This window comes from Bufo gargarizans, chromosome 6 (assembly GCF_014858855.1).
Source record: "Bufo gargarizans isolate SCDJY-AF-19 chromosome 6, ASM1485885v1, whole genome shotgun sequence".
In the NCBI taxonomy this organism is placed as follows: domain Eukaryota; kingdom Metazoa; phylum Chordata; class Amphibia; order Anura; family Bufonidae; genus Bufo; species Bufo gargarizans.
In genome coordinates, this window is record NC_058085.1 from 147,560,440 (window position 1) to 147,704,618 (window position 144,179).

Genomic DNA, 144,179 nt, shown 5'->3' on the forward strand with positions numbered 1-144,179 from the left:
CTGTCTCTCTTCCTGCTGCTATGTCTATGGCAAGAGGCGGCACGGTGCGTGGCTTTCTCTTCATAAAGCTGATCAGTGGGAGTGCTGGACCCCCGCCGATCTGATACTGATGACCTATCCAAGTGGGAGAAAGATTAAAAGGTTTCTTCACAAATAAAAAAAAATTATAATGTAAATTCATCAGAAATCTCACCGGGGGCCCTTATCTAATCTGTGAGCGCCCCTGGCTTAGCTGTCCTTTCTTGATACTTCCTGCATATTGAGCCGGGCCTAGCACGTGACGTACCCCAGTACTGCAGTGTATTAAAGAGGTATTCCTATCTTAGACAATGGGGGCATATCGCTAGGATATGCCCCCATTGTCTGATAGGTGCGGGTCCTGCATCTATATCCAGAACGGAGCAGGGAGCACTGTGGCTGGAGGAGACTAGATTTCCCGGGGTCCGTCCACCCCCAAACGCTAATCCCAGCCTCTCCCATAGAAGATAAAGGGAGTGTGCCGGGCATGCGCGGCCCATACTCCCATTGATTTCTATGGGGCAGACGGCAATAACCGAGCCAGCGCTCGGCTATTTTCGGCGGCCCCATAGAAATGAATGGAGGGCGGCTGCACATGCGCAGTGTGCTATCCTTCACTTTCGGGGCTCCGTTCTCGATATAGGTGTGGGTCCCAGCGGTGGGACCTGCACCTATAAGACAATGGGGGCCTATCCTAGCTATAGGCCCCCATCGTCTGAGATGAGACAACCCCCTTTAAAGGGATTGTCCTGGTTCAGAGCTGAACCCAGACATACCTCCATTTCCACCCCGGCAGCCCCCCTGACTTGAGCATCCGAGCAGTTCATGTTCCGATGCTCTCCTTTGCCCTGCGTGAAATCGCACAGAGCAATGGCATTTTTCGGAGATCCAGTGACGTACAGGGGCTCTCCATGGGGCTGCCAGGAAGCCTGGTGACGTCACCGGCACTGATGGGTGGGATTTAGCGCTGCCCTAGCCAATAAACGGCTAGGGCAGCGCTAAAGCCCGCCCATCAGAGCCGGTGACGTCACCGAACACACCGCCCGGCAGTGTGTTATTGAAAGCAAGAGACCTTGCCCTGCACGATCTAGCGCAGGGCAAGGGAGCGCATCGGAGGATGAGATGCTCCAATGCTAGCCTCAGGGGGGCTGCCTGGGTGAAAATAAGGGTATGTCTGGGTTCAGCTCTGAACCCGGACAACCCCTTTAAGCCTCTCAGCGTAATGGCAGAAATGGCTTTCCGCCTGCGCCATAGCACAGGGCAGGGTTTGTCAGCTCTCCAGACATGTCTGTTTCAGTGAATGAACATATTCTCCATAAAATAACAATTCTGAGGTTCTTTGCATTGTGCTGGTCCTCTATTGCTCCTCCTAGAAATATAGGACACAATTGACAACTGAGTGTTACCAATGCGTGCGCCCCTACTCATACTGTCTAGTCAAGTATATTAGGACAAGCTATTGACAAAGGGAATGGTGGCACCCCACTGTCAACTTAGCCATACATTTCTAGGAAGAATAAGAGTGGAATGGCAAAATTCTAAGAAAATATACTCCAGCTTAGTTATTTCTGCAGAAATACCAGTATTTCCTAACACCAACCTGGCAGGAGAACTGACCAGCCGTTTATTTAAAGACAGGGTGCTGCTGTGGCACTGGCAGGAATCATAGGGTGGTAATGAGAGGTGTCACAAAAGGGGGCAGGGGTGACAAGACTAATGTAGCAAGTGTTCTATTTTTGTGAAAAAAATGTAATATGTTAAAATAGTGCAAATACATGTATAGAAAATTCTGAAAATCTGTCTAAACGTTCATTACTAAAAGCTAGTGAAGCACATGACTGGCACTGCCAAGGCACTGGCAGTAAGGTGACAGCTTTGCAGCTATTGGGCGCCTGTCGGTCTCCTGGGCCTTACAGTGTCTGACGTCATCAAGCAGCGCCAAATTCCTGATGACGCGCTTGTGGAGCGCCGCCCACCAGTTCCTATTAGCAGTGATTCCGCAATGGAATCAAACCGGGACGAGGCGGAGCGCTGTATAAGCATTGCCATACAGGCCATCAAAGTCCAGAACAATGAAAAGGCCCTGCGGTTCCTGGAGAAGGCTCAGAGATTGTTTCCCACCGACCAAGCGCGAGGTAAGGAGCGCTATAAGGAAACCGGAGATTCGACGGGTGGGGGAGAGTTGGCTCTGGGGCGCTGTTGCGTCACATCTCCTGACTGCGCATGCGCTCAGGCTGCATTTCGCGCAAAGGTTTCTGGGAGATGTAGTTTCTTGGCGGAGCAGGGATCTCTTATGTTGGCTAGGAGAGTGATTTTACATGGCAGAGCGTATTTTCTGCCGAGGCCTAGTGTCGGGCAGTGTAGTATTGTCATAAGGCGTTGGTGTATAGAACATGCGGTTATCTAGTCATGTCTGTGGTGTCCCTATTGACTACAGTGCGGAAATCTAGCTGCTGACAGCTGCATGTTGGGAACTGGGGTTTCACCACGTAGTATTGCTGGGCACTACATGTGGTAGTGCGGGTGTTCCGCTGTGTGTGAAGCCTTACTGCTTGGCCATACCTGAGGAAATCAGGTTAGGAGGCTGAATGCAGAATGACGAGCGGACTACATCCCCCACAATCCCTCACGGCCTGTGATCGGCTGACTACAGTTAAAGCCTAAAAGTGGCAGTAATATTGGCAGGCCTGAGTGTGTATAGTAGGCCTAGTCTGCACTTGACACCAATTTGGGTTGCTCAGTAGCCAGGCATGCCCACAAGAGCTGCTCAAATGTGTACCTGGAGGCTCTCAGCATATGGCCAGACTATCCTCAGCCTGAACTGGCTGATAACAGGGAACACCATATGGCAATGAATACAGCATTAAGGCCTCATTCTATCCGTTTTTGCAGTCTCGAAATCACGGATTTGGAAAACACAAATAACAGCCATGTGCACTGCGTATTTTTCCTTTGGCCCGCGGTATGTTTCAAATTCCTAGTCTTGCCAAGTGAATGGAGATGAGCTCGATACCAAGCAAAGCTGCTATACAAAGTACAGTGCTGTACTTGGTAAGCCGTGCTCACGGGAACACCAGTGCCTTCTCAAACATCTGAATGACAGGGGTCTTGGGTGTCAGACCCCCAATCAGATACTGATGACCTATCCTGAGTATTTAAATTTACAAAAGTTTAGAAGTGTTAATCATATTCATAAATATATTTTTTGTTCAATCTAAGGCCCTTATTCATCAAAATCAGTGATAAGCAGGGTGTTCTAGTGGTGTCATTTCTCACCGCTCCTGTATTCTCTCCTGCCCTTCTACTATAATCAGTGATGGGCAGGATGTTCTAGTGGTGATAATCAGTTCTCACCTCTCCTGTGTTCTCTCCTGTCCTTATACTATACTCGGGATGTTCTAGTGGTGATAGATAATCAGTCCTCACCTCTCCTGTCCTTATACTATAACCAGTGATAAGCAGGGTGTTTTAGTGGTGATAGATAATCAGTTCTCACTTTTCCTGCATTCTCTTCTATCTCTTATACTAGGTATTTTTGTGCTTCTCCAAGGTCCTTAGTTACAATGCCTGAAACTGTGCTGCGCATGCTCAGTAGTGAAGACCAAAGGAGGAAGTTCACTACTGGGCATGCCTGCAGTCATCTCAGGACTGCTATATAGAACAGGAAGAAAGTACTAAAGGGTTTCCACAGGAGCCCACAGCCTGCCTCTGCTATGGAAAGATTCATACTTAAAAGGGTTATCCGCTTTTTACTATTGATGGCCTATCCTCAGGATAGGCCATAAATATCAGATCGGTGGGGGTCCAACCCCCGGCACCACTACCGATCAGCTGTTTGAAGAGAAGGCGGTGCTCATACATACACTGCCTTCTCTGCTCTGTTTAACACATCATATATCAAGGGGAGAAAAACAGAACTGGATCGCACATCCACGATGCTATGCTTAGATCTAATTAAACTTGCTTATCAGTGCAATATTAGTGTATAGCCCCCTACACTACATGCTGTACAAGAGGCATTAGTGTACATTTTGATGAAAAGGCATAAGCCCACTCACCATGCCAAGGTTGCCTTTTTGAGTTGGACCTACTCTGACAAAAAGGCGCAGCACAATGCGGTGACAAAGCGGCACTGCCCTAGTAGGCGGCAGGACCCAGGAGTCAAACAGCAATCCTGCTGTCTGACAATGCCACCCATGACACTGGGTCCCATCAGCACAGCGCCACAAAAACAAAGGCCACCACGCAGTACTCCACCATGTGAACGGTTGCTGATAGCAGGGCTGCTGTTTGACTCCTGGGTCCTGCCGCCTACTATGGCAGTGCCGCCTTTGTCACCGCATTGTGCTGCGCCTATTTGTCAGAGTAGGTCCCACTCAAAGAGGCAACCTTGGCCTGGTGAGTGGGCTTATGCCTTTTGATCAAAATGTACACTAATGCCTCTTGTACAGGCGGCTGTACACTTTAATATTGCGCTGAGAAGCAAGTTTAATTAGATCTAAGCATAGCATGTGGATGTGTAATCCAGTTCTCCCCTTGATATATGTCTGTTTAACTCCTTTGCCGCAGCAATTTCAGTGGTGAGCAGTGTGTTTACAAGTATAGCATCCCCATTCACTTCTATGGGACCGATCTGTCTGTTCAAGTGACTACTACAGAGCCGTCTCATAGAAGTCAATGTGGACACCGTACTTGTAATTACACTGCGCTGCAATTGCTACAGCGAGCAGGTAAACAGAGCAGAGAAGGCAACGCTCGTATACCTATAGAGATATTCCTAGATTTCTTACAATTTATTAAGTGTATAACAGTGTTTTCCAGTTGAAAATGTCAGGAATTTCTGATAAATATGGTCTATGTTCTGTCTAAGATGCCTGATTACTTACATCAGGCATGCTCAACCTGCGGCCCTCCAGCTGTTGCAAAACTACAACTCCCAGCATGCCTCAACAGCCTAGAGCTATCAGCCTACAGCAGGCTATGGTGGGAGTTGTAGTTCTACAACAGCTGGAGGGCCGCAGGTTGAGCGTCCCTGACTTGGGCCTCATGCACACGACCGTTGTGTGTTTTGCGGCCCGCAAACCGCGGATCCGCAAAACACGGATGTAGAGTTGTTGCGATACCAAATTTTTTATTTGATTTTGATACTATAAAAAAGTATTATGATACTTGATAAAAATAAAATGCCAAAAAAGACGTGCATTCCTCATTTAAAAAATGGCGAATCATGCAGTTTATTTTTTTCTGTTCCAGCGTTCACCGCATAGATTTAAAAAAAATATATATATTTTAATAGTTTGGACTTTTCAGACGTGGCGATGTGATATGTTTATTTATTGTTTATATATTTTATATGTAAAATTGGGAAAGCGGGTGATTTATATTTGGGGTGTTTTTTTTACTTTTTTACAGCCCTTAGGGGCCAGAACCTGGGATCTTTTAATCCCTTGTCCTATTCACTCTAATAGAGCTCTATCAGGGTGAGTAGGATCTCACACTGTCCCTGCAGCCCTGTGCATAGTACACACAGCAGCAGGGAGCTGACCATGGCAGCCAGGGCTTCAGTAGCGTCCTGGCTGCCATGGTAACCAATTGGAGCCCCAGGATTACACTGCTGGGCTCCAATCAGAAGCTCCCACTAATGAGGAGAGGAGAGGGGACCCTGTGGTCACTGCCACCAATGATTTCAATACTGGGGGGGGGTGCACTGCGCCACCAATAATAATTAACCTTTAATACAGGAAGCGTCTGAGGGGTTAACTGCCGCTGATCGCAGCTCCCTGTCAGAGGAAGGGTGCTGGCTATATGATTCTGCTGCCGGCACCTGCCTCCTCTATTAAAAGTTAAAAAAGACCTTTCATGAGCAGGCTACATAGAGCGGCGCCCATGGATCTCCCCGCTATGCCCCCGTTACCGTCTCCTGCTCCGTATGCTAATTACTACTATCAGGAGACATCAGCTTCTCTCCTGGGCGTTCCTTCACCCTGGCTGTGACGTTCTGCGCTGCGATTGGACAGCGCTACAGCAGGGAGAAGGAACGCCCAGGGGAGAAGCTTTTTTCGTGACTTTCAATGGGTCCGTTGATAACTCGGCTAATGCACCGTTTGCCATCCGTGATCCGTGGTTCCAGTCCGTCAAAAAAATATATCCTGTCCTATTATTTTTGTGGAAAACTGTTTGCGGCCCCATTCAAGTCAATGGGACCGCTAAAAAATGCGGAGGCACACAAGATTGTTGTCAGCGTCAGTTTTTTTCCTATCATTTGCATGGCAAACCTGTCTTAGACTTTTTTTTTACATTACTTTATGTCTGGTGGTCCTTCAAAAATAACGAAAGACACGCGGAAACAAAAACGGAACAACGGAACCCCATTTTGCGGAACGGGACACAACAACCATCGTGTGCATGAGGCCTAAGTCTGGAGGGAGGTGGACCTTGCCCCCTGGCCGTGATTGACAGGCTTCTGTGTCAGCACACATACTATAACATTTCCTATTGCTCTGGCTGCCATTTTCTATTCCTCTAAACAAAATGAAGGGGACGACTAGTCTCTGGATGGGGTAAGCTGTCCGTGCTAGGAGGTGGATGAATTAGGGGTTTTGTATCACACCTCTGAATCTCGCTTGTTACTGTACGGCCACATGTAGCATAACACTTCCATCTATGTGCAAAAAATCCTCAGTGTCCAGCATCCATGCTACAGAAAGTGTTCGCCATGAAAGCTACGTGTTAGGGTACTTTCACACTAGCGTCATTCTTTTCTGGCATTTAGTTCCATCCTAGGGGCTTTCTACCGGAAAAGAACTGATCAGTTTTATCCCCATGCATTCTGAATAGGAATGTATTAGTGCCGGATCTGGCATTCAAAATACCGTAATGCCGGATCCATCCTTCCAGTCTGCCATGGGCAGACCGAAAAAAAGGTGAAAAAAATAAATGCCGGATCCGTTTTGCTGGATGACACCGGAAAGACGGATCATGCATTTTTCAGACTGATCAGGATCCTGATCAGTCTAACAAATGCCATCAGTTGGCATACGTTTTGCCGTATCCGGCAGGCAGTTCTGGCGACGGAACTGCTTGCTGGATCACTCTGCCACAAGTGTGAAAGTAGCCTTAGTTGACCCATGGAGTTTTAGGTTTTAAATTCGCAACATGTCAGGATATGCTGCAGATGTCTAGAGATTGTCTTGTCTCGGTGCTGTGGAAAGTACCCGTGGTTACATCATGCACCATTGTGCTGCCTCATTTGCAAATTTCCAATTACTTCGCAACATTTTGTTAATTATTCTGTGGGCTGCTAATTAGAAAATACACATTCCAGGGCCCCAGCTCTGAGCGTTGTCTGCTATTCCTGTCCCTTTCATGTTACTGGGTTCCCTGCATCTTCTTTTGGCGCTCGGTAAACTGTTAGATTGTACTTGCTCTGCCCCAACAGTTTGGTGAGATCCACCCTGCCCACATTTTCTTTTCTTTTTTTTTTTTAACATGAGTTTGGATTGGCAATGGAACAAAGGATTGGAAAGATTAATATTTAAAGGAAATGTGATACCAAAAATGTTTACTGTCAGTTAAAACCAGATAGTGACACACATCCTTTTTTCTAATCTGTTGTTATTATTTGATTACTGACTTTTTTTTATTCTATTTCCCGAACACGATTATGGGAGCGGCCATCTTGCCTGATGTTTTCTCAACGGCATTAAGAAAATTGCTTTACAGTAGCCCCATGGTCCATAGACACTATGGTCAGGAGGGGACCTCATTGACTTCTATGGTAGAGTTTTCTAGGCATGGAGTGTGACCTGTGCAGAGGTCATTGTACAAGGGAAGATTAGATAAGCTCTGACAGTCACCTATTGTGAATGGAGGAATCCTGTCTTATCTATACACAGAGGTGATATCATTACAGGCTGGATTAGAATGACAGATAAGCAGGTAACTGCAGTAAAGGGCTTCGTATAGACCAAGAAGTGATGCATTTTATTAGGTTTAGTGACCAGTGAAAAAACTGCAGGATTTTATGGGTTTTGTTGAACGCCTTCTGGTCCTCCACCGTACATGGTGTCTGTCACAAGTACAGCAGGTGCCATAACCCCCGGGTTTCTGCTGATTTAGATAGCAGAAGCCCAGGGGTAATGTCTGCAAACAGCGGTAATGCAGGACATAATCAAGGGCATGTAATCCCTCAGAAATCTGACCACGGCACCTGGGGGCACTTCATATACTGAATTCAGTATTCAATAATGCATACATATGAATGATAGAATACAAGATGCAATCCATTAATTGCATGTTATAGTCACCTAGGGTGACTTGAGAATTTTTATATTTTTTAAAACGTACATTTTTTTTATCCCCCCCCCCCAACCGCCTTTTTCCCTAGAATAAAAAAAAATACATAATAATAACTTCATGGGCATTGCCGTTTTAGAAAACGCTCCTATTAAAATATAAAAATATAAATCCCATACGGCAAATGGCATAATAGAAACAAAAATGACCGATTAGCCATTTTGTGTCACGTTTTTTATAAAAAGTGATCAAAAAGTCTTACACATCAAAAATGGTATCAATATAAACTACAGATCAGACCATCCCACAAAAAAAAAAGCTCAAACAGCTCCATAAATATAACTATAAAAAGGTTATGGGGGTCAGAATATAGCGATGGAAAAAAATTAATTTTGTTTCCAACGTTTTTATGTATTTTTATTTCCTCCCCAGTATTAAAACACAAAAAAAAACTTGTGCACAGGTCATTTTTAGCACATAAAGAACGCCATAAAAACAAAACATTGCATTTTTTGCCCAATTCCACCTAATTTTAGAAAATTATTTTTTTCCAGCTTCCCACTACATTGTATGCAATAGTAAATGGTGCCATTAAAAAGTACAACTTGTCTGGAACAAAAAAAGTCCTTATACGGAAACAATTATGAAAAATGAATGCGGAAAATCGCCAGTGTATGAAGGGGTTAAATATAGTTGACATGGTAAATGAAAAATAACATCATCAAAAATTCTTTAAAAATACGTTAAACATAAAAACGTGATTTAAGCAATGGGTAATGTTCAAGACCAGGGGTGTAAGTAGTGAAGCTGTGGGCCCATAGCAAACTTTTGATTAACCACCCAGTGAACACTTAAAAAAAAATTAAAAAAATTCTTAAGGCCCTATCACAGTGGCAGATCATCGCTAACAAATGTTTGTGGTAACACTCGTTAGCAACGATCTGGCGGTGTAATACGGCTGCCAATTCCCCCATGAACAAGTACATTCATTGGGTAATCGGAGTCTTTCAACATGTTTAAAAATAATCGTTTTGAATCTGTATGGGGACAAGTGATGCCATTAGCGATTGCTTGTCCCCACACTGAGCAGGAAATTGCTGCGGTCTTCCCCACCAGTGAGCAGGCGATTGCTGGGAAGGAACGCCTCCCTCCCTCCCGTCGCCTGCTACATCTGCAGGTGTAATAGGACCTTAAGACCCCTTGCAGACGAGCGAGTGTGGATTAGGTCCGGATGCGTTGTGAATGCATTCAGTGAAAAATGCGCGATTTCGCAAACAGTCATTCAGTTTTGTCTGCTATCGCGTTCAGTTTTTATCGCGCAGGTGCAGTGCGATTTATTGCGTTTTGAAAAAAACTGGTATGCAAAAAACATCTCAGCAACTATCCATGGAAAATGCATCGCATCCACACTTGGTTGTGGATGCGATGGAATTTTCACCCAGCTCCATTCACTTCTATGGGGCCAGCGTTGTGTTAACAGCCCAATTGAAATGAATGGGTCCAGATTCCGTGTGGGCGCAATGCGTTTGCATCACACATTGCACCCACGTGGAATACTCGCTCGTGTGAAAGGACCTTAGTGTCTATTCACATGTTCGCTCAACGAGGCAGAATCTAAAAGTCCGCACGGGCGCATCAGGCACAGGCCTGTGCGCACGCGCGGGATCTTTGAAAAGGAGGAGGGGGCACTGAGGAGAGCCGGAGGCGGATTTCATTACATCCAGGTGGCGCTGAAAGGATCATGGGAGGAGCTGGGCACCAACGGCGGCGGCGGAGAACGGCAGATTCAGACCTTCAGAAACGCCCTGGGCACCTTATCCAGAAGATTGACAGGTTAGATAAAAGCGATTTTTATCAAAACTAGACGGCGGATTTATCTTATAACAACCGCTTTGTAATGACAAGGGCACCATGGAGAGAACAATAGTTTTAAAAGGGGGGGTTAGAAACTGGTGACAGAGTCCCTTTAAGAATTGTTGACTTGCATAAAGCTGGCAAGGGTTATAAAAGTATCTCCGAAAGCCTTGCTGTTCATCAGTCCACGGTAAGATAAATTGTCTATAAATGGAGAAAGTTCAGCACTGCTGCTACTCTCCCTAGGAGTGGCCGTCCTGTAAAGATGACTGCAAGAGCACAGCGCAGACTGCTCAATGAAGAATCCTAGAGTGTCAGCTAAAGACTTACAAAAGTCTCTGGCATATGCTAACATCCCTGTTAGCGAATCTACGATACGTAAAACACTAAACAAGAATGGATTTCATGGGAGGATACCACACAGGAAGCCACTGCTGTCCAAAAAAATACATTGTTGCACGTTTACAGTTTGCACAAGAGCAACTGGATGTTCCACAGCAGTACTGGCAAAATATTCTGTGGACAGATGAAAACAAAGTTGAGTTGTTTGGAAGAAACACACAACACTATGTGTGGAGAAAAAGAGGCACAGCACACCAACATCAAAACCTCATCCCCACTGTGACGTATGGTGGTGGGGGCATCATGGTTTGGGGCTGCTTTGCTGCGCCAGGGCCTGGATGGATTTCTATCATCGAAGGAAAAATGAATTCCTAAGGCTGAGTTCACACAGGCGAGATTTCCGCGCGGGTGCAATGCGGGAGGTGAACGCATTGCACCCGCACTGAATCCTGAACCATTCATTTCAGTGGGTCTGTGTACATGAGCATTGCATTTCAAGCAAGTGCAGATGCAATGCGTTTTTCACTGATGGTTGCTAAGAGATGTTGTTTGTAAACCTTCAGTTTTTTATCACGCGTGTGAAAAACGCATCAAAACGCATTACACCCGCGCAGAAAAAACTGAACAGCTGAACGCAATCGCAGCCAAAAGTGACTGAACTTGCTTGCAAAATAGTGCGAGTTTCACTGAACGCATCCGGACCTAATCCGTCACGCCCGTGTGAACTCAGCCTAAGTTTATCAAGACATTTTGCAGGAGAACTTAAGGCCATCTGTCCACCAGCTGAAGCTCAACAGAAGATGGGTGTTGCAACAGGACAACGACCCAAAGCATAGAAGTAAATCAACAACAGAATGGGTTAAACAGAAGAAAATCCGCCTTCTGGAGTGGCCCAGTCAGAGTCCTGACCTCAACCCGATTGAGATGCTGTGGCATGACCTCAAGAAAGCGATTCACACCAGACATCGCAAGAATATTGCTGAACTGAAACAGTTCTGTAAAGATGAATGGTCAAGAATTACTCCTGACCGTTGTGCACGTCTGATCTGCAACTATAGGAAATGTTTGGTGGAAGTTATTGCTGCCAGAGGAGGTTCAACCAGTTATTAAATCCAAGGGTTCACATACTTTTTCCACCTGCACTGTGAATGTTTACATGGTGTGTTCAATAAAAACATGGTAACATTTAATTCTTTGTGTGTTATTAGTTTAGGCAGACTGTGATTGTCTATTGCTGTGACTTAGATGAAGATCAGATCACATTTTATGACCAATTTGTGCAGAAATCCATATCATTCCAAAGGGTTCACATACTTTTTCTTGCAACTGTATATAATTTTTTATTTTTATTTTTTGTGTACGTTAAATGTATGGAAAAAAACGTGATGTGAACCCTTCCTGACAGACTCTGCAGACTATGATGGGTTCTGTTCTGGATCCTGTCTTTTTACCAGCCAAAAAAGTCCTGCATAGAAGGCTTTTTTGTCAGGTCTTTCTGACAGAATGTGCAGCAGAGGCTCCAAACGCAGCCTCCATCGCAGATGTGAACAAGTGCAGGCCTACGTATTATGTATTTCAATTACTGCAATTTTTGTACTCCTCCACGGTTAAAAATACTATTCAAAAATGGTAAAATGAATATTTTTACTCTTCTGGAATAAATGTAGTGCGACCTCTGGCTCCTGGACAACCCCTCTGAAGGTGCCCAAACTCATTCATACTGATAATGCACCAAATCAGTTAGGAGGCATGTGCAAACCACTCTTAGGGGCTGTGTGGATTCCCCCTCCATTTTTCACAATGGAGAGCTACGTTCTATTTCTGCAACCACGTCAAGGTGCTGTGGTGGCAAATAAGTGCAGCTGCATGAGTGGCATCATGACCTCACATTGTAAAGAATGGGAGGTGGATTCCGTGCTGCTGCCCAGCAGTCAATGGACCCTAAAGGCCAGTTTACACAGCAGATCTTGCCCCCATAATTTTGGTAGTGACACAATGCCAAAATTCCAGTGTCAGTATACGCAACAGAATTTTGACTGCATCAAAATCTGCTGTGTGAAGGGGCTCTAAAGGTGGTATCAAACTGCTTTTTGTAGCATTTTATGATGCAATTTTTTGAGCCAAAGCCAGAAATGGATCCAGCAGGAAGGAGAAGTAAAATCCATGACTCCACCTTACTGCCTGTTTTATTTAGACTGGTGTGTAAAAAAATGCAGGCAAATTCTGCCCGCCGTGGAAATAATTTTACCATGTTCTTACCCCCCAGAAGTCATCTTTTCCCTCCTTCCTGCCATCAGGAAATGGTAGCTCATCAACAAGCATAGGTGTAAATAAGACCATGACTCTCGGTAGGGACCAGCAGCAGATTTCTAGGCACTTTGGTTACCCGCCTCCTGCCATTTGGCAGCACTGCTCAGTAAAACTGGCCACAATACTATGTGCGTGGTTTGCTATTGTCGGGTTACATAAGTGCAAACGTGGAGAATATTCTGCACCCCTGAGTTGTTCTGGATGGGGTCATAGATGTCATTGTAGACCTCAGGTGATGGGAGCATTCACATGATGTAGAGGTAGGCTAATGGGTTTAGTTTGGAGACAAAGGTTGGAAACGGCTTGAGTGATTTTATAGAATGTATGTGTCTGTATATACATATGTAGAACATAAATGGTGGGGGAGATAGCGGTTTATCATTCCTGCTCACTTCTATTGGAACCTTTCAGTAGCTTGGGAAAGAAGACATCCTATAACTGTGCCCCCATAATACACCGCCCTCTGCTGCAAAGACCATAGACAGGAGGAGAGAAGGGAGACGGTATGTGCACCCTGCCTGCCGTCTATTCATACAGCTGATCGGCTTGGGTGCCGGCTGTCAGACCCCCGCCGATCTGATATTGATGACCTCTCCTGTGGGTAAGTCCTCAATAGTAAAAGCCTGGTAACCCCCTTTAAAGGGGTTCCCCGGGATTTGAATACTGATGGCTTATCTTCAATGGAGGTCATCAATATCAAATTGTCAGGGATCCGACTCCTGACAACCCTGCCGTTTAGCTGTTTCATGTGGTTGCAGTGCTCCAGCCTCTTCCTAGACTATGTGACGTCACATTTATCGGTCACGCGGTCTAAAAGCAGCTCAGTCCCATTTAAGTGAATGGGGCCGAGCTGCAATACCAAGCACAGCCGCTATATAATAGAAAGCTGCGAGGAGGACGCAGCACTTGGCACCATGTCTTCATCAAACAGCTGGTGGGCAGTGGTGCCAGGAGTCGGACCTCTGCCAATCTCATATTGATGGCCTATCCTGAGGATAGGTAATCAATATGAAAATCCTGGAGAACCTCCTTAGTGCCCTAAGTGGTTATTCACACAACTGTTTTTCTTGCATGTGCAGTCCGCTTTTAAGCAGCTCACTGACCTGTGCTGTTCAGTGGGACTATTCACACCTCGTGCCTGATCCAAGAATCTCACCGCAGGGTCATTTCTTGTCCATATTTAGGGATGAGAATAGCCCTTTCTATTAATGGCATTAAGAAAAAAATTGCTGCGCATGGAGGCTATCCATGTTGGACCAAACATCGGTCATGGCTGCGAAAAAATATCAAAAATAATAATAAGCAACTTTGCCAATGGTTTCAGTGAAACCAATAGAGGATTTTTGATCAATTCGATTTACAGTGCTGCTTTTTAGTTTAGATGCGTTGGAACAGTATAAAAATGTGGGTTCATATGGTGGTCCTTTTCATATTTGCATAGCTTTCAAGTGGGAAATGCTGTTTTAGAGTTAATAATAAAATGAGATGCGTGTCTGGGTCATGTCACATTTTGGCCTCCCTATCGGGCAGCCGCTGCCTTGAATAATTAACTTGCACATTTGTTGAGTAAGGGATTACAGACGTTTGTGAATCGGCTGAATATGTGCTCTAAGCTCTGGAATGACTGGTTATATCACAGTGTGACCCACATGCAGCCCGTCCAGGTTTGGGTCTCAGGCCCCTATTGTAGCTTAGTTATTCTGTGCCATTGAGTGTGGATTTTACAGAAGTAAATGGACAAAATCACCGAAATGCTGATGTTTACAGTAGTCTGTGTTCTGCCGCTGCTGGAAGCGGCTTGTATTCTGCTGATGGCACCTGTAGGAACATGGTAGCACGGTTGGAAAATGGTTACATTACATGGGGTGCTGTTGGGCCGCTGGTTTGCTCCCCTGCAGGTTCTGTGTTGCCTTCATGGCAATCACTATGCGGGACCATTTAACAGAATCTTGCATTTCAGTCTTCATGTAGTGTTTCTCTGAATCCTGTTGTGATTAGCGCATCTACCATGCTTCTTGACAGCGCTTGAGCAGGATTTTATTGAGGGTACATTTACACAAGAGTATGAGTTTTGCGGTCTTCAAAACACAGATACCGGCCGTGTGCATTATTCATTTTGCAGAACTCACACAGCCAGCCCTATGAAGAAATGCCTAATCTTTTCCGCAATTGCGGACAAGAATAGGACATGTTCTATCTTTTTTTGCGGGGCTGCAGAACGGAAGTACAGATGTGGACAGCACACAGTGTGCTGCACCTGAGGGGTTAACTGGCGCTGATCGCAGCTCTCTGTCATAGAGGTCGGTGCCGGCTATGTGTTTCTGCATCCGGCACCCGCCTCCGGTATTTGTATTAATGGTTTAAAAACATTGGTGGGGCAGTGCACCCCCCCTCCACCCTCTTCATTGGTGGCCTTATTCAATGGAGGCCATTTTGGCACTAAAAATGATAAAAATCGAAGAGGACCCAGCATGCATGTGGAACCTACACCCCCTGAATTTCATGGTCGCTGTCATGGCACTTAACAGGTAGAACTTAGTGTTCGGTTCCCGTCTTACAGAGATCGCCTTGACGTGCGGCATTTTGTACAAAATGTATTTGCCAAGCATCTCTACTTTATTAGCATAAGCATTATAATATGTTTTTGTACTTTATTTGGTTCGCAGAGAGCTGTTGCATTATTTATTGTATTGCTTCATTGGTGGCAGCTTCTGATCGGAGCCCAGCAGTGAAGTTGTGGGGCTCCGATCGGTTTCCATGGCAGCCAGGACACTGCTGAAGCCCTGGCTGCCATGGTAAGCTCCCTGCTGCTGTGTGTACTATGCACAGGATGGCAGGGAGAGTGTGAGGTCCTAATAGAGCTGTGTCAGGTAGACAGGTTTCAGAACATTTCCTAGGGGAATTTCTGATGTCGTAGGTGTTCCTTATGGGATATTTCATGTATTTCTTCATAGTGAAGTAATACATTAACTGTTTGCTGACACTGGCAAAAAAAAATCAGTACCGAAAGCTTTACATGCCAAAATATCACGTACTGAACACAAGAGAAGCACAGCTGGCATGTTATAAAGGGCAGTCAGACAAAAATGTAAATGCAAACAACACAGTTTATTCAATTCACAGAATATACATACAAAGTTAAAGGCACAGAGGACCTGGAAAGATTAAAGGGGTTGTCTCATCATGGACAATGGGGGCATATCGCTAGGATATGCCCCCATTGTCTTATAGGTGCGGGTCCCTCCGCTGGGACCCGCACCTATATCGAGAATAGAGCCCCGCAAGGTGGTGGCTGGAGGACTCGGGTCCAGCCACCACCAAGCCGGCTCCCCATAGAAGTGAATGGGAGCGTACCGCACATGCGTGGCCCCTGCTCCCATTCATTTCTCCGGCCTCATAGAAAATAAATAGAGGGCGCATGCACAGTGCACCCTCCTTCACTTGCGGCTCTGTTCTCGCTATAGGTGCAAAGTAGTTTGAAATCAAAATCTGTAGAAAATGCCCTGTGAAATCCAAAAGGTGCTCTTTGGAATGTGGGCCCATTTGCCCACCTAGGCTGCAAAAAAGTGTCACACATCTGGTATCGCCGTACTCAGAAGAAGTAGGGCAATGTGTTTTGGGGTGTCTTTTTACATATACCCATGCTGGGTAAGAGAAATATCTCGGCAAAAGACAACTTTTCCCTTTTTTTTTTTTTTTTTTTATACAAAGTTGGCATTTGACCAAGATATTTAGCTCACCCAGCATGGGTATATGTAAAATAACACCCCCAAAACACAATGCCCAACTTCCTGAGTACGGCGATACCACATGTGTGACACTTTTTTGCAGCCTGGATGCGCAAAGGGACCCAAATTCCCTTTAGGAGGGCATTTTTAGACATTTGGATCCCAGACTTCTTCTCACGCTTTAGGGCCCCTAAAATGCCAGGGCAGTATAAATACCCCACATGTGACCCCATTTTGGAAAGAAGACACCCCAAGGTATTCAATGAGGGGCATGGCGAGTTCATAGAAAATATTTTTTTGGGCACAAGTTAGCGGTAATAGGTTTATTTTATTTTTTATTTTTTTATTTATTTTTTTCTCACAAAGTCTCCCTTTCCGCTAACTTAGGACAAAAATTTCAATCTTTCATGGACTCAATATGCCCCTCAGCGAATACCTTGGGGTGTCTTCTTTCCAAAATGGGGTCATTTGTGGGGTGTTTGTACTGCCCTGGCATTTGAGGGTCTCCGCAATCATTACATGTATTGGGCCAGCATTAGGAGTTTCTGCTATTCTCCTTTATTGAGCATACAGGTAATGCGATTTTAATTTTTTTTTTTTTTTTTTTCCCCGTTCGGCCTCTGGGCTGAAAGAAAAAATGAACGGCACAGATTTCTTCATTCGCATCGATCAATGTGGATGAAAAAATCTCTGCCAAAAAAAAAAAAAAGGAGGGGGAAGGCGTCTGCCAGGACATAGGAGCTCCGCCCAACATCCATACCCACTTAGCTCGTATGCCCTGGCAAACCCGATTTCTCCATTCACATCAATCGATGTGGATGAATAAATCATTGCTGGGATTTATTATTTTTTTTTATATACAAAGTGTTTGCCAAAGCATATGAACACCGCCGCCTCCTCAGCTCATATGCCCAGCAAACGTATCTTTTACTGCAGAGGAGAAATCTCGTCTTGCAGCGCCGCATACACCGACTTTTGTGTAATCTGACAGCAGCGCAATGCTTCTGTCAGAATGCACATCAGTGCTGCAGCTAGTCGATCGGTTGGTCCACCTGGAAGGTAAAAAAAACAGGCCGCAACGCAATAAATTTATTAACGTTATAATAACATATAAACTTTATTAAACTGAACGTTAATTTTTTTGCTTAATGGTGATTTTTTTAATTTTTTTTTTACCTTTATAGGACAAACCTCTCCTTCCCCATGGGACAATGTGCAAAGCGCAAATCGCCCAAAGATGTGGCAAAGTACATTATGCACTTTGTCCCAGGTGAAAGGAGAGGTTTGCAGCAGCTGTGTGTGAATGGGCCCTAATAGCCCTGTGTGCCTGTCCTGGTGAGATGCAATCCCTATGCTAAGTGTACCTGTGTGTGGTACTTCCGGAAACACTCCCCTAAGCATAGGGCAGGGTGGTCAGGGCAGTCAGGACAGAAATAGCGGGTGTCACGCCTTATTCCTGCTACAGGCACAACATCTTTTTCGGGGTGACGGTTGGGTTGAGGTACCAGCAACGACATTGGGGAAATGTCGCTCGTGTAGACGGCTCACTACACTGGTGGATGGGGCCATGGAACCTCCTGGATACAGGAGGTTCTCGATGATCTCTTCCTGAAATTTGAGGAAGGATCCTGTTCTCCCAGCCTTACTGTAGAGAACAAAACTATTATATGCAGCCAATTGAATCAAATATACAGACACCTTCTTATACCAGCGTCTGGTGCGTCGGGAAACTAAATACGGAGACAACATCTGGTCATTGAAGTCTACCCCTCCCATGTGAAGGTTATAGTCATGGACTGAGAGGGGCTTTTCAATGACACTGCTTGCCCGTTCTATATGTATTGTCGTGTCTGCGTGAATGGAGGAGAACATGTAAACATCACGCTTGTCTCTCCATTTCATCGCAAGCAGTTCTTCGTTACACAAGGCAGCCCTCTCCCCCCTTGCAAGACAGGTGGTAACGAGCCGTTGGGGGAAGCCCCGGTGACTAGGTCGCGCGGTGCCACAGCAGCCAATCTGTTCTAGGAACAAATGCCTGAAGAGGGGCACACTTGTGTAGAAATTGTCCACATAAAGATGGTACCCCTTGCCAAATAAGGGTGACACCAAGTCCCAGAATGTCTTCCCACTGCTCCCCAGGTAGTTAGGGCAACCGACCGGCTCCAGGGTCTGATCTTTACCCTCATAGATCCAAAATTTGTGGGTATAGCCTGTGGCTCTTTCACAGAGCTTATACAATTTGACCCCATACCGGGCGCGCTTGCTTGGGATGTATTGTTTGAAGCCAAGGCGCCCGGTAAAATGTATAAGGGACTCGTCTACGCAGATGTTTTGCTCAGGGGTATACAAATCTGCAAATTTCTGGTTGAAGTGGTCTATGAGGGGCCGAATTTTGTGGAGCCGGTCAAAAGCTAGATGGCCTCTGGGACGGGAGGTGCTGGGTCCATTCACACGTCCGTTTTTTCTTTCCTGATCTGTTCCGTTTTTTGCGGAACAGATCAGGACCAGATCTGGACCCATTCATTTTCAATGGGTCCTGGAAAAAATCGGACAGCACAATGTGTGCTGTCCGTTCCGCTGTTCCGTTCCGCATGTCCGATTTAAATATAAAACATGTCCTATTCTTTTCTGCAAAATTCGGATCCTGGTACAATACAAAGTCAATGGATCCGCAAAAAACGGAAGACATTCGGATGTCATTACGTATGTCATCCGTTTTATGCGGATTCCGTTCCTGTAAATTAAATCCTGCAAACAGAAACCTTTTTTTTTTTTTTTAAAAGAAATCCAAACAACTTTATTTGCTTATTGAAATTTATACATGTTTCAGTTTTTTGCGGATCCGCAAAAAAAACGGATGACATACGGAAACATTTTCAGGAACAACGGATCCGCAAAAAACGGACCGAAATTCGGGATATAGAAAAATACCGACGTGTGAATGTAGCCTAAAGTGCAGGAAACGCAGGATGGTCTCAAATCGTGTCCTGGACATTAGCATCAGAGAACATGGGCATGTGATGAATTGGGTTAGTGGACCAATATGACCGGAAATTCATGCTTTTTGGTTAGACCCATGTTGAGGAGAAGGCCCAGAAAAATTTTAATTTCGGAAACTTGGATGGGTTTCCACCGGAAAGACTGGGCATAAAAACTTCGCTGGTTGGCGGCTATAAATTGAGTGGCATACCGATTTGTTTTTGCCACGACTAAGGCTACTTTCACACAAGGCTGCGTTCAGAGCACATTCTGCACAGACGGATCCGCTCCTATAATGCAGACGTTCAGAACTGAAGTGTGAAAGTTGCTCAGAGCCATATTGTGTCAACTTCAAACGGATCCGTCCCCATTGACTTACATTGTAAGTCTGGACGGATCCGTTTGCCTCTGCACGTCCAGGCGGACATCCGCCTGCTGAGCGGAGGACAAACGGTGCCAGACTGATGCATTCTGAGCGGATCCGCATCCACTCAGAATGCATTAGGGCAGTACGGATGCGTTCGGGGCCGCTTGTGAGAGCCTTCAAACGGAACTCACAAGTGGAGCCCCGAACGCTAATGTGAAAGTAGCCTAAGTCCAAGAGTTCCGCAGTCAAGAACAGCTCAAAAAATCCCAAGGCCGAACCGATCTGAGCTGTCTCAACCCGTACTCCAGACTGGGCGGTGAAAGGGGGAACTAATGGTGCAGCTGAAGTTGGGGACTGCCAACCAGGGTTTGCCAGCACCTCAGGGACTCTAGGGGGTCTACGGGCCTGTCTGTGCGGTGGCTGCGACGGGGTAACTATTGCATGTGCCACCGTACCAACTTCAACTGCCCTTCTGGTGCTCGCCACTTCTCCATGTTGTACGGCAGTGCTGGTACTACAGGTCCTTCTAAAAAAATTAGCATATTGTGATAAAGTTCATTATTTTCTGTAATGTACTGATAAACATTAGACTTTCATATATTTTAGATTCATTACACACCAACTGAAGTAGTTCAAGCCTTTTATTGTTTTAATATTGATGATTTTGGCATACAGCTCATGAAAACCCCAAATTCCTATCTAAAAAAATTAGCATATCATGAAAAGGTTCTTAAACGAGCTATTAACCTAATCATCTGAATCAACAAATTAACTCTAAACACCTGCAAAAGATTCCTGAGGCTTTTAAAAACTCCCAGCCTGGTTCATTACTCAAAACCGCAATCATGGGTAAGACTGCTGACCTGACTGCTGTCCAGAAGGCCATCATTGACACCCTCAAGCAAGAGGGTAAGACACAGAAAGACATTTCTGAACGACTAGGCTGTTCCCAGAGTGCTGTATCAAGGCACCTCAGTGGGAAGGAAAAAGTGTGGCAGAAAACACTGCACAACGAGAAGAGGTGACCGGACCCTGAGGAAGATTGTGGAGAAGGACCGATTCCAGACCTTGGGGGACCTGCGGAAGCAGTGAACTGAGTCTGGAGTAGAAACATCCAGAGCCACCGTGTACAGGCGTGTGCAGGAAATGGGCTACAGGTGCCGCATTCCCCAGGTCAAGCCACTTTTGAACCAGAAACAGCGGCAGAAGCGCCTGACCTGGGCTACAGAGAAGCAGCACTGGACTGTTGCTCAGTGGTCCAAAGTACTTTTTTCGGATGAAAGCAAATTTTGCATGTCATTCGGAAATCAAGGTGCCAGAGTCTGGAGGAAGACTGGGGAGAGGGAAATGCCAAAATGCCTGAAGTCCAGTGTCAAGTACCCACAGCCAGTGATGGTCTGGGGTGCCATGTCAGCTGCTGGTGTTGGTCCACTGTGTTTTATCAAGGGCAGGGTCAATGCAGCTAGCTATCAGGAGATTTTGGAGCACTTCATGCTTCCATCTGCTGAAAAGCTTTATGGAGATGAAGATTTCATTTTTCAGCACGACCTGGCACCTGCTCACAGTGCCCAAACCACTGGTAAATGGTTTACTGACCATTGTATTACTGTGCTCACTTGGCCTGCCAACTCTCCTGACCTGAACCCCATAGAGAATCTGTGGGATATTGGGAAGAGAAAGTTGAGAGACGCAAGACCCAACACTGGATGGGCTTAAGGCCGCTATCGAAGTATCCTGGGCCTCCATAACACCTCAGCAGTGCCACAGGCTGATTGCCTCCATGCCACGCCGCATTGAACAGTCATTTCTGCAAAAGGATTCCCGACCAAGTATTGAGTGCATAACTGAACATAATTATTTGAAGGTTGACTTTTTTTGTATTAAAAACACTTTTCTTTTATTGGTCGGATGAAATATGCAATTTTTTTGAGATAGGAATTTGGGGTTTTCATGAGCTGTATGCCAAAATCATCAATATTAAAACAATAAAAGGCTTGAACTACTTAATGAATCTAAAATATATGAAAGTCTAATGTTTATCAGTACATTACAGAAAATAATGAACTTTATCACAATATGCAATTTTTTTTAGAAGGACCTGTAGGTCCAGGATGGGCTGCGCTGCTGTTGTATGCCTCCCCACGTAATCCGACAGCGCCAGCCCCACTCTGCTGCCCTTGAAGCGGATCCTGCGCAACCTGTGGTCTAGCAACCTCCTCGTCTGAACTTTGGCAAAATTGCCACGTTGACATATTATCTACTGTATTCATGTGCGTAGACATAGACACTCTGCACCTCACGTGATCACCGCTTCAGAAGAGGTGAAATGGTAGTGGATTGGCATAGGAGCTGGACAACCACAAAAGCTATTTATTATGCATTGCCACCTTGTGATTCATCGAGCAGGCAAACACAAACTCACATTGCATATGAAAGTTCACCAGACTGACCACTTCTTTAATTGAGGGAGAGTGCACTTCCTTCCATTGACGTGCTATCACCTTTTTCGAAGCATTAAGGATATGGGCTACAATTCCCCCAGCGTTTTGTGGGATCTCCGCTAATCCTATGCTTAAGTTTCAGGGTTTAAAATCCACTGTATACCCGTCACCTCCTCAAGGACAGTAGATACAGTTGTCCAGAAATGCGTAAGTGAAGGGCAAAGCCACCACATATGATACGGGGTGTCTACTTGACCACAGCCCCTCCAGCTTAAGGGTGAGTAGTTCGGAATGATATGAGATAATCTATTTGGTGTTAAATACCATTAACTAGTGGTTCACAATAGCATTTACTTACTAGCTCAAAGTACCGTATCTTTTTACTGCCTAAATAAAGTACGTTAAAATTATTTTTATTAAATTATATATTAAGATATCTGCAACACATTAGGCTTGGTAGGGTGAAAAGGGATATCACAGACTGATGATGCTGATCCCTATAATCATCACTACCACTAGAGCTCCAAAATATAAGGAGTCAATAATATATGGCGTGTTCCTTAATTTATCTGGGGTGTAATGGTAGCTTCCATACATAGGCACCTGATTGAAACAGTGGGTGAATGTGACAGGTCTCTAGTGAGAGAGACTCTGCACACCACACAGTGTCAGGTAGCACTACTAGGATAGCCCAAACCCCACTCGATAAAAGTATAGGAGCAGGCCGTAGGCTTCTGCAGTCAGCAAATCAATCTGTAGTTGTTGCCACAGAAAGTAATTGCTCGACGCGTTTCTCTTGTCCAACCTGTTAGTTGGTTCATCAGGAGCAAATAACTGAAGCCCCTGTTATCACCGCATGTCACCCTCTCACACCGGGTGCATTACAGAGTAACAAGAGGTCTCAGAGATCATCTGACTAAATGAAGAACCATATGCAGTTGGTATAATGCATATAGTCCTCTATTACACATCAAGCTCACTGTCACCGTTTTAATATCATTCCCCTTACACTGGGGATAACGGTTATTAATGAACTGGGTGCTTTCACAGAATGTGCTGGACGCCACTGATGACGTGCGTGCAGCAAAGAGCCTTCGGCAATGTGGCCGTGACGGCCACATTGCCGAAGGCTCTTTGCTGCACGCACGTCATCAGTGGCGTCCAGCACATTCTGTGAAAGCACCCAGTTCATTAATAACCGTTATCCCCAGTGTAAGGGGAATGATATTAAAACGGTGACAGTGAGCTTGATGTGTAATAGAGGACTATATGCATTATACCAACTGCATATGGTTCTTCATTTAGTCAGATGATCTCTGAGACCTCTTGTTACTCTGTAATGCACCCGGTGTGAGAGGGTGACATGCGGTGATAACAGGGGCTTCAGTTATTTGCTCCTGATGAACCAACTAACAGGTTGGACAAGAGAAACGCGTCGAGCAATTACTTTCTGTGGCAACAACTACAGATTGATTTGCTGACTGCAGAAGCCTACGGCCTGCTCCTATACTTTTATCGAGTGGGGTTTGGGCTATCCTAGTAGTGCTACCTGACACTGTGTGGTGTGCAGAGTCTCTCTCACTAGAGACCTGTCACATTCACCCACTGTTTCAATCAGGTGCCTATGTATGGAAGCTACCATTACACCCCAGATAAATTAAGGAACACGCCATATATTATTGACTCCTTATATTTTGGAGCTCTAGTGGTAGTGATGATTATAGGGATCAGCATCATCAGTCTGTGATATCCCTTTTCACCCTACCAAGCCTAATGTGTTGCAGATATCTTAATATATAATTTAATAAAAATAATTTTAACGTACTTTATTTAGGCAGTAAAAAGATAAAATGGTGTTAAATACCACCAAAGTTGAATCTTCCTATTCTGCTCCGCGTGGTTGAACATCTCAAGCTTTTTATGGGCCAGTACATGGTATCTGTCCATGAATCTAGGGTAAATACTTTCCCCAATTCAGCCTCCCAATTAACTATGAAAGTTTTTTTTTTTTTTTTTTTTTTTGTACCCCCCTATCAGCTGACGTAAGAATCGTATGCCAGACTAAGGCCTCATGCACACGACCGTTGTGTGCATCCGTGGCCGTTGTGCCGTTTTCCGTTTTTTTTCGCGGACCCATTGACTTTCAATGGGTCCGTGGAAAAATCTGAAAATGCACCGTTTTGCAGCCGAGGCCGTGATCCGTGTATCCTGTCCGTCAAAAAAATATGACCTGTCCTATTTTTTTGACGGATAACGGTTCACGGACCCATTCAAGTCAATGGGTCCGTGAAAGAACACGGATGCACACAAGATTGGCATCCGTGATCCGTGGCCGTAGGTTGCTTTCATACAGACGGATCCGAAGATCCGTCTGCACAAAAGCTTTTTCTGATCTAAGAAAACTCATATCCGACAGTATATTCTAACACAGAAGCGTTCCCATCAGACCCCCCCCCCCCCCTCCCCAGTTTGAATATAATTGGTGGCACAGTGTGCGCCCCCCATCGGGCCCCCCCTTCCTCCCTCTAATGTTAGAAATCGTTGGTGGCACAGTGTGCCCCCACCATCGCCCCCCCCCTCCCTCTATTGTAATAAATCGTTGGTGGCACAGTGTGCCAACCACCATCGGCCCCCCTCCCTCTATAGCAGTAACAACATTGGTGGCAGTGTGCGGCCTCCCATTCCTCCCCCCCCCCCCCCCCCCCATCATTAGTGGCAGCGGAGTTCCGATCGGAGTCCCAGTTTAATCGCTGGGGCTCCGATCGGTAACCATGGCAACCAGGAAGCTACTGCAGCCCTGGTTGCCATGGTTACTTAGCAATAGTACAACAGTAGAAGATTCATACTTACCTGCTTGCTGCTGCGATGTCTGTGAACGGCCGGGAGCTCCTCCTACTGGTAAGTGACAGTTCTTTAGCAATGCGCCGCACAGACCTTTCACTTACCAGTAGGTGGAGCTCCCGGCCGGACACAGACATCGCAGCAGCAAGCAGGTAACTAGGAGTCTTCTACTATTGTACTATTGCTAAGTAACCATGGCAACCAGGACTGCAGTAGCGTCCTGGTTGCCATGGTTACCGATCGGAGCCCCAGCGATTAAACTGGGACTCCGATCGGAACTCCGCTGCCACCAATGATGGGGGGGAATGGGAGGCCGCACACTGCCACCAATGTTGTTACTGCTATAGAGGGAGGGGGGGCCGATGGTGGTTGGCACACTGTGCCACCAACGATTTATTACAATAGAGGGAGGGGGGGGGCGATGGTGGGCGCACACTGTGCCACCAACGATTTATTACAATAGAGGGAGGGATGGGGGGGCGATGGTGGGCGCACACTGTGCCACCAACGATTTCTAACATTAGAGGGAGGAAGGGGGGGCCCGATGGGGGGCGCACACTGTGCCACCAACGATATTCAAACTGGGGAGGGGGGGGGTCTGCCCCCTGCTGCCTGGCAGCCCTGATCTCTTACAGGGGAATATGATAGTACAATTAACCCCTTTAGGTGCCGCACCTGAAGGGGTTAATTGTGCCATCATATCCCCCTGTAAGAGATCGGGTGCTGCCAGGCAGCAGGGGGCAGTCTTGTACAAAGTTTGTAGTGTATTCTAACCTGAAGCGTCCCCATCACCATGGGAACGCCTCTGTGTTAGAATATACTGTCGGATCTGAGTTTCATGAAGTAGCTCATATCCGACAGTATATTCTAACATAGAGGCGTTCCCATGGTGATGGGGACGCTTCAAGTTAAAATATACCATCGGATTGGAGAAAACTCCAATCCGATGGTATAAAAGAACTCCAGACTTTACATTTAAAGTCAATGGGGACGGATCCGTTTGAAATGGCACCATATTGTGTCAACATCAAACGGATCCGTCCCCATTGACTTGCATTGTAATTCAGGACGGATCCGTTTGGCTCCGCACGGCCAGGCGGACACCAAAATGACATTTTTTTCATGTCCGTGGATCCACCAAAAATCAAGGAAGACCCACGGACGAAAAAACGGTCACGGACCTACGGACCCCGTTTTTGCGGACCTTAAAAAAAAACGGTCGTGTGCATGAGGCCTAAGACTGGAGCGAGAGGTGGTACCTTCTTTAAGTAGACTACAGAGTGTGTCATCTTCACCTGTATTTGCCTGAGACAGAAGAGAAGAAAGAAAGTGACAGATCTGCAGATACTGGTAGAATAATGAATTGGGCAACTTATAGGTGGAGTGTAATGATTTGAAAGGCTTTAAAATGGATTGGTCAAAAAGGCTTCCCAAAGTACCTACCCCACAGTTCAACTAATTAGTGAGCAAAAGTATAGGTATATGGTACTCTATAACCGTGATAGGAAAGGGCCTGTTGTCTAGGGGTATGAGTGCTTTGAGTCAAGTGTTCCCAGGCAAAGAGGGTAGTTTGCATAGTGCTCAAAGTCAAAGAAAAGCTAAAGGGTTTTAAAAGGTATGCTGCCAATAGTGTTTTCAGGGACCGTCTTTTGACAAAGGTGTTCTTCAATACGCAACCATTGGTGGGGTGTAGTTGGGGACCACCATTCCATGGTCTGATCTAACAAATTGGTAATGTAACAAGTAATACATGTACAGGTCTGGAACACCCAAACCCCCTAGGCGTAAAGAGGCATCGCGGTCTCCCTTCCACTGTGTGTCGGAAGCAGACCGCTGATGCCGGATCCATGTGGGACGCAGCCCTTTGATCTTACGGCTGGCAGGCGGGGGGAGGCGGAGCCTGGGAGCAGAGCTGATGAGGCGCCAAAATGATGTCAGAAACCAGGAAGTGTTTAAAAAATGGCGCTCATGCAGCATGGAGCTGTGCATTACCGCTACTATGTTCACTCCTGAGTCTCCAGCATCCCGTCAAGAGGGTTCGGACCCCTCTCTGGCTGCTCCTACTGTGAGTTCCCCTGAGGGGAGTATGGTTATTTTTTTACATATATAATGTTTAAAAATATGCTGATTATTTAGTTGATCTCCTTTATTCATTAGGGAATAAGAGATACTAAATCTAAGTCTAAATCCCTAAAGTGCGCAACCTGTGCCAGGAGACTCCCTTATAACTATAAAAAGTAGTTGTGCAAACAAGTAGTTGTGCAAACAAATTGCGGAATACACGGATACCGGCCGTGTGCGTTCCGTGATTTGCAGACCACACATGGCCAGCGCTATATAGAGAATGCCTAAGCTTGTCTGCGGTTGCGGACAAGAATAGGACATGCTCTATCTTTTTTGCTGGGCCACGGAACGGAACAACGGATGCGGACAGCCCATGGTGTGCTGTCCGCATCTTTTGCAGCCCCATTGATATGAATGGGTATGCACCCGTTCTGCAAATTTGCGGAACGGGTGCGGATCCATTTATACGGTCGTGTGAATGCACCCTTACTGTGTAAGTGTTGACATGTATACTACTATTAACAGTGCCGACTGTCAAACATGTACTCTTTCTATCCAGCGCAGCAAATTAGGCAGAATTGCAACATTAAAGATCTTGGCAAGTCATGTAATTGAGTCCCTATGGACAGCTATGTTTGTGTCTCTGAATCCATCGCAGCAGAATTTTTTTCTTCGTCTGATCTGTTTACTGTGTGTTTCTTTTTAAGCTTAGGGTACTTTCACACTAGCGTTTTTAGAATCCAGCAGGCAGTTCCGTTGCCTGCCCGATCCGGAAATCTGTATGCAAACTGATCTTTTTTTTTTCTGGATCCGGCTACGGATCCGTTAGACTTAATCATTGAAATACCGGATCCGTCTTTCCAGTATTATCTAGAATAACTGATCCAGTATTAAATTTTTTAAAAGCTAGAAAGAACTGCGCATGCTTGGTACCGGATCCGGCATTAATACATTTCAATGGAAATTAATGCTGGCAAGCAAGCTGCAGTATTTTGTCCGGTCAAATACCGCACAAGGGACGGAACGGAAGTGTTTTTTTCCATTCCATCCACCATGACGGCCACAATGAGATAACCCTTGATCTCTGTAGGGGCAGGAATACACAGAGAGTTTAAATTGCCCTCGCCCCTCCTCCCCCTCAGTATTTTTCCTGCCCCTACGGGGTTAGGACGCAGAGTGAGTCCTCCCGGTGGGGAGGTGAAGATTAGCTGAATTTACCTTCATCCCTTGCTGCCTTCCTGCGGCATGGGCTAAGGCTGGGCAGCAGTGGGCAACGCGGACACTTCCCCCGGCTTATTGCTGGGACCTGTGCTCATTTCTGTTTCGCGGTCTCCCTTCCACTGTGTGTCGGAAGCAGACCGCTGATGCCGGATCCATGTGGGACGCAGCCCTTTGATCTTACGGCCGGCAGGCGGGGCGAGGCGGAGCCTGGGCGCAGAGCTGATGAGGCGCCAAGATGATGTCAGAAACCAGGAAGTGTTTAAAAAGTGGCGCTCATGCAGCATGGAGCTGTGCATCACCACCAGTATGTTCACTCCTGAGACTCCAGCATCCCGTCAAGAGGGTTCTGGCTGCTCCTACTGGGAGTTTTTTTTTTTTTTTTAACATATATAATGTTTGATATTTGGTTGCTCTCCTTTATTCATTAGGGAATAAGAGATACTAAGTCTAAATCCCTAAAGTGCGCAACCTGTGCCAGGAGACTCCCTTATAACTATAAAAAGTAGTTGTGCAAACAATGCATTTCTGATGTCTTAAAAGAGGAGCAACCATCTATCCTGTCTGAGATTAAATCATTTATCCAGGATATCTTCCCTAGCATCTCTGACTACTCCTAGTACGCCTATCCCGCCTGCCAAAAAAACGATATTATCCATTCAATCCTCCTCTGAGGCTGAGGACATTGATGAGGATACCCCTACCTCTAGACGAGTACTCTAGTAAGAACTTTTCTCAGAGGGTGAAATTGTAGAGGATGATAATAAAAAAAAAAACTTTTTCTCCTCGGATGAAATGGAAGATTTACTGAAAGCAGTTAGATCTACCATGGGCATAGAGGATATTCCCAAACCTCGTACGGTACAGGATGAGATGTTCGTGGGTTTACGTACTAAAAAAAAAAAACTAAGTATTCCCCATTAATGAAAATGTCAAAGAGATGATATTGGATGAATAGATTGATCCTGAAAAAAAAGACTAGGGGTGTCCAAAGAATTCAGGAACAGACTACGATTTGATCAAGCTGAATGTAAGATCTTTGAGATGCCTAAATTTGATATTCAGGTGGCAAAGGTAGTCAAAAAGACTGCCTTACCATTCGAAGATGTATCACAACTTAGCGATCCAATGGAGCGCAAAGCGGATTCTTTGTTAAGGAAGGCTTGGGAGGCATCTATGTAAAACCAACATTGCAGCTACATCCGTGGCAAGGGCCATTTACTTCTGGTTGTCAGAATTGGAGGATCACCTAAAGAACAAAACCCCCAGAGAAGATATCATAAATTCCTTACCATTGTTAAAATCAGCAACGGCTTTTTTGTCAGATGCCTCAGCAGAATCGGTACGCTTTGCCGCAAGAGATGCAGCCCTTTTCAATGCAGCTAGAAGAGCTTTATGGATAAAGGCATAGTCAGGGGATAAAACCTCCAAGTCTAAACTATGCTCTATCGCCTTCTCAGGGGAGTTTGTCTTTGGGCCAGTGTTAGATAAAATACTAGAAAAGGCGGCTAATAAAAAAAAAAAAAAAAAAAAAGAAAAGAAAGGGGTTTCCGGAGGAAAAAGAAATGAAGAAAAGGTCCTTTCTTCCGTTTCCTTTACAATCCAGGCCCTACAGAGGTAAAGGTAAAACCAGTCGCTGGAGCTATCCAAAAGGTGGAAGGGGGTAGAGGATTCTTTCTTAATCCCCAAAACAAACAGAACAATAAACAATGACGCCAAAGTGGGAGGCAGGTTGAAGAGTTTTCTAACCTAGTGTAATCCGGTTACGTCAAACCCGTGGGTTTAAATATCATAGCTCAGGGATATAGTAAAGAATGCTCTTCAGCACCTCCAGAAAAATTATCTGTTACCACCCAAAACAGAAGTGTAAGGGGAAAAAATTGGCAAGGTACTCAAGACCTACTCAGATCAGGAGTAGTCATAAAAGTGCCAGACCTCGAAAAGGGATAAAGGAATTCTACTCAGGCCTCTTTCTAGTCAAAAAACCCGACAACACATTCCGCACAATAATCAACCTAAAGCCCTTTAACAAAAAGACAGAAGATTCAAGATGGAGTCAATCACATCTACGATTCCCTGATTCCAAAGGGTGCCTGTATGACGTCAGTAGATCTAATAGACGCCTACTATCACATACCGATTTCATCAGGCATCCCAGAAATATCTAAGATTTGCAATAAGAGATCTTGGGGGACTCCTCCATCACTTCCAGTACGTAGCCCTCCCTATTTGCACCTCATCAGCTCCCAGAACATTTTACCAAACTAGTAGTGCAAATGATCGCTTTTGTGCGCAGGAAGGTAACCAATATCATCCCTTACCTAGACGAATTCCTAATAATTGGCAATTCAAAAGAAGAAGCCCCCAGGACTACAGAAGAAGTTATAAGTACCCTTTCAGGTTTAGGATGGGTGATAAATTGGAAAAAAAATCAATACTCTCCCCATCTACAAAAATAAGGTTCCTGTGCATAGAGTTAGATTCTGTATCCCAAACAACCTATCTACCCCAAGACAAAGATCTCTCAGAAACAAAATAAGTTGTTTTAAAAAAATCTCACAGGTGTTCCATTCGGGGGCAATTAGCCTGTTGGGGAACTTAACCGCATGCATAAACTCTGTTCCATGGAGTCAGGCCCATACAAGATTCATGCAATCATGGATCTTGAGAAAATGGGATAGCAAGCAGACGTCCTTAGACAGGATGATACAAGTACCATCAACAGTCAAGATAGATCTAGAGTTGTGGAAGAAAGAGAAAAAGCTGCTCCAGGGCATAAAATTGCTCCGAATACCAGCGGCTCAGGTCATAACAGATGCCAGCTCTTCAGGTTGGGGGGCAAAGATAGGCAACCAGTTTTTCCAGGGAGATTGCCCAACCAGCCTAACAGAAAGATACTCAAATTTCTGAGAACTGAATGCAGTCCTTATGACGCTAACAAAAGCAGTAGACCTATTAAAGAACAGGCACCTGAAGGTCCTCTTGGACAACATCACTACAGTGGCATACCTGAAACACCAAGGGGGCACAATGTCCGATTCGCTGGGGGAAGTAGCAAAAAGAATATTTTCCTGGCGGAAACAAATGTTCTTTCCTTAACAGCAGTCCATCTAAAAGGGTCAGAGAACCTAAAGGCGGACTTCCTAAGCCGAAGAAAAATAGATCCAGGAGAATGGACATTAAACAACGACATATTTCACGAGATCACTGCTAGTTAGGGACTACCAAAGATAGACCTGTTTGCCTCCAGGGAAAATGCCCAGGTCCGACACTTCTGTTTAAAAAATCTAAGAGACAGACCATGGGCAATAGATGCTTTATCAATAAGATGGGCAAGTGACCTAGTCTATGCGTTTCCACCCTTTCCGCTGATTCCTCGCTTACTGCATAAATTACAGAAAGAAACAACGATGATCTTGTTAGCTCCCCACTGGCCAAAAAAAAAAAGCTGGTTCTCAATCCTGAGACAGTGGGCAGTAGAAGGACCGTGGAAAATACCATACCGGAAAACTTGCTCTATCAGGGCCCAATAAACCACCCAAACCCCCAGATTTACAATTTGGCGGTCTGGATCCTGAGAGTTAATCACTAAGAAGACAAGGCCTTTCAGACAAAGTAATCCTTACCCTTAGGCCTCATGCACACGACCGTTGTGTGCATCCGTGGCTGTCGTTCCGTTTTCCGTGATTTTCTGTGGACCCATTGACTTTCAATGGGTCCGTTGAAAACTCGGAAAATGCACCGTTGTTCATCCGCGTCCGTGATCAGTGTTTCCTGTCTGTCAAAAAAATAAGACCCGTCCTATTTTTTTTTTCACTGACCCATTCAAGTCAATGGGTCAGTGAAAAAACACGGATGCACACAAGATTGTCTCCCGCGTCAGTGATCCGTGTCCGTAGGCTACTTTCATACAGACTGATCCGAAGATCCGTCTGCATAAAAGCTTTTTCAGATCTAAGTTTTCACTTCGTGAAAACTCAGATCCGACAGTATATTCTAACACAGAGGCGTTCCCATGGTGATGGGGACGCTTCAAGTTAGAATATACTACGAACTGTGTACATGGCAGCACCCGATCTCTTACAGGGGGCTGTAATCAGCACAATTAACCCCTCAGGTGCCGCATTTCAATACCGGAAAAGGATTTCCATGGTTACCGATCAGAGCCCCAGCGATTAAACTGGGACTCCGATCGGAACTCTCCGCTGTCACCAATGATTGGGGGGGGGGGGGTGTGAGAGTGGGGGGCCGCACAGACCACCAATGAAATTAATACGAGGAGGGGGGCTGGGGGGGGCCGCACTGGCCTCCAATGAAATTAATACAGTAGAGGGAGGGAGGGGGGGCCGCACTGGCCACCAATGAAATTAATACAGTAGAGGGTGGGGGGGGCGCACTGGCCACCAATGAAATTAATACAGTAGTGGGGGGCCGCACTGGCCACCAATGAAATTAATACAGCGGAGGGAGGGGGTCTGCTGCCTGGCAGCCCCTGATCTCTTACAGGGGGCTATTATACGCACAATTAACCCCTCAGGTGCGGCACGTGAGGGGTTAATTGTGCTGATCACGGCCCCCTGTAAGAGATTGGGTGCTGCCAGGGGGGCAGTCATGTACACAGTTCTTAGTATATTCTAACTTGAAGCGTCCCCATCACCATGGGAACGCCTCTGTGTTAGAATATACTGTCGGATCTCGGTTATCACGATCTAACTCAAATCCGATGTTATATTCTACCATAGAGGCGTTCCCATGGTTATGGGGACGCTTCAAGTTAAAATATACCCTGACTTTACTTTGAAAGTCAATGGGGGACGGATCTGTTTGCAATTGCACCATATTGTGTCAACGTCAAACGGATCCGTCCCCATTGACTTGCATTGTAAGTCAGGACGGATCCGTTTGGCTCCGCACGGCCAGGCGGACATCAAAACGACTTTTTCCTTCATGTCCGTGGATCCTCCAAAAATCAAGGAAGAAGAAGAAACGGACACGGATCACGGAGCCGGTTTTTGCAGATCGCAAAAAAAATGGTTGTGTGCATGAGGCCTTAAGGTGAGTAGGAAGAGAATTACATCAGCCATTTATCTTTAAAGTCTGGAAAAGATTTTGCAGATGGCTAGAGGAAGAGCATCCGAACACTTCTCCGCCGATTAATAAAAAACTAGACTTTCTACAAAATGGGCTGGAATTGGGCCTGAGGCCAAGTACGCTTAAAGTCCAAATATCGGCCTTAAGCACCTTTTACGATACTAGTCTTGTAGAGCACAGACGAATAAGGAGATTTATTAGAGCAACCTCTAGGTTAAGGCCAACCTTAATATCTAGGATTTCTCAGTGAGACCTTAATACAGTATTAGAGGGGCTAACTAGTCCCCCTTTCTCTCCCTTATCTGAGATCTCTATAAAACATCTGTCCTTCAAAACGGCCTTTTTGATGGCCATCACTTCTGCTAGATGTCTAAGTGAGATCCAGGCACTCTCCTGTAAAGAACAATATCTTAGAGTTTTTGAGGATCGAATTGTGCTAAGGCTAGATCCGGGTTTTCTCCCCAAGGTGGTTTCAAATTTTCATCGGGAACAAGAGATATTATTACCATCTATCACAAGCTACCCAGGAGAGGAGATAGAGGATAAGATGCAACTCCTCTATGTTAGAAACACCATAATACTGTATCTAGAGGCAACAAAAGATTTCAGGAAAGATGACAACCTCCTAATTCAGTTTGGTGGCCGAAATAAGGGGAAAAACTTTCCAAAGCTTCAATAGCTAGGTGGATCAGATCCACTATAGAATGTAGCTACTCTCTTCAGAACAAACCTTGTCCAGAAGATGCAAAGAAAACAGTATCTGTGGATCACTCCAGCTGGACAATTTGGAACAGGTGCTCTTGGTCTGAGTGGCCCACCCAGCCACTAAGAAATTGGAAAACTTTGTAAAAATAGACCAGGCACTCGATATATGTTACCAACAGACGAGATATTTATTCTAAAATCAATTATCTAAAATAGCATATAATAACAGCACACAATATCAGAATAAAAAGGTATCAATAAAATATCAGTAATGGCAATTAAACATATAAAATATAGCAGCAATAAGTAGCAAAATAGCAGCAGTTAGCAGCAGTGGATGTATCAAATAACAGTAGAAGTCCGTCTATATACGCCACAAATATTACGTATATTCCTCTTTGGTTGCAGCAGAGGATATAACGCTAATTAAGGGCTAGATGTAAAAAGTATCTTTTCTCAATTTAGCTTTCCTGTATTCCGGGTCGAAGTATCTTAGTCTTTACAGTCCCAATCCTGGCTAGTTTTATTTGCGCATATATAGATCGCCAGTCTTTACAATATTACGGAGGGAAAAAGGTACAATTGTGGTGAGCGAGGTGGCGTCCACTGAGGAAGGGGCCACGTCCCCGAAACGCGTATGGGTATACCTTGCACCGGCATGCTGGCAGAGAGTCCCCTCTGAATCCAACTTAAGCTTCTGGAACGAAAGACCCTGGCAACATTAAAATTTCATTGAGCGCAAGTCAGCTGGACACAGAGTCAGCTGGCATCTACGCCGAGTCGACACTTGGAAACAGGAGAGGAACATAAGTAAGGTAACATTGAATGAGCACATACAATTAGGTGGGACGCCACCTCGCTCACCACAATTGTACCTCTTTTTCCCTCCGTAATATTGTAAAGACTGGCGATCTATATATGCGCAAATAAAACTAGCCAGGATTGGGACTGTAAAGACTAAAGACTAAGATACTTCGACCCGGAATACAGGAAAGCTAAATTGAGAAAAGATACTTTTTACATCTAGCCCTTAATTAGCGTTATATCCTCTGCTGCAACCAAAGAGGAATATACGTAATATTTGTGGCGTATATAGACGGACTTCTACTGTTATTTGATACATCCACTGCTGCTATTTTGCTACTTATTGCTGCTATATTTTATATGTTTAATTGCCATTACTGATATTTTATTGATACCTTTTTATTCTGATATTGTGTGCTGTTATTATATGTATGGATGAGCGAACTCGAACTGTATAGTTCGGGTTCGTACCGAATTTTGGGGTGTCCGTGACATGGACCCGAACCCGGACATTTTCGTAAAAGTTCGAGTTCGGTGTTCGTCGCTTTCTTGGCGCTTTTGTGACGCTTTCTTGGCGCTTTTTGAAAGGCTGCAAAGCAGCCAATCAACAAGCGTCATACTACTTGCCCCAAGAGGCCGTCACAGCCATGCCTACTATTGGCATGGCTGTGATTGGCCAGAGCACCATGTGACCCAGCCTCTATTTAAGCTGGAGTCACATAGCGCCGCCCGTCACTCTGCCCTGATTAGCGTAGGGAGAGGTTGCGGCTGCAACAGTAGGGCGAGATTAGGCAGATTAACTCCTCCAAAGGACTTGATTAATCGATCGATCTGCAGCTGTGCATCATTGAGCTGCTGAAATTCAATTGCTCACTGTTTTTAGACTGCTCAGACCGTTTGTCAGTCACTTTTTTCTGGGGTGATCGGCGGCCATTTTGTGTCTTGTGGTGCGCCAGCACAAGCTGCCACCAAGTGCATTTAACCCTCAATGGTGTGGTTGTTTTTTGGCTAAAGCCTACATCAGGGTGAAGCTGTCACACCAAGTGCATTTAACCAGCAATAGTCTGTTTATTTTTTGGCCATATACTACATCAGGGGCAAGCTACGCCTGTCACCAAGTGCATTTAACCCTCAGTAGTGTGGTTGGTCAAGCTGTCACACCAAGTGCATTTAACCAGCAATAGTGTGGTTATTTTTTGGCCATATCCCAGTCTAATTCTGTCAGTAAATCCATACCGGTCACCCAGCGCCTAAATACTAGGCCTCAAATTTATATCCCGCTAAATCTGTCGTTACCGCTGTACTGTTCTGGCTGGGCAAGTTATTTAGTGTCCGTCAAAGCACATTTTTTGTTCTGGGTTGAAATACAATTCCCAATTTAGCAATTTCATAATTTAGTGGTTTCTGCTGTATCAGAGCTATTTGAAATCTATCCCTAAAAGGGTATATAATATTCAAGGTGCACATAGGGTCATTCAGAATAACTTCACACACACGCTACTGTGCATTTCCAAGTCTAATTCTGTCAGTAAATCTATACCGGTCACCCAGCGCCTAAATACTAGGCCTCAAATTTATATTCAGCTGAATTTGAATACAATACATTGGGCCAAATAATATTTTTGTTGTTGTGGTGAACGATAACAATGAGGAAAACATCTATTAAGGGACGCGGACGTGGACATGGTCGTGGTGGTGTTAGTGGACCCTCTGGTGCTGGGAGAGGACGTGGCCGTTCTGCCACATCCACACGTCCTAGTGTACCAACTACCTCAGGTCCCAGTAGCCGCCAGAATTTACAGCGATATATGGTGGGGCCCAATGCCGTTCTAAGGATGGTAAGGCCTGAGCAGGTACAGGCATTAGTCAATTGGGTGGCCGACAGTGGATCCAGCACGTTCACATTATCTCCCACCCAGTCTTCTGCAGAAAGCGCACAGATGGCGCCTGAAAACCAACCCCATCAGTCTGTCACATCACCCCCATGCATATCAGGGAAACTGTCTGAGCCTCAAGTTATGCAGCAGTCTCTTATGCTGTTTGAAGACTCTGCTGGCAGGGTTTCCCAAGGGCATCCACCTAGCCCTTCCCCAGCGGTGGAAGACATAGAATGCACTGACGCACAACCACTTATGTTTCCTGATGATGAGGACATGGGAATACCACCTCAGCATGTCTCTGATGATGACGAAACACAGGTGCCAACTGCTGCGTCTTTCTGCAGTGTGCAGACTGAACAGGAGGTCAGGGATCAAGACTGGGTGGAAGACGATGCAGGGGACGATGAGGTCCTAGACCCCACATGGAATGAAGGTCGTGCCACTGACTTTCACAGTTCGGAGGAAGAGGCAGTGGTGAGACCGAGCCAACAGCGTAGCAAAAGAGGGAGCAGTGGGCAAAAGCATAACACCTGCCGCCAAGAGACTCCGCCTGCTACTGACCGCCGCCATCTGGGACCGAGCACCCCAAAGGCAGCTTCAAGGAGTTCCCTGGCATGGCACTTCTTCAAACAATGTGCTGACGACAAGACCCGAGTGGTTTGCACGCTGTGCCATCAGAGCCTGAAGCGAGGCATTAACGTTCTGAACCTTAGCACAACCTACATGACCAGGCACCTGCATGCAAAGCATGAACTGCAGTGGAGTAAACACCTTAAAAACAAGGAAGTCGCTCAGGCTTCCCCTGCTACCTCTTCTGCTGCTGCCGCCTCGGCCTCTTCCTCCGCCTCTGGAGGAACGTTGGCACCTGCCGCCCAGCAAACAGGGGATGTACCACCAACACCACCACCACCTCCGTCACCAAGCGTCTTAACCATGTCACACGGCAGCGTTCAGCTCTCCATCTCACAAACATTTGAGAGAAAGCGTAAATTCCCACCTAGCCACCCTCGATCCCTGGCCCTGAATGCCAGCATTTCTAAACTACTGGCCTATGAAATGCTGTCATTTAGGCTGGTGGACACAGACAGCTTCAAACAGCTCATGTCGCTTGCTGTCCCACAGTATGTTGTTCCCAGCCGCCACTACTTCTCCAAGAGAGCCGTGCCTTCCCTGCACAACCAAGTATCCGATAAAATCAAGTGTGCACTGCGCAACGCCATCTGTAGCAAGGTCCACCTAACCACAGATACGTGGACCAGTAAGCACGGCCAGGGACGCTATATCTCCCTAACTGCACACTGGGTAAATGTAGTGGCAGCTGGGCCCCAGGCGGAGAGCTGTTTGGCACACGTCCTTCCGCCGCCAAGGATCGCAGGGCAACATTCTTTGCCTCCTGTTGCCACCTCCTCCTTCTCGGCTTCCTCCTCCTCTTCTTCCACCTGCTCATCCAGTCAGCCACACACCTTCACCACCAACTTCAGCACAGCCCGGGGTAAACGTCAGCAGGCCATTCTGAAACTCATATGTTTGGGGGACAGGCCCCACACCGCACAGGAGTTGTGGCGGGGTATAGAACAACAGACCGACGAGTGGTTGCTGCCGGTGAGCCTCAAGCCCGGCCTGGTGGTGTGCGATAATGAGCGAAATCTCGTTGCAGCTCTGGGACTAGCCAGTTTGACGCACATCCCTTGCCTGGCGCATGTGCTGAATTTGGTGGTGCAGAAGTTCATTCACAACTACCCCGACATGTCAGAGCTGCTGCATAAAGTGCGGGCCGTCTGTTCGCGCTTCCGGCGTTCACATCCTGCCACTGCTCGCCTGTCTGCGCTATGGCGTAACTTCGGCCTTCCCGCTCACCGCCTCATATGCGACGTGCCCACCAGGTGGAACTCTACCTTGCACATGCTGGACAGACTGTGCGAGCAGCAGCAGGCCATAGTGGAGTTTCAGCTGCAGCACGCACGGGTCAGTCGCACTGCGGAACAGCACCACTTCACCACCAATGACTGGGCCTCCATGCGAGACCTGTGTGCCCTGTTGCGCTGTTTCGAGTACTCCACCAACATGGCCAGTGGCGATGACGCCGTTATCAGCGTTACCATACCACTTCTATGTCTCCTTGAGAAAACACTTAGGGCGATGATGGAAGAGGAGGTGGCCCAGGAGGAGGAGGAGGAAGAGGGGTCATTTTTAGCACTTTCAGGCCAGTCTCTTCGAAGTGACTCAGAGGGAGGTTTTTTGCAACAGCAGAGGCCAGGTACAAATGTGGCCAGCCAGGGCCCACTACTGGAGGACGAGGAGGAGGTGGAGGAGGATGAGGATGAAGCATGGTCACAGCGGGGTGGCACCCAACGCAGTTCGGGCCCATCACTGGTGCGTGGCTGGGGGGAAAGGCAGGACGATGACGATACGCCTCCCACAGAGGACAGCTTGTCCTTACCCCTGGGCAGCCTGGCACACATGAGCGACTACATGCTGCAGTGCCTGCGCAACGACAGCAGAGTTGCCCACATTTTAACGTGTGCGGACTACTGGGTTGCCACCCTGCTGGATCCACGGTACAAAGACAATGTGCCCACCTTACTTCCTGCACTGGAGCATGATAGGAAGATGCGCTAGTACAAGCGCACGTTGGTAGACGCGCTACTGAGAGCATTCCCAAATGTCACAGGGGAACAAGTGGAAGCCCAAGGCCAAGGCAGAGGAGGAGCAAGAGGTCGCCAAGGCAGCTGTGTCACGGCCAGCTCCTCTGAGGGCAGGGTTAGCATGGCAGAGATGTGGAAAACTTTTGTCAACACGCCACAGCTAACTGCACCACCACCTGATACACAACGTGTTAGCAGGAGGCAACATTTCACTAACATGGTGGAACAGTACTTGTGCACACCCCTCCACGTACTGACTGATGGTTCGGCCCCATTCAACTTCTGGGTCTCTAAATTGTCCACGTGGCCAGAGCTAGCCTTTTATGCCTTGGAGGTGCTGGCCTGCCCGGCGGCCAGCGTTTTGTCTGAACGTGTATTCAGCACGGCAGGGGGCGTCATTACAGACAAACGCAGCCGCCTGTCTACAGCCAATGTGGACAAGCTGACGTTCATAAAAATGAACCAGGCATGGATCCCACAGGACCTGTCCGTCCCTTGTCCAGATTAGACATTAACTACCTCCCCTTAACCATATATTATTGTACTCCAGGGCACTTCCTCATTCAATCCTATTTTTAATTTCATTTTACCATTATATTGCGAGGCTACCCAAAGTTGAATGAACCTCTCCTCTGTCTGGGTGCCGGGGCCTAAATATATGCCAATGGACTGTTCCAATGTTGGGTGACGTGAAGCCTGATTCTCTGCTATGACATGCAGACTAATTCTCTGCTGACATGAAGCCAGATTGTCTGTTACGGGACCTCTCTCCTCTGCCTGGGTGCTGGGCCTAAATATCTGACAATGGACTGTTGCATTGGTGGCTGACGTGAAACCTGATTCTCTGCTATGATATGAAGACTGATTCTCTGCTGACATGAAGCCAGATCCTCTGTTACGGCACCTCTCTCCTCTGCCTGGGTGCTGGGCCTAAATATATGCCAATGGACTGTTGCACTGGTGGCTGACGTGAAGCCTGATTTTCTGCTATGACATGCAGACTAATTCTCTGCTGACATGAAGCCAGATTCTCTGTTACGGGACCTCTCTCCTCTGCCTGGGTGCTGGGCCTAAATATATGCCAATGGACTGTTGCACTGGTGGCTGACGTGAAGCCTGATTCTCTGCTATGATATGAAGACTGATTCTCTGCTGACATGAAGCCAGATTGTCTGTTACGGGACCTCTCTCCTCTGCCTGGGTGCTTGGCCTAAATTTATGACAATGGACTGTTGCAGTGGTGGCTGACGTGAAGCCTGATTCTCTGCTATGACATGCAGACTGATTCTCTGCTGACATGAAGACAGATTCTCTGTTACGGGACCTCTCTCCTCTGCCTGGGTGCCGGGGCCTAAATATCTGAGAATGGACTTTTCCAGTGGTGGGTGACGTGAAGCCAGATTCTCTGCTATGGGACCTCTCTCCAATTGATTTTGGTTAATTTTTATTTATTTAATTTTTATTTTAATTCATTTCCCTATCCACATTTGTTTGCAGGGGATTTACCTACATGCTGCTGCCTTTTGCAGCCCTCTAGCCCTTTCCTGGGCTGTTTTACAGCCTTTTTAGTACCGAAAAGTTCGGGTCCCCATTGACTTCAATGGGGTTCGGATCGGGTTCGGATCCCGAACCCGAACATTTCCGGGAAGTTCGGCCGAACTTCTCGAACCCGAACATTCAGGTGTTCGCTCAACTCTAATTATATGCTATTTTAGATAATTGATTTTAGAATAAATATCTCGTCTGTTGGTAACATATATCGAGTGCCTGGTCTATTTTTACACTTTATTTACAGATGCCTAAACAGGCAAAGAAACCTATCTTGGCCCATGTCAAATTAATATATCACTTTTATTCAATATACATTAAAACCTGAATAGATGCATAGAACGCAATGGTACTGACCATTGAAACAGAAAAGTATATAGGATATTAAAAACACAGCCACCAAACCTCTGCTGTTGACATTGGCTTAATAACATAGGAGAAAAAAAGAGAAAAAGGGGGAAAAAACGAGGGAAAAAGGGGGGGGGGGGGGGGGGACATTCACTATCCCTGCCCCTAATTGTGAAAAGGAAATTTGATTACCCTACCTCGTCTGCACTTAATGGCTACAGTGACAACTAATTGTCTTGCTTTCACATCTATTGCATGTGTACTGGTGTACGATTTGTGTCATCAGAACCCCAGGCAAATATGGATGCTACCTATCTCCTGCCTATTGGTGCAGACGTGGATAACACTTTAGATTCTCCTATAATCGCCAGCTACTGTCAGTAATAAAGCTGTAATCCATCCGGACTACTCATGAAACAAACACACAGTGGGAAGGTGACCGCACATTAAAACCTAACACTGCCCCCCGACATGTTTCGCCAGTACTCTGGCTTCCTCAGGGGTAATGGGCAGCAATGGATGACATCAAAAAACCGGAAGCTGAAATAGTCAAGATAATGATTGACAGATCTTAACTGCCTATCGATCATGGGGGGGGGGGGGGGTGTTTAGGATGTGCGGCCAATCCGCATAAGACAGAGACGATACTCGCCGTGTCATAGGGAGGCCGCGTCATTGTTAGTGCGCTGGCCCTGCGGCGCATACACCATATCATGAGGAAACCACCGTCGCCACCTGGTGACGTAATTATTTGTGCGCAGTCGCTACGGCGCATACGCAGACGAGCCAGCGGCCGCGGATTACCCCACGCACAACTGCGCATGAGCTGCGCGGCACAGGGCTGCGCACCAACTCCGAACCCCTCAAATACCAAGAACGGGCTGGAAGGTTTAGCAGCATCAAGGGGTAAGTTAGTGGCATATGTTAGATGGCTAGAACCAATCGCCTACCAAGAGACCCTGGCTATATAGAATAAAGTGCCTACATAGTATTGGTGACAAAACAGGCCAAATTAATAACAAAAGATACTACATGACTGTAATTACACATTGACAAATTACAGTCATGTAGTATCTTTTGTTATTAATTTGGCCTGTTTTGTCACCAATACTATGTAGGCACTTTATTCTATATAGCCAGGGTCTCTTGGTAGGCGATTGGTTCTAGCCATCTAACATATGCCACTAACTTACCCCTTGATGCTGCTAAACCTTCCAGCCCGTTCTTGGTATTTGAGGGGTTCGGAGTTGGTGCGCAGCCCTGTGCCGCGCAGCTCATGCGCAGTTGTGCGTGGGGTAATCCGCGGCCGCTGGCTCGTCTGCGTATGCGCCGTAGCGACTGCGCACAAATAATTACGTCACCAGGTGGCGACGGTGGTTTCCTCATGATATGGTGTATGCGCCGCAGGGCCAGCGCACTAACAATGACGCGGCCTCCCTATGACACGGCGAGTATCGTCTCTGTCTTATGCGGATTGGCCGCACATCCTAAACACCCCCCCCCCCCCCCTATGATCGATAGGCAGTTAAGATCTGTCAATCATTATCTTGACTATTTCAGCTTCCGGTTTTTGATGTCATCCATTGCTGCCCATTACCCCTGAGGAAGCCAGAGTACTGGCGAAACATGTCGGGGGGCAGTGTTAGGTTTTAATGTGCGGTCACCTTCCCACTGTGTGTTTGTTTCATGAGTAGTCCGGATGGATTACAGCTTTATTACTGACAGTAGCTGGCGATTATAGGAGAATCTAAAGTGTTATCCACGTCTGCACCAATAGGCAGGAGATAGGTAGCATCCATATTTGCCTGGGGTTCTGATGACACAAATCGTACACCAGTACACATGCAATAGATGTGAAAGCAAGACAATTAGTTGTCACTGTAGCCATTAAGTGCAGACGAGGTAGGGTAATCAAATTTCCTTTTCACAATTAGGGGCAGGGATAGTGAATGTCCCCCCCCCCCCCTTTTTCCCTCGTTTTTTTCCCCCTTTTTCTCTTTTTTTCTCCTATGTTATTAAGCCAATGTCAACAGCAGAGGTTTGGTGGCTGTGTTTTTAATATCCTATATACTTTTCTGTTTCAATGGTCAGTACCATTGCGTTCTATGCATCTATTCAGGTTTTAATGTATATTGAATAAAAGTGATATATTAATTTGACATGGGCCAAGATAGGTTTCTTTGCCTGTTTAGGCATCTGTAAATAAAGTGTATAATTAACCTTGCCCTAGTCTGGTCCTATAGTTATTTGGTCTATTTTTACAAACTTGTCCAGAAGATATAAAAGCCCATTCTACCAGGGCTACTGCTCTCTTCTTGGGCAGAAAGAGCTGGTGTTTCACTAGACCAAATTTGCAAAGCGGCAACCTGGTCAAGTCTCAACACCTTTTGTAAAACATTATCGTCTTAATCTTACCGCCTCCGCAGATTTAGTTTTTGGCCGAAAAATGCTACAGACGGCTTCCCACCCTATTTAGAGTATTTGTTAGTTCTCATTGTAGATGGAATGGAAAACCGTAATTAGAATTACCGGTAATTCTGTTTCCTTGAATCCACCATGACGGCCCAGTGTATTCCTGCCCCTAGAGAGGTCAAGGGTTATCTCATTGTGGCCATCATGGTAGATTCAAGGAAACTGAATTACATAGGGCTCTTTCACACGAACGGATCCCGTGTGTGGAATCCACTGCGTGAAAGAGATCCAAGCCCCGTTCCGGAAAGCAGAGACAAGGAGCATTAACATGACTGATAATACTCTGTGACCTTTTTACTACAAAATCACGGTGACAACTTCAGAGCTCCGTGTCTCTGGTGTGCAGAACGGGTTTGGCTCTCTGTGAAAGAGCCCATAGCGGTGAATGGAGGGTGACTGTGCACGAGCGGCGGCTTTTCCTTCTCTTTGGCGGCCCTGTATTGGAGATGGGGGAAGGTCTCCATGTATTAAAAAAATAAATGGATAATAAACCAGTTTTTAAATGATTATACTGTCCCTTTAACCATATGTTTTGGCCATGCTATTAAATGGGTTTGATTCCACTTTGGGGTATGTGATTTTTTTTTTGGGGGGGGGGGGGGGAATTATAACAATTTTTGGTAGAACAAACAAACTGCAACTGTTTTTTTTTTTTTTCCTCCCCCCCCCCCCTTCATTATTCCATTTGTGCACTTTTGGACACCTCAATGCCAATTCTTTATTTATTTATTTGTAAAATAGGTAAAGCGGAGTAATTTATAATTTGTAGACTTGAACATGACTGCAATAACTTATCATTGCACTCTATGGGGAAAATTAGTGACCCGCATTTACTAATGTGTGTGCACCCCCGCAGATTAGCTGTTTGAAGATAAGGCAGCACTCGTACGAGCACTGCCATCTCTACTCTGTTTACCTGCTCGTCGTTGCAACTGCAGAGGTGAGAAGTTTATTTACAACTATGGCGTCCCTATTTACTTCTATGGGACGGTTCCCATCTGTTCAAGTGAATAGGACAGAGCCGTCCAATAGAAGTGAATGGGACAGCAGAGTTGTAATTGCACTGCTCACCGCTGTAGTTGCGACGGCGACCAGTGAAGTGGAGACGAGAAGGCACCTCTTGTACTAGTGCTGACAGTCGGACCCCTGCCGGTCTGATAATTATGGCCTATCCTGAGGATAGGTGACCTATAGAAAAAAGTGGACAACCCCTTTAACTATGGGGGGCCCCATGCTGTCATATTGACTGAACAGGGGCCATTTGTCCAGTATAGGTAGCTCGGTCCTGGTAAATTACCGCTCAGATGCTTGGTCATAATAGACCAAGGCATTGCAAGGATTAATAGTCCACTTCCCGGACTCCGCCGGTGGGTGTCCGCTGTGTAAAGCGGCAGGTACCAGCCAGCTATGGTGCCCTCTCAGCCAGCTATGGTGCCCTGAGTGCATCCCATCTGTAAAGATAGAAGTAGTTTTGGTAGAAACTTTCTTTTAACACTATACAGTTTGTTCCCGATACAGAACAAGTGTTTTTTTCATAACATTTTCTATCCCATACTTATGACAAAAATCTATAGATCTCCTGCTCACTGTAATTACAGGTCTGTTTGAGAAAGAACTCGTTAGTGTATGAGAGGCATCCAAGCCGTGGGCGCAGTAATGAGCTGTTTATTTGGACCGACATCCAAAGATTCTGTTCCAGTTCTATTCCTTTCCAGTAGTGGATAATTGCTTGGCTCAGGCTGGAGCGCTAAGTATCCAGTCTGCAGTTTTCTGCTCGTCTCGTTAATATGTGACTGTAAGCAAAGAAAGATCATCAACATTTTATGCAGCTAATTACAGGTGTTCTCTAACCGTTTAAAGGAGTTATCCCGTTTCTTTAATAATAAAAAACTGCAGAGGCAGCTACAAAATAAAGAAAAAGCACACAGCCTGTATATGACCGCTACTGCCAATCGCATCATGGCTCCTGTCATTGGGTGATTATGCCAGTAAGTACATCATGTGACTGCTGAGACCACTGATTGGATGTGGCAGTCATGTGCTGGCTGCTTGTACCTGCTGAATGGGAGAGGATTAAAGAGGAAAAACCTGAATATGCCCTCAAGGTCTTATTGAATAGCTAGGATGTACCTAGTGGTCAACCATTCACTGTAATAGACTGACACTTCGACCTCTGGACATAAGAGAAGAGTCAGGCTGGTAGCTGCTATTTTGTTCTGGTGACCAGCAGAGTGCCACCAGTCAGTCCTAGCAATGTGCCAGCCCTCTTTCCCTTAAAGGGGTTGTACCAGGTTATCCACAGGATAGAGAATAACTATCTGGTTGGTGGACTTTCCACAGTTGGGATCCAGAGAAGAGGGGTCCCTTCTCCCATCAGGTTTTTGGGACTGGTGGAGATAGGTGAGTACAAAGCACAGCTTAGAGATTGAGTGGAGCTGTAGTGTGCATGCTCGACCTCCCACTCCATCAGTATGGGGGAACTGTACCCCTGTTCTCAGGATTGGTGGGGTTTCCAGCTGTCAGATTCAACAGTCAGTTTATGTCCTATTCCTATACTGTGAATAGTAGACTGTGTTTAATGGATAACTGTCATTTTATTTTATTTATTTGCTAGTTTATTAGAGCTAGGCATGTATACCTGAGTTAGTCTGTCAATGATTGTCAAAAGATCTGTAATTACCTTATATTAACAGCTTTCATTAATGTCTCCTGTCCCTTTCCACTACTCCCATAAAAGACCGTTGCTATGGCTTGTCTGTCTCCGGCTAGGAAGACAGAGGGGCAGGCCTTCACACTGCATGCCTGCATTAGGCTTCAGAGTGAGGAGGCGTGTCTCTCAGTAATTCAATCTGATTGGCTGGCAGGAAGCTGCTGGCTACAGCACGTTTTTATGTGACCTGAGGGAATGCAGTTTTGGCCTCAGAGAACTGGCAAAGGAGTCATCTTGAGAAGATCCTCATAATGTAGCATTCAAAACAACCGTAACTAAGGGGAAACTCAAGGGAAACAGTGGTATGTGAAGAAACTAAAGATTTCTTTATGCATAATGCTGCTGCAGAAGTAACATATGCTAAAAATAGATTTTTTGATGAAAATATGACAGTTATCCTTTAACCCTTTCACTACCAGCGTAGCTCTGTGCAAGCATGATGCCCGCTCGCGCTTGCAGCGGGCGTCGTGGCTGGCAAGTCTTTGCTGTTTCAAACAGCAGAGACCTGCGGCTAATTACCTCAATCGGCAATAATGCCAATTGCGGTAATTAAAAGCTTTAGATGCTGTGATCAAGTCAGATCACGGCACCTAAATGCGTAAAAACCCTAATCTATAAAGAGACTCAGAGCATTAATTCTGCAATTCTTATTTTGCCCACCAGATGTCAAGCCAACATAAATGAGCAAAATGCAAAGAAATTGTAAATTTTCAAATCCCTGATGGGTCAAAATTAAAAATTAAAAAACATTATTCATAAGGTCATTTATGAGCCTTAAAATGATGAAAAAAAAAAGTTAAATATATAAAAGCTTAGATCCCCCCCCTCTTTCCGTATAATAAAAAAAACAAAAAAAATAACAATATATAAAAACATCCTGGGTTTCACCGCGACCGAAAACGCACATACTATTAAAATCTTTTATAAAAAATGCAATACGGTAAATGGCGTAATGGAAAAAAGGGTCAAAATGGCAGATTTTGCCTTTTTTTTTCATTGCTTCTCTTACCCAATAAAATGTGATCAAAAAGTCACGCACACTGCAAAATTGCATCAATAAAAACTATGGCTTGTCCTACAAAAAATGAGCACCTAAACAGCTCAGTAGACCCAAGTATAAAAAAGTTATGGGGGTCAGAATATGGTGATGTAAAAAATATATATATATTTTTCTCAAAGTTTAAATTCATTTTTGCACTATTTAGGCATAAAAAAACCTATACATTTGGGGTATCGTAATTGTACTGACCTAGAGAATAAAGGGCATGGGTCAGTTTTGCCGTAAACAAAATGCCGTGCGAACAAAACCCGTAATTAATAGTGTCCTTAGAAAATACAACTTGTCCTGCAAAAAATAAGCCCTCACACAGCTATGTGACTTGAAATCTAAAAAAGTTATGGCTCACGGAAAATGGGGGGGGATGAAAACGCCCAAAAAAAAAAAAACTCTGGTTGCCAAAGGGTTATAAAGTGGTTTTCCAAGACACTTATACGGATGAGCTATTCTCAAAGTAGCGCCGCAGCCTTCTTACAGCTTAGTCTAGTTATGTTCATCGTTCACATGGCCTAGGTGCAGCTCAGCCTCATTGAAGCCGCTGCACTACTGCGAGTGACGGTGCCTTCTCAACCAGCTGATCGGCAGGGGTGCTGGGTGTCGATCCCCCACCAATCAGATAATGATGACCTATCCAGTTTTGATGACTCTTCCCCTATGTGTATAGACATTCGCATGAGAAGGCAGTTGGCTAAATTGCTGTCTCTTCACTACCCTGGAAATGAACCAGTTTGGCCAAGAACTATTACTCCCCAGTAATCTGCTTGGATGAGCATACATGTCCTCAGTAGGGAAAGGAGAATAAGACCCTGCCAGACGCCTCTGGCGCTTGCTTATGCCCTTCGAAAATAAAAGGAGTGACTTGTTAAAATCCAACATGTTGACCCTTCCTTCCCCCAAATCTGCCATTGGGGAGAGTTGGGACACCCTGATGTGGTCACCTATACATTTCACCATGCCCAATCCTCTGTTTTCCTGGGGGGATGAGCGCTGTCAGAAGTGACTAGCATAATCTTATCTAGTCACATAAACCTGCACCCTCAGCCAGTCCGAGGATGTCCATTCATACAGCTACCTCACGTGTATTCCATGCACAGGATTATATTTTTTATAGGAATCTGCCTGTAGTCTATGGTATTAATAACTGATCGTTCTCTGGGTAGAAGAGTAAGGGCTCATGCATTAGTCGTTCCCCTATGCTCGGAACAGGCAGCACACAGGTGGTTCGTGTGCATGAGCCCTAATGCTGGATTTTTTGGGGGGTAAGCCTAGTTTGCTCTACACAGGGAGGAGGTGTTGACCAGCCGCTCACCCACGCACGTCTCCCTCCATATAATGTACCTTTGGACAAACTGAACATACATGTTAATGGGTAATCTAGTTTAAAAGACTTACGGTCAAAGAACATTTATTCCTCAGCTTTTTAATACTAGTGTTTTTTTGCTGCATTTAGTGTTTTTGATTCTGATTCCATGAGTTTATTTTTAAATGTTTTTCTTCAAAGTGGGTTTATGTACAAAATAATCCCTAAAAATGATTTGTCCCCTCTCCTGATATGTTGTAATTGCATTCACTCACCATGCAATAACAATGTTGGATCATCTTTTCATATATCCCTATGTTATGTCATTACTCTATTATTCCTACTTGAAGTTTATGAATGAATTGCCAACTTGGTGCTACTACTTAGGGGCACGTCCCTGCAATTTGTACCACTGGCAGAACTGATAGTACCGTGTCAGACACATCCCAGCTGGCAACACTAAGTTGGCAATTGATTAATGAACTTCTAGTTGGAAGAATGGCACAACATATGTGCTCCAGAATGGTCATTTAATGTGGAATACAGGTATTTACTAATACAGACATGAAAGAAATGGTGACCAGGCCTTTAAGGTGATCCTTCTCAGCTTCTGTATATGTAGTCTTTTATCTGTGTGTATCACTAGAGCCCAGTTCTGCAGGTCGGGTCAAATCTTGGATTCTTTATGAATCTGAAAAACACAACCGTGACATGTTCCATGACTAGGGCTGAAACTATTACTCGATTTGAATCGAGTAATTCGACACACAAAAAATCCTTGGTGCAAATTTTTTGCAATGAAGATTCGTCTGTCTCACATGACCACGGAGCGGGAGTGAAGCGCTTGCTATTACTCTCGCTCCGTGGTTTCCCGCTGGCCTGCAATACTCACCTTTCCAGCAGGGGGCCTCCGGACAATCCACAGCACATCCATGGTCCCGCGCTGCACTTACCTCCTGAAGTACGCATGCCATGACCTGACGCGCTGTGTGACGTCAGACCCAGAGCAGCGTGGAACGTTGGAGTGTCGGCGGCACCCCTGCTGGAAATCTGGTGTGACTACGGCCGGAGTGCACAGCATCATAGCAGCCAATGACGCTGTGCAATCCGGGTGTCAGGAAGAGCAGTGGGGTAGAGCTGCTGGCACAAGGGGGAGGGGGGGAGAGCTGATGGCACTGGGGGATAGTGGAGCCGATGGCACCTGGGGAAACTGAAGCACTTGGGCTGATCAGACCGGGGGAGCAAATGGTGTTGGGGACTGATGGCAGGGGGTCTGATGAGTTTTTATAAAGGAAAACAGTCTATTAATTCATTTTTTCTTATTAGATTACTTGATTTCTAAAATAATCGTTTACTGCGGCCCTATCCATGGCGCTCCATATGTATCAGAATATTTGTCCCCTAGACCAGTGTTTCCCAACCAGCGTGCCTCCAGCTGTTGCAAAACTACAACTCCCAGCATGCCTGGACAGCCTTTGGCTGTGCGAGTATGCTGGGAAGTGTAGTTTTGCAACAGCTGGAGGCACGCTGGTTGGGAAACACTGCCCTAGACCCTGCAATGGTTGTGGATGTGTATTGTGTAGTATACTGTACAGCATGAAGTGGATTGGTGGTCTGGATAGGCAGGGGAATGAGTCCTTGTCTTTGTCCATCTCCATGATCTGGTTTCTATTATTTGATCTCTTCTAACGTTTGTCTTACGCAGAGCTCATGGAATCCCTCTCAAATAACAGCCAGCCCAATGGTACAGAGCCTCAGAAACCCCGTCACCGGAAAAATGTAGCGGAACCAAGCCCGTCAGCTAATGGAGAAGCCGGTGGAGAATCTAGCAAGAGTTACACACCAGACCAAGTTGACGCTGTTAAAAGGTAACTGAACCTGACAAATTTGTAATAACCAAATACAGTTTTAGAATATATTAACATAGTCCAGCTTTTTTAGTGGGAAAAAAAAAAAGTGAAATCAGTGAGGCAATAATGTCTTGTCAGCTCCTGTCAATATGCAGAGGCAGGCTTTCTCAGTCTGCCTCTTCTCTCCCCCCCCCCCCACACACACACACTTGATTTACAGATGCAAAAGTCTTCCTTCTGCCTTTGTTCCTATAAGGCTACATTCACACAAACGTATTTTGTTTCCGTGTCCGTTCCGTTTTGTATTTTTTTGGAGGATTGGCTGAGAACCCATTTCAATGGGTCCGCAAAAAATTAGGGCAGCACACCATGTACTGTCCGCATCTGTGTGTCTGTTCTGTAGCCCGGCAAAAATATAGAACATGCCCTATTGGGATAGGCATTGTAACAATGCCACACGGACGTCATCCGTATTTTTTTGTGCGGATCCGCTTTTTGAAGACTGCAAAATACATACGGTCATGTGAATGTAGCCTAAACCTAATCTCAGTGTTGATTCCCTCTACTGCTTGCCTCTACCTTCTCAGTTTACAGGGAACAGGCAGAAAGAAAGCTTTTATATCTATACCTCAAATGTAGGGAGGCACTGGGGAGGGAGAGAAGAGGCAGGCTGAGAAGCAATCTTCTCCATGTTACTGGTGTTCATATACAGCCTACAGTGCACTCTAGATATGGAATCTCCTTAGCAATGCTCAGTTAGAGTGTTGTCAAAGGGACACTTTAGGGGCTGCTTTTTATGAAAAGCTTACAAAATTTCCATAATAAATTAAATCACTCTCCCTACACTTTTGGGGGGAAAAAATAACAGACCTAATGCACACGGCCGTGCGCTCCTGCTCTCAGCTGGCTGCCAGGCCGGGTTACCACGGACCGTTCACACCCGTGGAACACGGTCGTGTGCATTCGGCCTTACACCAATCTATTCGCAGGATACAGTATGTTTCATTGTTTTTGTTAGACATGAGCTGCAGAGAGTATTACCAGCATTATGTCCCATCCACTGTCACTGCAGTTCTGCCTTCCGCACTCTCCTGGATGGCGTCCTTTAGTAGCCAGCAGTTACATGCTGCAGCTTATTCTGGATTGTTGCATGTAGCTTCCATGTACCTGCTTCAATCTCGCCGAATACGGATGGATGCTGGTGAAGCAGTCAGAATTACAGGATCGGTCAGTGATGGCATCCAGCCCAATGCATACGGACATATACTTCTCTCTTTTTTTAAATTTTTTTTATTTTATTTTTTTTATTCATTTCTGGTTTTGGCTTCATCAAAACTGCATAAAAAAATCTGAAGGTGTGGAAGCACCCTTAGAGCTGATTTTTTATTATTTTTTATTGATCTGAAGAAGGCTGTGTTTTTTTTCAAGCCCTCCTTTATGAAGGATGAACGTGTTTGGTGCATACTAACTGTAATGACTTATGATTTCAGGAGAAAACTGAGGGCACACAACCTGTTAGCCTTTTTGTTCTTGTTTATTAGTTAATGGCCACATTCGGTACACGGCGTAGGTGGAGAATACTGCATTTCAGAAGGAACATTTTGTGGTTGGAAACAAAAAAAAACACGTTGCAGATCGCTTTGATCGTGTAGAAGATGGTTTCCTTACTACATTGTGTGATTGTGGCTTTCTGCAGTTATGCCTTCAGTTAATAATAAAATTGTAAGTGCGGAAGAAAAAAAATTTAGGGGGTGAACAAAATAATGGAAATGTGACATGAAAAGATCAGGCTTAACGGTAAGGCCCCTTTCACACAAGCGAGTTTTCCGCACGGGTGCAATGTTTGATGTGAACGCATAGCACCCACACTGAATCCTGACCCATTCATTTCAATCATTTTTCTGCGTTGCGTGAGAATCGCAGCATGTTCAATATTCTGCGTTTTTCACGCAGCCCTGGCCCCATAGAAGTAAATGAGGCTTTAGTGAAAAATGTATTGCATCCGGAAGCAAGTGCAGATACAATGCATTTTTCACTGATGGTTGCTAGGAGATGTTTGTAAACCTTCAGTTTTTTTTTTTATCACTCTCGTGAAAAACGCATCAAAACGCATTGCACCCGCGCGGAAAAAACTGAACGCAATCGCAGACAAAACTGACTGAACTTGCTTGCAAAATGGTGCGAGTTTCACTGAACACATCCGGACCTAATCTGTATCGTTCGTGTGAAAGAGGCCTAAGGCTGGGTGATTCTGCAAGTAATGTGCCTTTGGCTGCAGGGGCACATGTCTGTTCAGAAGTTTATAGTCCGGGAACAGTTTTGTCATATGGGAAAAAATCATTTATATTGCCTCATTCCAAGATCCAGAACTCGTCCATTTTTACATCATTGTTAGCCATATGTGGCTTGTCATTTGTGAAACAAGATGTCATTTTCACTGCTACCATGCTGTACTTGGAACTTTTTGGGTTGCATACATTTTTGGGGGACGGGTGGAATAAGGAAAAAAGCATTTAAAAAAACAATTTTTATTTTATTTTATTTTTATGCTGTCCACTGGGCAGTTTTTGGCAACTTTATTAGATGGGTTGTAGCAGACATTGCAATACCATGGGGGTGTGGGGGATTTTTCTTTTTCTACCACTTTTACCAAATAAAAGCACTTTATGACAAAATGGTTTTATTTTTTGTGAATAAACTTTTATTAATCTTCAGTTATTGCGGACATGACTTTTATAATTCATTGGTTTACCTTGCATACTAGTGCATTATAGTTCATCACTTTAACAGGCAGTTTATTAGGCCATGTTTGTGGCACATCCATGGCAGGTGCAGGGGCCTTTGACAACACATTGGCACCCTAACATTGCATTTGGGGGGGAAGGGTTAATGGGGAGAGAGCCCTAGATACTGTGGCTATTAAAAGTAGTATCTAGGGGGTTAAACGGCCGGGATTGGAGTTATTTCTGATTCCGGTCAGTGGAGCAGAAGTTTGGCTTTTAGTCAGTGCCAGGTTTCTGTGGTGATTTGGAGCAGTGTATCAGCGCAGCCTGTGTGCGGTCTGTCCAGTACCTGGATTATTCCTGGCAAGGGCAGCAGGAACTGAACAGAATCTGCACATCGCTCTGAAGCAAAAAAAGAAATGTAGCAGTCGTCTTTAAAATGAAATCATATGACGCAAAAATTGTGAATTATATCAAATTGAGTAATTGCCCAGCCCTACTTAAGGCTAATTTCACACAAGCATGTTCCGTCCAGGAAACAAGCTTTCTATGATGGCTGCATTTCTCAGACTGGATGCTGGTCCTTGCCAGACCATAGGTCTACTGAACTGCATGCACTGTTTAAATCCGGTTTTACGTTAGATGCGTTTTAACGTTTTTTTGGGGGGGACTTGTATATTAATGGCCTATCCTCAGGATAGATCATTAATATCCGATCTGTGGTGGTTCAATACCCTGTCATGGCCCTGACTCCTTGCGCTGCACCGTGTGCTTCGGTATGTGGCACAAGGGCAGTACCGAAGGGGACTACCAGCCTCTTTTCTTACTGCACCTATGCCGGATACTGAAGTGCACAGTGCAGCATGAGACATTAGAAGAAGTTGGGGCCAGGCGTAATCGCGTTAAACTGCCCTGTCAATCAAAGTGCAGAGGGCGCGGCAGTTGCACAGAGAGCAGATCCTCCAGGTGTAATGGTAACGCCCTCGTAGCAACTAGAAGTTTATTTGCATATATTTAAAACATCATTTTTCTCAGCAATGCGGGCACATAGGAACATTGGACCAACACAGATGCCTTCAGCTGCCAAGTGCACATGTAACAGGTCAGCCAGTTTCCTAGGAACAAACATGCTGACAGATGCCCTTTAAAAAAAAATCCTGTAATCTTGCTGTTTTTATTCAGACCACTGAACCATGTAGTAAGATGATACTTCATTTTCTGTAAGAATCAGTAGTCATGTCATTATCAAAATTGGCATCAAAGATAACTCATGTATATATAGATATCAGTGGATTTACCAGTCACAATAGGTGATGGACACAAATTATCTCCTGTTCCTACCTGCACAGTAACCTCTGCAAAGGGTACAGCACTCCCATAGAACATCTGACACCAGTGGTGGACTGGTTAAGGCCTCATGCACCCGACCGCGTCGTGTTTTACGGTCCACAAATTTCAGATCTGCAAAACACTGATGCGTTCCGCAACTTGTAGAAAGGAACGGGCTGCACATAATAGAAATGCCTATTCTTGTCCGCAAAATGAATAAGAATAAGACATTTATTTTAATTATTTTTTTTTTAACTGAGCAACGGATGCGAACAGCACACGCTGTCCTCATCTTTTTCGACCCTAATTTAAGTGAATGGGTCCGCATTCGAGCCGCGATAAAAAAAAAAAAACGCCTTGGATGCGGACCCAAACAACGTTCATGTGTGTATGAGGCCTAAGACCGGCAAGTAATACACTGGTCTTAGTAAATGTCCCCCTTAGTGTTTAATGCCTTACCATCGTCAAGATCTCTCACTGCAGTCAATAAGCAGATACAGTGAAAGATTAAAAACCTGACTTGGGCAAATTTAACATAGAAACTAGCTGATCAGAGGGGGTCCGACACCTCCACCGATCAGCTGTTGAGGTGTAGCTCCAGCGCTGGAGCTACACATCATTGTCAGCTAGATACTGGGGGCGCTGGTTATTTTAGCGTTGTTCCTAGTGAAGTCAATGGCAGCAGCTCTGCAGTGACTAGCTCTGTCCACTACACAGTTAACTGAGCTGTGTAGTTCCGTGCTGGAGCAGCAGATCGGCGTAGATGCGGGTTATCAGTTAATAAAAGCTGGACAATCCCTTTAATAATTTACATCCACTACAATCCATTTCAGTTTCCTGGTGTAGATTATAACACATGTGATGGTCTGACCCTGCACTTGACGCTCCCCACCTGCTTTTTGGAAAAAGTGGCAAGTGGGACTCCAAACCTCCAAAAGGTTGCAACATTTTGTGCAAATATAATGTTTCCATAAGGGTTTTAAAGAGTCACTGTCACTATAACTGAAAAGTCTGTTTAAGTTCATGTATTCCCAATAAAATAACAATTCAGGAGCCTCTTTTCATATAATTGAGTTGTTCTGTTATAAGTCTTAAAAGGATTCTCTGGCAATGATTTAAAATGGCCGCCAGCAACCCTTTCTAGAACCTTTCCTAGAATGTGAGTAGGACTGGTTGCCACCACTTGCAGAGCGGTCTAGAGGGTGAGGGGTTGGAATCTCACTACACGTATGCTGCTCTACAAAAGATAGTAATGAGACAATCCTACCTATGATAAGCCATCATGGCTGAGCAGCCTGACAGGAACATTCTCTAACAAGTATTATATGCAAGTGCCAAGGAGTATTGTGTAGTGAGGCACCGCCACCTCACCCTCCCAGGCAAGTGGAAGCAACCGGTCCAGCTCACCTACGACAGATTGCTCGCAGCCATTTTAAATCATTCTCAGAGAACGCCTTTAAGAAATGTGGATTATTAAAACAGACATGTCAGGAATGGTGACGGATCCAGTTTAAAAAGCTACCAAAATCATCTAGCAGAGTAAAGGATACAAGAGTTCAATAGCTCCTTCTGCAGTGATGCAACATACTGATTTACAATGATAACTTATTCATGTCGTCACCTAATATATCTGTTACTTACAGGATAAAACAGTGCAAAGATTACTATGAAATTTTGGGTGTGACGAGAGACGCATCAGAAGAGGACTTGAAGAAAGCATACCGAAAGCTAGCATTAAGATTTCATCCGGATAAAAACCATGCTCCTGGTGCCACGGAAGCATTTAAAGGTAAAGCGCGGTACATTATATTTTTACATGAGAAAGGGTTGTAACTAGAGTTGAGCGAACACCTGGATGTTCGGGTTCGAGAAGTTCGGCCGAACATCCCGGAAATGTTCGGGTTCGGGATCCGAACCCGATCCGAACTTCGTCCCGAACCCGAACCCCATTGAAGTCAATGGGGACCCGAACTTTTCGGCACTAAAAAGGCTGTAAAACAGCCCAGGAAAGAGCTAGAGGGCTGCAAAAGGCAGCAACATGTAGGTAAATCCCCTGCAAACAAATGTGGATAGGGAAATGAATTAAAATAAAAATTAAATAAATAAAAATTAACCAAAATCAATTGGAGAGAGGTTCCATAGCAGAGAATCTGGCTTCCCGTCACCCACCACTGGAACAGTCCATTCTCAGATATTTAGGCCCCGGCACCCAGGCAGAGGAGAGAGGTCCCGTAACAGAGAATCTGTCTTCATGTCAGCAGAGAATTAGTCTGCATGTCATAGCAGAGAATGAGGCTTCACGTCAGCCACCACTGCAACAGTCCATTGGCATATATTTAGGCCCAGCACCCAGGCAGAGGAGGGAGGTCCCGTAACAGAGAATCTGTCTTCATGTCAGCAGAGAATTAGTCTGCATGTCATAGCAGAGAATGAGGCTTCACGTCAGCCACCACTGCAACAGTCCATTGGCATATATTTAGGCCCAGCACACACACAGGCAGAGGAGAGAGGTCCCGTAACAGAGAATCTGGCTTCATGTCAGCAGAGAATCAGTCTGCATGTCATAGCAGAGAATGAGGCTTCACGTCAGCCACCACTGCAACAGTCCATTGGCATATATTTAGGCCCAGCACACACACAGGCAGAGGAGAGAGGTCCCGTAACAGAGAATCTGGCTTCATGTCAGCAGAGAATCAGTCTGCATGTCATAGCAGAGAATGAGGCTTCACGTCAGCCACCACTGCAACAGTCCATTGGCATATATTTAGGCCCAGCACCCAGGCAGAGGAGGGAGGTCCCGTAACAGAGAATCTGTCTTCATGTCAGCAGAGAATTAGTCTGCATGTCATAGCAGAGAATGAGGCTTCACGTCAGCCACCACTGCAACAGTCCATTGGCATATATTTAGGCCCAGCACACACACAGGCAGAGGAGAGAGGTCCCGTAACAGAGAATCTGGCTTCATGTCAGCAGAGAATCAGTCTGCATGTCATAGCAGAGAATGAGGCTTCACGTCAGCCACCACTGCAACAGTCCATTGGCATATATTTAGGCCCAGCACACACACAGGCAGAGGAGAGAGGTCCCGTAACAGAGAATCTGGCTTCATGTCAGCAGAGAATCAGTCTGCATGTCATAGCAGAGAATGAGGCTTCACGTCAGCCACCACTGCAACAGTCCATTGGCATATATTTAGGCCCAGCACCCAGGCAGAGGAGGGAGGTCCCGTAACAGAGAATCTGTCTTCATGTCAGCAGAGAATTAGTCTGCATGTCATAGCAGAGAATGAGGCTTCACGTCAGCCACCACTGCAACAGTCCATTGGCATATATTTAGGCCCAGCACCCAGGCAGAGGAGGGAGGTCCCGTAACAGAGAATCTGTCTTCATGTCAGCAGAGAATTAGTCTGCATGTCATAGCAGAGAATGAGGCTTCACGTCAGCCACCACTGGAACAGTCCATTCTCAGATATTTAGGCCCCGGCACCCAGGCAGAGGAGAGAGGTCCCGTAACAGAGAATCTGTCTTCATGTCAGCAGAGAATTAGTCTGCATGTCATAGCAGAGAATGAGGCTTCACGTCAGCCACCACTGCAACAGTCCATTGGCATATATTTAGGCCCAGCACCCAGGCAGAGGAGAGAGGTCCCGTAACAGACAATCTGGCTTCATGTCAGCAGAGAATCAGTCTGCATGTCATAGCAGAGAATCAGGCTTCACGTCACCCACCACTGCAACAGTCCATTGTCATAAATTTAGGCCCAGCACTAGTGTTGAGCGGCATGTCCCATATTCGAATTCGCGAAATTTTGTGAATATTCGAAAGAATATTCGTAAAATATTCGCGATTATTCAAATTCGTTATTATTTCGCATATGCGATAATTCGAATTATCGCATAATACATATGCTATGCAAAATTCACATGTGCGCTAATGAAATCGCCTTACGAAGATTCGCAACTCAATTCAATCACTAATGTATGAATGCAATGCCCTTTGCCTCTGTTCTGGGACAAGTGTAGATATTCGCATGTGCGCTAATAAAATCGCCTTACGAAGATTCGCACCTCAATCACTTTCTAGGGAATGTGAGACTTTTGGGAATCAATCGAGATACAGTGGGGGGTGATGACAGTAGTTGACAGAGTACAGATCAATGTAATCTGTAAGGTGGAAAGTAAAATAAAAAATACGAATATTCGTAAATCGAATTTTACGAAGTTCTACGTATTCGCGAATATGGTGCTATACTATATGAATGCACAGGCCTTTGCCTCTCTGTTCTGGGGACAAGTGTAGATATTTGCATTTGCGTTAATAAAATCGCCTTACGAAGATTCGCAGCTCAATTCAATCACTAATGTATGAATGCAAAGCCCTTTGCCTCTGTTCTGGGACAAGTGTAGATATTCGCATGTGCGCTAATAAAATCGCCTTACGAAGATTCGCAACTCAATTCACTAATGTATGAATGCAAAGCCCTTTGCCTCTGTTCTGGGACGTGCCGATATTCGCATGTGCGCTAATAAAATCGCCTTACGAAGATTCGCAGCTCAATTCAATCACTAATGTATGAATGCAAAGCCCTTTGCCTCTGTTCTGGGACAAGTGTAGATATTCGCATGTGCGCTAATAAAATCGCCTTACGAAGATTCGCAACTCAATTCACTAATGTATGAATGCAAAGCCCTTTGCCTCTGTTCTGGGACGTGCCGATATTCGCATGTGCGCTAATAAAATCGCCTTACGAAGATTCGCGCCTCAATCACTTTCTAGGCAATGTGAGTAAGATCTGAGCTGTTGGACCTTTGGGAAACAATCAATTATATGTGTACTGTAATTTTGTGGGGGGGGGGGGGGAAACAAAAAACGAATATTCGTTTTTACGAATATATAGCACTATATTCGAAATATTCGCGAAATCGCGAAGTTGCGATATTCGCGAAAAAAATTTGCTTTTCGAATATTCGCGCTCAACACTACCCAGCACCCAGGCAGAGGAGAGAGGTCCCGTAACAGAGAATCTGGCTTCGTGTCAGCAGAGAATCAGTCTTCATATCATAGCAGAGAATCAGGCTTCACGTCACCCACCACTGTAAGAGTCAATTTTCATAAATTTAGGCCCAGAACCCAGGCAGAGGAGAAAGGTCCCGTAACAGACAATCTGGCTTCATGTCAGCAGAGAATCAGTCTTCATATCATAGCAGAGAATCAGGCTTCACGTCACCCACCACTGCAACAGTCAATTGTCATAAATTTAGGCCCAGCACCCAGGCAGAGGAGAGAGCTCCCGTAACAGAGGATCTGGCTTCATGTCAGCAGAGAATCAGTCTGCATGTCATAGCAGAGAATGAGGCTTCACGTCACCCACCACTGCAACAGTCCATTGGCATATATTTAGGCCTAGCACACAGGCAGAGCAGAGAGGTCCCGTAACAGACAATCTGGCTTCATGTCAGCAGAGAATCAGTCTGCATGTCATAGCAGAGAATGAGGCTTCACGTCACCCACCACTGCAACAGTCCATTGGCATATATTTAGGCCTAGCACACAGGCAGAGCAGAGAGGTCCCGTAACAGACAATCTGGCTTCATGTCAGCAGAGAATCAGTCTGCATGTCATAGCAGAGAATGAGGCTTCACGTCACCCACCACTGCAACAGTCCATTGGCATATATTTAGGCCTAGCACACAGGCAGAGCAGAGAGGTCCCGTAACAGACAATCTGGCTTCATGTCAGCAGAGAATCAGTCTGCATGTCATAGCAGAGAATGAGGCTTCACGTCACCCACCACTGCAACAGTCCATTGGCATATATTTAGGCCTAGCACACAGGCAGAGCAGAGAGGTCCCGTAACAGACAATCTGGCTTCATGACAGCAGAGAATTAGTCTGCATGTCATAGCAGAGAATGAGGCTTCACGTCAGCCACCACTGCAACAGTCCATTGGCATATATTTAGGCCCAGCACCCAGGCAGAGGAGAGAGGTCCCGTAACAGACAATCTGGCTTCATGTCAGCAGAGAATTAGTCTGCATGTCATAGCAGAGAATCAGGCTTCACGTCAGCCACCACTGCAACAGTCCATTGTCATAAATTTAGGCCCAGCACCCAGGCAGAGGAGAGAGGTCCCGTAACAGACAATCTGGCTTCATGTCAGCAGAGAATTAGTCTGCATGTCATAGCAGAGAATGAGGCTTCACGTCAGCCACCACTGCAACAGTCCATTGGCATATATTTAGGCCTAGCACACAGGCAGAGCAGAGAGGTCCCGTAACAGACAATCTGGCTTCATGACAGCAGAGAATCAGTCTGCATGTCATAGCAGAGAATCAGGCTTCACGTCAGCCACCACTGCAACAGTCCATTGTCATAAATTTAGGCCCAGAACCCAGGCAGAGGAGAAAGGTCCCGTAACAGACAATCTGGCTTCATGTCAGCAGAGAATCAGTCTTCATATCATAGCAGAGAATCAGGCTTCACGTCACCCACCACTGCAACAGTCAATTTTCATAAATTTAGGCCCAGAACCCAGGCAGAGGAGAAAGGTCCCGTAACAGACAATCTGGCTTCATGTCAGCAGAGAATCAGTCTTCATATCATAGCAGAGAATCAGGCTTCACGTCACCCACCACTGCAACAGTCAATTGTCATAAATTTAGGCCCAGCACCCAGGCAGAGGAGAGAGCTCCCGTAACAGAGGATCTGGCTTCATGTCAGCAGAGAATCAGTCTGCATGTCATAGCAGAGAATGAGGCTTCACGTCACCCACCACTGCAACAGTCCATTGGCATATATTTAGGCCTAGCACACAGGCAGAGGAGAGGTTCATTCAACTTTGGGTAGCCTCGCAATATAATGGTAAAATGAAAATAAAAATAGGATTGAATGAGGAAGTGCCCTGGAGTCCAATAATATATGGTTATGGGGAGGTAGTTAATGTCTAATCTGGACAAGGGACGGACAGGTCCTGTGGGATCCATGCCTGGTTCATTTTTATGAACGTCAGCTTGTCCACATTGGCTGTAGACAGGCGGCTGCGTTTGTCTGTAATGACGCCCCCTGCCGTGCTGAATACACGTTCAGACAAAACGCTGGCTGCCGGGCAGGCCAGCACCTCCAAGGCATAAAAGGCTAGCTCTGGCCACGTGGACAATTTAGAGACCCAGAAGTTGAATGGGGCCGAACCATCAGTCAGTACGTGGAGGGGTGTGCACACGTACTGTTCCACCATGTTAGTGAAATGTTGCCTCCTGCTAACACGTTGCGTATCAGGTGGTGGTGCAGTTAGCTGTGGCGTGTTGACAAAAGTTTTCCACATCTCTGCCATGCTAACCCTGCCCTCAGAGGAGCTGGCCGTGACACAGCTGCCTTGGCGACCTCTTGCTCCTCCTCTGCCTTGGCCTTGGGCTTCCACTTGTTCCCCTGTGACATTTGGGAATGCTCTCAGTAGCGTGTCTACCAACGTGCGCTTGTACTCGCGCATCTTCCTATCACGCTCCAGTGCAGGAAGTAAGGTGGGCACATTGTCTTTGTAGCGTGGATCCAGCAGGGTGGCAACCCAGTAGTCCGCACAGGTTAAAATGTGGGCAACTCTGCTGTCGTTGCGCAGGCACTGCAGCATGTAGTCGCTCATGTGTGCCAGGCTGCCCAGGGATAAGGACAAGCTGTCCTCTGTGGGAGGCGTATCGTCATCGTCCTGCCTTTCCCCCCAGCCACGCACCAGTGATGGACCCGAGCTGCGTTGGGTGCCACCCCGCTGTGACCATGCTTCATCCTCATCCTCCTCCACCTCCTCCTCATCCTCGTCCTCCTCGTCCTCCAGTAGTGGGCCCTGGCTGGCCACATTTGTACCTGGCCTCTGCTGTTGCCAAAAACCTCCCTCTGAGTCACTTCGAAGAGACTGGCCTGAAAGTGCTAAAAATGACCCCTCTTCCTCCTCCTCCTCCTCCTCCTCCTGGGCCACCTCCTCTTCCATCATCGCCCTAAGTGTTTTCTCAAGGAGACATAGAAGTGGTATTGTAACGCTGATAACGGTGTCATCGCCACTGGCCATGTTGGTGGAGTACTCGAAACAGCGCAACAGGGCACACAGGTCTCGCATGGAGGCCCAGTCATTGGTGGTGAAGTGGTGCTGTTCTGTAGTGCGACTGACCCGTGCGTGCTGCAGCTGAAACTCCACTATGGCCTGCTGCTGCTCGCACAGTCTGTCCAGCATGTGCAAGGTGGAGTTCCACCTGGTGGGCACGTCGCATATGAGGCGGTGAGCGGGAAGGCCGAAGTTACGCTGTAGCGCAGACAGGCGAGCAGCAGCAGGATGTGAACGCCGGAAGCGCGAACAGACGGCCCGCACTTTATGCAGCAGCTCTGACATGTCGGGGTAGTTGTGAATGAACTTCTGCACCACCAAATTCAGCACATGCGCCAAGCAAGGGATGTGCGTCAAATTGGCTAGTCCCAGAGCTGCAACGAGATTTCGCCCATTATCACACACCACCAGGCCGGGCTTGAGGCTCACCGGCAGCAACCACTCGTCGGTCTGTTGTTCTATACCCCGCCACAACTCCTGTGCGGTGTGGGGCCTGTCCCCCAAACATATGAGTTTCAGAATGGCCTGCTGACGTTTACCCCGGGCTGTGCTGAAGTTGGTGGTGAAGGTGTGTGGCTGACTGGATGAGCAGGTGGAAGAAGAGGAGGAGGAAGCCGAGAAGGAGGAGGTGGCAACAGGAGGCAAAGAATGTTGCCCTGCGATCCTTGGCGGCGGAAGGACGTGCGCCAAACAGCTCTCCGCCTGGGGCCCAGCTGCCACTACATTTACCCAGTGTGCAGTTAGGGAGATATAGCGTCCCTGGCCGTGCTTACTGGTCCACGTATCTGTGGTTAGGTGGACCTTGCTACAGATGGCGTTGCGCAGTGCACACTTGATTTTATGGGATACTTGGTTGTGCAGGGAAGGCACGGCTCTCTTGGAGAAGTAGTGCCGGCTGGGAACAACATACTGTGGGACAGCAAGCGACATGAGCTGTTTGAAGCTGTCTGTGTCCACCAGCCTAAATGACAGCATTTCATAGGCCAGTAGTTTAGAAATGCTGGCATTCAGGGCCAGGGATCGAGGGTGGCTAGGTGGGAATTTACGCTTTCTATCAAATGTTTGTGAGATGGAGAGCTGAACGCTGGCGTGTGACATGGTTGAGACGCTTGGTGACGGAGGTGGTGGTGGTGGTGGTGTTGGTGGTACATCCCCTGTTTGCTGGGCGGCAGGTGCCAACGTTCCTCCAGAGGCGGAGGAAGAGGCCGAGGCGGCAGCAGCAGAATAGGCCGAGGCGGCAGCAGCAGAAGAGGTAGCAGGGGGAGCCTGAGTGACTTCCTTGGTTTTAAGGTGTTTACTCCACTGCAGTTCATGCTTTGCATGCAGGTGCCTGGTCATGCAGGTTGTGCTCAGGTTCAGAACGTTAATGCCTCGCTTCAGGCTCTGATGGCACAGCGTGCAAACCACTCGGGTCTTGTCGTCAGCACATTGTTTGAAGAAGTGCCATGCCAGGGAACTCCTTGAAGCTGCCTTTGGGGTGCTCGGTCCCAGATGGCGGCGGTCAGTAGCAGGCGGAGTCTCTTGGCGGCGGGTGTTCTGCTTTTGCCCACTGCTCCCTCTTTTGCTACGCTGTTGGCTCGGTCTCACCACTGCCTCTTCCTCCGAACTGTGAAAGTCAGTGGCACGACCTTCATTCCATGTGGGGTCTAGGACCTCATCGTCCCCTGCATCGTCTTCCACCCAGTCTTGATCCCTGACCTCCTGTTCAGTCTGCACACTGCAGAAAGACGCAGCAGTTGGCACCTGTGTTTCGTCATCATCAGAGACATGCTGAGGTGGTATTCCCATGTCCTCATCATCAGGAAACATAAGTGGTTGTGCGTCAGTGCATTCTATGTCTTTCACCGCTGGGGAAGGGCTAGGTGGATGCCCTTGGGAAACCCTGCCAGCGGAGTCTTCAAACAGCATAAGAGACTGCTGCATAACTTGAGGCTGAGACAGTTTCCCTGGTATGCATGGGGGTGATGTGACAGACTGATGGGGTTGGTTTTCAGGCGCCATCTGTGCGCTTTCTGCAGAAGACTGGGTGGGAGATAATGTGAACGTGCTGGATCCACTGTCGGCCACCCAATTGACTAATGCCTGTACCTGCTCAGGCCTTACCATCCTTAGAACGGCATTGGGCCCCACCATATATCGCTGTAAATTCTGGCGGCTACTGGGACCTGAGGTAGTTGGTACACTAGGACGTGTGGATGTGGCAGAACGGCCACGTCCTCTCCCAGCACCAGAGGGTCCACTAACACCACCACGACCATGTCCACGTCCGCGTCCCTTACTAGATGTTTTTCTCATTGTTATGGTTCACCACAACAACAAATATATTATTTGGCCCAATGTATTGTATTCAAATTCAGCGGGATATAAATTTGAGGCCTAGTATTTAGGCGCTGGGTGACCGGTATGGATTTAGTGACAGAATTAGACTTGGAAATGCACAGAAGCGTGTGTGTGTGAAGTTATTCTGAATGACCCAATGTGCACCTTGAATATTATACCCTTTTAGGGATAGATTTCAAATAGCTCTGATATAGCAGAAACCACTAAATTATGAAATTGCTAAATTGGGAATTGTACTTCAACCCAGAACAAAAAATGTGCTTTGACGGACACTAAATATCTTGCCCAGCAACAACAGTACAGCGGTGGGTAACGAGAGATTTAGAGGGAATTAAATTTGAGGCCTAGTATTTAGGCGCTGGGTCACCGGTATGGATTTAGTGACAGAATTAGACTTGGAAATACACAGTAGCGGGTGTGTGTGAAGTTATTCTGAATGACCCTATGTGCACCTTCAATATTATATACCCTTTTTGGGATAGATTTCAAATAGCTCTGATATAGCAGGAACCACTAAATTATGAAATTGCTAAATTGGGAATTGTACTTCAACCCAGAACAAAAAATGTGCTTTGACGGGCACTAAATAACTTTCCCAGCTACAACAGGACAACGGTAACGAGAGATTTAGAGGGATTTAAATTTGAGGCCTAGTATTTAGGCGCTGGGTGACAGGTATGGGTTTAGTGACAGAATTAGACTTGGAAATACACAGTAGCGGGTGTGTGTGAAGTTATTCTGAATGACCCTATGTGCACCTTCAATATTATATACCCTTTTTGGGATAGATTTCAAATAGCTCTGATATAGCAGAAACCACTAAATTATGAAATTGCTAAATTGGGAATTGTACTTCAACCCAGAACAAAAAATGTGCTTTGACGGACACTAAATATCTTGCCCAGCAACAACAGTACAGCGGTGGGTAACGAGAGATTTAGAGGGAATTAAATTTGAGGCCTAGTATTTAGGCGCTGGGTCACCGGTATGGATTTAGTGACAGAATTAGACTTGGAAATACACAGTAGCGGGTGTGTGTGAAGTTACTCTGAATGACCCTATGTGCACCTTCAATATTATATACCCTTTTTGGGATAGATTTCAAAGAGCTCTGATATAGCAGGAACCACTAAATTATGAAATTGCTAAATTGGGAATTGTACTTCAACCCAGAACAAAAAATGTGCTTTGACGGGCACTAAATAACTTTCCCAGCTACAACAGGACAACGGTAACGAGAGATTTAGAGGGATTTAAATTTGAGGCCTAGTATTTAGGCGCTGGGTGACAGGTATGGGTTTAGTGACAGAATTAGACTTGGAAATACACAGTAGCGGGTGTGTGTGAAGTTATTCTGAATGACCCTATGTGCACCTTCAATATTATATACCCTTTTTGGGATAGATTTCAAATAGCTCTGATATAGCAGAAACCACTAAATTATGAAATTGCTAAATTGGGAATTGTACTTCAACCCAGAACAAAAAATGTGCTTTGACGGACACTAAATATCTTGCCCAGCAACAACAGTACAGCGGTGGGTAACGAGAGATTTAGAGGGAATTAAATTTGAGGCCTAGTATTTAGGCGCTGGGTCACCGGTATGGATTTAGTGACAGAATTAGACTTGGAAATACACAGTAGCGGGTGTGTGTGAAGTTACTCTGAATGACCCTATGTGCACCTTCAATATTATATACCCTTTTTGGGATAGATTTCAAAGAGCTCTGATATAGCAGGAACCACTAAATTATGAAATTGCTAAATTGGGAATTGTATTTCAACCCAGAACAAGAAATGTGCTTGAACGGACACTAAATAACTCGCCCAGCTACAGCACTAGGGACAGATTTAGCTGGATATAAATTTGAGGCCTAGTATTTAGGCGCTGGGTGACCGGTATGGATTTAGTGACAGAATTAGACTGGGATATGGCCAAAAAATGAACAGACTATTGCTGGTTAAATGCACTTGGTGTGACAGCTTCACCCTGATGTAGGCTTTAGCCAAAAAACAACCACACCATTGAGGGTTAAATGCACTTGGTGACAGGCGCAGCTTGCCCCTGATTTTGTATATGGCCAAAAAATGAACAGACTATTGCTGGTTAAATGCACTTGGTGTGACAGCTTCACCCTGATGTAGGCTTTAGCCAAAAAACAACCACACCATTGAGGGTTAAATGCACTTGGTGACAGGCGCAGCTTGCCCCTGATTTTGTATATGGCCAAAAAATGAACAGACTATTGCTGGTTAAATGCACTTGGTGTGACAGCTTCACCCTGATGTAGGCTTTAGCCAAAAAACAACCACACCATTGAGGGTTAAATGCACTTGGTGACAGGCGCAGCTTGCCCCTGATTTTGTATATGGCCAAAAAATGAACAGACTATTGCTGGTTAAATGCACTTGGTGTGACAGCTTCACCCTGATGTAGGCTTTAGCCAAAAAACAACCACACCATTGAGGGTTAAATGCACTTGGTCGCAGCTTGTGCTGGCGCACCACAAGACACAAAATGGCCGCCGATCACCCCAGAAAAATGAGACTGACAAACGGTCTGTGCAGCCTAAAAACAGTGAGCAATTGAGGATCAGCAGCTCAATGATCCACAGCTGCAGATCGATCAGTTAATCAAGTCCTTTGGAGGAGTTAATCTGCCTAATCTCGCCCTACTGTCGCAGCCGCAACCTCTCCCTACGCTAATCAGAGCAGAGTGACGGGCGGCGCTATGTGACTCCAGCTTAAATAGAGGCTGGGTCACATGGTGCTCTGGCCAATCACAGCCATGCCAATAGTAGGCATGGCTGTGATGGCCTCTTGGGGCAAGTAGTATGACGCTTGTTGATTGGCTGCTTTGCAGCCTTTCAAAAAGCGCCAAGAAAGCGTCACAAAAGCGCGAAGAAAGCGACGAACACCGAACCCGAACCCGGACTTTTACGAAAATGTCCGGGTTCGGGTCCGTGTCACGGACACCCCAAAATTCGGTACGAACCCGAACTATACAGTTCGAGTTCGCTCATCCCTAGTTGTAACCAAACGATGCAGTATGTTCAAGACAACACTTGGGCATATGGGCATCATAGATGGGGTGGACTAGAGACGCCCTTGTATTATGTGGAGGACTGTGCTACGGCTTCCCTGCAACTGTACTATAATAGTCCATGTGTCCAGACCTGCTACTGTCACCCAGAGATTTGATCCTTGTAGATGTTTAGCTCCTCTGCATCCTCTCTTCACCACTGGTGGTGGTGTCACATATGGGAGTATAGAGGAGCACACCATTAGTTCACAGATGAATTGCTGAAAGTGAAAGCCTGTAACAAAACCCTATTCACATACTGCAAAACGATATATATCTGCCCAGATTTCTGGGCATGCTGCAGATGTTGATGTGCATTAGATATACTTTTATGCATGTGGTGCAAATATCAAGACCAGAGCCCCTGTATTTTCAAAGCCATTAAAGGGTGAATCTTGCACAAGATTTTTCGTACATGGTGAGCTTTTCATACATTCCTATTATTTTAATGCACTTTGGGGAAAATGTACTCCTTTGATTCCACCTATAACATTAATTTTAAGGGCTCGTTCACACGAACGTGTGAAGCCCGTACTGTGGACTGCAAATTGCCCGTCCGTGGTGCCGACACATGGGGATCCCGGAGCCATTCACTTCAATGGGTCCGCGATCCCTCCGTTCCGCAAAAAGAGCATGTTCTATCTTTTTGCAGTGCGGAGGCACGGAACGGAACCCCAGGAAGCACTCCGTAGTGCTTCTGTAGTGTTCTGTTCCGTGCTTCCGTTCTGCATCTCCAGATTTGCGGACCCATTGAAGTTAATGGGTCCACATCCGTGATGCGGAATGCACACACAATACGGCAACGGGCAGCACACGTTCGTGTGAACGAGCCCTAAGATTTAGACCTATTTATAAAGCAAGGGCACCAAAGTGAATAATTGACATCTCCTTACGCTCTTTTTCCAGTTTTCCTGCTTGTCATGGGGGTTAGAAAACCCCATTCACTAGCATTATATGTGGAATTCACACTGGAGATTAGCAACATCTGAACATGGCCTACATTTTAATGAAATTTTCCAAGCACAATTGTGTATATACTTAAAACATGTTTAGTACAAACACCAGTTTGGGAGTAGCAGATCCCCTTGTGAACAAGAAAATGGGGAAAATCCGGTTTCTTGCAGGCACCACAAAATAGTCATTTAAAGGGTTTGTCCAGTCCAGCAACTTCAGAAACTTTGTCTACATCAATGGTTACTTTATTAGTCTGTTAATAAAAGAACCATTGATGGAGATGCTGACGTCATTAAGTTTTTGAGGTTGCGCCATCCTGAGGATAGGTCATCAGTATCAACCAACTGCACACCCACCCTTAACTGTATCAGAACAAATAATCTACTACAGAGTTGCTTGATATATATAGCGGCTGGACTTCCTAGAACTGCATGTCCCCCTGATTCTAGCTTAAAGGACTTTAAAGTTATGTCCACGCATGAAAATGCAGCTGAAAAGTCCACTGCAGACTTTGCTATGGGTCTGCTGAAAAAACTGCAACAGGCTGCAGCAAAATCTGCAGGTGTGACTTTTCACGGAAATGGCTCTGGATTACTCCCTCACTATTGCAAATGGTGAAATCCACGGTGGAGATCTGTATCATAAATTGACACGCCCCAGACTTTAAATTCAGCAGCCTAAATTGACCTCTGGTTCCACCTTTTTTGCACTGCATGGATGAGATTTTTAAAAAACGTCTATGCTCAAGCGCTGGGGGACATATACGAGGATAGTAAGCTACTCGCATTCTCACGAATCCAAGACAGGTTCTTAGTACCAAGCACCCTGTTTTATAGGTACCTTCAGTTACGTCATGCACTTCAGACCCAATTCAGAGGTCTATACTCGCTTGCTTGACTGCCGTATGCTGGTGACTCCGCTGGCTGTAGAGGATAGGTGGAAGGGGCTTATACCCTCCTTGACTACTGAGGAGTGGGAGGAGGCTTTATTGGCACCTACTAGAGTGTCTCCTTCTATCAATAATAGGATGACACAGCTCTTCATCTTGCATTACAGCTATTTAACCCCTACCAGGCTTCACAAGATGGGTAGGATGGACAGCTCCAGATGTCACAGGTGCAGTGTGGAGGGTGCAGACTTTTGGCACCTGATGTGGGACTGTTCACACATCAGGCAGTATTGGGTATCTGTACTGGAGACTCTCAGGACCCTGGTGCCTCCAACACTGCAGTTGTGTCCCAAAATGTGCATCCTAGGTATAATAGACGAAGAATCTTGGTCACACTATCATAAGATCTTCCTGGAAAGAACACTGTTTATGGCCAGGAAGGCAGTCGCCCTGCGCTGGATGGGGGACACTCCCCCCTCCAGGGGTCAATGGCTCTCCCTAGTGAATACTGCGGTGTCTATGGAGAATATAGTCTACAAGCACAGGGGATGCCCGCAGAAGTTTGATAGAGTATGGGGGGCCTGGTGCTCGTCTTCACTCACCATGCATGACTCGAGCCGGTACCTGGTGGCAGACGATTCTTGATAACCCCTCTTTGGGCACGCAAAGGGGCTCGAGAGGGTCGGGCTTGGCTGACCTTCTTAGGCCCGCAGTGTTGGCCTATATTTGTTATACACCCGCATGTTTTTGTACCTCGATAATACAGTCTCTGTTGTTATTCTACATGCTGTGCTCAGGCGATCACAATTGATCATTATGTCCGTGGTCTTCTTTGTGTATTGCATTTGCTTTTATGAAAGGCCCCTGTGAGGGTCACTGTGATTTCTATGTGCCATGCTTGTCATGTTACTTTGCAATAAAACGAGTTTAAAAAAAAAACGTCTATGCTTTGCTGGCACTGTACAACGCTACCGATTTGTCATACACAAAGCCTCAGCAATTCTGCAGCTTTCACCATGCTAAAGTCAGCTGGCAGCACTGGGTAGGGGCTGGAATAGAGCAGGCCAAACATATCTTTGTGGAGCTTTATCATCAGGAGCGCCCAGGAGGCGGAGCTTTACTAGGACATGCTCATTGCGTTAGGAATTGAGCTGCTTCACATCTCCTCTGCTCTGAGTGACAGCTGTAACATCCAACCAGGAGACCACTAGAGCTGCAACTCAGAGCAGAGGGCAGGGTCTATGGAACAGCTCAATGCAGAGACACTGAAGCTCCACCTCCAAGACACATGCAGGGGCAGAATAAACGTTCATATTCACACTACTCCTGATGGAAATAGCTCCCTTTGTCCTTTTCTCCTCAGCTCTCCCCTTAGTGCTGTGAACAGATTAGAATGGTAAAAACTGCTGGCAGACTCCCTTTACAGGAAACCTGTTACCATGAAAATGCGTAATAATCTGCAGGCAGCATGTTATAGAGCAGAAGGAGCTGAGCAGATTGATATATACAATAATAGTGGAGGGGCACTCAAAATATCAAGGAGCCTAGGGCAGCAAATATACAAGCAGTGTAATGTTTATTAGACACTAATAGAACTAAATCATGTATACACGGAATGGACATATTTCCACATTCTTGTAATCTACTAGGCCACCCCAATAGGAGATACAGGCGTGTCACTGCAGAGAGTATTTCTATGGGACATTTGTCTACAGTGTATGTCCACCAGGCAACCGCTTGTTTTAGGTGATATTTGGCTACTTACGGTGTTACAGTCATCATATACGGTGCTACAGTCAGCATATATGGATGTGCTAATATACCTTTGATCACTGTCAGCCACCTGCTATCATTTTTAGACGTTTATGTATTTTGTATTTTATATTTTTTTTTATATGATGCTCCACAGGATTTAGTTCTATTAGTGTCTAATAAACATTACACTGCTTATATATTTGCTGCCCTAGGCTCTTTGATATTTTAAATGCCCCTCCACTATTCTTGTATATTTCTCCTGGTTCTGGGTAATCCTTGAGGAGAGCACCTCCCCATACGGATCTCCCAGGTCAGCCGCCATTGTTTATAGCCTCCAGATTGATATATAGTTTTTTAGAAAAAGATTCAGTAAAACTTATACATTAATATATGTGCTCATTCTGGTCTTTGAAGTCAAGGAGGCGGAGCTATCAGTGATTGACAGCTATATTGTATACAATGTCATAGATGTAAGGCTGTTAATCACTGATGGCTCCGTCTCCATGACTTTAAAGCCCTGGATGAGCAGGAATTTAAATGAATGAAATACAAGTTTTACTGAATCTTTTCCAGCAAAATCTACTATCAATCTGCTCAGCTCTTCCTGCTCTATAACGTGCTGCCTGCAGCTCAGACTCCATGTTCAACATGACAGGTTCCCTTTAATTTTAACATTATGTACATTACTGTATGCGTATGATCACATGGTGGATTTAAGAACATATTCTGCACCAAGAAATCTGCTTAAAATCAGTCTCCCGTAGCTGGCCATATTAATTCTGCACAGCAGTTTATGTGGTGCAAATTTTTCTGTTTTCACACTTGAAATCCACATTACAGAAAAAGAAGCTGCGTGTCAGTTCTTGGCAAAGTTTCCCCACAGAAACTGCAGTAAATGAAACTTCTATTTAACTTTCAAAGACACCAGAAACAGCGCCACCCTCGCCTGAGGGCTGTGTGTGGTATTGCAGCTCAGCCTCATTCCAGAAGGTGTAGTTCAGCCATAATACCAGACACAAGGCATGAACAAGAGGGGCTAAATGTAATGCGTACTTTGTAGGCACTGTGCAGCTTTTCTTCGTTTGGTGGTAAACCACAGAATGTCCTGTCTAGTGTCTGTACTTGTGCACTCTGTAAGTTATACAGTGTATATTGTCTGGCCGCCTCAGCCCATGTGCCGTATAGGATAAGCGCCTGACGGATATGATCCTGGGATGAAGTCCAGTGTAAATCTGATTAGGGAGCACTCATCTGGTAGAACAGCAGCTTTAACTACTCTCCTGTTATAGGATTGACGGGGAAGGTGAAGAGCGCGCCTACTGGCCACATCACTACCACCGGCTTTAAATCACCCTTTCACAACAAGTGCTCGGCTATTTTCGGCACTTTCATAGTAGTTAATGAAGGGCGGCTGCACATGCACAGTGTGCCCTCCGTCTATTTGCAGGCTCAGAGGTGGGACCCGTACCTATCAGAAATTGGGGGCATATCCTAGCAATGTCCAAGATGGGACAACCCCTTTAACTTTTAATAATTTTATTTTCCAGTACACGAAATACAATTCCAAATGTAATAAAAAACATCGGTATCCTATTCAAATATCCACTGAGGAGAGTAAAATAATTCACATTATTGGAAAAGATTTTACATTTACACAGTTGACTAGGACGAGAGGCAGTACCGGACACCGTTAACAATGGGAGGGCATGGCAGTCCTGACAGGGCCATGGAGGTCGGACACCCACTGACCAAATATTCATGGCACAGGAAACTGGACTTTCCAGTCTGATAGGAACTTCTCCTGCTTTCGACTCCATGTGATGATGGGACTTTAAAGTCCTGGACAACCCCTTTAAGGTGACAGATATTTTTTTGCCCAGCTAGCTAAATTCCATTTTATTTTTTGGTGCTACATTTTTACTTTTGGGTTGATGCAGCTGAGTGCAAGTGGTTGAGGTATTGTGTTTTTTTTTTTTTTATGTCTGCACTAAAGGGGGCAATTTATAATACCAGGGTCAAAAGGGGACGGAAACTAAACTAAACTGAGGTGCACAAAGGGGGCCATTGTCTGTACTGGGGCACATTGTTGAACATTATACTGGGGGGCCATTAGATATACTGAGGGAATTGCAGGGGTTGAGATTTAAAAAAAAAAAAAAAAAAAACCCTATGAAATTCTTCTGTTGTCAATAGTCGTTAAAAACGGATGCGAAATGGCTGTTAAAAACAAATAAACGTCCATGAAAAACTGAGCTTATCTGTTTTTATTCACTGTTTTGTGACTATCCTAAAGCATCATGTTTAAAAAAAACTTAAAAAATCTGATTAACAAACACTACTGTTTGTTTTTTTTACTCCCAAAAAAACACACCAGAAGTGCAGAAAAAAGCCGCAAAATAACACAATGTTTTAAGTGACACTTGGCGAACATTCATATTAAAGGGATTCTGTCATGAGATTTGAGCCCTATAACCTAAACATATGCCCATGTCCGTACTAATGACATGAACCCTAAACTGTCAATCACCTACCTAAGGTGCCCAAGGGGACGGCCGTTAATACAGGGTGCCCGGCCGTCTGGTGCCCAGCGCCTCCTTCCCAGTCTTAATTGCCGCCCTCCCTGTCTAGAGTGCTGCCTTCCTCACCTCAGCGCCGCCTCCGCAATCCTCCCGTCCCTCTGCCAGATCCGGCGCCTGCGCACTAGGCTCAGCCTGATGCGCCGCGGACTTCTGGCAGTGGCTTCGTTGAGCGAAGTGCGCATGCGTCCTATCGGTTTATCTTAAAAAAAATAAAAAAAAAAAAATATATATATATATATATAATAATAATTCTGTATATTGTCCAAAGATATATATTGTTTCAGGTCCTTATCACTGAGCGGGGCCTTGGAGGGTTCAGACCAGTAGCTGGTACATAATGTTCTTCTTGCTTGCATTAAGGCTGTTTGCTGAGGGCTTTAGGCGGATTGATGGTAAACTAGGGGATTAAGCAATATTGTCCTGCTATGCAATTTTTAAGCTGTTTGGAGCACATGCGGTGCTATTCCCAGTGCGAGCCGGCCAATGCTAGCGATAGCAAAGTGTTTGAAGAGCTTAGGAAGGTGTTTGCTCTTCTCTCACATTGACGTTGCAAAAAATTGTAATCCAGAGGTAAACCGTGCATATCATGTTTGCATGGTGCCATGTACATAACATGGTTACTGCAGGAACCCCTTTTATACATGTTACAATGGCCATGTGCAAGAAGCGTAAGGGGGGGGGCCTTCTCTGGGCTCACCAAGCACAGCGCCGTAAATCGTATTGCCGCTCAGCCCTGTTCACTTCAGGGGGTCTGCTCTATGCCTAGGCCATGTGACAGATGAATGTGACGTCTCATGGCCTAGGCTAAGCCGCAAGAAGAGCAGAGAGCTACTGCGAGCTCCGTTGCCTTCTCAAACAGTTGATCGGCCGAGGAGTCGGTTTGGTTATCACTATTACCGCACTGCACAACCCCTTTAAGGAAATCAGCGTAATCGCCCACTACCAACCTATAGGTTGCTATGCTCCTCTCAGGTCCAGTTACTATTTCAGGTCCGTCCCTGGCAAGTGAATGGAGCTGACCTACAATACCAGGCTCGGCCCTCGTCAATGTTCTTGATGAAGCAAGACCCTACTTCTGATTAACGGTTCAGTCAGGCCTATTAGTTACTTGTTTGGATGAGATCTTAGCCCAGCTTTAAGCATTACATGTTCCCTTCTGAAAAGAATGGGTTTACTGTATAAATCATGGGCCTGCTGGAGCCTCCAGAGAATACCGGTCTCTCTATCGGCCGATTTATACAAGTCACAAATGAGAGACTCAGAATGCCAATATGGCCGCAGCGATATTCACATGTTTGAAAATGGGTTATTAATACAAGACGGCATTATTCCAACAGAATATGCCATAAATGTCTGACAGGTTTGGCCAATCTCAATGGTGCGACACACACCTACCTCTACAATGGAGGACTTTATCTTGCCTGGTACGATGGTTATCCTACGGATGTGCCATAAATCTCTCGTGGGAATGCCCCTTCAATGGGTTCCTTGTGCAGATTAGGCTACTTTCACACTAGCGTTCGTCGGTCCGCTCGTGAGCTCCGTTTGAAGGAGCTCACGAGCGGACCCGAACGCAGCCGTCCAGCCCTGATGCAGTCTGAATGGATGTGGATCTGCTCAGACTGCATCAGTCTGGCGGCGTTCAGCCTCCGCTCCGCTCGCCTCCGCACGGACAGGCGGACAGCTGAACGCTGCTTGCAGCGTTCGGGTGTCCGCCTGGCCGTGCGGATCCGTGCGGATCCGTCCAGACTTACAATGTAAGTCAATGGGGACGGATCCGTTTGAAGATGCCACAATATGGCTCAATCTTCAGGCGGATCCGTCCCCCATTGACTTTACATTGAAAGTCTGGACGGATCCGTACGAGGCTATTTTCACACTTAGCTGTTATATGCTAAAAATAATGCAGACGGATCCGTTCTGAACGGAGCCTCCGTCTGCATTATTATGATCGGATCCGTTCAGAACGGATCCGATCGAACGCTAGTGTGAAAGTAGCCTTACTTGAGCGCTAAGCAGCAGGACATTCTGTGATCTACTTGTTTTCAGCAATATGTACAGGTTTTATGTAGATCCTTGTCTTTATCCCATTTCTTTGTAAGAACTGTTATTGTTCCTTAGACCAAGATTGGTGGGCTGGAACTTAAAAGGGTTGTCTCACCTCAGCAAATGGCATTTATCATGTAGAGAAAGTTAATACAAGGCACTCACTAATGTATTGTGATTGTCCATATTGCCTCCTTTGATAGCTTGATTTGATTTTTCATCACATTATCCATGGCCACCGCTGCAGCACAGATACGAGGTGGCCAATGCTTTTTCCTATAGTGTGCAAGCACAACTACTTTTGGTGGATCGCAGGGTGGTCATAGCCCCTGGAAACGAGCAATGTATAATGTAATGAAAAATTTATCAAGCCAACAAATGCCATTTATTGAAGTGACCACCCCATTTAATGATGGGTGTATTAGAAAGGTACAATATATAGGTAAGAGTTTTGATTTGTGCGGTGTCTTTCTTTGTTTCTTCGGGGTGTTTCCTGGCTGGTTATATTTGTAGCTTTATGTTATGTCTGTGCTGAGCGCAAAGTGCCTGCAGGTTCATTGAGTCCAGGGCTGGACTCATTCATTCTCTGACCGTATGGATAGTGGAAGTATTATCTGCCATTTATTAGTTTATGGTGCAGTTCAGAAGATATACTGATAATGAAGTGTGCAACTCAGAACTGTAAAAGGTGAAGAAACCTCATTCTTTACAATGAGCAAACATTGAGGGAATCAAAAGTCCCATTTTGCACCAAAATTAGTGAGTTTTTGGTTACTATGCCCTCCTTGTAACTTACAAAAAGAGGGCGGGAGGCGGTGTGCTGCAGTTGGGACCTCTGTGTCTAATGTAAGAAGTGTGCCAGAAAACTGGGATACACTTCAAATGAAAGTGTATCCCCTCCCCCCTTGTATTTGACTCAAGAAGTCTGTGACCACTGTGGAAGACTCCATCAGGAAAAACCAATTAAAGGGCATATACCATGACTGATGTAAATAATGAAAGTATCCAGTATCATATAGTACACGACAATCTCTTTCTAACAAAGCCCTGTACCTCACATGGGTCCAGAGATCTCCCCATTTTTTTTCTTCCAGTTATTCTGCCAAATTCTCTTCACACTGGCACGCCAAGGCCCTTTCTAGGGGGAAGGGGGCATGTTCTTCCTGCTGCAGCTCTTTCCTTGTAACAGATACAGCTAGTGACACTTAAAGATTTAAAGGATAACTGTCATACTTTTATTTAAAAAAAATCAATTTTAGCATATGTTACTGCTGCAGCAGCATTATGCAGAAAGCTATCTTTAGTTTCTTCACTTACCACTGTTTTCCTTGAGTTTTCCCCTTGGTTACGGCTGTTTTAAATCCTACATTATGAGGGTCTTCTCAAGATGGCTCTTCTGTCAGTTCTCTGAGGCCAAAACTGCTTTCCCTCACTTCCCATACACACTTGCTGTAGCCAGCAGCTTCCTGCCAGCCAATCAGATTGGATTACTGAGAGACACACCTCCTCACTCTGAAGCCTAATGCAGGCATGCAGTGTGAAGGACAGCCCCTCCGTCTTCTGTTTATACTTAAGGGAAGACAGACAAGGTATAGCAACTGTCCTATACGGGAGTAGTGGAAAAGGACAGAGGACATTAATAAAAGCTGTTATTATAAGGTAATTACAGATCTTTTGACAATCATTGACAGACTAAGGGTCCATTCACACGTCTGTAGTGTATTGCGGATCCGCAATGCACCTGGCTGGCACCCCCCCATAGAACTGCTTATTTTTGTCTGCAATTGCAGACAATAATAGGACATGTTCTATTTATTTATTTTTTTGCGCAACCGCGGCACGGAAATGCGGGTGTGCACAGCACACTGTGTGCTGTCCGCATCTTTTCTGTCCCCATAGAGAATGAATGTGTCCGCACCCGTTCCGCAAAATTGCGGAACGGATGCGTACCCATTTGCAGACGTGTGAATGGACTCGAACTCAGGTATTCATGCCTAGCTCTAATAAACTAGCAAAGAAAAAAAATCCTTTATCCTTTAAACTGAGCACATGCGACCACCTCAGTGAGGTGAACAGAAAAGAAAGTAAAAACCAGCCGGTGGCACAGATACATTTTATTGAATAAGGCTGGGTTCACACGGGCGTGTCCGGATTAGGTCCGGATGCGTCCCGGTGTATTGCGGCAAACCCGCGCGATTGGGTACGCAATTGCAGTCAGTTTTGACTGCGATTGCGTTCCGATGTTCAGTGTTTATCACGCGGGTGCAATGTGTTTTGCACTCGCGTGATAAAAAACCGACTGTGGTACCCAGACCCGAACTTCTTCACAGAAGTTCAGGTTTGGGTTAGTTGTAGTGTAGATTGTATTATTTTCCCTTATAACATGGTTATAAGGGAAAATAATAGCATTCTGAATACAGAATGCTTAGTACAAGGGCAATTGAGGGTTAAAAAAATAAAAAATAAATTAACTCACCTTGTCCTCTTCATCGCGCAGTTCCCGGTCTGGTAGATGAGCTGTCGGCTAAAGGACCTTTGGTGACGTCAGATCACATGCTCCAATCACATGGTACATCACCGTGGTGATGTACCATGTGATTGGAGCATGTGATCTGACGTCACCAAAGGTCCTTTAGCCGACAGCTCATCAGAAGAGACCGGGAACTGCGCGATGAAGAGGACAAGGTGAGTTAATTTATTTTTTATTTTTTTAACCCTCAATTGCCCTTGTACTAAGCATTCTGTATTCAGAATGCTATTATTTTCCCTTATAACCATGTTATAAGAGAAAATAATACAGTGAATAGACTGTCACCTAGCAACCATGAGTGAAAATCGCACCGCATCCGCACTTGCTTGCGGATGCTTGCGATTTTCACTCAGCCCCATTCATTTCTATGGGGCCTGTCCTGCGTTACAAACGCAGAATATAGAGCATGCTGCGATTTTAAAGCATTGCAGAAGTGATGCGTGAAAAAAATCGCTCATGTGCACAGCCCCATAGAAATGAATGGTGCCGGATTCAGTGCGGGTGCAATACGTTCACCTACCGCATTGCACCCGCGCGGAAATCTCGCCCGTGTGAACTCAGCCTTAGGCTGAGTTCACGCTTCAGTTATTGGTCAGTTATTTCCTTCAGTGATTGTGAGCCAAAACCAGTAGTGAAGCCTACTCAGGGATCAGGTATAGTGATTTGCTTTGCACCTGTTCTGTGTTTTTGACCCGCACCTGGTTTTGGCTCACAGTCACTGATGGAAATAGCTGATCAAATAACTGAAGTGTGAACTCAGCCTTATGCCTCATTCACATGTCAGTGATTTGGTCAGTGATTTCCATCAGTGAGCCAGGAGCAGCTCTAAACAGAGAACAGGTGCAGATCTTTCCTTTATGCCTGATCTCTGTGGAGGCTCCTCTCCTGGTTTTGGCTCACAATCACTAATGGAAATCACTGATCAAACACTGATGTGTGAATGAGGCTTTACTCAGCATATATACAACATTTTTAATTACATGCAATTAAAAAAAGTATTCAGATCCAAATGCTGGTTTGAAAACTGCAGAATATTTTTGGGGCACAACCCCTTTGTGGTGATTTTTGTGATTAATCTTTTATCTGTGCTTCAGTAAGATACCTTGTATTCTTAACCCTTTCTGATGCTCTTATCTTCAGCCATTGGGACTGCCTATGCCGTGTTAAGCAATGCAGACAAGAGAAAGCAGTACGATCAGTTTGGAGAGGAGAAAGCCACTGCGTCGCGACACGGACACTCTGACTTCCACAGAGGCTTTGAAGCTGACATTTCCCCTGAAGACCTCTTCAATATGTTCTTTGGAGGAGGATTTCCCTCTAGTAAGCACATCTTTACCACATCTGGCTGTAATGATATCCATATCACAGTTTTAGCAGTTTTAGAGAAAATTACAATTTTTTTTTTTTTTGCACCTTTAGGTAACGTTCATGTATATAGCAATGGCCGAATGCATTACACATACTCTCAGAGACCAGACAGACGAGAACAACGTGGCGATGTAAGTACAAAAGATTGTGAAATTGATGAGCCCTTGAGAAATGTTCAGGGATTATGTAGTTATTAGTTTGGCCACTAGAGGGAGCTCTATGACTGACGTGAAAGGTGCAGATTTACTGGATCTTGCCTGATGGTCAGGAAAGGCTAAACCTGCATCCTTCTCTTCCAATATAAACTCTTAAAGGGACACTGACAGGCCCAAAAAGCATATTTAGGTATATATATATGACAGTACAGGTCATATAAAGTGTATTAGAATCATCTAAGTATCCCCCCTGTCCACCTTATAAATACAGTAAAAAGAAGTTTTATAACCTGCTTTCACCGTGTTCAATCTGCCCAAGGGGCGGTGTTTCATCTCAACTTGCGCCCAGCCAGCCTCGCCACAACTGCCGTTTGAAGCGCCGCCCAGCTAATCAATATTCACTTCACTGGGCGGCTACTCTGAAGCGCGGCTGTGCCCGGTGCATGCGCATTACGCAGAGGCTGCATCGGCCTCTGGGAATCAGACTGTGCGCAGGCGCGATGCGATCCCGGCCAGTGAGGGTGCCGGGCGCATGCGCTGAAGATGGCCGGGGACACTAGTAGCCGCCCAGCGAAATGAATATTGATGAGCTGGGCGGCGCTTCAAACGGCAGTTGTGGCGAGGCTGGCTGGGCGCAAGTTGAGATGAAACACCGCCCCTTGGGCAGATTGAACACGATGAAAGCAGGTTATAAAACTTCAGTTTACTGTATTTATAAGGTGGACAGGGGGGATACTTAGATGATTCTAATACACTTTATATGACCTGTACTGTCATATATATACCTAAATATGCTATTTGGGCCTGTCTGTGTCCCTTTAATATTTGCCAGTGAATTATAGGCACAGCATTGCTCTGTGTCTTCCTGATTAGTACAGTATATAAATGTAATTTATAGGTGGTAAGTAAATGCTTGGAAGGATCTTCGGCCCAGAGCCAGCTTTTGTAAGTTCATGGTTTTGAAAATACTTAGAGCCCTTTTACACAGGCTGATGATCGGGAACTAAAAAAAATTCCTGATTGTTACCCTTCGCAAACATGCCACTTGTCTGTCGCGTGATGTCATCATTCATGCTGCACCGTAAATGTCAGCAGCACATCTCCCCGTGTAAAAAGGATGTGCTCGTTTGGGGCTGAACCTGCCCCATGTAAAAGGACCCTTAGTCTGATCCATAAGGGTACAGAATAAAAAAATAGAGGGTTAAATTTTGATATTCTGGGAAAGGAATTTCCCAAAATAGAAGAATATAAAGATAGGCGCCAATGGGGGGATGTGATTAGTGGCCTTCCGGATGGAAGTTAGATCAACGTGGAGTTTGCATACAATATACTAAATGTATAGGAAAAAATAGAAAGAGGCTGTCTGATTGATCCATAAATTTATTTTAAATGTACAATATCAAATTATTATCAGAGATTTAAAGCCCAATACTCAAACCAATAGAGCCTTACATAGAATATAGGCACTCGTTTTTTCCTGGAAATACCCACTGAGGAATGTATTACCACAAGGGTATCTTCAAATGTTTGTGAAGTATGGAGGTAAAAGACGGCACTCCCCGATAAAAGTCCAATTCTTAGGCTACTTTCACACTTGCGTTAGGAGCGGATCCGTCTGGTGTCTGCACAGACGGATCCGCTCCTATAATGCAAACGCTTGCATCCGTTCAGAACGGATCCGTTTGCATAACTGTTTATTTCAGATCTGATTTTTCACTTCGGAAAACTCAGATCCGACAGTATATTCTAAACACAGAAGCGTTCCCATGGTGATGGGGACGCTTCATGTTAGAATATACTGAGAACTGTGTACACGACTGCCCCCTGCTGCCTGGTAGATGCTGCCAGGCAGCAGGGGGCAGACCCCCCCCCCTCCTGTATTTAACTTATTGGTGGCCAGTGCGGCCCCCCCTCCCTCCCCAGTATTAAATATGACCAGTGCGGCCTCCCCCTCCCTCCCTCCCCAGTATTAAATATGACCAGTGCGGCCCCCTCCCTCTATATTTATTGGTGGCCGGGCCAGTGCGGATTCCAAGTATTGTGAGCAGTGCGGCCTCCCCTCTCCCCCCCTAATTAAAATCACCCCCCCCCCATCATTGGTGGCAGCGGAGAGTACCGATCGGAGTCCCAGTTAAATCGCTGGGGCTCCGATCGGTTACCATGGCAACCAAGACGCTATTGCAGTCTTGGCTGCCATGGTTACTTGGCAATAAATACAAGCATTATACTTACCTGAAGAGCTGCGATGTCTGACCGGCCGGGAGCTCCTCCTACTGGTAAGTGAAAGGTCTGTGCGGCGCATTGCCTATAGCACAGACCTGTCACTTACCAGTAGGAGGAGCGCCCGGCCGGTCAGACATCGCAGCTCTTCAGGTAAGTATAATGCTTGTATTTATTGCTAAGTAACCATGGCAGCCAAGACTGCAATAGCGTCTTGGTTGCCATGGTAACCGATCGGAGCCCCAGCGATTTAAACTGGGACTCCGATTGGTACTCTCCGCTGCCACCAATGATGGGGGGGGGGGGGGAGATTTTAATTAGGGGGGGAGAGGGGAGGCCGCACTGCTCACAATGCTTGGAATCCGCACTGGCCCGGCCACCAATAAATATAGAGGGAGGGGGCCGCACTGGTAATATTTAATACTGGGGAGGGAGGGAGGGGGAGGCCGCACTGGTCATATTTAATACTGGGGAGGGAGGGAGGGGGAGGCCGCCGCACTGGTAATATTTAATACTGGGGAGGGAGGGGGAGGCCGCACTGGTCATATTTAATACTGGGGAGGGAGGGAGGGGGAGGCCGCCGCACTGGTAATATTTAATACTGGGGAGGGAGGGGGGCCCGCACTGGCCACCAATAAGTTAATTACAGGAGGAGGGGGGGGTCTGTACACAGTTCTCAGTATATTCTAACATGAAGCGTCCCCATCACCATGGGAACGCCTCTGTGTTAGAATATACTGTCGGATCTGAGGTTTACGATGTAACTCAAATCCGATGGTATATTCTAACATAGAGGCGTTCCCATGGTGATGGGGACGCTTCAAGTTAAAATATACCATCGGATCGGAGAAAACTCCGATCTGATGGGGACTCCTGACTTTGCATTGAAAGTCAATGGGGGACGGATCCATTTGAAATTGCACCATATTGTGTCAACGTCAAACGGATCCGTCCCCATTGACTTGCATTGTAAGTCTGGACGGATCCGTTTGGCTCCGCACGGCCAGGCGGACATCCGAACGCTGCAAGCTGCGTTCAGGTGTCCGCCTGCTGAGCGGAGCGGAGGCCAAACGGTGCCAAACTGATGCATTCTGAGCGGATCCGCATCCACTCAGAATGCATTGGGGCTGTACGGATCCGTTCGGGGCCGCTTGTGAGAGCCTTCAAACGGAACTCACAAGCGGAGCCCCGAACGCTAGTGTGAAAGTAGCCTTACTTTATTCATCCACATAGGTATGATCATACAGGCAGACGAGAGGCCTGAGGAAGCGCAATCTCATGCAAAACGCCCGTCGCCTCATGGTGCCTGTGTGGCGTCCTGCACCCCTATCGTCTGCCTGTATGTTCATACATATGTGGATGAATTAAAGTAAGAATTGGACTTTTATCGGTGAGTGCCGTCTTTTACCTCCATACTTCATGTTCATTTGACTCTATTGAGACTGAGCACCACTGAAATCTGTTGCGAGCTCAGGTGTCCTCGCCGCAGTGTGTGTTCCCTGGATGCCGTGGAGGAGAGCTGGAGTAGTGCCGTCCTGTCTGTTTATCTATTTGTGCATATCTTCAAATGGTTACCCATACGGGTACAACCATGTTTACATGGAATGTGTGGGTTTCGCTGGGCATTTCAGTTTTTGCATTGGCGCTGGTGAACTCTGTGGCAGAAGTTCAGAACAGAATCTATTGTGGACTTTATAACACTGCATGTGGATGCCTTTTATGAAGGCCCCATTCACATGTGCTGTTCTGTACTTTGTTATAGAATTTCAGTGCAGATTTCACTAATGAAATGCCACCACAAATATGCAGTGTGTGAACCAGCTTTAAATGGCAGATTTCTGCTTACGAAACTGGCTGACCTGTTACATGTGCGCTTGGCAGCTGAAGGCATCTGTGTTGGTCCCATGTTCATATGTGCCCGCATTGCTGAGAAAAATGATGTTTTAAGATATGCAAATTAGCCTCCAGGAGCAACAGGGGCGTTACCATTACACCTAGAGGCTCCGCTTTCTCTGCAACTGCCGGGCCCTCCCCACTTTGACAGGGCCAGTCAGTGACAACCTCATCACTCCTAGCCCTGTCAAAGTGCAGAGGGCCCGGCAGTTGCAGAGAAAGCGGAGCCTCTAAGCGTAATGACAACGCCCCCGTTGCTCCTAGAGGCTAATTTTCATATATTAGAACTTCATTTTTCTCAGCAATGTGGGCACATATGAACATGGGACCAACACAGATGTCTTCAGCAGCCAAGTGCACATAGAACAGGTCAGCCAGTTTTATAGATACAAATCTGCTGACAGATGCACTTTTAAAGCTGGGTTCACACACTCGTAAAGTGATTGCATTTTGTTATAATATGTAACTAATCCGGAGTATAAGGGGTCACAGCAATCCTGCATAGTTTTCCCTAATGTGTGCCCTCCGCAATGCCAGGTGTGGAGATGCACAGTCTAGCTAGCACCCCAGCCCCATCATTTTCTGATCCTGGCAGTTTGACCTCCTCCAATCCATATTTTAGCAGTAAGCTTCACGTTTTGGAATGAGGATAGGATATAAGGTGGGATCACACACGCAGATACCATCAGTGCTTTTCTTCCCAAGTTCACAGTACTTTAACAATGTGAACAGACAATCATGTCCATATTTTATTTACTAAAAACTGAACATTTCATGTTTCTTGTCCAGGGAAGTCTTGGTATGTTCATTCAGTTGATGCCCATTCTGATCCTGATAATTGTATCTGCTCTAAGTCAAATGATGGTGTCCAATCCGCCTTACAGCCTGAGTCACAGACCGTAAGTACCTACCCGGAACACTTCTCATAGTTTCCAATTTATGCCATTACATAAAGATTGGTAACATATGCCATGTTGGTGGTAATTGGTCTAAACTGATAGAAAGTGATGTCAAGTGTTCCTTTAAAGAAAAACTAAGACAAAAAAAAAGAAATACAACTTCTGGTTCCGACGCCAGCATGAGCGTTTGTGCTGAATAGAGCTCCACTCCGAGTGACTCTGTTTACCTTCTACTCCTCGATATACCAGGCTTGACACTGCACAAGACTTGGGCTTATTGCTAATAAACAGTAGTGCCGAGTCTTATGGACCGGTTCCTAGTTACAATGGGGAGTAGAACCCGACAAAAGGGACAGCAGAAGACTACAAGAACGCTTTCTGCAACACGCAATATGGCGGACCCAACCCCCGGATGGAACCTGAGGAAGCACCTCCATTACCTCCTGCGGAAGACTCTCTAGATGGAGACGAACCAAGGGAGGAGCTGAAAATTGATTACAAGATACTGGTGCTTGAGGTTGCAGCACGAATACTCCCTGACTTGCAGGATTCCCTCTAGACCACGGTATCGGAGTCCTTGGTGCATCTGCGTCAGGTAATAACTGAGCATGGCTGAAGCTTAAACACAGTGGAAAAGAGAGTCCGTTCTCTAGAAGACTACTTTTCTTATCTTAAAGCAGAACACCCAAAGCTCATCAAAGAGAATAAAAGGATGGGCGCAAAAATTGTTGACCTAGAGAATCGTTTGAGAAGAAACTACCTCAGGTTAAAGGGAGTTCCTGAATCTGTACCTATAAATGATCTTTGTGAGCAAGAGCTGCCTAAAGCGCTCAATTTACCCGCCATTTGTAAAGCGCTCACAGAGTGGGCCCAACCCCACTAACTAACCAGTGAAGTCAGTCAGATCCGCCATTACACCCGGCGTTGTCGCAAAAGGCCCAGACAAATCATAATGCAGTACCTGGACTATTCTGAAAAGGCTTCTATTCTACGGGCCTCTAAAAAACGCAAAACTCCTCTGGAGATACGAGGGCATCGTGTCCTGCTCTTTGAAGACTTCGCTGCAGAGGTAGCAAGGCGAAGGCAGGAATTCTCATCTATTTGCTCAGAGTTATATCGAGCTCAGATTAAATTTGCACTACTATATCCTGCGGATTTATAATGCGGATGGCTCCTCAGATACTTACCATGATTTTCAAGAAGCGAAAAATGCTCTTCAAGATGGAACACTATATACACGGGGCCAACCTCTACAAGACAACAGGCGCAACAATTATTCACCGCAGAGGGACTCACCGACCTCGCTAGAAAACGGATCAGATCAAGGAGCAGAGGAAAAGAGCAAGAGCCCCAGCAGATCCATAAAAAGATCACTATTTCCGTCTTTGGAGCAATCGGACACATTCCAAGAAGGGGGTCTGAAAATATAGGGTAATAGCATTGTTTGAACGTCCCTGACTGCTTCCCAGTATCACTTCTAAAGAGCACAGTGAGCGGTTAACTCTTTCTTCTCTCCTTGTTCAGCGTGCCAATGTTGGGTAAGCTGACGCCATGCTGGGAAGAAGTGAGATCCGAACTATGTGACTATATATTGCTGTTATGTTCATACTTGTTTGGAGGGTTTAGGGGAATTTGGTTTGTGGGAATCTTTTACTCATCTCAAAAACGACTATACTATACACAAGTACAGAGCAAGCTAGTCAATAGACAACTACCTATTTTAATCTTCAAACATGACAAAGATAGCTACATGGAATGTTAAAGGGTTAAACTCCCCTCATAAACGTCTAATGGTGTTGAGGCACCTTAAACGTCTAAAGACAGATATAGCACTACTCCAGGAAACCCACTTACCCAGGGCAGATTTTTTTCATATGCATCGATTTATGGGTTGGTCATGTACTGGGATCGCCATCTAACGGTTCTAAAGGGGGAGTATTACTTTTGATTCATAAAAATATGAGTCACAAAATAACACCTACTATAGAGGATCAAGAGGGTCGACTTTACCATGTACATCTCAGCCTAATATCTGAAACCCTAAGTATCTATAACGTATACGGCCCAAACGACACAAACTCAGAATTCTTTGCAGATCTAAGGAATACTATACTTAAAGACCCCATACCCTTCCCAATGGTAGCGCAAGACATGAGTGCGGTGATGTTTCATGAGGAAGATCGTTTCAGTTCATTCGGAAGGCAAATTACACATAGGCACAGAGATACAACCCTGTATAAACTAACTTCTGAAGTTGGGTTACATGATGCATGGTGCAATTTTATCCAGAAGGGAGAGAATATACCCATTTTTCGGGAGCACATGATTCATGGTCTTGTCTTGATTATTTTTTAGTATCTGACAATATCCTTCAGAAAATGTTAGCCATAATTATAGTACTCATGGAAATAGCGGATAATATCCCTAAGGGGACTGACTTCTTATGGAGATTCCCTTCTGACTTAGCCTCAAATGAAAACTTTTTGGAAATGTTGAATTACTGGTGGGGGGAATATTGGGACATAAACTCACCCACAACTAGTATGGAGAGTATGAAAGGCTGTGTTACGGGGGAAGATTTTGGCCTACACAAAAGGCCTAAAGAAAAAGACAGGCCAGAAATTAAAATAGCTGACGAATACCCTTAGGGATTCGTATACCGATTTTCAACTACACCCATCTACTAAATCCAAACAAAAATGGAATGAAACTAAAGCAGAGTGATAGATGGCATAGGACAAAAGAGGAACTAAATGGGAAAAGGAGAGAAGCACGATTATTTAAATACGGTAACAAATCGGGCAAGCTCAGCTTCCCTAGCCAAAGGGATGAAACCCTCTGTACTAATCCCTGCATTAAAAAACGCATAGGAGACTCTGTCATCTCCCAAAAGATACAGTCCAGGCAGTGCAGAATATTAGCAACCAACTGTCCCCAATGGGGCTCACAATCTAAAGTCCCCATCAGTATGCCTTTTGGAGTGTGGGAGGAAACCCACGCAAACATGGGGAGAACATACAGACTCCATGCAGATGTTGTTTTGGTCGGATTCGAACCTAGGACCCCAGCGCTGCAAGGAAACAGTGCTAACCACTGAGCCACCGTGCTGCCTATATTGTTGAGACACGATAGCTTCATGGAAAGTGGTTAGAAAAATATATAACCTCCCATTTTTGATATCCAAAAGGATGTCAATCTTGAACCACCCGAAATTTAAAGCGCCTTCGATGAATAAACAGTTTTTAAAATGGATAGAAAGGACACTGTGGAGGTCACTGTTATTAAAGGGGCGGGCGCTATGAAGGACCCTGTTAAAGGGGCAGTTATTGTGAAAGTCACTGTTAAAGGGGCGATCACTGTGGAGGTCTCTGTTAAAGGGGCGATCACTGTGGAGGTCTCTGTTAAAGGGGCGATCACTGTGGAGGTCTCTGTTAAAGGGGCGATCACTGTGGAGGTCTCTGTTAAAGGGGCGATCACTGTGGAGGTCTCTGTTAAAGGGGCGATCACTGTGGAGGTCTCTGTTAAAGGGGCGATCACTGTGGAGGTCTCTGTTAAAGGGGCGATCACTGTGGAGGTCTCTGTTAAAGGGGCGATCACTGTGGAGGTCTCTGTTAAAGGGGCGATCACTGTGGAGGTCTCTGTTAAAGGGGCGATCACTGTGGAGGTCTCTGTTAAAGGGGCGATCACTGTGGAGGTCTCTGTTAAAGGGGCGATCACTGTGGAGGTCTCTGTTAAAGGGGCGATCACTGTGGAGGTCTCTGTTAAAGGGGCGATCACTGTGGAGGTCTGTGTTAAAGGGGCGGGCACTGTGGAGGTCAGTGTTAAAGGGGCGGGCACTGTGGAGGTCAGTGTTAAAGGGGCGGGCACTGTGGAGGTCAGTGTTAAAGGGGCGGGCACTGTGGAGGTCAGTGTTAAAGGGGCGGGCACTGTGGAGGTCAGTGTTAAAGGGGGCGGGCACTGTGGAGGTCAGTGTTAAAGGGGCGGGCACTGTGGAGGTCAGTGTTAAAGGGGCGGGCACTGTGGAGGTCAGTGTTAAAGGGGCGGGCACTGTGGAGGTCAGTGTTAAAGGGGCGATTTACTGTGGAGGTCAGTGTTAAAGGGGCGATTTACTGTGGAGGTCAGTGTTAAAGGGGCGATTTACTGTGGAGGTCTCTGTTAAAGGGGCGATTTACTGTGGAGGTCAGTGTTAAAGGGGCGATTTACTGTGGAGGTCAGTGTTAAAGGGGCGATTTACTGTGGAGGTCAGTGTTAAAGGGGCGATTTACTGTGGAGGTCTGTGTTAAAGGGGCGATTTACTGTGGAGGTCTCTGTTAAAGGGGCGATTTACTGTGGAGGTCTCTGTTAAAGGGGCGATTTACTGTGGAGGTCTCTGTTAAAGGGGAGATTTACTGTGGAGGTCTCTGTTAAAGGGGAGATTTACTGTGGAGGTCTCTGTTAAAGGGGAGATTTACTGTGGAGGTCTCTGTTATGGGGTTAACTGTCTATCTTTCTGCGACACACAGAAAAATAAAATTAAATAGATTAAATATACCCGTGCGAAGCCGGGTCCTTCTGCTAGTCAATGATAAACTCCAAATGCCTCAAGAAGATCCAAATGGACCCAGAAATTCTTCTATTCCATATAGGCAGAGACACAAATAAACCCAAAATACCAGCTGCACTTTATGTGGCAATGCTTGCGGCCAAAATATGCCTTTTAAATCATTGGCTTAGTCCTGATACTTCAGAGATCATTCAGCACACGACTAAATGCTTAATATTAGAGCGTATTGACACACAACACTGTAAATCAACATCAACAACTTTTTTTATAAAGTGGAGAATGTATATGACGGCTTTCTATACTGACTCGGAGATATTAGCGACTTGGGGACTTCAGACGCATGGTACAAGCTACACATAGAACAGAAAAAAATGAGCCAAAGTATAATTTAGAATGTCATTTTATTCCATATCAACGACTAGTTCAAGTACACGAGTAAGTAGCAAATACCAGATTGCACATGTATTATACATTTCATTTCTGAGATGGGGTTTGGAGGGATGGTGTGGGTGGGATGTTGGAGGACTTTATTGTCCATTTTGTACAACTGCTGTTGTTATAATGAAAACTTTCAATAAACATGTAAAAAATAAAATAATTTACATGTATAAAAATGTTGCCTACACACAACTCTGCATCCATCATATAATATCAGGGCAACATGGTTTCTGGTCCCTATTGTAGCCTCCGTGTAATCTACCAGCTTTTCTTATGGTGGTTGGGGGGGGGGGGGGGGGGGGAGATTTATCACTATAACTTGGCAAGTTTTGAGTTTAACAGTCTGGGAAAGCTGCGAACCAACTTCTGCGAAGATCAAGTTAAGGTTACACTTGGTACATACATTCAGAGGGAAGGAAAACATGACTGCATCTTAAGAGAAGAATGCACTGTTTTATGCAATTTTTTTTCATAGTCGGCAGTTGTAACCACCACAGATAGGACATACAAACTGGGGGTGTCTTGATGAGTTAAACAATGTTTAACCCCTTAAGGACCCTGGGATATTCCGCCTTCCCATAGTCCTAACTTTTTTATTTTTCCATTCACATAGCCTTTTGAGGGCTTATTTTTTGCGGGACAATTTTATACTTTCTAATGGCACCATTTACGGTTGCATACCATGTAGTAGGGAGTAGGGGTGCACCGAAATTCCGGCGGCCGAAAATGGGCCTAATCCATTTCGGACGATATTGGTACATATCGGCAGAAAATAGAGGGGAGGGACTGGGAGGAGGAGCTGGGGGCCGGTGCGTTCACTGTGCTCCGGCTCCCAGCTCCAGTAGTTATAAAATGTGTACAATTAATAAGGATTCTATTCATGAGGCCCCCTCTGCAGTAGAACATTCAATACAGCCACATCCTACTCACAGGGCTGTTATCTTAATGCTGGCCGGCCGGGCAGACGAGCGGCAGCGTCACGACTGACGTCATGCCCGGCCTACTTTCTGAATGAAGGAGGCGGCGCAGGCATGTGACGTCAGTCGTGACGCTGCTGCTCGTCTGCCCGGCCGACCAGCATTAAGATAACAGCCCTGTGAGTAGGATGTGGCTATATTGAATGTTCTACTGCAGAGGGGGCCTCATGAATAGAATCCTTATTAATTGTACACATTTTATAACTAGTCTGTACTGGAGCGGCAATGGGGGGGGGGGGGAGGTCTGTGGATGGCACTGTTATGGGGTGGGTGGGGGTCTGTGGATGGCACTGTTATGGGGTGGGGGGAGTCTGTGGATGGCACTGTTATGAGGTGGGGGGTCTGTGGATGGCACTGTTATGGGGTGGGTGGGGGTCTGTGGATGGCACTGTTATGGGATGGGGGGTCTGTGGATGGCACTGTTATGGGGTGGGTGGGGGTCTGTGGATGGCACTGTTATGAGGTGGGGGGTCTGTGGATGGCACTGTTATAAATATCATAAAAAAAAAAGTATTTTAAAAGTATTTGGGCAAAAAGGCAGTTTCGTTTTCGGTCAAGGGCATCCTGAATTTTCAGTTTCAGTTTCGGACCAGAATTTTCATTTCGGTGCACCCCTAGTTAGGGAGTGGGGAAAAAAAATTCCAAATGGGGTAGAATTGGGGAAAAAATGCAATTCTGATAAAGGTTTATTTATAAAAAAAAAAAATTATAATTTTTTTTTTTTTACACTGTACACCTATGTGGTAAAATTGACCTGTTATCTTCATTCTCAAGGTCAGTTTTGTTCCAACGATACCATACTTGTATAATTTTTCTTGTGTTTTAATACTGGAAAAAAAAAATTATGGCAAAACCTTTTAAGGAAAAAACATTTTGAACCATATTCTGACCCCTATAACTTTTTTGTAGCTATGTGTTACGGGCCTGTGTGAGGGCTCATTTTTTGCGGGACGATCTGTTTTCAGTGATACCAATTTTAAGTGTGTGCGACTTTTTGATCACTTTTTTATTTAAAAATTATTGGGTAGTTGAAGTGACAAAAATATGGCAAATTGGCTTTTTTTTTTCCACTACACAATTTGCTGTATGCCATTAATATTGTTATATTTTAATAGTATGGGCATTTTCGCACGCGGCGATGCCCATGATGTTTGTATATAATTTTTTTTTTATTTTTTTTGTTAAGTATTTTTATTTTAAGGAAAGGGGGTGATTTGAACTTTTTTTTAATTTTATATTTGTAAAACCTTTTTTTTACTTTTTTAAAGTCACCTTGGGTGACAATAACTGGCAATCATTCGATTGCCCATAGTATTCAGTGATGGCTAAATAGCCATCATTGAAGACTTCATTTGCACTAGATCAATACAAGGCTTCCACCTAGTGGCCTGTATATACACATCTAATTGACTCTGACTCTGAAGCCTCCTTGAGGCTTCGGTCAATTAGTGCAAGGTAACAGGTCCTCCGATCTCAGCCGGGGAACGCTGTTACCGGACTGAAAGCGTGCGACTTCCGGTTCCGGTCTGCGCAGATGCCGTGGTCACATTTGACCACAGCATCTGAAAGGTAAGATGTATGTGATCAGCCTTATGGCTGATCGCATACATGTGCCACGGGTCTCTGCTATTTAAAATAGCAGAAACTACGTGGCTAAGGCGCGCGGGCACCATGTTTAGGGATCGGACCCAGCTACGTCATGGGTCCTTAAAGGGTTATTGACTTCCTAGGAGCTTTGTGCTATTGTTTTGGACCTGGCCTTAAACAGCGGTGCCACTCAAGTGATGTTTATGCACGAAAGTGGTCAGTGGGGGAATTTATCATAGATGGGCGCTTTATGCCAGCCTGTGATATTTCCGTGCGCTGCCAAAGGCATACACCATGTCACAAATTAGACACTGCCTCTAGCAGTCTGTGCACCTAAACTGAGATATACGCTAACCTCTAGTTGGTGTAGATTTCAGTATTCTTTTACACCCTAAAACTAAAGTAAAAAGGTAAAATGTGCCAGCCCCACTACACCCCCCCCCCCTTTCAGAAAAGTGGCAGCGGCAGCTGAAAAAAACGCTGCTTGCTTGTGTTTGTGCAAGTGACAGGAAAGATATTGCAAATACATTTATTTTATTTTTCTCGGCGTGACGAGGGAGGAATGATAAATTTGCCTTTTGCAGTTTTGAGAGGCACTAGAATTTGAGATTATAACGTTATGTGAATTGTGCTCCACAAGTACATCTATATGAGAGAAGAGACCAATGTGTACATAAAATAATGAATGTTCTTCAGCTTAGAGCGTGTCCTCGGCGAGGGTTATGTATACACCAGAGGCCTTAACTAATTTTGACTGGAAGGTCAATTGCACATTGGAGGTCATTGTAAATAACCCAATAACGAATGGCAACTTTTAAACCGTTTATTTAGTAGCAATGAGATAATTCTAAAGGCTATATTACACAGCCCGATGTGGCAGACGATTGTCAGGAGGGAAGTGTTCCTAGCGGAGGAGAGCGCTGCTATTACATGCAGCGATCTCCTCCACAGCATGGGGAGGAGCGATCGCTATGCCATCCCTCGTCCCCATGCTGTATAGTGGTTTGCCGGCGGCATGATCTGCTGATGGCCAACAATGATTTCTAAGCATGCTTAAAAATCAAAATTGCCCAATGAGCGAGTGAAGGCTTGTTAGCGATCACCTGCCTAAAAATCGGGCAGTGTAATACAGGCTTTACAATGAGGCATCTAGATCTTAAAATATATTATTGCACAGTGTCCCCCTGTCTGAATTGCACTGCTGCCCTATTCAAAGTCTATTGGACTGCCAAATGTAGCAGTCCAATAGTGCTGAATGGAGCTGCAGTGCGCCTGCTTGACCACTGCTGTGTTCAAACGGTGGAACACAGGACCCCTGTTATTGTGATTTGTGGGGGTCCCAGCGGTCAGGTCCCCACCGATCAGACACTTCTCACCAATCCAGTGGAGAGGTGATGAGTTTTGATTAAGGGACAACAACACCGGTAAAACTGTAGTAAGTTGTGTACACGTGGTCCATTTACAAATCAAATGATTTGTGAGCGTTTAGAACAATACTTACCCAATGTAAGTGCCCCAAGTAGTTATGGGAGTCTCCACCTTATGGTTGTAGTCATCTCATAAGGGGGCTTATTGGTGGAATGGAAAGTTGTGCCTTGTACATGTTCCTTTAATACAAACAGCTGTATCCCTGTATACACATGGGAGAAATCCAAAAACAACACCTCTTGTAGATTTGATTGTGTTATGTCTTTTATATGCAGGTCTGTGGGTCATATACACAAGAGAGTCACTGAGCACCTTAAGGTCCCATATTTTGTGTCAGAAAGCTTTGGCGAAGAATATACTGGCAATAATCTAAGAAATGTAGAAAGAAGTGTAGAAGAAGACTTCATAGCCAATCTAAGGAATAACTGCTGGAAGGAGAAGCAGCAAAGTGAGTACCGTATACCAGTGCCCAGCCGGAGTATAGGATCGTGTGGATGGTTTGTATACTTTGTATGCATAATCTGAGTCTTCAGAGTCTTCTTATTCACTGTGCTGTGAAAATATAAGGGGGACGCTGGAAGGTCTGTCCATGAGGGGCTAGCTGGCCCTTCTCTACAGTCCACAGTCTACAGACACTTTGGATTATTTCCTTTGTTGAATAGCCTTGATACTAGTGATAATGATATGTAAACCTCAAAGAACATCCGTCACCATTTCTAGTTAGTCAGTGTTCTACAGCAGCGTATTCTCATGGGAGGGTTTCAATAAATAACAGCTGCTTTTAGAAGTGTACATTGGAGACATTTTTTTCCAGGAAATGTTTACGGGGTTCTCCAGAATTTACGTATTGCTGACCCATCCTCTGGATATGTCGTCATTATGTGATTGGTGGGGGGTCCAACTCCCCATTGATTAGCTGTTTGAGAAGGCTGCAGCGCTCCTGTGAGAGCCGCGGCCTCCTCGCAGCTTACCAAGCATAGTGCCGTATGTTTGATAGTGGTGAGCTTGCAGCTTATCCCCAATCACTTGAATGGGGAGAGCTACGCCTAGGCCATGTGACCGGTGAACGTGACGTCACATGGCCTAGGAAGAGGCCACGGCCTTGTTATACGGCTGATCGGAAGGGGTCCCGCAGCCTGGCCAATCTAATGACGAAGAGCTATCCTGAGGATCTGTGTGTAAATCTCAGAGAACCCCTTTAATTTGTGAAAGGGTTATGTATACAAAGAGATAAGGGGCAAGGACGAACCCCAAATGTCCATGTAGTGCACAGTGCATGAACTAATTCAGAAGCAACCGTCCAGATACATGGGAGCCAGCATTTTGGTGACTGATGCTTTATCATTAAATGGTAAATGTAAAATATTTTCAGCAGCTTGATGTGTAGGTGAATCCACTAACCTTTTTTTTTTCTTTATATGTACAGAGGAAGGATTACTATACAGAGCTCGTTACTTTGGAGACTCTGACCTGTACCAGAGAGCACAAAGAATGGGTACCCCAAGTTGTAACCGACTGACTGAAGTCCAGGCCTCAATGCATGGCTAGTCTTAGCACAATGGATTAAGCACAGGTACATTGTACACACCAGCTCTCTGGATTCAATAAGGCTGTGTTTGGAGCTGAAATCTAAACCTGAAACTCTTGGGCCTCATGCACACTGCCATGTGTGTTCCGCATTTTGCGGAATGGAACCTCCAGCCCACAACAGAGCAGTCCTATCCTTGTCTGTGATACGGACAAGAATTGCAGATCGCAGTGGCCATGACTCGTCCACATACTGTGGAGGGGATCGTGCATGTAAATGCAGATCTTTACCTCCACTGAACGAGCAGGCAATAGTCTGGAAGGGACGCTTCTTTCCCAATAATTGGCTTTTGGTCAGGGCATGTAAATCCAGCATTACTTCTCCCTTGGATCCACAACTTTTTCGTGCAGACTCCACCAAAATAGTGAATATGATGTTGATTTAAAAATTCACAGCACTTTCATTATTCCAGTGTTTTTGCTGCATGTGAATGGGATGTAAAATCGCCTTTTCACTTGCATTAGCGGTGGGATGTCAGCAGATTCTACCATGATTTACGTATGCGGTAGGTCACAGTTACCTATGTGATAATTGTGACACTCATAGGGTATATTCACAGGTGGCAGATTTGTTGCAGAAATTCTATTCCATTCATCTGCATGTGGTTCTTTCTGCAGGCCCTTATTTGGATGTATGGAGCAAAAGCAGGAATTTCTGCAGCAAATCTGTGGATTCCCCCTTAAGGGTGCATAAAAATGGTGATGAAGAACTTTCCACTAATTCTATTTGGACTGCAACCCAGTAGAAGTATATTTCCCAAAGTATGGTGCTGTCAACCATCTACAACGCATGCTTAGTGCTTCGCCTGTTTCTTGCAGATATTCACAGTTGCTGGAAATCTTTGGCAATACACCTTGTTCCAAGAGACATGTGGCCTCGTTTCCTGCTGCGGGGCCTGGAGTGCAATGTTTCCTAGTGCGTTACCGACTCTTCAGCTTCAATCTAATTAAAAATTCAGAAATGTCAATGCACAATCCCCTTGACATTTTTCGGCACTGGTTGATGTTTAAGCAGGACTGTGAACGTTCTCTCTGCTTCCTCCGACGATCCCCGATACGTTGTCCATGGACTTTACCGCTCAACTAGGATATTCTGAGCTCTGCAGCAGTTGGGATGAACCTGACTACCTGTGCGCCAAGGAGCCAGATCCTCCCCCCGAGACTGTGGCCTGATAACTAACCATACCGGAATCTGAAGACTTTTAGGACAGAGATGAAAACAGAAAATCTATTTAGAATTAATTTATAGCTGTATATATGTTGTACTTTTCAAGAGAATTAATTCTGCAGATATTGGATGAAACCACTTTAGCCAGTTTCTGCTCTTCTATTTAAACCGTTGTGTGAATTATTGTGTTGGCATTGGCCAAAGGCTGAGTCTTTCATATTTAAAGGGGTTGTGCCGAGTTTATATGTTATTCCCCTATCCACAGCATAGGGGATAACTAGCTGATCGCTGAGGGTCTGACCGCTGAGACCCCCACCAATCCAGAGAACAGAGGTCTCGTTCCTCCATTCTGATGGAGCTGCAGGTTGTGCATGCGTACTGCCGCTCCATTCTTTCTCTCTGTGAGTGCTGGAGATAGCCGAGCACAGTGCTCAGCTACAATAAAAGATGAATGGAGCGGCAGGGTACGTGGTAGACCTGTCTCTCCATTAGAGCGGGGGAATGCAAATGGAGCGGCAGTGAGCATGCACGACCTGCAGCTCCATCAGAATGGAGGAACAGGACCCCCGTTCTCTGCAATGGTGGGGATTTCAGCAGTCGGACTCCCAGTGGTCACCTAGTTATCCCCTATCCTGTGGATAGGGGATATTTTAAACTTGGCAGTACCCCTTTAAGATAATTGCATCTGACTGAAACATATTTAATAAATTTAGAGACAATTTGAATGTGTACTTTATTTTTTACAAAGTTTACTTCTAGGAAAGAGCATGGAAGTAATATTTTGTAAGAGCTCTGTAAGTAATGTTGTAAATGTGGATTGTGTATGTGATTTGAAGCAGCTCATATACTGTGATATTTCCGAATACTTCCGGTCCAGTGGACATCCCCTGGTCTCCAAACTGATGTCTGCATCCAGACCCATAATCACAAGGAGATCTTCCAACCGGTTAGAATATCTCCTTCTGGTGCAATATCATGTTCTTCTGAACATCGGCAGCTGACCATTATCACAATTTAATGAGGCTCTGTTCACATGACAAAAGGCTGCCTACAGCAGGATACGTTGGTAATAGATTCACACTGTGAAAAAATGTAAAAATATTATACTTTGTATGTCTTTTTTCTATTTACTTTATATCTTTGTATGGCATTGTGTATTCTACTACACTATTCCATACTGGAAAAACAAGGGGTCATGATGTACACTAAGGCTACTTTCACACTAGCGTTTCTTGCGGATCTGTCATGGATCTGCAAAAAAACGCTTGTGTTACAATAATACAACCGCCTGCATCCGTCATGAACTGATCCGGTTGTATTATCTGTAACATAGCCAAGACGGATCCGTCATGAACTCCATTGGGTCAATGGGGGACGGATCCGTTTTCTATTGTCAGTGAAAACAGATCCGTCCTCATTGGCTTACATTGTGTGCCAGGATGGATCCGTTTGGCTCAGTTTCATAAAGCGGACAGCAAAACGCTGCAGGTAGTGTTTTGGTGTCCGCCTGCAGAGCGGAATAGTGACCGATCGGAGGCAAACTGATGCATTCTGAGCGGATCCTTTTCTATTCAGAATGCATTAGGGCAAAACTGATTCGTTTTGGACCGCTTGTGAGAGCCCATGACGGATCTCTGAAACGAAAAGCCAAAACACGAGTGTGAAAGTAGCCTTACCCAGGGGAGACATTCTGAGGTGAGGTGAATTTGAGCCCTATGGGTACATTTTGTGTTATTTCCCATTATATATAGATAGATATAGATATATATAGATATATATATATATATATATATATATATATACAGTACAGACCAAAAGTTTGGACACCTTCTCATTCAAAGAGTTTTCTTTATTTTCATGACTATTATGAAAATTGTAGATTCACACTGAAGGCATCAAAACTATGAATTAACACATGTGGAATTATATACATAACAAAAAAGTGTGAAACAACTGAAAATATGTCATATTCTAGGTTCTTCAAAGTAGCTACCTTTTTGCTTTGATTACTGCTTTGCACACTCTTGGCATTCTCTTGATGAGCTTCAAGAGGTAGTCACCTGAAATGGTCTTCCAACAGTCTTGAAGGAGTTCCCAGAGATGCTTAGCACTTGTTGGCCCTTTTGCCTTCACTCTGCGGTCCATCTCCCCCTAAACCATCTCGATTGGGTTCAGGTCTGGTGACTGTGGAGGCCAGGTCATCTGGCGCAGCACCCCATCACTCTCCTTCATGGCCAAATGGCCTTCACACAGCCTGGAGGTGTGTTTGGGGTCATTGTCCTGTTGAAAAATAAATGATGGTCCAACTAAACGCAAACCGGATGGAATAGCATGCCGCTGCAAGATGCTGTGGTAGCCATGCTGGTTCAGTATGCCTTCAATTTTGAATAAATCCCCAACAGTGTCACCAGCAAAGCACCCCCACACCATCACACCTCCTCCTCCATGCTTCACGGTGGGAACCAGGCATGTAGAGTCCATCCGTTCACCTTTTCTGCGTCGCACAAAGACACGGTGGTTGGAACCAAAGATCTCAAATTTGGACTCATCAGACCAAAGCACATATTTCCACTGGTCTAATGTCCATTCCTTGTGTTCTTTAGCCCAAACAAGTCTCTTCTGCTTGTTGCCTGTCCTTAGCAGTGGTTTCCTAGCAGATATTCTACCATGAAGGCCTGATTCACACTCCTCCTCTTAACAGTTGTTCTAGAGATGTGTCTGCTGCTAGAACTCTGTGTGGCATTGACCTAGTCTCTAATCTGAGCTGCTGTTAACCTGCGATTTCTGAGGCTGGTGACTCGGATGAACTTATCCTCCGCAGCAGAGGTCACTCTTGGTCTTCCTTTCCTGGGGCGGTCCGCATGTGAGCCAGTTTTTTTGTAGCGCTTGATGGTTTTTGTGACACTTTTTGGGGACACTTTCAAAGTTTTCCCAATTTTTAGGACTGACTGACCTTCATTTCTTAAAGTAATGATGGCCACTCGTTTTTCTTTAATTAGCTGCTTTTTTCTTGCCATAATACAAATTCTAACAGTCTATTCAGTAGGACTATCAGCTGTGTATCCACCTGACTTCTCCACAACGCAACTGATGGTCCCAACCCCATTTATAAGGCAAGAAATCCCACTTATTAAACCTGACAGGGCACACCTGTGAAGTGAAAACCATTTCAGGTGACTACCTCTTGAAGCTCATCAAGAGAATGCCAAGAGTGTGCAAAGCAGTAAGCAAAGCAAAAGGTGGCTACTTTGAAGAACCTAGAATATTACATATTTTCAGTTGTTTCACACTTTTTTGTTATGTATATAATTCCACATGTGTTAATTCATAGTTTTGATGCCTTCAGTGTCAATCTACAATTTTTCATAGTCATGAAAATAAAGAAAACTCTTTGAATGAGGTGTGTCCAAACTTTTGGTCTGTACTGTATGTGTGTGTGTGTGTGTGTGTGTGTATATGTGTATAGATATATATATATATATATATATCTCTATCTATATCTCTATATCTATAGAGAGAGAGATATAAATAGAAAACACCGCAGCACATCCGTTGGTGAAAATAGTGGATCTTTATTCACCCAAGCGACGTTTCAGTCCGCTTACTGGGACCTTTCTCAAATAAATATGCCAAATGTAGGCTTCATCTTCTTGATAAGAGGACATTTTTCCCCTCGGAGCTCTGTGCTCACAGAGATCAGCTAGTTATCCCTTATCCTTGAAAAAAGTAGTTGTCAGTTGTCACTTTCAAACTACTGCTTGCCATGGTGGTGCCACTGAGTAAGAGTAGGGTGCACAGTCTCCATTCCAGTAACTGGTGAGGATTCAAATGCAGAGGCCTCCAACTATGCAATATTTATTACCTTTACTGTGAAAAAGTTATGCTTTTGGCTGGAATACGCCTTTAATTTGTTATTATATTTTTGGCTTGATGTGGGGCATGTAGTTTTAAAAAAAAAAAGTCCACTGTACCTAGCTTGTCGAGGGGTAATGGCTTAGTAGGAAACAGGTATGGTTTTGTGAGATGCCAAATTTTGGCATTAAGATTTTGGCACAAAGTAAGCCGACCAGTAGTTGGTATAAAGTTAGACAAAAGTGTCTAGCCATGCACCAGATTTACCATCCGGCTTGAGCCACTGATAAATTTGATGCCACTATAGACTGCATGTCTAAAGGTTTTTTTACGCAGACCAATGTTTCAGGCAATTATTGTGAATGAACGTTCCCAATAATTGCCTGATCATCAGTGGAGATGAGGGCTGCGTTTACATGGGTGTATGAGGACAGGTGATCGCTACAGTGATTGCTTGTCCCCGTAGATAATCAAAGTTCCTGGGCAGCACTGTCTACACAGCACGATCTGCTGCACAGAAACAAAAGATTTGAGGTGGCAGCTGAAAGACTCGATCACTCGATAAATGAGCGTAATTATCCGGAGCGTGTAAATCTGCCCCACTGTGTTTTCACTACACCATCCTAATGTTAATCTTTCTTGGCATGCTGCATAAATCAGGCCTCATCTTCTTTATCTGGGCTTGTATAAATCAGAATACACCTGTGGCTGGAAAGGCAGTTTCCTGGATGTTAAACGGGTTATCCCATGAGTAACATAGTACATAAGGCCGAAAAAAGACATTTGTCCATCCAGTTCGGCCCGTTATCCTGCAAGTTGATCCAGAGGAAGGCAAAAAAAAAAGACCTGTGAGGTAGAAGCCAATTTTCCCCACTTTAGGGGAATAAAAAAATCCTTCCCGACTCCAATCATCAGGCAATCAGAATAACTCCCTGGATCAACGACCCCTCTCTAGTAGCTATATCCTGTAATATTATTACACTCCAGAAATACATCCAGGCCCCTCTTGAATTCCTTTATTGTACTCACCATCACCACCTCAGGCAGAGAGTTCCATAGTCTCACTGCTCTTACCGTAAAGAATCCGTTTATATGTTTGTGTACAATCCTTCTTTCCTCCAGACGCAGAGGATGTCCCCTCGTCACAGTCCTGGGGATAATAGATGATGGGATAGAGCTCTGTACTGACCCTTGATATAGTTATACATAGTAATTAGAACTCCCCTCAGTCGTCTTTTTTTCTAAAGTGAATAGCCCTAATTTTGATCATCTTTCAGGGTACTGTAGTTGCCCCATTCCAGGTATTACTTTAGTTGCCCTCCTCTGGACCATCTCCAGCTCTGCTATGTCTGCCTTGTTTACAGGAGCCCAGAACTGTACACAGTACTCTATGTGTGGCCTGACTAGCGATTTGTAAAGTGGTAGGACTATGTTCTTATCACGGGCATCTATGCCCCCTTTGATGCAACCCATTATCTTATTTGCCTTGGCAGCAGGTGCCTGACACTGGTTTTTGCAGCTTAGTTTGCTGTTTATTAAAATTCCTAGATCCTTTTCCATGTCAGTGTTACCGAGTGTTTTACCATTTAGTATGTACGGGTGACTTGCATTATTCCTTCCCATGTGCATAACTTTACATTTGTCAGTGTTAAACCTCATCTGCCACTTATCTGCCCAAGCCTACAATCTATCCAGATCGCTCTGTAGTAGTATACTGTCCTCTTCAGTGTAAATTACTTTACACAGTTTAGTGTCATCTGCGAAAATTTATATTTTACTATGCAAGCCTTCTACAAGATCATTAATAAATATATTGAAGAGAATAGGGCCCAATACTGACCCCTGAGGTACCCCACTAGTGACAGTGACCCAATCTGAGTGTGTACCATTAATAACCACCCTCTGTTTTCTATCACTGAGCCAGTTACCCACATACAGACGTTTTCTCCCAGTCCGAGCAATCTCATTTTATAGACTAACCTTTTATGTGGTACAGTGTCAAATGCTTTGGAGAAGTCCAGATATACGACAGCCATTGATTTGCCGCTGTCAAGTCTAGAACTTAAAACCGATAAAATTAGTTTGGCATGACTGATCCCTCATGAAGCCATGTTGATATGGCGTTATTTGCTTATTTCCATTGAGATGCTCTAAGATAGCATCTCTTAGAAAACCTTCAAACAGTTTACCCACAACAGATGTTAAACTGACCGGCCAATAGTTTCCAGGCTCTGTTTTTGGACCCTTTTTGAATATGGGCATCACATTTGCCATGCGCCAATCCTGTGGGACATATCCTGTCAGTATAGAGTCTGCAAATATCAGAAATAAGGGTCTGGCAATGACAATACTTAATTCCCTTAGGATACGGGGGCGTATGCCATCCGATCCTGGCGATTTTGTCTATTTTAATCTTTAAGTCGCTGTTGTACTTCTTCAGGACAGGACACTTTTAATGGGGAATTTATTTTTACATTCAGCATGTCATCTGACAGTTTATTTTCCTCAGTGAATACATTGGAGAAAAAAAATATTTAACAGCTTTGCTTTCTCCTCGTCGCTCTCTGCGACTCCCCTCTCATTACTCTTTAAAAGGCCGACACCTTCAGATTTATACTTTTTAACATTTTATATAATTGAAGAACATTTTAGGGTTAGTTTTACTCTCTTTGGCAATTAATCTCTTGGTCTCTAGTTTGGCCGCTTTTATTTGTTTTTTACATGTACTATTTTTTTCCTTTTAGTTTTTCAGTGCTTCCGTGCCACCCTCCTGTTTTAGTGATTTATATGCTTGCTTTTTGTCATTGCTTTCTTTACAGTTCTATTCATCCACATTGGTTTCTTTTTGTTCCTTAACCTTTTATTACCATATGGTATGTACCTCTCACAGTGAGATTTTAGGATGCTTTTAAAGATATCCCATTTTGTGGCTGTATTTTTATTTTTGAGGACTTTGTCCCAGTTAGTTAGGCCTATGGCTTCTCTTAGTTGGCTAAATTTAGCTTTTTTGAAGTTTTGGTATTTTTGTTCCTCCCTGTAGAAACGCTTTTTTGAATGATAATTGGAAGGTTATTACTTTATGGTCACTATTTCCCAGAGGTCCCCCAACCTGCACGTCTGTTGTTCTGTCAGGCCTTTTGGTTAATACTAAGTCCAGTATGGCCGTCCGTCTAGTCGGGTCCTGAACCAGTTGGGAGAGGTAATTGTCTTTGGTTATCTCGTTTAGTAGTAGATTTTCTGTGGACTCTGGTATATTAGGTGGTTTATAGTAAACTCCTATTAGTAATTTATTATTGTTTTTAGCTCCATGTATCTCTACCCACAGTGACTCCACATGTTCATGTTCCTTACTTATATATTCCCGGAGTGTGGGCTTTAGACAGGACTTTACATAAAGGCATATACCCCCCTCCGGTTTTGACGATCCTTTCTAAACAGACTGTAACATTGTACATTAACTGCCTAGTCATAGCTATCCTCCAGCCATGTCTCAGTTATTCCCACTATGTCATAGTCCTCCTCACACATCACTAATTCCAGTTCCCCAGTTTTATTAGTCAGGCTTCTGGCATTAGTATACATACATTTGAGAGGTTTATGTATATTTTTTTACCCTACACCAGTGGTCGGCAAAGTGCGGCTCGCGAGCCAAAAGCGGCTCTTTAGAACCTTCAATGCGGCTCTTTGGTGCGGGCTGGCGGGTGGGCAGCCGCGCAGCCATATCGCGCCGTTCAAGCTGCTTGCAAAATGTCCGTCATGCGCCTCCTGCCCCGTCTGTCTGCTCCTTCCACTTTATGAATGAAGCAGGCAGGAGGCGCATAACGGAGGGTGAGATGTCACGCTGCGCACAGCAGCAGAAGGGCGGTCAGTGGCGCTCTAGTTCGGCTGCACACTGCCGGCCGTGTGAGGAGTGGTGGAGTGGTGAAGAGGCCGCCGCTCAGGAGACTTGGAGCGAAATGTCCTGCAGCAGAAAGGTAGGAGCTGCCCCCGGTGTGTGCACAGCGCCGGGCACTGCACCGGCCCCGCTGCAAGTGTCCCTGCCTCCTCCCTTCCCCCCACTAATACATTACTTTACTTACTAGAAGGCACTTATGGGGGATATCTGTGGATGACGCACTTATGGGGGATATCTGTGGAGGGCATCTATGGGGGATATCTGTGGAGGGCACATATATAACATCTTATGCTATATATGTGCCCTCCACAGATATCCCCCATAAGTGCGTCATCTACAGATATCCCCCATAAGTGCGTCATCCGCATTACATCCCCATCTGCAGACAAGTTTGATAAAAGTAAAAAAATGATAAAATGAAATAATAATCAAGATCCAAATAAAAGAAAGTACATATAAAAGTATGTAAAAACACACTCTGGGCTCATGCCCACGAATGTAAGGGCGCCGTGCCTGTGCTGAGGACTGCAAATAGCGGTCCGCAATGCACGGACACAGACCATGGGGCAGCTGCATGAGGATCGCAGACCCATTCACTTGAATGGGGTTCGCGATCCACATCTGACTGCCCGCACCGCAAAAAAGTAGCACATGCTGAAGTGAATGGGTCCATGATGCGGACTGCACACGTCCGTGTGCAGCCCACATCATGGACCCATTTACTTCAATGGGTCCAGGATCCGGAATATGAGTGCTACAGTGTGCTTCCGTGGTGCTTCTGGCTGTGCCTCCGCACCGCAAAAAAGTAGTGCATGCACTCTGGGCTCATGCCCACGAATGTAAGGGCGCCGTGCCTGTGCTGAAGACTGCAAATAGCGGTCCGCAACGCACGGACACAGACCATGGGGCAGCTGCATGAGGATCGCAGACCCATTCACTTGAATGGGGTTCGCGATCCACATCTGACTGCCCGCACCGCAAAAAAGTAGCACATGCTGAAGTGAATGGGTCCATGATGCGGACTGCACACGTCCGTGTGCAGCCCACATCATGGACCCATTTACTTCAATGGGTCCAGGATCCGGAATGAGTGCTACAGTGTGCTTCTGGCTGTGCCTCCGCATGGAGGCACAGCCAGAAGCTCCACGGAAGCACACTGTAGCACTCATATCCCGGATCCTGGACCTATTGAAGTGAATGGGTCCTTGATGCGGGCTGCACACGGCCAGTGCCGTCTATTGCGGACCCGCCGTATGCGGCCTGCAATATGGCAACGGCGGGCACACGGTCGTGTGCATGAGCCCTAATAGTCCTTACTGGTACTGTTGACGCAATATTTTAGGTTTTAAAAATGTGGCTCTCGAAAGAAATTTCAATCGTGGTTTTGGCGATATTTTGCCCACCACTGCCCTACACCTTTTCTTCTGAACTGTTCTAGCCCCTCCTTCCATTCCTCCCCCAGTCCCACTACCTTGCCCCCGGTCTCTATCTGCACTATCTTCCCCTCCCATAATGTAATTCCCCCCCCCCCCCCCCCCCCAGTCCTTAGTTTAAACACTCCTCCAACCTTCTAGCCATCTTTCTCCCCAACACAGCTGCCCCTTCCCCATTGAGGTGCAGCCCGTCCCTACGATAGAGCCTGTATAAAAAATTAAAAGAATACGTCATATAGTACATTAATCTCTTTCTAACAAAGTTAGAACCAGGAACCAACCCTGATCCAGAGATCTCCCCATTTGTTGTTCCAGTTGTTTGCTAAATTTATATCAAGCTGACAGCTCAGGAGATGTCCTTTCTGCTGCAGCTCTCTCCCCTTAACAGCTCAGGAGACAGTTGAAGGATAAGGCTAGAGCTACACGGCGACGTGTCGCAAAAATTCAGTTCAAGCTGGATTTTGTGCTACACCATTGACTATCATTACAAAAATTGTCACGCGACACATATCACTATGTAGCCCTAGCCTAAAACTGAGCATGTGCGTCCACCTCATTTGGATGGACAGAGAAATAAAAATAAGGACAAAAAAAAAAAAAACAGGTGGCGCTATACAGATGTAACATGGTATATAAGGCCAAAAAAAGACATTTGTCCATCCAGTTCAGCCTCTTATCCTGCAAGTTGATCCAGAGGAAGGCAAAAAAATTATGTGATGTAGAAGCCAATTTTCCCCACTTATCCCCTTAGGGACCGCGCTCATTTTCACCCTGTAGTCCTGGCGACTGACAAATAACGTGTCCTCGTCAAAGGGCCTGAGAAAATGGCAGGTGTCACGCATGATCTGCCACTGGCTGACATCAAAGTTACATAGTGGTCTACTCCTGTCCGCTTGGATCATCAAGAAATTGTTGATGGCCTTTCTCTGTTCGTACAGTCGGTCCAACATATGGAGGGTGGAAACGTCGCATATCGGCCTATGTTGGGGGATGCAGTTCTGCCACTGCAGCTTAAGGAGGGTGTGCTATGCGGTGTACGAGTGGCTGAAGTGCATACAAAGTTTCCTGGCCATTTTTAGGATGTTTTGCAGATGGGTGGAAGACTTCAGGAACCGCTTGACAACAAGATTGAACACTTGTGCCATGCAGGGTGCATGGCTCAGCACTCCTTGACGCAGCGCCGACACCATGTTCTTCCCATTGTCGGTCACCATTGTTCCGATTTACAGTTGTCGCTGAGAAAGCCAGGATTCAATTTCTTGATGAAGGACACAGAAGTTCCTCCCCTGTAAGACTCAGTTTGCCCAGGCAAACCAGGTGCAGAACAGCGTGAGAGTGATGAGAGGGGTCGCACATGGCTTGCATACACTACATGCCTCTAACATAATTCTTGGATCTCTACATGAAAATAATGTATTTGGTGTAAATCACGTGAGGGGCATAGTTCGAGACATCGACTTTACATAATTTCACCACTGCATAATTCGGCCCATACAGCAAACGGGAGTGTACAATCACCCATAAATTTTTCCAAAGAAAAGCCTGTTTCACATAACAAATTTCACCACTACGTAATTCGGCCCAAAAAGCTAAAAGGAGGTGTGCAGTCACCCATCAATTTTCCAGAAGAAAACATGTTTGAAATAAAAAATGTCACCACTACGTAATTCGGCCCATACAGCAAAAAGGTGTGCAGTCACACATACATTTTCCCCCCCAAAAAGCCTGTTTCACATAACACATTTCACCACTACGTACCTTATTTTTCGCCCCATAAGACGCACTTTTTCTTCCCCCAAAATGGGGGAGAAATGCCCCTGCGTCTTATGGGGCGAATGCTGCCACTTTTATATCGCAAGCTGCGATGCATGAGCAGAGCGGGGACTCGGGGAGGGACTGGGAGGAGCTGGGGGCCGGCAATAGTGGCGGGGCGGTGCAGTCAGTGTAGTATAGCACCGCCCCGCCGCTCCGGTATGCTAATATAAGATCTCATATTGAAGTAATAGTTATTAAACATGCCCCCCAACTGCTATTACTACCTTACCTCCTAATCGCTGCTGTAGAATTCAGGCCAGGCGGGCGGGCGGCAGCGTAACTCGTGTCACGTGCCTGCGCCGCCTACTTTATGAATGAAGTAGGCGGCGCAGGCAAGTGACGTCAGTGAGACGCGCCGTCCGGCCGTCCTGCCTGCCTGATTTCTACAGCAGCGATTAGGATGAAAGGTAGTAATAGGAGTTGGGGGGCATGTTTAATAACTATTAATTCAATATGACAACTTATATTTTGTGCGGCAGCGGGAGGAGGGGGGGGGTGGGGGGCGGTTCGGATTGCGATCTATGGATGGCACTGTTACAGGGGGGGGTGGAATCTGTGAATGGCACTGTTATGGCCTGGGGGGGTCTGTGGATGGCACATATATAACAGTGCCACCCACAGACCCCCCCCCAGCCCATAACAGTGCCATCCACGGATCCCCCTGTAACAGTGCCATCCACAGATCCCCCCTGTAACAGTGTCAGCCACAGACCCCCCCCCCTGTAACAGTGCAAGCCACAGATCCCCCCCCCCATAACAGTGTCAGTTATCCACAGATCCCCCCTGTCACGAACTATGGATCCGACCGCTCCGGATCCCACAGCTCTGACGTAGTGGTCTGTGACGGAGTCTGCGCACACACAGAGACCTCACGTGACCGGGGTATTACCATTCGGCTAACACCCCCCCACTACACTTCGGTAACTGCCACCACGTGGGTTCCCGGTCCACGAGCCGACTATCCGGGTAATTCACTATCACACAGATCAGTGGATGAACCGGATATCACTTACTGACCAACCGCAGTCAATCACCCCCAACTACAATTCCTAAATGCAATTTAAGTAACTACCTGGTAACGTCTCTTCAACGGCAAGGTACGTTGTTCAGCAGCTTAGAATATGGAAGACTTGGCTACTTAGATTTTATAATCTTTAATAAGAGGTAAAAAGCAGGGCATACAAGTCTAATGAAAATGACTATAAATCTACAGAATAATAATAACAATATAAATAATCACGACAGTTCAAATGAAAGGGAAAAAGAGGAAAGAATACTTAGTTTCTCTGGGTTTCAGATGGTCGTTCATATGTCCTTTTTGAATCCTTGCAAACCCCTTTTCAGTATGTATCAGGGGAGACCCTCAAAGTTCTTCTGATACAGGGATATGCCGTCAATGTCCAATTAAGTGTCTGGTGATGTTCCATGGGTCTCTACTCCTCTGTCCTTGTGCATGGATTTTTATGAACTCTGCCATGGGCAGGAGACTTACTCCTGTCAGCCAATGGCAGCAGAGTGACTGTCAATCCTAGGGATTGCCCCCAAGTGTTTTATGACCCCATCAAAGTTCAGTTCCTACAAGGAGGATTATACTTAAGCCCGTATCTCCTTGATACATCGGCATATTGTTATACAGAATACATATTTGCGATCCTTATTTATTTACCTACAGAATGAGACCACACACGGTAATGCTGGGACCTGTAGTTCTTCTACCACCCATAGGTCAGCTAAGGAATCACATCCTCTAGTCATATTGGATACCCAATTAACCACAATACTCTGTAGAGCCTGGATCTGGTGTCAGAAAGGGCATAAGTTGATTCATAAATGAAATATGAAAGTGGACTGGTTTTATGCCCAGAGCTAATTAAGGGCTATTAGCTCTCCTCAAACCAGACCTGGAAATTAATGACGTCACGCTCCAGCCAGGCTTGACAGCGAGCTGGGCCTGGTATAGCTTTTATGACCTTTTATTGCTGGCCTTACAGAGTAGTGGTAATAAAAGTGTCCATCTATATCATAGGTAACCCAGGCTTCAAGAAGATGAGAGTTCACTGGTTTTTTACATAGGCCAGAAGCATATAAGATGGCTACCCAGAGGAATTATGTATGTATGCCGGCACACCTCCCTCTTTTAAAAGGTTGCCTGGGGAAATGGCCACAAGCCTATTCCCCAGCAACCCAGCCGTCTCCGGACGATTCTCCCTGCCGCGACAACCCGTCGGCATTTCCATGTAAACTACCTTTTCTGTGCTGCACGGTGAAGTTGTACTGCTGCAAAATCAGGCTCCATCTCAGCAGTTTCGCATTGTCTCCTGCGAGACGTGCCAACCAGCTGAGGGGATTGTGATCAGTGATCACTGTGAAATTGCGTCCATACAGGTAGTGTTGTAGCTTTTGCAGGGACCACACAATAGCTAAACACTCCTTCTCTATTGTGGAGTAGCTGGTCTCCCTGGCCAGTAACTTACGGCTCAGGTATAGTACAGGATGCTCCTCCCCGGCCTGGTTCACCTGACTCAGGACTGCACCCAGACCAAAGGCGGAAGCATCCGTGTGGACCACAAACTTCCGAGTGAAATCTGGGGCCTGAAGCACAGGAGCACTGGCTAGTGCATCCTTCAGGGCCTGGAAGCCTTGCTCGCATTCCGGCGTCCATGACACCATCCTGGGCAGCTTCTTCTTGGTCAAGTCTGTCAGAGGCTTGGCCAGGGCGCTATAGTTCGGGATGAACTTCCTATAGTACCCGGCCGTTCCCAAGAAAGACATGACCTGCTTCTTGGTGAGAGGTGTTGGCCATCTCGTAATGGCTTTCACCTTCTCTATTTCCGGCCTCAGTGTGCCTCCTCCTACTCTGTGGCCTAAGTAAGTGACCTCATTCATGCCCAGCTGGCACTTGCTAGGCTTAACAGTTAGTCCAGCCGCAGCAAGTTTGTCCAGTACTTGCGACAGGTGCACCAGATGCTCCTTCCACGTGGGGCTATACACGGCAATGTCGTCTAAATAGGCGACAGCACATTCTTCTAGTCCTTCCAGCAAGTCATTCACAAGCCTTTGAAAGGTGGCTGGCGCATTCTTCATCCCAAACGGCATTACAGTAAATTCGTATAAGCCGAAAGGGGTGATGAAGGCCGACTTCTCCTGAGCCTCCGAGGTCAGGGGAATCTGCCAATACCCCCTGCTCAGGTCCATGATTGTCAGGTAGCTGGCTCCTGCCAACTTATCTAACAGTTCATCAATCCTGGGCATGGGGTAAGCATCCGAGGTTGTGATGGCATTCAGTTTCCGATAATCCACACAGAACCTGGTTGTCTGATCTTTCTTCGGGACCAGAACCACCGGTGAGGCCCAAGCGCTGTGGGATTTCTGAATGACCCCGAGCTGCTTCATTTCCTCGATCTCCCTCCTGAGGTCTGCCTGGACCTCCAGTGAGACACGGTAGGCGGACTGCTTTGTGGGAGCATGTGTACCTGTGTCCACATGATGGACTGCAAGGTGAGTTCTCCCGGGTTTCCCTGTAAAAGTGTCACGGTGAGCCGTCAACACTTCTAAGAGCTGAGATCTCTGCTGGGACGAGAGTTGAGGGTTGAGGGTTAAGTCCACCTCCAACTCTCGAGTGTCAGCTAGCAGATCTAGTAGGGGGTCGGCCTCCTCCCTTTCGGGCAGGCTGCAAACCGGCATAACATGTGGCGTTCTCTCGTGATGCTCCTTGAGCATGTTGACGTGAAACGTCTTCTGTCTCCTACCTCCCTCTCCAAGGCCCACCACATAATTTACCTTACTCAGACATTTGACAATGGGGTACGGCCCTTCCCATGCAGCTTGCAGTTTGTTTTGCCGCATTGGCAGCAGGACATAGACCTTCTGCCCCTCCTGGTAGATTCTCTCTCGGGCAGTGCGGTTATACCACTGCTTCTGTTTGCTTTGGGCCTGCACCATATTCTCCTGTACCAGACCTACCAGCGACTCCATTTTGTCTCGGAACCTGAGGACATAGTCTACTACAGAGACTTCAGTTCCGGCAACCCTGCCTTCCCAAGACTCTCTGATTAGGTCTAGGGGACCTCTTACTCGTCGACCATACAGGAGTTCGAAGGGCGAAAACCCGGTTGACTCCTGGGGAACCTCTCTGTAGGCAAATAGCAGGTGAGGTAGATATCGTTCCCAGTCCTTCCCTTGCGCCTCCACAAACGTCTTCAGCATCTGCTTCAACGTCCCGTTGAAGCGCTCACAGAGGCCGTTTGTTTGTGGGTGGTAAGGGCTGGCTACGATATGGTTCACCTGTATTTTCCTACAGAGCCCCTGCATTAGTTCAGACATGAACTGAGGTCCTTGGTCGCTGAGAAGCTCAGCTGGGAACCCCACTCTCGTGAAGATCCCCAGCAGGGCGTCTGCAACCTTGTCCGCCCTAATGGAGGATAACGCCACTGCTTCCGGGTAGCGCGTCGCGTAATCCACCAGGGTTAATATGAACCGTTTACCCGAACTGCTGGGGATGGCCAGTGGACCAATGATGTCCACGGCCACCCTCCTGAAGGGTTCATCAATTATTGGTAAGGGATTCAATGGAGCTCGGTGACGGTCTCCTGCTTTGCCAACTCGCTGACAGGTGTCGCAGGACCTGCAGTACTTGGCGACATCTGCCCCGAGGCCAGGCCAGAAAAAGTTCTGCATCACCCGGGACTTTGTTTTGGTTATTCCCAGGTGACCAGCTAAGGGGATCTCATGAGCCACTTGCAGTAATTGTTCCCTGAACTGCACAGGTACAATGAGCTGCCTCTTGAGTGGCCCCACCCTACTGTCACTGTGGTAGATGTCCTCCTTATACAGTTTCCCATTGTCCCAACACACTCGGTATTTGTCTCCCTCAGTGGGAGGGCTGGCAGCTAACCCTCTTAGCTGCTCCAAGGTAAGGTCATCTCGCAGGGCCTGCTCAAAGGCGGCACTACAAGTCCCAGCCAGCTGTTCTGTGGCGAACAGGGACAGTGGCTGAGGCTCTGACGCGGTTAAGTCCACGGGGTCCGAACCGGTGGAAGGGGACACTTCCACTTGCTCTTCCCCAATGGAGCGTTCCGCTGCGGCTTTTGCAGCCCTGCGAGTGACGGGCAACACAGGCACAATAATGTCATCACATTTAACATTTGCACAACTTGAATCAGTTAAACACATGTTTGCTACCTGTGTACATACACCCGCCATCCCCTCTACATCTCCTGTCATAGGAGAACTGCTCCCACACACCCCACCTCCCACCTCCCGAGGTCCATCCCCGAGGTTATCTGATGTTACGCAAACATCCTTGCACAGTACCTCGGTATGTCCAGTGACCTCCATAGGGACGGGTGAGTCCTGTGTGCTTCCAGGGGGCACGTAGCACGAGACCAATCGTCCTAGGTCAGTGCCTAATAAAACATTTGTGGGGATCTCCGCAGAGACTCCCACCTCCCTTACTCCACTCCCAGCCCCCCAATCAAGGAAAACACGAGCTAGGGGAACATTAGGGCTCACCCCCCCAACTCCCGTGATGGTGAGGCTTTTGCCGGGAATAAGGTCTGCGTCATCCACTAGTTCAGGCCGAACTAGTGTGACTTCGGCTCCTGTATCGCGGAAGCCTGTGGTGCACCGGTTGCCCACAGTAACCGACTGTAGGTTGTCTGCGGTGTGTCTTGCAGCTCCATTCACTAACAGCACAGATGATGGGTTGCGGGCAAGCTTGCCAGGAGGTGCTGTCTTCTTCTCCGGGCACGAGTGGCTGAGGTGTCCTGGCTTGCCGCACGCATAGCACTTGCGCGCGTCTGTCGGTGCTGGCTTGACTCCTTCCGGTCTTTGTGCAGGCCTGTGAAAGGGTCGCTGGACAGGAACCGACAAAGCTGGCCGTGAGGAAGAAGCAGATGAAGAGGTTCCTCCCAGACGGGACAGAGTGTCTTTGAATGCCTGAGTGCTGGGCATGGCGACATATTCATCGGCTAGCTCAGCCGCCTCTCGCGCACTCTTCGGCTTGTGCTCACATACATATTTTTGCACATCTGTGGGGCAATTGGAGACAAACTGTTCTCGGACCATCAGATCCGCCAGGGACTGCTTGGTGTCCTCTGTGAGGGGATCAGACCACTGTTGGAAGGTGGTCTGCAACTTGCCCAGATGGTCCATAAAAGTATCTCCGGGCCCTCTCCGCAGGGACCGGAACCGTAAACGGTAAGTCTCTGGAGTCAGCTGGTACTTGACCAGAATAGCCTTTTTGATGACCGCGTAACTGGTACGCTCTGCTAATGGTAGTCCGACCAGGGCCTCCATAGCTTTGCCCTTCAGTGCGGACATTAGATGTCCCGCCCACTGTGGCTCTGGTACCTGGTACTGCTGGCATGAGGTTTCAAAAGCATGCAGGAAAAGATCAATGTCACAGTTCTCAGACTCCATCACAGGCAGTTTTGGCTTGACCATCAGGGATGGGCCTGTGGCTGTGGCATGCCGGTCGGACCCCTGAAGCTGTACTCGGGCCAGGTCCAGTTCATGCCTGCGGACAGCTTCCCGTTCTGCAGCCTCGCGCTCAGCCTTGCGCTCTGCAGCCTCGAGCTCAGCCTTGCGTTCTGCAGCCTCGAGCTCAGCCTTGCGCTCTGCAGCCTCGAGCTCAGCCTTGCGCTCTGCAGCCTCGAGCTCAGCCTTGCGCTCTGCAGCCTCGAGCTCAGCCTTACGCTCTGCACGACGTGCCTCCAGCAGCCGAAAATATAAGTCCGGGTTACTGAGCATTAGTTGGTCCAGCCCATTTTGGGATGGCATAGAGACAGAGTTATGTCCAGCTAGAGGACTGCAAGCCCCAGCAGGCTGTCCTCCTCCCAGTTCATCATCCTCATTCTGGAAGGGGTCACCTGGCTCAGGGGCCCCAGAGTCTCCTCCATTCTCTGAATCCTGCAGGGATGACTCTTGACTCCTCCGTGCACATAACTCCTGGATGAGGACAGTCTTATTTTTCCCATATACTTGGATGCCTTTGTGCTCACACAGAGCTGTGATATCAGCCACGCTCAGGGCGTCATAATTCACGGATTCGGACATTATTGCCAAATAAAAGATAGGACAGAAAACAAGAGAGAGGGGAGGGTACTGTCGTGAATTATTATTCTATCAAAACTAATGCACTGTGCTTCGTCTTCCAGAATTTTTCAATCCTTTAGTACAGAGTTATGGACATAACTTCATGCACTAATATTCTAAGCATGCAGAATCCCGTAAGCTGCCACCAGAAAAATGTCACGAACTATGGATCCGACCGCTCCGGATCCCACAGCTCTGACGTAGTGGTCTGTGACGGAGTCTGCGCACACACAGAGACCTCACGTGACCGGGGTATTACCATTCGGCTAACACCCCCCCACTACACTTCGGTAACTGCCACCACGTGGGTTCCCGGTCCACGAGCCGACTATCCGGGTAATTCACTATCACACAGATCAGTGGATGAACCGGATATCACTTACTGACCAACCGCAGTCAATCACCCCCAACTACAATTCCTAAATGCAATTTAAGTAACTACCTGGTAACGTCTCTTCAACGGCAAGGTACGTTGTTCAGCAGCTTAGAATATGGAAGACTTGGCTACTTAGATTTTATAATCTTTAATAAGAGGTAAAAAGCAGGGCATACAAGTCTAATGAAAATGACTATAAAACTACAGAATAATAATAACAATATAAATAATCACGACAGTTCAAATGAAAGGGAAAAAGATGAAAGAATACTTAGTTTCTCTGGGTTTCAGATGGTCGTTCATATGTCCTTTTTGAATCCTTGCAAACCCCTTTTCAGTATGTATCAGGGGAGACCCTCAAAGTTCTTCTGATACAGGGATATGCCGTCAATGTCCAATTAAGTGTCTGGTGATGTTCCATGGGTCTCACTCCTCTGTCCTTGTGCATGGATTTTTATGAACTCTGCCATGGGCAGGAGACTTACTCCTGTCAGCCAATGGCAGCAGAGTGACTGTCAATCCTAGGGATTGCCCCCAAGTGTTTTATGACCCCATCAAAGTTCAGTTCCTACAAGGAGGATTATACTTAAGCCCGTATCTCCTTGATACATCGGCATATTGTTATACAGAATACATATTTGCGATCCTTATTTATTTACCTACAGAATGAGACCACACACAGTAATGCTGGGACCTGTAGTTCTTCTACCACCCATAGGTCAGCTAAGGAATCACATCCTCTAGTCATATTGGATACCCAATTAACCACAATACTCTGTAGAGCCTGGATCTGGTGTCAGAAAGGGCATAAGTTGATTCATAAATGAAATATGAAAGTGGACTGGTTTTATGCCCAGAGCTAATTAAGGGCTATTAGCTCTCCTCAAACCAGACCTGGAAATTAATGACGTCACGCTCCAGCCAGGCTTGACAGCGAGCTGGGCCTGGTATAGCTTTTATGACCTTTTATTGCTGGCCTTACAGAGTAGTGGTAATAAAAGTGTCCATCTATATCATAGGTAACCCAGGCTTCAAGAAGATGAGAGTTCACTGGTTTTTTACATAGGCCAGAAGCATATAAGATGGCTACCCAGAGGAATTATGTATGTATGCCGGCACACCCCCCATAACAGTGTCAGTTATCCACAGATCCCCCCCATAACAGTGTCCGTCATCCACAGATCCCCCCCATAACAGTGTCCGTCATCCACAGATCCCCCCATAACAGTGTCCGTAATCCACAGATCCCCCCCATAACAGTGTCCGTCATCCACAGATCCCCCCATAACAGTGTCCGTCATCCACAGATCCCCCATAACAGTGTCCGTCATCCACAGATCCCCCATAACAGTGTCCGTCATCCACAGATCCCCAGTAATAGTGCCATCCACAGACCACCATTAGTTCCAAACCCACCAAACACACAGCACACCTTTTGGTTAAAAATATTTTTTTTCTTATTTTCCTCCCTACCTAGGTGCGTCTTATGGGCCGGTGCGTCTCATAGGGCGAAAAGTACGGTAATTCGGCCCATACCACAAGAGGGCGCATACAATCGCCCATAAATTTTCCGAAAAAAAGCCAGTGTCACATAAAGTATTTCACCACTAAGTAATTCAGTCCATGCTTGATTTAACACCATCACTACCGAGCCATTTTTCACCTTAAAGCCCAGGCCGATTTTTGCTAATCTGACGTGTCACTTTATGTGGTGATAACTTTAAAACGCTTTGGCTTATCCAGGCCATTCTGAGATTGTTTTTTCATCACATATTGTACTTCATGACACTGGTAAAATGAAGTAAAAAAAATAAAAATCATTTTTATTTATAAAAAAAAAAAAAAATTTACAGAAATTTTCAAAAAATTTGCAAATTTCCGAGTTTCAATTTCTCGACTACTATAATACATAGTAATACCTTCAAAAATAGTTATTACTTTACATTCCCCATATGTCTACTTCATGTTTGGATCATTTTGGGAATGACATTTTAGTTAATGGGGGATGTTACAAGGCTTAGAAGTTTAGAAGCAAATCTTGAAATTTTCAAAACCCAATTTTTAGGGACCAGTTCAGGTCTGAAGTCACTTTGTGAGGCTTACATAATATAAACCACCAATAGAGATACAATTTAAAAATTTCACTTTTTTGGCAGATTTTCCATTTTATAAAAAATTTTTCCAGTTACAAAGCAAGGGTTAGGAGCCAAACCAAACTCAATATTTATGGCCCTGATTCTGTAGTTTACAGAAACGCCCCATATGTGGTCGTAAACTACTGTACGGGCACACGGCAGGGCGCAGAAGGAAAGAAATGCCATACGGTTTTTGGAAGGCAGATTTAGCTGGACTGTTTTTTTGACACCATGTCCATTTGAAGCCCCCCTGATGCACCCCTAGAGTAGAAACTCCAAAAAAGTGACCCCCTTTTAGAAACTACGGGATAGGGTGGTAGTTTTGTTGGTACTAGTTTAGGGTACATATGATTTTTGGTTGCTCTATTACACTTTTTGTGAAGCAAGGTAACAAGAAATAGCTGTTTTGGCACAGTTTTTATTTTTTGTTATTTACAGCATTCATCTGACAGGTTAGATCATGTAGTATTTTTATAGACCAGGTTGTCAAGGACGCGACGATACCTAATATGTATACTATTTTTATTTATGTAAGTTTTACACAATGATTTCATTTTTTAAACAAAAAAAATAATGTTTTAGTGTCTCCATAGTCTGAGAGCCATAGTTTTTTTCAGTTTTTGGGCGATTATCTTGGGTAGGCTATCATTTTTGCGGGATGAGATGACTGTTTGATTGGTACTATTTTGGCGTGCGTATGACTTTTTGATCGCTTGCTATTACATTTTTTGTGATTTAAGGTGACAAAAAATGCTACCGTTTTTTTTTTTACGGTGTTCATTTGAGGGGTTAGGTCATGTGATATTTTTATAGAGCAGGTTATTACGGATGCGGCGATACCTAATATGTATCCTTTTTTTCATTTATGTAAGTTTTACATGATAACAGCTTTTTTAAAATAAAAAAAATGTTTGTGTCTCCATATTCTGAGCCATATTTTTTTTTATTTTTTTGGCGATTGTCTTAGGTAGGGGCTCATTTTTTGCGGGATGAGGTGACAGATTGGTACTATTTTCGTGGGCATACGCCTTTTTGATTGCTTGCTGTTGTACTTTTTGTGATGTAAGGTGACAAAAAATGGTTTATTTAGCACATTTTTTTTTTTTTTTTTACAGTGTTCATCTGAGGGGTTAGGTCATGTCATATGTTTATAGAGCCAGTCGATACGGACGCAGCGATAACTAATATGTCTACTTTTTCTTTTTTTCCCCAAAATTTTTACCAATATTTTTTTACTTTATTTGGAGAAAATGACATTTTTGTTTATTTTTACTTTAAAATTTTAATTTTTGGGATGGGGGGGACTTTTTTTTCAACTTTTTTTTTTACTTTCCAATGCATTCCAATACTTCTGTATTGGAATGCATTGGCTGTATGAGTAATACACTGTGTATTACTCATAGGGCTTCCAGCCTGTGAAATCCAGGGGACTGGATCTCACCGGCTCATCACAGGAAGGCAGCGCCGATGCCTCAGGAAGGCATCGCGCTGCCTTCCATGCCATCGGGTCCCCCCTCCAGCCCCACGGGGACCCGATGGCACCGCCGCCCGCAACATGTAAAAGCGCCGGCACAGTCAGGGGACCCCCCCCGCGCATTGACCCAAGGTGCGTGCACAATGATTTGAGCAGGCACCTTGCCCCAATCACCGCCCACCGCGCGGCGGTGATCGGAAATACACAGGACGTGTCCTTAGGACATCAGGGTGTACCTGTACGCCCTGTGTCCGGAACAGATTAAGGGAGGAAAAAATTCCTTCCAGACTCCAATCCGGCAATCGGAATAACTCCCTGGATCAACGACCCCTCTCTAGTAGCTATAGCCTGTAATATTATTACACTCCAGAAATTCATCCAAGCCCCTTTTGAATTCCTTTATTGTACTCACCATCACCACCTCCTCAGGCAGAGAGTTCCATAGTCTCACTGCTCTTACCATAAAAAATCATCTTCTTTGTTTGTGTACAAACCTTCTTTCCTTTAGATGGAGGATGTCCCCTCCTCACAGTCACAGTCCTGGAGATAAATAGATGATGGGAGAAATCTCTGTACTGTCCCTTGATATATTTTTATATATAGTAATTAGATCTACCCTCTTTCAGGGTACTGTAGTTGCCCCATTACAGTTATTACTTTAGTTGCCCTCCTCTGAACCATCTCCAGCTCTGCTATGTCTGCCTTGTTCACAGGAGCTCAGAACTGTACACAGTACTCCATGTGTGGTCTGACTAGTGATTTGTAAAGTGGCAGGACTATGTTCTCATAATGGGCATCTATGCCCCTTTAGATGCAACCCATTATCTTTTGGCCTTGGCAGCAGCTGCCTGACACTGGTTTTTGCTGCTTAGTTTGCTGTTTATTAAAATTCCTAGGTCCTTTTCCATGTCAGTGTTGCCCAGTATTTTACCATTTAGTATGTACGGGTGACTAATATTATTCCTACCTTACATTTGTCAGTGTTAAACCTCATCTGTCGCTTCTCTGCCCAAGCCTCAATCTATCCAGATCCATTTGTAGCAGTATACTGTCCTCTTCTTCCAAAAAATTATATTTTACTGTGCAAGCCTTCTACAAGATCATTAATAAATTTATTTTCTCGCTCATTGCATTGGGGGACACAGACCATGGGTATAGCTTAGGCCACCACTAGGAGGAGACACTATGCAAATAAGAAAAAACAGCTCCTCCTCCACTGGCTATACCCCCATGCCCCAACAGGAGGACCTCAGTTTTAGCTTAGTGTCGGATAAGAAGGTACACTCCTGCAGTTTTTCTCTTCTCCTGTTTGTTTGTTTTTTCTCAACTGAGGACGCAGGGTCGCATGGTGCATCCCTGGTCTCTCAGTGGAGCGAGCGATGGGGTCGAATGGACGTCCCCGGCTACCTCTCCTTCCCCCCAGAAGATAAGTGGAACCGGCCTCGACCTGCAGCTCCGGTGGCCTACCAGATCCGGGGTCACCTAGTCCTGCCCTCTATCCAGATCACTGCCACTCCTTGTGCCAGATGACTGAAGATGTGACCCCGCTGGTCCAGAACAGAGGGTGAAGACTGCAGGACTCGGATAAGTACAACGGCTCTCCTGCAATCTCCCCCTCCCCCCGTTCTAGCTGTGTGACGCGGGGAGTGCATGCTTCTTTGGGGCTTGCCTGTGGATCAGGGTGGGCCTGCTGGGTTGAGGGGGAGGAGGGATTCCTTTTTGGGGCTGTGGCTAGTTGCAGCGTCTTGCTGCTGCGCCTTTTCCCATTTTCGCGGAGGGTTTTTTAACTCCTTCATTCCTGGCGGTGGACGCCATTTTCGGAGCCAGGGCCTGCCTTTTCATATTTCCCGCGCATGCGCGATTTTCGCGCAATCTGAGACATGACTGGGGGCGGAGTCTGTCGCGTCTGCTCCGGGGCTTCCGCTTTGCCTCAGCGCTTCTCCACTCCTGGCTGCTCCTCCAGCTCCTCACAGGTCACGGTAGGACTGTAGCGTTCTGCAAAGCTTTTGGAGACCCTGACTCGGGGATTGTCGCCATCATGCCTAGACCTAGGGCTCCCCAAAAATCTAAAGCGGCAACTCAGGGGTCCCACTGGGATCCTGTAAGGTATGCTCCCTGCCACTATCTGTTTCAGGATCCTGTGACTCTTGCCTTGCCTCAGGACAGGATCATCCTCCCCCTCCACCAATCCAGCCCAGTCCCTCCACCGCCCCTTCGGAGCCCTCCTGGGCCTCTGCCATATCTAGGGCGGCTGCAGACTTGGCCCAAGTCTCGCGCGCGGCCATGGCTTTTATGGAATGCATGGCAGCCACTGATCCTGTGGTTAGCACTGCTCCACCTCGCAGTGCCCTCCACAGAGGACGATCGTTAAGAGGCAGCGTAAGCAGCAGCATCCCTCCTCGGATTACTCTGCTCCCCCCCCCCCCCCCTCGCCTGTTCAGTCTCTTCCCCTCGCAGGGATTACAGGTCTGAAGGGGAAAGGTCCGGCTCGGACGAGGACACAGAGTCGGAACCCTCGCCTAAGCTCTCCACCATGGTGGCAGATTTGGTCACAGCGGTCCGTGACACCTTTGACATCCAGGGGGAACCATCTCCCAGTAGTAGCCAAGAATTCCCCCTTTTCCATTCCAGGAAACCAGAGGCAGTCACATTTCCCATTCATGGCAAGTTCGCCAAGGTCTTTTCTAAGGCCTGGGAGCGCCCTAATCACCGTTTTTCTGCCACAAGGTGCATGGATACTCTTTATCCTTTCCCAGCAGATAACGTGCAGCCGTGATCTTCTCCTCCTAAGGTCGACCCGCCGGTGGCCAGATTGGCTAAGAACACAGCAATACCGGTCCTGGACAGGTCCTCCTAACAGGACTCCGTTGACAGGCGTCTGGACTCTTTCCAAAGCCATTTTCACTCTGAAGGGCACAGGCCTGCGGCCCATGTTCGCCTCGGCCTGGGTAGCCAGGGCGCTTTCAGTGTGGTTGCAGGGCCATCATCAGGACCTCGCGGAGCAGGATGCCTCTGCGGACACCCTGAACTTAGTCCTCCAGATGTCCCAGGCGACAACATTCCTCTGTAAGGCCTCATTGGACGTGAGCACTCTCTTTGCGCGCGTCTCGATCACGCAGCGCAGGTAGGTCTGGTTAAAGGTCTGGGACGCCGATGCTTCCTCCAAGCGCTCCCTCACTAACCTTCCCTTTGCGGGTTCCAGGCTCTTCGGTGCTAAGCTGGACGAGATTATCTCTGACGCTACAGGGGGTAAGAGCACACACCTGCCCCAATCTAGATCCAAGCGTGCCTTCTGAGCTTGCCCCTCTGGCTCTAGAAACCAGTCCTTTCGGCGCTTTTCCTCCTCCAGGTCTGCGACAGCCCCCTCCTGCGGCGGCTCTCAGGACTCCCGCAAGAAGCCTTCCTTTAAGCCTCAGCCTTCCTGGCGCACGCGGGCACAATTCCAGGGGAGTTCTGCCCGCCCTGCAGCTCCTAAGCAGTCCTCCGCCTGAAGGGACGCCCCCACCGCCTGTGGTGGGGTAACGTCTGCTCTCCTTTCAGCAAGTCTGGAGCGATCACGTTCAAGACGCCTGGGCCCTGGAAATTGTAACTTCCGGTTACCAGATAGAATTCGCTTCCAGACCTCCGGAACGTTTCTTTCCTTCTCGGTTCCCGGGGAATCCGGCCCGGGCCGCGGCCCTTTTACAAGCGGTCTCTTCCCTATCAGTTCGTCGCCCTTCCCTTTGGGCTGGCCACATCCCCGCTGGTATTCACAAAGATCTTGGTGCCGCTCATGGCGCTTCTCCGCACCAGGAGCATATCTCTGTTGCCCTACCTGGACGACATACTGATAAAGGCTCCCTCTCGTCCCCAGGCCGAAGACAGCGTCAGGATCACTGTTCAGACTCTGCAACAGTTTGGCTGGCTGATCAACTTCCCGAAGTCCTCTCTCCAACCTTTCCAGAGGGTGACCTTCCTGGGGATGATTCTGAACACCACTACAGCCCGGGTATTCCTGCCGGATTACAAGTTCTCTCGGATACGGGAGTCGGTGTCTCGCTTTCTGCATTCCCCGTGTATCTCCATCCGGGAGTGCATGCAGGTTCTGGGGCTTATGGTGGCCTCCTTCGAGGCAGTCCCCTTTGCCCAGTTTCACACTCGGCCTCTACAACAGGCGATCCTGTCCTTCTGGGACAGGACATCGAGGGGTCTGGACTCTCAGATCCGCCTACCTCCATCTTTAAGAAGGGGGGCTTCTCAGACTCTGTCGTGAAGACCATGATAAAAGCCAGGAAACCAGCTTCCTCCCGGATATACTATCGTACCTGGAAGGCCTTTCTTGTCTTTTGCGAGTTCCGGTGGTCCTCTCCTTTCTCCAGTCGGGCCTTTAGATGGGAATGTCCCTGAGCTCTCTGAAGGGCCAGGTCTCCGCTCTGTCCATTTTCTTTCAGCGGTCTCTGGCTCTGCTCGGTCTGGTGCGGACCTTCCTACAGGGGGTGGTGCATTCGGTCCCTCCGTATGTCCCTCCCCTGCCCCCCTGGGATCTGAACCTGGTTCTGTCTTCTCTCCAGACGGCTCCCTTTAAGCCCCTGAGGGAAATTTCCCTGAGTCTTCTCACCTGGAAGGTGGTCTTTTTGGTGGCCATCACGTCTATCAGGAGGGTATCGGAGCTGGCTTCCCTTTCCTCTAAGGAGCCCTTTTTGGTCTTCCACAATGATAAGGTGGTACTGCGTCCAGTCCCTTCTTTTTTGCCCAAGGTGTTCTCTGCCTTCCACCTTAATGAGGACATAATTCTGCCCTCCTTTTGTCCCGCGAACCCTAAGGAGCGCTCTCTCCATTCTCTGGATGTTGTCCGTGCTTTGCGGGTGTACCTGACGGTTACTGCCTCATTTTGCCGCTCGGACTCCCTTTTTGTGGTTCCCGAGGGGCCTCGTAAGGGTCTGGCGGCCTCCAAGGCCACTGTGGCTCGGTGGATTCGGTCGACTATTGCCATGGCCTATCGGTCCCGGGGTAGGGTTCCCCCAGCGGGGGTTACTGCGCACTCCACCAGGGCGGTGGGGGCCTCCTGGGCTAGGCGCAATCGAGCCTCTACATCACAACTTTGTAAGGCGGCCACCTGGTCGTCCTTACATACCTTTACCAACTTCTACCAGCTGCACTCTCTGGCGTCAGCTGATGCTGCCCTAGGTCGCAAAGTATTGCAGGCTGTGGTTCCTGTTTAACTGTTGGACGTTTCCCTCTGGAGGTGCTGGTCTTCCCACCCCATGGACTGCTCTAGGACGTCCCATGCTATGTGTCCCCCAATGGAATGGGCGAGAAAAGGAGATTTTTTGTGAAACTCACCTGTAAAATCTTTTTTCTCGTCTTTTCCATTGGGGGACACAGCTCCCACCCATTCTTGTCTATTGCAGGAGGGGTTGGTTCTATTCTATTTGGACCTTATGGTTAACGGCCCGATGGCGCTATTCCTCAGTTCGGTTTTTCTGTGTTAATATTTGGTTTTGGTCTCCTTCTCCTACTGCTTTTGCACACACTCAGATCCTCCTGTTGGGGAATGGGGGTATAGCCAGTAGAGGAGGAGCTGTTTTTTCTTATTTGCATAGTGTCTCCTCCTAGTGGTGGCCTAAGCTATACCCATGGTCTGTGTCCCCCAATGGAAAAGACGAGAAAAATATTTTACAGGTGAGTTTCACAAAAAATCTCCTTTTAGAGGATAGGGCCCAGTACTGACCCCTGAGGTACTCTGCTAGTGACAGTGACCCAATCTGAGTGTGTACCATTAATAACCACCCTCTGTTTTCTATTACTGAGCCAGTTACTTACCCACTTACAGACATTTTCTTCCCAGTCCGAGCAATCTCATTTTATATACTAACCTTTTATGTGGTACAGTGTCAAATGCTTTGGAGATGTCCAGATATACGACATCCATTGATTCACCACTTGTCAAGTCTAGAACTTACCTCCTCATAGAAACTGATTAAATTAGTTTGACATGACCGATCCCTAATGAAGCCATCCTGATATGGGGGGTTATTTGCTTGTTTTCATTGAGATCCTCCGAGATAGCATCTCTTAGAAAACCTTCAAACAGTTTACCCACAACAGATGTTAAACTTACCGGCCTATAGATTCCGGGTTCTGTTTTTGCACCCTTTTTGAATATTGGCACCACATTTGCTATGCGCCAATCCTGTGGAACACTCCCTGTCAGTATAAAGTCTGTAAATATCTGAAATAAGGATCTGGCTATGACATTTCATAATTCTCTTAGGATATGGGTATGCCATCTGGTCCTTGCGATTTGTCTATTTTTTATCTTTTTAAGTCGCTGTTGTACTTCTTCCTGGGTCAGACAGGGCACTTTTAATGGGGAATCTACTTTTACATTCTGCATTTCATCTGACAGTTTATTTTCCTCCAGTGAATACAGTTCTCCTCGTTGCTCTCTGCAACTTCCCCCTTATTGCTCTGTAGAGGGCTGACACCTTCAAATTTATACTTTTTACCATTTATATAATTGAAGAACATTTAGGGTTAGTTTTGATCTTTGGCAATTAATCTCTCGGTCTATAGTTTGGCGGCTTTTATTCGTTTTTTACATATTCTATTTTTTTCCTTAGTGCTTTTTCAGTGCTTCCTCGCTACCATCCTGTTTTAGGGATTTAAATGCTTTCTTTTAGTCATTTATTGCTTTCTTTACCGTTCTACTTATTCACATTGGTTTCTTTTTGTTCCTTAACCTTTTATTCCCATACGGTATGTACCTCTCACAATTAGATTTTAGGATGCTTTTAAAAATATCCCATTTTGTGGCGGTATTTATATTTTTGAGGATTTTGTCCCTGTTAGTTACGCCTATGGCCTCTCTTAGTTGGCTAAATTTTGCTTTTTTGAAGTTTGGTATTTTTGTTCCTCCCCGTAGAAACGCTCATTTGAAGGATAAAGGAAGGTTATTACTTATATGGTCACTATTTTCTAGGTGTCCCCCAACCTGCACATCTGGTGTTCTGTCAGGTCTATTGGTTAATACTAAGTCCAGTATGGTCGTCCCTCTAGTTGGGTTCTGAACCAGTTAGGGAAAGGTAATTGTCTTTGGTTATTGCAAGAACCTGTTTCCTTTATGAGATGTACAGGTTTCAGTTTCCCAGTTTATATGTGGGTAGTTGACGTCCCCCATAATAACAACCTCATTATGATTTGCCGCCTCGTCTATCTCGTTTAGTAGTATATTAGGTGGTTTATAATAAACTAGTTTTAGTAATTTATTATTATTTTTGCCTTTATGTATTTCTACCCACAGTGACTCCACATGTTCATGTCCCCCACTTATAACACAGTGGCTATACTACATTTTTTATTACATGCAATTTCCAGTGGGGCGTTTAGGTCGGCTGCCCCGGGCCCGGCATCGCTGGGAGGGCCCAATGCTGACACAAACGCCCACATACTGCGGCGGTGCACAGGAGCACATAGTTCCCTCCCCCGCCACCTATCACCGCCATAGGCTTCAGGCCTAGTAGGCCTGAGGCCTATGTGGTGGTAAAAGCGTGGCATGCGTGGTGAAGTCATTGCGCAGTGTGCGTGATGACGTCATTGCGCGCCTGTGTAGTGTCGCACGCAGGGCTTTGATGTACGCGCGCCTGCCTCACCATTCCGGACACGGGTAAGTATAGTATTAGCCTTTTCTTATTTTGTGTGTGTGTGTGTGTGCCAACTTTGGGGGGCAGAGGAGGTCATATTACTGCAAGGACAGTGGGGGGCAAATGTTTCCATGGGGTAAATTACTTAATTGGGGGCAGTGTGGGGGCAAATTACTTAGTGAAGGGCAGTGTGTGGGCAAATTACTTAATGGAGGGCAGTGCGGGGGCAAATTACTCAATTGGGGGCAAATTGCTTAATGAAGGGCAGTGTGTGGGCAAATTACTTAATGGAGGGCAGTGCGGGGGCAAATTACTTGATGGGGGCAGTTTGGGGGGTTATTACTTGATGGGGCAGTGTGGGGGGCACATTACTTTGCGGGGGCAAACTACTACATGGGGCAGTGTGGGGGAAATTACTAATATGGGGGTAGTGTGAGGAAAATTACTATACCTATAGGGGGGCAGTGTGGGGGAAATTATTGTGTGGGGGCGTTGCTATTAGGGGACATTATTTTTGGGGACACTATACAGGCATTATTACCTGGAGCAAAATATAGGGTGTTATTATTACTGGGGGCACTCTAGGGGACATTATAACTGCTGTAGACATTATAGGGACCTTTGGAACAATTTATCAAACTGGTGTAAAGTTGAACTGGCTTAGTAGCCCATAGCAACCAGATTCCATCTTTCATTTTTGACAGCTCCTCTGGAAAATGAAAGGTGGAAACTGATTAGTTGCTATCGGCAACTAAGACAGTTGTACTTTACACCAGTTTGATAAATGACCCCAATTATAAGAAATTTAACATATCTGTGTAACAAACTCTGTAGAGAAGAGATGCGGCTGAAATAATTTGTCATGGCGTTCTGGGTCAAACAGAGGAGAAGAGGAAAGAGAAGATCTACATGACAGGAGAAGTCACTGGATGCAAGAGGTATGTGGTGCTGTATCCCCCTATATGTAGAGCTAACTCATTACTGTGACCTGCGTCTCTTCTCCTCCAAGTCTTTAACATTATAAAAGTATGTATTTTAAATTTGGCAACTAAAATTTTTGTCACCTGCAGTCCTATGTAACAGCCCAGATAACAGTGATAACTTTCTGTGTGCAGATAATGTAGTCATGTTCCATGCAGTCCTATGTAACACCCTCACATAACACAATAGTTCACTGTGTTATGTGGGGTGTTACATAGGACTGCAGGTAACATCTATGACATCTGTACTCAGAGAGTTATGAGAAACTAATCAGCTGTTTGAGGAGACCGCGATGTTCCGGTCAGCGCCGCAGCCTCTTTTCTCCTTACCAAGCACTGTGCTGTCCATTTGGATAGCACTGCGCTTGGTATTGCAGCTCAGCCCCAATCACGCAGATGGGACTGAGCTCCACCTAGACCCTGTGAACGATGAATGTGATGTCATATGGCCTAGGAAGAGACTGTGGCCCTCACGAAGCACCACAGCCTCTTCATACAGAAAAAAAAATTAAACTTACCGAGTTGAGTAGACAGCCCCGGGCCTATCGTGCACTTAATCCGCCCCTGGCAATTACAAAAGTATTCAGTTCCAGGTGGTTTTTAAAAACTATATTTTTCATGGGACAACCACTTTAAAAAGCTTGGGAATTATAAAAAAAATAGAAATGTAAATGTTGGCCTAATATGATTTATGGCATTGTAACACTATTTGCTATGCACAAGACAATGAAATCTATCATTATGTCCAGCCACGAATACACTATGGTTGCAAGCAGCTGGATGACAAGTCTGAACAAGCCTTTAACTTCAGTTGCGTGTGTGTCTTTTTAAAGAGCTCAGTGAGCATTTAATGACTGCAAAAAAAGTAGGAAAATGAGCGGCATCACAAGCCCTGTCAGTAGGATTAACCTCAACTAGGCAGCACTAGGTCATGCTACCAACAAAATACAAGAGACCATGCTGCTTAACCACTTCAGCCCCGCTAGGTGAAACCCCCTTCATGACCAGAGCACTTTTTACACTTCGGCACTACACTCCTTTCACCGTTTATTGCTCGGTCATGCAACTTACCACCCAAATGAATTTTACCTCCTTTTCTTCTCACTAATGGAGCTTTCATTTGGTGGTATTTTATTGCTGCTGACATTTTTACTTTTTTTGTTATTAATCAAAATGTAACGATTTTTTTGCAAAAAAATGACATTTTTCCCTTTCAGCTGTAAAATTTTGCAAAAAAAACGACATCCATATATAAATTTTTCGCCAAATTTATTGTTCTACATGTCTTTGATAAAAAAAAAAAATGTTTGGGCAAAAAAAAAAAATGGTTTGGGTAAAAGTTATAGCATTTACAAACTATGGTACAAAAATGTGAATTTCCGCTTTTTGAAACAGCTCTGACTTTCTGAGCACCTGTCATGATTCCTGAGGTTCTACAATGCCCAAACAGTAGAAAACCCCCACAAATGACCCCATTTCGGAAAGTAGACACCCTAAGGTATTCGCTGATGGGCATAGTGAGTTCATAGAACTTTTTATTTTTTGTCACAAGTTAGCGGAAAATGCTGATGATTTTTTTTTTATTTATTTTTTTCTTACAAAGTCTCATATTCCACTAACTTGCGACAAAAAATAAAAAATTCTAGGAACTCGCCATGCCCCTTACGGAATACATTGGGGTGTCTTCTTTCCAAAATGGGGTCACTTGTGGCGTAGTTATACTGCCCTGGCAATTTAGGGGCCCAAATGTGTGAGAAGTACCTTGCAATCAAAATGTGTAAAAAATGGCCTGCAAAATCTGAAAGGTGCACTTTGGAATATGTGCCCCTTTGCCCACCTTGGCAGCAAAAAAGTGTCACACATCTGGTATCGCCGTACTCAGGAGAAGTTGGGGAATGTGTTTTGGGGTGCCATTTTACATATAACCATGCTGGGTGAGAGAAATATCTTGGCAAAAGACAACTTTTCCTATTTTTTTATACAAAGTTGGCATTTGACCAAGATATTTTTCTCACCCACCATGGGTATATGTAAAATGACACCCCAAAACACATTCCCCAACTTCTCCTGAGTACGGCGATACCAGATGTGTGACACTTTTTTGCTGCCAAGGTGGGCAAAGGGGCACATATTCCAAAGTGCACCTTTCAGATTTTGCAGGCCATTTTTTACACATTTTGATTGCAAGGTACTTCTCACACATTTGGGCCCCTAAATTGCCAGGGCAGTATAACTACGCCACAAGTGACCCCATTTTGGAAAGAAGACACCCCAAGGTATTCCGTGAGGGGCATGGCGAGTTCCTAGAATCTTTTATTTTTTGTCGCAAGTTAGTGGAATATGAGACTTTGTAAGGAAAAAAGAAAAAAAAAAGAAAAATCATCATTTTCCGCTAACTTGTGACAAAAAATAAAAAATTCTAGGAACTCGCCGTGCCCCTCACGGAATACCTTGAGGTGTCTTCTTTCCAAAATGGGGTCACTTGTGGCGTAGTTATACTGCCCTGGCAATTTAGGGGCCCAAATGTGTGAGAAGTACCTTGCAATCAAAATGTGTAAAAAATGGCCTGCAAAATCTGAAAGGTGCACTTTGGAATATGTGCCCCTTTGCCCACCTTGGCAGCAAAAAAGTGTGACATATCTGGTATCGCCGTACTCAGGAGAAGTTGGGGAATGTGTTTTGGGGTGCCATTTTACATATAACCATGCTGGGTGAGAGAAATATCTTGGCAAAAGACAACTTTTCCTATTTTTTTATACAAAGTTGGCATTTGACCAAGATATTTTTCTCACCCACCATGGGTATATGTAAAATGACACCCCAAAACACATTCCCCAACTTCTCCTGAGTACGGCGATACCAGATGTGTGACACTTTTTTGCAGCCTAGATGTGCAAAGGGGCCCAAATTCCTTTTAGGAGGGCATTTTTAGACATTTGGATCCCAGACTTCTTCTCACACTTTCGGGCCCCTAAAAAGCCAGGGCAGTATAAATACCCCACATGTGACCCCACTTTGGAAAGAAGACACCCCAAGGTATTCAATGAGGGGCCTGGCGAGTTCCTAGAAATTTTTAATTTTTTGCATAAGTTAGCGGAAATTGATTTTTTTTGTTTTTTTTCTCACAAAGTCTCACTTTCCGCTAACTTAGGACAAAAATTTCAATCTTTCATGGACTCAATATGCCCCTCAGCGAATACCTTGGGGTGTCTTCTTTCCGAAATGGGGTCACATGTGGGGTATTTATACTGCCCTGGCTTTTTAGGGGCCCTAAAGCGTGAGAAGAAGTCTGGAATATAAATGTCTAAAAATTTTTACGCATTTGGATTCCGTGAGGGGTATGGTGCGTCCATGTGAGATTTTATTTTTTGACACAAGTTAGTAGAATATGAGACTTAGTAAGAAAAAACAAAAACAAAAACAAACAAAAAATTTCCGCTAACTTGTGCCAAAAAAAATGTCTGAATGGAGCCTTACAGGGGGGGGGGGGGGGTGATCAATGATAGGGGGGGTGATCAATGACAGGGGGGGTGATCAATGACCCATATAGACTCCCGGATCACCCCCCTGTCACTGATCACCCCCCTGTCACTGATCACCCCCCCTGTAAGGCTCCATTCAGACATCCGCATGATTTTTTACGGATCCATGGATGCATGGATCGGATCCACAAAACACATGCGGACGTCTGAATGGAGCCTTACAGGGGGGTTATCAATGACAGGGGGTGATCAGGGTGATCAGGGTGATCACCCCCCTGTAACTGATCACCCCCCCTGTAAGGCTCCATTCAGACATCCGCATGATTTTTTACGGATCCATGGATCCATGGATCGGATCCACAAAACACATGCGGACGTCTGAATGGAGCCTTACAGGGGGGTTATCAATGACAGGGGGTGATCAGGGTGATCACCCCCCTGTCACTGATCACCCCCCCTGTAAGGCTCCATTCAGACATCAGCATGATTTTTTACGGATCCATGGATACATGGATCGGATCCACAAAACACATGCGGACGTCTGAATGGAGCCTTACAGGGGGGTGATCAATGACAGGGGGGTGATCAGGGAGTGTATATGGGTGATCACCCGCCTGTCATTGATCACCCCCTGTAAGGCTCCATTCAGACGTCCGCATGTGTTTTGCGGATCCGATCCATGTATCCATGGATCCGTAAAAATCATGCGGACGTCTGAATGGAGCCTTACAGGGGGGTGATCAATGACAGGGGGGTGATCAATGACAGGGGGTGATCAGGGAGTGTATATGGGTGATCACCCGCCTGTCATTGATCACCCCCCTGTAAGGCTCCATTCAGACGTCCGCATGTGTTTTGCGGATCCGATCCATGTATCCATGGATCCGTAAAAATCATGCGGACGTCTGAATGGAGCCTTACAGGGGGGTGATCAATGACAGGGGGGTGATCAATGACAGGGGGTGATCAGGGAGTGTATATGGGTGATCACCCGCCTGTCATTGATCACCCCCCTGTAAGGCTCCATTCAGACGTCCGCATGTGTTTTGCGGATCCGATCCATGTATCCATGGATCCGTAAAAATCATGCGGACGTCTGAATGGAGCCTTACAGGGGGGTGATCAATGACAGGGGGGTGATCAATGACAGGGGGTGATCAGGGAGTGTATATGGGTGATCACCCGCCTGTCATTGATCACCCCCCTGTAAGGCTCCATTTAGACGTCCGTATGCGTTTTGCGGATCCGATCCATGTATCCGTGGATCCGTAAAAATCATACGGACGTCTGAACGGAGCCTGACAGGGGGGTGATCAATGACAGGGCGGTGATCAATGACAGGGGGTGATCAGGGAGTTTATATGGGGTGATCATGGGTGATCAGGGGTTTATAAGGGGTTAATAAGTGACGGGGGGGGGGTGTAGTGTACTGTAGTGTAGTGTGGTGTTTGGTGCGACTGTACTGACCTACCTGAGTCCTCTGGTGGTCGATCCTAACAAAAGGAACCACCAGAGGACCAGGTAGGAGGTATATTAGACGCTGTTATGAAAACAGCGTCTAATATACCTGTTAGGGGTTAAAAAATTCGGATCTCCAGCCTGCTAGCGAGCGATCGCCGCTGGCAGGCTGGAGATCCACTCGCTTACCTTCCGTTCCTGTGAGCGCGCGCGCCTGTGTGCGCGCGTTCACAGGAAATCTCGCGTCTCGCGAGATGACGCATATATGCGTGACTGTGCGCAGGGCTGCCACCTCCGGAACGCGAATCTGCGTTAGGCGGTCCGGAGGTGGTTAAAGAAGTCACCCACCATGAAATGGCCAAAGATAGACTATGTTGAGTCTGCAAATGCCGATGTGGCATTATTTCTGACATTGTCATATTATTTGGTCTACTCTTACCTGCATAGATGACAACTCGATACACTCACACAGTTTTTCCACACTTGCTTTCACAGTTCTATGAATAATTATTGTAGCAAAGCAGTGTGCAAAGTTACAGAAATTCATCTCTAACATATATGTGCTATGTAACAGCACAATGAACGCTGGTAGCTTTCTCAGGCATCATCAAGACATCCCCTATACATATGCTGTTGGGGAAATATGGATGCCCGAGGGATGGACCCTTCTCTATGAGATACCACAGTCAAAAATGGGGGGGGAGGGGCAAAAACAAAATTAGTATATATAAATAAGATTACAAAATACGAGAGAATTGCGGTCTGCAGGGATACATTTATAATAAAACTATTTACTTACGAAAGAAGCTATTCAGTTGTCTGCTGTGCCGTCCTTTGCTTGCTTCCGCGGATTCTTTCCCCTTCTTTCTGTCTCTCGTCAGTGCGCAGGCGCACTGTTATGGTGGATCTGTGGAAGACACACTGTTATGGGGGCATCTGTGGATGACACATTATGCCTCTCATTAGCCCTCATTATGCCTCTCATCACCCCCATATCAGCCCTTATGCCTCATTAGCCCCCATTATACGCCCTTATGCCTCATTAGCCCCCATTATTCCTCTTATTAGCACCCATTATGCCTTTTATCACCCCCATATCGCTCATTAGCCCCCATATCAGCCCTTATGCCTCATTAGCCCACATTATGCCTCTTATTAGCCCCCATATGCCTAATTAGCCCCCATTATGTCTCTAATTAGCCCCAATTATGTCTCTAATTATCCCCAATTATGCCTAATTAGCCCCATTATGTCTCTAATTCGCCCCAATTATCCCTTATTAGCCCCATATGCCTCATAGTCTAATTAGCCCCCATGATGCCTCTCATTAGCCCCCATTATGCATCATTAGCCCCCATATGCCTCATTAGCCCCCATATGCCTACAATTAGCCCCCATATGCCTCCAATTAGCCCCCATATGCCTCCAATTAGCTCCATATGCCTCCAATTAGCCCCCATATGCCTCCAATTAGCCCCATATGCCTCCAATTAGCCCCCATATGCCTCCAATTAGCCCCCATTATGCTCCCAGCAGCCACATTTTTTATAAAATAAAAAAACACTTACCTCTCCTGCTCCTGGACGGACGCCGCCTGCATTTTTCTCTCTCCTCAGTCGACTGTGCTCTGAACTGGCACGCACAGAGTGAGGTCACAGAGCGCCCTCATGCTGTGCGCAGCCCTGCACAGCCCACAGCCGAGGACGAGGAAGTGGTAAGTACACAGCGTTTACCGCTTCATGGTCCTTTGGTACTAATGAGCGCTTCCATAATGGACCCTTTATAACATGGTTTAAGGGAAAAATAATAGCATTCTTACTACAGAATGCTAAGTAAATTAGGGATAGTGGGGTTAAAAACAAATAATTCAACTCACCTCATCCACTTGTTCGCGCTGCCCTGCTCGTCTTCTTTCTTCTTCTTTGATGACCTTGGAGGAAAAGGACCTTTGGTGGCATCGCTGGGCTCATCACATGGTCCATCACCATGCTGATGGACTATGTGATGAGCGTGGAGCCATCACATGGCCCATCACCATGTGATGAGCACAGTGATGTCACCAAAGGTCCTTTTCCTCCCAGGTCCTCCAAGAAGAAGAATGAAGACGAGACGGGCTTTACGAACAAGTGAATGAGGTGAGTTTAACCCCTTAAGGACTAAGCCCTATTTCACCTTAAGGACTTGGCCATTTTTTGCAAATCTGACCAGTGTCACTTTAAGTGCTCATAACTTTAAAACGCTTTGACTTATCCAGGCCATTCTTGTTTTTTCGTCACATATTGTACTTCATGATACTGGTAAAATGAAGTCCAAATTTTTTATTTTTTTGCATAAAAAAATACCAAATTTACCAAAACTTTTGAAAAATTAGCAAATTTCAAAGTTTCATTTTCTCTACTTCTGTAATACATAGAAATACCCCCAAAAATGGTGATGACTTTACATTCCCCATATGTCTACTTCATGTTTGAATTATTTTGGGAATGATATTTTATTTTTTGGGGATGTTACAAGGTTTAGAACTTTAGAAGCAAATATTGAAATTTTTCAGAAATTTACAAAAATCCAATTTTTAGGGACCACTACAGCTCTGAAGTCTCTTTGCGAGGCTTACATAATAGAAACCACCCAAAAATGACCCCATTCTATAAACTACACCCCTCAAGGTATTCAAAACTGATTTTACAAACTTCATTAACCCTTTAGGTGTTGCACAAGAGTTATTGGCAAATGGGGATGAAATTTGAGAATTTAATTTTTTTGCCTAATTTTCCATTTTAACCCATTTTTTCCACTAACAAAAAAAGGGTTAACAGCCAAACAAGACTGTATCTTTATTTCCCTGACTCTGCCATTTACAGTAACACCCCATATGTGGCCGTAAACTACTGTACGGCCACACAGCGGGGCGTAGAGTGAAAGGTGCGCCGTTTGGTTTTTGGAAGGCAGATTTTGCTGGACTGGTTTATTTACACCATGTCCAATTTGAAGCCCCCTGATGCACCCCTAGAGTAGAAACTCCCTAAAAGTGACCCCATCTAAGAAACTGCACCCCTCAAGGTATTCAAAACTGATTTTACAAACTTTGTTAACCCTTTAGGTGTTGCACAAGATTTAATGGAAAATAGAGATACAAGATTTTTTTTCAAGTAACAAAGCAAGGGTTAACAGCCAAACAAAACTCAATATTTTATGGCCCTGATTCTGTAGTTTACAGAAACACCTCATATGTGGTTGTAAACCGCTGTACGGGCACACGGCAGGGCTTAGAAGGAAAGGAATGCCATACGGTTTTTGGAAGGCAGATTTTGCTGGACTGGTTTTTTTGACACCATGTCCCATTTGAAGCCCCCCTGATGCACCCCTAGAGTAGAAACTCCAAAAAAGTGACCCCATTTTAGAAACTACGGGATAAGGTCGCAGTTTTGTTGGTACTAGTTTAGGATACATATGATTTTTGGTTGCTCTATATTACACTTTTTGTGCGGCAAGGTAACAAGAAATAGCTTTTTTGGCACCGTTTTTTTTTTTTGTTATTTACAACATTCATCTGAAAGGTTAGATCATGTGGTAATTTTATAGAGCAGGTTGTCACGGACGCGGCGATGCCTAATATGTATACAAGTTTTACACACTGATTTCATTTTTAAAACAAAAAAAGCTTTAGTGTCTCCATAGCCTAAAAGCCATCGTTTTTTCAGTTTTTGGGCGATTATCTTAAGTAGGGTCTCATTTTTTGCGGGATGAGATGGCTGTTTTATTGGCACTATTTTGGGGTGCATATGACTTTTTGATCGCTTGCTATTGCACTTTGTGTGACGTAAGGGCCGCTTCACACGAGCGGTGTGAAGCGGCCCTAAGATGACAAAAAATTGCTTTTTTTAAACCGTTTTTATTTTTTTATTTTTTACGGTGGTCACCTGAGGGGTTAACTCATGTGATATTTTTATAGAGCCGGTCGATAGGGACACGGCGAAATATCTAATATGTATACTTTTTTTTATTTATGTCAGTTTTACACAATGATTTCATTTTTGAAACAAAAAACATCATGTTTTAGTGTTTCCATAGTCTAAGAGCCATAGTTTTTTCAGTTTTTGGGCGATTATCTTGGGTAGGGTCTCATTTTTTGCGGGATGAGATGACGGTTTGATTGGCACTATTTTGGCATACATGCGACTTTTTTGATCACTTTTATTACCTTTTTGGGGAATTAAGGTGGGCAAAATTTCAATTTTCTCATAGTTTTTATTTTTTTATTTTTATGGCGTTCACCGTGCGGGGACAGTAACATGACCGTTTTATAGATCATTTTTAATTAGTGATAAATGTGTTTTTTTATTTTCACTTTTTTTTCACTTTATCTTACTATTTTTTTTACCCAGACCCACTTGGTTCTTGAAGATCCAGTGGGTATGATGTCTGTATAATACAGTACAGTACAATATATATGAGAAGGCGTCCTGTTGCCATGGGAACCTTCCCCCGCTGCAAAGTTGTGGCCACAACTTCGCAGACGGGAAAGGGTAAGGACTGAGGCTTCCTCCCTCTGTCACCCCATCCTGTTGGGGGCTGAATAGGCACAGCAGCCCCCCGATGGGAGAGGAAGGGAGCCGCATATTACTGTTAATTCTTTCCATACAGCTATCCGTACGGACCGCTGTATGGAAAGGGTTAAATGGCTGACATCCATTCACAGATGTCAGCCTTTTATACCAGGGTGTCAGCAATGTGCTGACACCCTGGTATACCCACTAGAAGCCAACAATTATTCGGCGGGAGGCAACACCCCCCTCCCACCAGGCTAAAATCATGCAGGGGTGCAGGGGGGGTGATACATATATATTTGTGCCACACTAAAGTTTCTGACAGGATGCCCCCAAGCGTTGTGACAGGATGCCGGCTGAAATCATTCCTGTGCGGATTAACCCCTGGGGCGCCATGATCTCACTTTAAACTCATGACGTACCGGTACGTCCCTAAGGGGTTAATATATATTTTTTTTAACCCATCCATCCCTCATTTACTTAGCATTCTGTATTAAGAATGCTATTATTTTCCCTTATAACCATGTTATAAGGGAAAATAATAAAATCTACACAACACCTAACCCAAACCCGAACTTCTGTGAAGAAGTCCAGGTTCGGGTCTGGCTACCAAACATGACGATTTTTCTCACGCGCGTGCAAATCGCATTAAAATGCTTTCCCGCACGTCACCCGCAATGCCCGTGTGAAAGAGGCCTTAATCAGACCTCAGATAAGACAAAAAAAAAATATAATCAATTTACCTCTCATATTCCGGTTGCCCGCCGCTGCTCCCAAGATCCATCGCTCCTTCCTATAACCCAACGTCGCACAGCGTGCCTAGGTCCTCATGCTGTGCACAGGTCACAGAACATTATGCAGCGCGGGTGGAAGATGAATACCAGGAAGCTGTGAGTAAAGAGCCAGCACAGTAAGCGCTGTATTCACCGCTCCCTAATTCTACTCTACTTCCATAATGGAATCGCTCATTAGTATTTGCCTCCATAAGATGCACTGACATTTTTCTCCACTTTTAGGAGAGAAAAAAAGCGCAGGGTGCTGTCTTCTCTGTGCTTACATTAATTGCAGGTTCCCACCGGATGTGTTCCCATATCTTACTGTTCAGCTGCATATAACTGCTGCTGTGGTTTTTTAAGTTAATGGGGTTGTCCGATATCGGAACAAATGGTTGTTTTCTTCCAAAACTAGCACCAGGCCATATGTGTGGTTTTGACGCTCAGCCCTATTCACTTGAATGGAGTTGAGCAGTAATAAGAAACATGACCCATGGACAGGTGTGCTGCTATTTCTGGAAGAAAGCAGGCATTTTTTTTCTCTGATCCTGGAGAACCCAATTTCACTGGAAAACAAATGTATCACAACTGGGTAGGTATAAGGAGGTATCACTGAGAAAGGTAAACCACCCTTAAAACATAACTCTTAATAATTGTAAACTAAAATATTCCCACATAAAAAAACAAATCATAATTTCATATATCAGATGATGCAAAAGAGGCTATTATTACAGTATAGGAGAAACATTATCAGGTATATAATTGTTGCCACACTTGTGGTCACTCACTTTCTTTGGACGGTTGGACCAGATCACTCCTTGGAAACAGTTGGATGTCAGATGGTGCAGCGCCGATTGTCCTTATATCGTCCAGGAGGGAAAAAGACAAATCCGCTTGTAGACAGTTGGATACTTTCCCTTATTCTCTATCATGTCCCTGTCTAAAAGCGGAGTAATCGCCCCGATAGGGGTGGCCCCACTTATCGGTGGCTCACCCTTAGCTTGGAGTCCCTTCCTATTAAAAAAGAATCCCATACTGCCTGTATATAGCAGTAATCCTCATACACTGCGACGCCTCTATGTTACGATGCGTCCCGACGCGTTTCCCCTTTATAGAAATGGTCCCCCGATGAACCTATTAATTTTGACAAAGTGCACAATGGCGCATGGATGAAGGGAGCTTTGTCTCTGTATTTTCTAATGAAATTTGTGTGTGTTTCACACTAGCTTTATTTTTTATTTTTTCACACCCTCCTGTGATATCACAGGAGGGTGCGAAAAAATAAAGCTAGTGTGTCATCTACATAATATTCACATACCTAGCTGACTATGAACACTGGGGCAGATGTGGAGCAACTTTCAGAGCGGGGTAAAGGAGATCGCTGCTATAGGTGTCAGAGGTCTCCAAACAGATAACCCCCATCTCTATTGTTTCAATACCGTGGTGTTAGACCATTCTCAGTCAAATACACCGCTTTCTAATCACCAACACATTTATTATATTTATTCTTGTGGCTATTTTGTGAAACACACACAAAATTTCATTTGAAAAGACAGGGACAAGACAATAAAAAATACCATTCAAAGAAAACTTGTAAATGACGATATTTTATTTAGACCTTGCGGATTAACAAATTTTAATCTGAAGATCCACTCAGTCTGCTTCTGAAGGACCATTTTCTCTAGATCTCCACCCCTTGGTGATGGACGAACTATTTCTTTTACACAGAACTTTAAAGATCTGGGATTTCCGGCATGTATTTCATGTACGTGTCTAGAGATTGGAGTGTCTCTCTTATAGAAACATAGAATGTGTCGGCAGATAAGAACCATTTGGCCCATCTAGTCTGCCCAACATACTGAATACTATGGATAGCCCTTGACCCTATCTTATATGAAGGATGGCCTTATGCCTATCCCATGCATGCTTAAACTCCGTCACTGTATTTGCAGCTACCACTTCTGCAGGAAGGCTATTCCATGCATCCACTACTCTCTCAGTAAAGTAATACTTCCTGATATTACTTTTAAACCTTTGCCCCTCTAATTTAAAACTATGTCCTCTTGTAGCAGTTTTTCTTCTTTTAAATATTCTCTCCTCTTTTACCTTGTTGATTCCCTTTAATTATTGAAAAGTTTCTATCATATCCCCTCTGTCTCGTCTTTCTTCCAAGCTATACATGTTAAGGCCCTTTAATCTTTCCTGGTAAGATTGTGTGTAATATCACCTAGATGGTCTCCTATTAGTCTCCGCAGCTCTCTAACAGTTTTACCTATGTATTGAAGAGGGCATGTGCATGTGCACAGATAAACAACCCCTGTACTCTTGCAGTTGGCAAAATCGCAAATCTAATATACCTTCTGAGTAGTGACACTCGAGAAGCTTTTTGCGATATGTATAAGCAGACACTCTATACATCCCCCACACATGTACATACCACAAGGTCTTCTATCAAGCCAAGTGCTCTGTTTTTTAGGGGGTTGATAGCAGGCAGAGGCGTAGCTAGAAATGACTGGGCCCCACAGCATATTTATGAATGGGGCCCCCCTCCCCCAGTAATTTTTTTGCAATCCCTTCCTTTCATGCCGCCCCCATTCCTGTGGCTAGTAAAGATCGCTCTCTCAGACCAGGCCCGGCAGCTGTTCCATCCGTTTCCTACACTGTCTATACTGTCACTGTATATAATTTCATTGTGTAATACTGTTGAGGGGGCCCTAACAAAATCTTATAGTCCTCCTCCTCCTGGATGGGCCCCTTCGGGGTCAGGGCCCCGAAGCAGCCGCTTCCCCTATAGTTACGCCCCTGATAGCAGGGTTTCCCTCTAAGCTGCACGGGTGAGCGGCCGCGCTGCAATTATTGTGCGGCCACTCACCCTGCTTGCAAAAAATGCCCACACTCATGATGAGTCTGACTTCTTCAAAACTTCGTCCTGTGTAGCTCAGTGAGGCGCCGCCTACCACATATTCCCACGCTACTGCTGCCTCCTCCTTCTTTTTCTGACCGAAGAGGAGGAGCAGCAGTGCACAGGGAGAGGTAACGTGGAGGCGGTGTCGCCATCTTAGAAGCTAGACTTCGTCCTGAGACTGAGAGCTGCCAGCTGTGCCTGCTACATAAGTATGCTGGGGACAGACCTGGAGGGCATGCTGCTGCAGAACACAAGGGGTTAAACCAGTGGCAGGAACACACCATCCCATCCCAGTGATAGACTATCACTGGGATGGTGTGTTCCTGCCAGTGGTTTCTCCCCTTGTGTTCTGCTGCAGCATGCCCTCCACCTATGTACAGCCTATACCTATACAGTCTACACCTATGTACAGCCTATACATATACAGTCTACACCTATGTACCGCCTATACCTACATACAGTCTACACCTATATACAGCCTATACCTATGTACAGCCTATATCTATATGCAGTCTACACCTATATACAGCCTACAACTATATACAGTCTACACCTATATACTGCCTATATCTATATACAGTCTACACCTATGTACAGCCTATACCTATATACTGCCTATATACAGTCGACACCTATATACAGTCTACACCCATGTACGGTCTACACGGCATAGACTGTATATAGGTGTAGGCTGTATATAGGTACATAAGTATAGACCGTATATAGGTATATACTTTGTATAGGTATAGGCTGTATATAGTTATATCTATCCCACAAGGGTTATATTATCCGGCATGGTGTAACCTCCATACATTTGCTGTACAGTATTCATTCTAATCCATACACCATGCTGTTCAATATACAGCATAACACCTACACTGGGGTTATGTTGTATATTGTATGGCATGGTGCAGGAATTAGAATGTCCCCGCTCAGCAGCTGCCAAGGCTTAGAGGGAACACTGGTTGATAGTGACTGTGCACAAACCAATCTCCCAATGATCTCCCCCTTCTATAGGTAATGGCTGGATGCTTGGGAATAACATCGTTTATATCTGGGTCCATTTTAAGGAGGTCCCAATATTTAGATAGAATACTCTGCACCTTTCTACTTTGATCATCATGATGCACATAACATGTTTTCTATCTGTTACATTGTTCTTGTACGTGTTTAATCGCGGGTCCAATAGTCCCGTCCTATCCCTATTAAAGTCATGTTTAAAAGCACTATTTAGCACTTTTGGTGGATATCCCCTTCTGGTGTATACTATAAAGTCATTAGGTGGTGTGTAATGGGTACCCTGTGTTTTTAGGTAATAGTGTACTGCTTGCAATCCTTTATCATGGGGGATAGTACTATAAAGGGCATCTATATCAATTTAGGCCAAAAGAATGTTGTCCTCCACCACCAGGCCATCAAGTTTCTTCAACAGGTCAGTTGTATCTCTAATGTATGAGGAAAGGGCCGTAACAAAGTTTCTCTGTACTCTATCAATATAGACACCCATTCTGTGTAATAGTCGATCCCAGCTACTATCCGGTGACCTTTCAAGGGAGTGAGGCCCTTATGGATTTTGGGTAACTAATAGAATGTGGGTGTGTTAGGTTTCTCATTAAACATAAACCTCTTTTTGTCCTTAGAGATCAGTTGGGTGTCCAGAGCTCCCGTGAGAATCATCTCCAACTCTTGTTGAAACTCACTGGTTGGGTCACCCCTTTAGGCTAGGTCTACACGACGACATTTGTTGCGCGACATTTTGTTGCACTAATGTCGTGCGACAATTTTTATAATGCCAGTCTATGGTGTCGCACTGCAACATACTGCGACCATTTGAGATGGATTTTTCTGCGACTGTTGCGTCGCAGTCGCAGCATGTTGCAGTGCGACACCATAGACTGCCATTATAAAAATTGTCGCGCGACATTAGTGCAACAAATGTTGCGCCCTATCTGTCGCGCGACAAATGTCGTCGTGTAGACCTAGCCTTAGGAGCGTCTGTCACTCAAGATCGAATTAAACATCTCAACATATTGTGGGTGGTCTAAGATCACTAGATTCCCTCCCTTGTCTGAAGGTTTTATAACAATATTGTTACCTGTTTCCAGTGCAATCATGGCCCTTATTTCAGACTTATCAAGAGTTGGTCCCTGGTTCACGCTTTTGTGTTTTAACTTTTCAAGTTCTTTAGTGTTTTTTTTGTAGGCATTGGGGGCTGGGCAATTATGGCACACATGACTGATTGAGACACTTTATTTGTGCCTGATTAATTGCCCATCAATGGAAATCCTTTATCGTCTTATTCCAGCTAGCGCACAAGCACTTCACATTTCAGACTAATCTACGTGCCCATGCGCATTGACTAAGCACACGAGAGTAAGACACTGGCACTCCATCATTGAAGCTAATAGACAGAGAGCCTTTCTGTCCGCGCATGCACAGTATTATGACCGATATACCAGGAGTACGTACCCTTACCTCGTGTGCAGGAGCATGCGCAATAGACATAGACACACGCCAACCTTGGCGTGAGGCAGGGTGGGATATTTAAACTTGCGGCGGGCAAATGGTTTCTGGCTCCAGGTCAGTACACCCACTGGCTCCCTACATCCATGCGCCATTGTGCACTTTATAGAAATGCTCCCCTGATTAACCTATTCATGTGGACAAAGAGGAAACGCTTTGGAACATATTGCAACATAGAGGCATCACAGTGCATGGGGATTCCTGCTATATACAGGCAGTATGGGATTCCTTTTTAATAGGAAGGGACTCTGAGGGTTAGCCACCGATAAGTGCAGCTGCCCCTCTCGGGGAGATTACTCTTCTTTTAGGCAGGGACATGATAGAGAATTAGGTAAAGTATCCCAACTGCCTACAAGCGGATGTGTCTTTT

At 45.7% G+C, this 144,179-nt stretch overlaps 1 protein-coding gene across 2 annotated transcripts; it reads left to right on the forward strand.

The window, feature by feature from the left end:
• The first annotated feature begins 1,967 nt into the window (after window positions 1-1,967).
• Window positions 1,968-98,169, forward strand: DNAJB12 (DnaJ heat shock protein family (Hsp40) member B12). 2 transcript variants are annotated; one of them, XM_044298389.1, is made up of 9 exons: window positions 1,968-2,153; window positions 50,723-50,885; window positions 56,563-56,708; window positions 80,322-80,501; window positions 80,601-80,680; window positions 85,607-85,716; window positions 94,965-95,137; window positions 96,116-96,262; window positions 96,895-98,169. In XM_044298389.1, exons 1-8 carry the CDS (start codon window positions 2,021-2,023, stop codon window positions 96,235-96,237), a joined length of 1,107 nt encoding a protein of 368 aa, XP_044154324.1. In that variant the 5' UTR covers window positions 1,968-2,020; the 3' UTR covers window positions 96,238-96,262; window positions 96,895-98,169. The 2 variants fall into 2 exon arrangements, with proteins under 2 accessions (XP_044154324.1, XP_044154323.1); XM_044298388.1 differs by having other exon boundaries at window positions 1,969-2,153; window positions 97,096-98,169.
• Window positions 98,170-144,179: the final 46,010 nt, after the last annotated feature.

Bases quoted from the DNA above. Each gene is read 5' to 3' on its own strand.
- DNAJB12 (XM_044298389.1), top strand. From the start codon at position 2,021: ATGGAATCAAACCGGGACGAGGCGGAGCGCTGTATAAGCATTGCCATA. The intron at 50,886-56,562 runs GTAACTGAACCT...TGTTACTTACAG, and splicing joins CAAGTTGACGCTGTTAAAAG to GATAAAACAGTGCAAAGATT. The intron at 56,709-80,321 runs GTAAAGCGCGGT...TCTTATCTTCAG, and splicing joins TGCCACGGAAGCATTTAAAG to CCATTGGGACTGCCTATGCC.